The sequence below is a fragment of the Pseudophryne corroboree genome, chromosome 2 (assembly GCF_028390025.1).
Source record: "Pseudophryne corroboree isolate aPseCor3 chromosome 2, aPseCor3.hap2, whole genome shotgun sequence".
NCBI lineage: Eukaryota > Metazoa > Chordata > Amphibia > Anura > Myobatrachidae > Pseudophryne > Pseudophryne corroboree.
In genome coordinates this window covers 538140499-538284677 of record NC_086445.1, presented here as the reverse complement: position 1 = coordinate 538284677, position 144179 = coordinate 538140499, and the positions used below count along the sequence as shown (strand labels likewise).

Genomic DNA, 144179 nt, shown 5'->3' with positions numbered 1-144179 from the left:
TTTGGAGTTCGATTTAGAGCTCAATTTCAAATCAAACTATAATAAATGAGGGGAATCTATGCTGGGCTATGGGAAAACATCAATGTTTTTCAAAAATTCGATTTCTAGCGGGACATTTGTTGAATTTGGCAATAGAATCGATTTGACATTCGATTTGGTCTTTAGTAAATCTGTTCAATTCAAATTGAATGGAAATCAAATGGCAAATCCCTTGAATCAGCAAACTCAAACTTTTTTTTGAATAGAGTGTTTTTATTCAACAAAATAGTTAACGATACAGACAATTCAGTGTACGCTGGGAAACACAGTTGACATTATACAATATACTGAACCATATACCTCCCCAACAGTATACACATATAGGCCCTCATTCCGAGTTGTTCGCTCGTTGCCGATTTTCGCTATACTGCGATTAGTCGCTTACTGCGCATGCGCAAGGTTCGCAGAGCGCATGCGCTTAGTTATTTTACTCAAAAGTTAGGTATTTTACTCACGGCATAACGAGGATTTTTCATCGTTCTGGTGATCGGAGTGTGATTGACAGGAAGTGGGTGTTTCTGGGCGGAAACTGGCCGTTTTATGGGAGTGTGCGAAAAAACGCTGGCGTTTCTGGGAAAAACGCGGGAGTGTCTGAAGAAACGGGGGAGTGTCTGGGCGAACGCTGGGTGTGTTTGTGACGTCAAACCAGGAACGAAACTGACTGAACTGATAGCAATGGCTGAGTAAGTGTCGAGCTACTCAGAAACTGCTAAGAACTTTCTATTCGCAAATCTGCTAATCTTTCGTTCGCAATTCTGCTATGCTAAGATATACTCCCAGAGGGCGGCGGCCTAGCGTGTGCAATGCTGCTAAAAGCAGCTAGCGAGCGAACAACTCGGAATGAGGGCCATAGTGAGCTTTCCCGGTAAATACTGTTCCAATTGCAATCTTCCCACAGAATACAGATTTTCTGAAGTCCGTAAACAAATCGTGATCCACATACTTAACATTTTAAGTTTTCTCCCCATAACATTATTGTAAATACCCCAACTAGCAGGACAGATATAGCCCACAACCCCCCTAAAAAAAAAAAACCATAAAACAAACACAAACCCTGCAAGCCTAAAACTACCCGAATGTGTGAGGTGAGGTACAATAGCAAGATAAATAAAATAAGGGAGAGGGGTCCGGCTCGGCACCACAAGGCCCAGAGGACGCGCTACTGTTAGGGCCAGTGCCCCTAAATCCAAAGGGCAAGGGATGAGTATGTGGAATTGATCCAAGGAGACCATATTTTCTCGTATTTATTAAGGGCATTATTTTTCATGTATACATAGCGGTCTTTCAATAGAGTGTCATTCACCAAAACTTTAAATGCAGATATCGTAGGAGAATGCGGAGCCAACCATGCCCACGCAATACACACCTTAGCAAGGGCGCACATACTGCGGGCATACATGCCCTCCCACCGAGACCCAGAGTCAGGACCGCCCACCCCCAAAATACAAAATCTCGGAGTCAGTAAGCCTCTCGATATCCCCGTATGTACCAGAATCGACCCGACTCCAGCCCAGAACGCCTGCAGTAGCGGACTTTCCCATGCAAGGTGCTAGAAGGTTCCTCCAGCAGCCCCGCATTTGGGACAAACGTCAACACTACCGACCCCAAATCTGGCCAGCCTACTTGGCGTCATATATGATCTGTGCAAAATAAAGAGTTGTATCTGTTGGAAACGTAGTGATTTGGTGACCTGGCTCGAGTTTCCCAGTGCAACCTCCCAATCTTCCACATCTATGGGGCCCAAGTCACACTCCCAGCGCTCCTGAAGATTCGAGAGAGGGTCTGCATGAATTGTTTTAAGAAGGTACGAGTAAGTGAAGGAGATCACCTTGACTCGACCCAGTGATTGTAGAAAGGTCTTTATGGGGAAGGGGAGGAACACCGGGGGAGAGTCCCCGAATTGTGATTGCAAGGCGTTCCTGAGCTGTAAAAATCTGTAAAAGTAAGAGTTCGGGAGTCCAACTCCTCCTTTAGTTGCTGAAAAGATTTAAATGAACCATCGCTATACAGCTGGGACATTGAAGTTATTGAATACGGAGCCCACACCTCCCCACCCTCCAGAGACCCCAGTTCATGGAGCGATGCAGAGTGCCAAAGGGAAGTATCCGGGTCCATACTATCATAACCGAGCAGACCCTTCAAAGCTAGCCAGATCTTCATGGCCTGAAAGACAATAGGAGGCGAGAATCTAGAAGGACTCCCTCCCACCAGGACCTGCGCCGGGGAGAGATCCGGATAGTAACACCTAAGGAACGCCCAGTATAAGCCAGCCTCCTCCCCTCCTCGGAGCCAAATACCGCTATGTGAGCCGCATAGTAATACAGTTGGAAGTGAGGCAAGGCCAAGCCTCCATCAACTTTTTGTCTGGTGAGGGTAGTTAATTTTATTCTAGACCTTTTTATTGGCCCAGATCAGGGACGTTATTATACTATCTAATTTCCTAAAGAAGGCTGGAAAGATGTACACAGGGGATTGCAAGAGAACATACAATAGTTTGGGCAAAACTACCATTTTAATAAGGCTAACCCTGCCCGTCACTGTCAGCGGAAGTTTACACCAAGCTCTTGACTTGCGTACAATCAACTGTACAAGTGGGTAAAGATTCAAGGGCATAAAGTCCGAAGGATCGTTAGTAACTTGGATCCCAAGGTACTTAAACTGGCCTGTCCAGCATAGCGGCAGGGAGAGCCTCGGGACCTGGGGGGGAGAGCCCATAATGGGCATTATAAATTATTTGGACCAGTTTATGCTGAGACCAGAATAACCACCAAATGTCTCTATGACCTGCAACACAGTAGGCATATCCACCACGTAATCATGGAGGAATAACAAGTCATCCGCATAAAGGGCTATTTTGTCAGTGCGTGAACCCGTATCAACTCCCCCAATGTCCGGGTGCGACCTAACCAAGCAAGCCAGAGGCTCGATGGCTATGGCAAACAAGGCAGGAGAAAGGGGGCAACCCTGTCTGGTGCCCCGTGTCAAAGTAAAGGAGGAAGAAATGTAGCCGTTGACCAAGACCCTGGCGCGTGGACTTTTATATAGCAATTTGATCCATTGTATAACATTAGGGCCAAAGCCCATGCATTTCATGACTCCCCACAGGTAGGGCCACCTGACGCTGTCGAATGCCTTGGCCGCATCCAGTGAGACCACAACCGCGTCCGAGGGGAAGTCATGAGGAGCCTGCAAAATAGTGTACAGCCTGCGTAAATTAATGGACGTGGATTTCCCGGGCATGAAGCCGGATTGATCCGGATGTATTATAGATTCAATAACTAAGTTGAGCCGGACCGCAAGAATTTTCGCCAGGATCTTGGCATCGGTAGGGATGAGAGAGATCTGCCTGTAGGACTCCAAAAGTTTGGGGTCCTTACCGGGTTTTGGGAGCACTATAATGACGGCCTCGGACATTGAGGGAGGAAGGTGATTAGTGGTAAATATATCAGCATACATTTCATGCAGCTTAGGGCCAAAGAACTGTATGTACTGTTTGTACAGCTCAGTGGGAATACCGTCACTACCCGGGGACTTGCCACTGGGAGACAAGTAGTATAGTGATCCACTTTCTATCAAACTCATTTTTGCAGGTGCCACGCCCACTCTCCGCCTACTCTCCGCCCAGACCCCACCCCCATCACCGCCCATAACAAACCCCCGACACTCCCACTTTTCATCTCTTTCTGCTGCTGTTTTATATGAAATAAGCTTACAAAATCTGTTATAAGCGCTTTTTATACACTGTGTATTATCACTGATGATGCAACGATGTATATTATTTCCAAATGATTTATAAAATAAACGTGCGAGCTAGGAATGTTGTTTATTGGATTCTAGCGTGATATCTATAAAAGTGTATACTGCTATGTCTGCGAACAAAATTTAAAGTGTTTTTTTCTTCATACATTCACTGTGTTTCTGGATTCCTCTAACACGCTGGAGGTTCAGAGAGGGGGTTGATGATAGATCTATGCTAATAAGACAGGCTACCAGTAACCGTCAGCACTCATGTTCATAGATAGGAAACTGCAAATTGAATTTTAAAATTACTATTTCTAACAAGTCATTGTTGGGTGGGGTGTTATATAACCTGCATTCATAGATAAGATATTGCAAGCATATTGTTTTTTTAAAAAGCATATTACTAAGAAATATGTGTCACGCAGCACTGAATACATACATTTTGACACATCTATGTAACTGTGGTGCCATCTGGTGTCTAAATATATGTGTACACATGAACAATTTACTTATGCATTATACAATTTATTTATTTATTTATTTATTAACAGTTTCTTATATAGCGCAGCATAATCCGTGGTGCTTTACAATTAGAATGCATTTGATAAATACACCGTTTGTAATATTCAAAATAATGTCTATGTGCTGTTGCTAATAATGATAAATGACTACGCTTGATTTTTTCATAGCCAAGCAGTAATTTTACTTACTGCATATTTGTTAAATTCACATTTTGTAATATAAATTAAATTACTATTGAACGTTATTATCTATGTGAGATAATGCTATATTAATTATATAACAGTTTACGTAAAAAAATTACAAAATGTTAATAAATAGATTGATCTTTGAAATTTTAATTTGTATTATGACTACTGTTGTTTTTATAAAACGACATTATGCAATGTTTATATTCCAAATGATCGCTATTATCTGTGTGAGATAATGCTATAGAAATTAATTATATAACAGCTTACATTAAAAAATTACAGCAAATTAATAAATAAGTTGATCTTTGAAAACTTAAATTGTATACTCCTCCTATAGTTACACCCATAGGCCCTCATTCCGAGTTGTTTGCTCGCAAGCTGCTTTTAGCAGCATTGCACACGCTAAGCCGCCGCCTACTGGGAGTGAATCTTAGCTTAGCAGAATTGCGAACGAAAGATTCTCAAAATTGCGAATAGAAATTTCTTAGCAGTTTCTGAGTAGCTCGACACTTACTCTGCCACTGCGATCAGTTCAGTCAGTTTCGTTCCTGGTTTGACGTCACAAACACACCCAGCGTTCACCCAGACACTCCCCCGTTTCTCCAGCCACTCTCGCGTTTTTCCCAGAAACGGCAGCGTTTTTTCACACACACCCATAAAACGGCCAGTTTCCGCCCAGGAACACCCACTTCGTGTCAATCACACGCCGATCACCAGAACGAAGAAAATTCCTCGTAAAATACCTAACTTTTGAGTAAAATAACTAAGCGCATGCGCTCTGCGAACATTGCGCATGCGCAGTAAACGATTAATCGCAAAATAGAGAAAATCAGCAACGAGCGAACAACTCGGAATGAGGGCCATTGGGTGGTGTTTTGCGTGAGTCGGCAGAATTACAGCTTTATAAAGGAGGTAGGATCAGATCATGCCAAATCATCTTCGAATTTCTGACACCGAAGTTGCTGAACCGACATTATGTAAGTAATTTAATATTATAATTATTTAAATTGTTCTAACATCTGATACGCTAATGCAACTAATAACATATTTGTGGATTATTTTTCTTAAAAGTTGTTTTGTAGTTAATAGCCAATAGTTGTATAAACTGATTTTACCTAACTGCTAACAATGTTGTTGGTGCGTACATTACAGAATTATGACATCTGTTCATGTTGTATTTTAAAAACATTTACGTCTATTACGTATGAAAGAGTGACATTTACTGGTTTATTTTGACAATACATGTATTATCAAATTAACATTTTAATTTAAATGAATAGAATAATTACATTTTCGGTGTTTTACTGTGTATAAAATATTTTTGTGAATCATAAATGCTGCATAATATTATAACTTTTGTATGTTTGTTATTAATACATATTTAAAATACATTGTCTTACAGAATTACGAATATTTCACAGTGTTACCGCTTATATATTAAGATGGAGGTATGTGTTTATGTTCTATTCATTTGATCGCAGTGTCGTATATGTGTGTTAATTCTATTAATACACATTTTTTTCTTTTTTTATTTATTTTTTATCAGCTAACAAACTGCAATGTGTTTGGAATATCTGACGATGACATGATCACATATCTTTCGCATACTGATACGCAACTTTATCAACCGCTAAAACGTAGGTGATCATACATTGTTTAACGATATTAAATGCAGCTGAATAATTTGGTTTTAAAATGTTTATACAAGCATAATTAACAAGAATTAATCTACGCAGGTCCTGTCGATCAAGGCCTGAGAAGAAGAGAACCACATGGGTTAGAGTGCGCTATTGGTTCTGATGTTGAAATGATTCAGAATTCTTATCCGACGTACTCGGAGTCACTGAAATCGCAAAATAGCTGTGAGTGCACGTTTGTTCGAGAATTTTACTTTTTCCTTTAGGTAAACTCAACTCTTTTTGATTCTTTGTAAGGATATACATATACCTATATCAAGCTTGTTTAAATTGTTCTTTCGTCTTAGTCTTTATCACGGCATATGGTATGAAATGATTTTAAATAACTCATTTGTATTTCGCAGATAGTCCGAACCGACCATGCGTGGAAACGAACTTTGAAAAGTATATGCATGGTGAGCAAAGACGTCCGATGCCGTCACCGGAGTCAGAATCTCCAGCAGAGTTTTCTATCGATAGTAAGTTATTTCAACAAAGCTGTCCGGTGTGTTACAAGCATTTAAAACATTAATTTTTCACAGATAAAAAATTTATATCATAGCTGTACATCTAACTATTTGTTTTCTATCGATAGTATGTTAATTAAATGAATAGTATGTTAATTAAATGATGCTATATGGTTGTGACACGTATTTAAAACGCAAATTTTTTCACAGAGCAAAAATGTAAATCGTAGCTGTGCAACTAACTAATTGTTTTTGTTTTTTAGCATTCGATGAAAATGTATTTAACATTGATATATTGACAGATGATGAAATGATCGAAGAAGAAGATCACCGTACAAGCACACCCGATACAACAACGCACAGTCCCGATGACAAAGAGAATCAATACAGACAGCTGCCGAACAGACATTTACACCTGGATGGTTCTAAGCCGTTGATAATGAATCAAGTGTACAGTACAATGGATACAAGCAGTCGTGTGAGTGGCGTTCCGCGCACAACGCATTGGGTGAATGAAAAACCTAAACAACGATGTGTGAAGAGGAAATTGGAATATACAGACAAAACCGTGCCTAAAAGAAGGAGATTGACTGCAATACAAGAGGTGCCAATTAGCTGCAACAATTTCACTTCAAACGGTGAACACTTAATCGTTCTGTGGTACGTGTTATTGTAGCTGCATATAAAGGCCTGTAAAACATCTATATATCTGTAAGTATTATGCGCTGTGAAATAGCGCCACATCCGTGTTTTTAAAGTTCTATTAAAGCGTTCTATGACAGCCGCCATTACGTCGTTATTAGTCGTAAAATGGTGTATATCGTATTTTTCTAACACTTTTTTTTAAGGTTTTGTTTAGAAACTCTTTACCGCAGTCGGTTTGTAGATTCTTTGGTACGTAACCCTGCTGAAATATTTTTTCAAAAGCATTAGCGACGGATGTAGCGTTCTTAGTCATTAAGCTTTCAGCCCACGACCTCTTACTGAAAATATTGATGATGGTTAGTATGTACTTAAATCCGTCATTGTACTTCGCAAGATCTATGAGCGAAACCAAGTCGCATTGCCATTGTTGATTTATACCCGATACGCAGATCATATTACTTTTATAGTTTTTCTTGACCGGCTTATGTAATATATAAGTATCTTGTTTTTGCAGCCATTCTTTAATATTGCTCCTTTTTACACACGTCTTTATTCGATGCATAAAACTTATCAATGCCGCTATAACTTCCCGGTTTTAATACAGTGTAATACGCATTCTTCATATGATTTTTTCGGTTAGCAGACTGTTGTAACACACCGGATATTTTGTTCGCAGACATAGCAGTATACACTTTTATAGATATCACGCTAGAATCCAATAAACAACATTCCTAGCTCGCACGTTTATTTTATAAATCATTTGGAAATAATATACATTGTTGCATCATCAGTGTTAATACACAGTGTATAAAAAGCGCTTATAACAGATTTTGTAAGCTTATTTCATAGAAAATAGCAGCAGAAAGAGATGAAAAGTGGGAGTGTCGGGGGTTTGTTATGGGCGGTGATGGGGGCGGGGTCTGGGCGGAGAGTAGGCGGAGAGTGGGCGTGGCACCTGTCAAAATGAGTTTGATAGAAAGTGGTTCACTATACTACTGAGACATCTCCACCGCCGCCGTCACCTCCTCCAGAGTCAAAGGCGCATCCAAAGCGTCCCTAGCCTCGGGGGAAAGTTTGGAAAGGGGTATTTTTGTCAGGTACAGGTCTAAGTCCTCCATGGAGCATGTCAGCTGAGTATCATATAGCTCCTTAAAGTACGAGAGGAACATCTGCGCAATGTCAGGGGTGTTATCTACCGTAGAACCATCCAGGCCAGACATCTGCGCTATCGTAGTCCCAGGTCGGTCATAATGCACCAAATGGGCCAGTAAACTACCTGGTCTGTCCGCCTGCATATAGATATTAGTAGCCCTAAACAAAAGGAAGCGTGCATTTTTATCCGAAAGGTGAGCCAGCCAGGCCTCCTGAGCCATCAGCCAGCGAACTTTTAGCGCAGAGGTGCCCTCGGCCAGATAGCGGGTCTCCAGATCCCTGCACTCAAATTCAAGCTGTCTCTCCGTCGCACTACTTGCCACCTTGCAGGCAGCAATTTTGCCAATCAATGTACAACGTAAATAAGCTTTGAATGTATCCCAAACTACCGGGGCCGTGCCCACATTATCCGCAAAAAACCCTTCCCACATGGACGTTAAATCCAGGCAGTCGCCCAGCTGGGTCAGCCAAGACGGATGCAACCTCCAGTATGATTGTCCCCTCTGAGACTCCCCATCCAGAGACAGCATCAGGGGCGAGTGATCAGACACCCCCTGTGCCTCGTAATGAACATCTTTTATACTAGGTAAGAGCTCAGGTGAGACCAGGGCAGGTCGATTCTGGAGAAGGAGCCGTGCGTACTAGAGAAGCAGGAGTATTGCCGAAGCGTAGGATACCGAGTCCTCCAAACATCCACTCATTGCATACTATCTAGAAAATCTGCAAACTTAGATTTGGATGCATTCGGGTCGCCCCCCGCCCCTGAATCCCGAGAAGACCTCCCTCTGTCCAGAGAGACATCCAACACATTGTTGAAGTCCCCCAGACAGATGACAGGAGTGTGAGGGGAAGAAGCAATAAATGAGGCGGCCTTCTGCAGGACATCATATGAGAATGGGGGAGGAACATATACAGACAATAGGAAGAAATTACGGGAGTTCAATTTACTTTCTATAAACACAAATCTACCATATGGGTCCGTATTTACCGTGATCAACTCAAACTGTACAGTCCTCTTTATCATGACCGATACCCCTCGGGAAGAGGAGGAATGCGAGGAATGATATGCCCAGCCCACCCAAGGCCTGTGGAGCGACAACAGTCTATTTCCCTCTAAATGAGTTTCGCTCAGGCAAATAATGTCCGGTCTATATTTCTTAATCTTTTTAAATACTAGGGATCGCTTTACTTTGTTATTAATGCCCCGGACATTCCACGCCAAGATTTTTAAGGGAGACATGTCGGCCAATGTACCAACTGGGACACATCACTCATAGATTCCATAAGGTGAAGAGGAAATACCATTATCAACGCTATCCGGGCATCTACCCGCCCGTACGGCGCTCCACTCCTGTAACCATATCGTCCGCATGCCCCGGTTCCCAAGCCAAACCCCATGAAGTAGCACAACATCACCTCACTGTTTGATAGACAAATATATAGAAACCAAAAAACTAAAAAAAAATAAAAAAAACTGCAGAGAAACAAACAGCAGCCCCATAACATCCCCCACCCCGTATACATCCCCGAACTGTGGCATACACATATCCCTAACAGAACTCTACCCCTGGAGATCCAAAAGCCTACGGTAATGCTATACTCGGCATACAGATCCAAAACAACCCCAACACAAAAACCTATACGTGTATAACTCTACTCAGCAAAGTCCAGAACCACTAAACAAGAGGAAGCTCCCTGGACTTATACTTGCATACTGTAGGCCCATGTAGGAGGGAGACCGGGTGTCAGTCCGGAGCCAGCTGGCGGACACCTGGAGCATATCTGTCCAGCCAGGCAGCCGCCTCCCTCGGAGAGCTGAAGAACTTGGTTTCCCCATCCGCCACCACACGCAACCTGGAGGGGAACAGCATCGAATAGGGGAGATTCAGGTCACGAAGACGTCGCTTAATGGGCAGAAACTGGGCCCGGTCCTTTTGGACGTCCGCTGCAAAATCCGGAAATGCCGACACCCGGACTCCGTTCCGAAGCAGGGGGCCCTTCGCGCGTCCCAGGCGCAAGACAGAGTCCTGGTCTCTATAGTGCAAAAACTTTGCAATAAATGTTCGTGGCAAAGGCCGGAAAGGTACTCGGTGAGCCCGCTTCACTGCAAACTGGGAGGTAAAGGATTCAGTGCCATATGCCTCTTTCAGCCAGGACTCCAGGAAATCCTCGGGATGTGCTCCCTCATCCCCCTTAGGCAGGCCCACGAATCTCACATTGTTTCTGCGAAGTCGGCCCTCCATATCCAAGAGTTTAGTTTACAGTGTCGAGACTTGTTGTGTAACCGCAGACACAGATTGTTGCAGAGGGCCGCTAGGGGTCCTCCAGATTAGAGACCCATGTCTCGGTTTCGCCCACCCTCTCCCGGACCCGCTGGACGTCCTGATGCAGCAATGATAGATCGCACTGCACCTTCTCCATTTTGTCCGACAGGCGTTGTTCGCTGGCCGCTATGGCCTCCAGGATCTGTTGAATGGAAGGAGTAGATGGCTGTACGTTCGCTTCTGAGTCGGCCCCGGCCGGGGGATACATTCTGGGAGAAGGGGAGGGCTTAGGAGGTGACTGCGTCGGCTGGGTAACAGGCTGGCGAGCAAACTTCTCCAATTTAGCCACGGCCACACTCTGGCCGCCCCTCACCATCGTATCAAGGCCCAAGCAGTGCTCAAAGTCCTAATATTCAGTGTCAGGGAGTACAGCAGTGGATGATGAATGCAATATCAACAGCACACCAGGGTCCAGGACATCCAGCAATAATACAGAACGGGGAAGGGGGGACCAGAGGGATCCAGTGGTATATATATATATATATATATATATAGTGTAGGATAGTCCAGCAGCGAAAGGCAGGGCAGCGTGGACCAGCTCAATTCATCCAGCCCTGCATTAACTTCATATACACAGCTCCATGCAGTGAGGAGGGACACAGGAAGCTGCAGTCAAGATGGCCGCCAAGCACACAGACTCTCCCCTCCTCTATCCAGCACACTCAATATCTGGCACCAGGGGAGCAGGATTGGGCCGGTAAGGTACTCTGGGGGTGCAGGAGGGGGGTGCCGCTCACCTCAGGTGCTGTACGAAGCCGTTTTCGCCTCGAGTGCACGTTCGCGTGCGTCCACGCGCGCCCGGCGGAGCTCCAGAAATTGAGTCCGGGAACTTACTGGCGGCCTAGGCCCAAGATCCGGGCGGCAGCAGGCGCGAGCCGGGAGCACTTGTAAGGGTCCTCCAGCGATGCCCGCCGCCTCCCCAGTGCTGTTAGACGGGAGAGGAGCCGAAGGGAAGCCACAGAAAGAGCCCCAGGATGTAGTCAGGATTAATATCCAGGGAGCTCCTCGATCCTGCTGCCTAGTCTCTTGCCGCCGTGGCCACGCCCCAGCAAACTAGATCTTTAGTACATTTTGCCCCAGATGGTATATAGGGATTCATAACATTTTCTAAATACAGCAATAATTTGTTAACTACTATTGGTAAGTACATCATTAGGTTGGTGAAGTGATGGATACCCCTTTTCCATTCCCGCTAAAAACCTGGGTTATTGCAGTTATAAGCCGGGAGGGGCTCAGTCGCAAAGGGTTTACCTGGGTCCAGTGATCCGGGAATCCAACCTGAGTAGTTTAGAGGGTTGGTTCTGGGAAGGATCCGGGCCTCGGTGCAATGTAAATGGGTAAACCGGGTTGATGCGATCCGGCATCCGTTTACAGTAAAGGTAGAGCCGGCGCTAGGTGATGATCTCATCTGCAAGCACTGGTACTGGTCACATGTCCAGCAACACTGAAAGAGGTCTCAGCTGGGTTGCACCCAGGTTGGACCCACTTACAAAATCATGGGGTGCGAAACACCACTTTAGCGTTAAAGCGGTATTAATCATCAGGCTAGGATGTGTACCCTTTAACGAATTAGACAAAAGTAGGCCAGTCTTACAACCAAACTTAAAAAATCTTTCTGAAAAGAACGATCTCACTGCTGAGTCAAAACCTCATCAAAATTAGTTTTCCCTGTGAGTAAGCTAGTTTATTGTGGGAAGCAGGAGAATCTTCGGCCTGGAAGGCACTGGTCAATGCCTCTTAAGAGGTCTTACAAAGAAGTTTATGCAAATTTCTTCATGGATTTCTAAGGGTAATAAATAACATCACATCTAACAACAGTTTTAGCGGTTTGGCAGAAAAGCAAGGGATTGTCTCATATTCTTACCAGGAAGACCCAATCGTATTATGAAACTTTAGAGAATTGCAGAGATGGGATCGGAACTTACATTGTTAATAATGACACTTAACTGTGTTAGCAAGAGAGATCCAGACCAAACAGATGGGTTCTGTTTCTATATTAATCACTCTAGGAAACAATGTGTCAGAAACCAAGACTAGAATATATCCTATGTCTGCCAAGGGGTGGTCTTCTGTTTGCCGGCGGTCGGGCTCCCGGCGCTCAGTATACCGGCGCCGGGAGCCCGACAGCCGGAATACCGACAATTATTTTCCCTCGTGGGGGTCCACGACCCCCATAGAGGGAGAATAAAATAGTGTGGCGCGCGTAGCGCGCCACCGTGCCCGTAGCGTGGCGAGCGCAGCGAGCCCGCAAGGGGCTCATTTGCGCTCGCCAAGCTGTCGGTAAGCCGGCGGTCGGGCTCCCGGCGCCGGGATGCTGGTCGCCGGGAGCCCGACCGCCGGCCAGCCGTAGTGAACCCCTGCCAAGAGCAGTGCAAAAACTGCAATTCTCAATCAAGTGGATGGAGAGCCCTCTAGGCGTCATTAAGGTGCAGTTCTCTGGACAGAAAAGGAACAACAATTTAACATTGGAAAGTTGTTGATCCATATATACAGAAGTCCTGATATTAGTATCGCCATATAAACTGCAATTAGAGAAAAGGAAGAAAAGGGTATACTATAACTCCAACAATAGTTTCTGGAAAAATGCATTAGGGGCACAGGGCATAGCGGGAATGAGTGGGTTTGAGTGGGTAGTGACAAGACAATATACGGGTTGAATATCCCTTATCCAAAATGCTTGGGACCAGAGGTATTTTGGATATCGGATTTTTCTGTATTTTGGAATAATTGCATACCATAATGAGATATCAGGGTGATGGGACTTAAGTCTAAGCACAGAATGCATTTATGTTTCATATACACCTTATACACACAGCCTGAAGGTCATTTTAGGCAATATTTGTAATAAATTTGTGCATTAATCAAAGTGTGTGTACATTCACACAATTAATTTATGTTTCATATACACCTTATACACACAGCCTGAAGGTCATTTTAGCAAATATTTGTAATAAATTTGTGCATTAATCAAAGTGTGTGTACATTCACACAATTAATTTATGTTTCGTATACACCTTATACACCTTATACACACAATATTTTTTATAACTTTGTGTATTAAACAAAGTTTATGTACATTGAGCCATCAGAAAACAAAGGTTTCACTATCTCAGTCTCACTCTAAAAATTCCGTATTTCGGAATATTTGGATATGGGATACTCAACCTGTATATATATTTTTTTTTTGTAAAACCACTACACCTCGAGCATTTGAATTGTAAGGAGCAGAAGCCTTACCTACACAATTCATCATAGTAAGTTATAATATTTCTGCCAGCAAAATATGTTGTTGTTTTTTAAGGAACACAAATCTAAATCAAGTTTACTTGATCAAAGATTTGATATCTCCCACATTCCATGACCTTACTTTTAAATTACTCTTAAGTTAGCTATAAAGTGTAGCCACATATAGGAAACATACAAAATATTGTTGATAAATAGTAGTCAAATATCAGAACATATTACCATTCAGGTCTGATAGGTGTACCTTATAAGGTGTTAACACAAGAGGAAACGGACAAACAATGGAGAGAAAAGATAATAAAGACATAACAATATATGTAAGAAAATAGAAAGAATTTAGACAAATTGAGTAGAAGTTCTCCATACAGACAAGCAGGTGTTCGCCACACCAGAGGGAAGGGTTGGGGGTTCGGGGTAATGGGAGCACCAGGGCAGCAACTAGGTGTGAGCAGACGGTGCTTTGCCCACAGCGCATTTGCCTGTGGTTGCACCGTCTGCATCCACCCCAATTGGCTGCCTATTCCCCGTGTGCCCTGCACTCCTCTCCACCATTTAGCGCCTGCAGCCAGGGCAAAGACAGGGGGGGGGTCAAAGGGGACACTTGTACCGGGCCCCAAGGATCAGAGGGGCCCCAAGTATATGCCGCTTAGTGCCCTGCAGGGATGTGAGCAGTCTTGTCCACATCGGGCTGCGAGCTGTAGGCAGTGTGGGTGCAGCCTGAGTGACAGGAACCTCTCACACACAGTGACTGTGCGGCCCGAGTGTGCGCCCACTCTTCCGGGTCCAGCTCTGTTGCAGGCAGTTACCGGACATGGCATGGCCAGAATTCCTGTGCCCTGCGCCTGACTCTTCTGGTGGGGTGTGAGGTCCACATGGATACTGGGGAGTGCAACGCACGTGAGTCTCTCCCCGGGGTAAGAGTGGATTGGTGAGGGGATACAGGGCTTTGGGATTGGGTGGGGGAGCTGGGAACGCAGCATGGAGTTACTGGAGAGAGACAGACTGCGGGGTGTGTGGGATGAAGGAGAGAGTGAGACACAGACTGTGGTGTGTATGGAGGAGGAAGAAGAGATATATATATTTGTATATTTGTATAAATAAATACATATATTTATTTAACAACCGTTTCTTATATAGTGTTGCAAATTCCGTTAATAAAAAAATTACACACACACACACACACACACACACACACACACACACACACACACACACACACACACACACACACACACACACACACACACACACACACACACACACACACTGTGCATCCGGAAAGTATTCACAGTGCTTCACTTTTTCCACATTGTGTTATGTTACAGCCTTATTCCAAATTGGAATAAATTCATTTTTCCCTCAACATTCTACACACAATACCCCATAATGACAATGTGAAAAAGTTTTTTTGAGATTTTTGCAAATTTATTACAAATAAAAAAAAGTAAGAAATCACATGTACATAAGTATTCACAGCCATTACCGTGAAGCTCAAAATTGAGCTCAGGTGCATTCTGTTTCCACTGATCATCCTTGAGATGTTCCTATAGCTTAATTCAGTTGATTGGACATGATTTGGAAAGGCACACACCTTTCTATATAAAGGGCCCACACTTGACATTGCATGTCTGAGCACAAACCAAGCATGAAGTCAAAGGAATTGTCTGTAGACCTCCAAGACAGGATTGTCTCGAGGCACAAATCTGGGGAAGGGTACAAAAAAATATCTGTTGCTTTGAAGGTCCCAATGAGCACAGTGGCCTCCACCATTCATAAATGGAAAAAGCTCAGAAACACCAGGACTCTTCCTAGAGTTGGCCAGCCGTTTAAACTGAGCAATCGGGGGAGAAGGGCCCTAGTCAGGGAGGTGACCAAGACCCTGATGGTCACTCTGTCAGAGTTGCAATATTCCTCTGTGGAGAGAGGAGAACCTTCCAGAAGGCAAACTTGGATTGCTGCTTCTCTGCAGCAATCCACCAATCAGGCCTGTATGGTAGAGTGGCCAGACGGAAGCCACTCCTTAGTAAAAAGCACATGGCAGCCCGTCTGGAGTTTGCCAAAATGCACCTGAAGGACTCTCAGACCATGAGAAACAAAATTCTCTGGTCTTATGAGACAAAGATTGAACTCTTTGGCGTGAATGCCAGGCGTCATGTTTGGAGGACACCAGGCACCGCTCATCACCAGGCCAGTACCATCCCTACAGTGAAGCATGGTGGTGGCAGCATCATGCTGTGGGGATGTTTTTCAGCGGCAGGAACTGGGAGACTAGTCAGGATATAAAGGGAAAGATGAATGCCGCAATGTACAGAGACATCCTGGATGAAAACCTGCTCCAGAGCGCTCTTGACCTCAGACTGGGGCGACGGTTCATCTTTCAGCAGAACAACGACCCTAGCACACAGCCAAGATATCAAAGGAGTGGCTTCAGGACAACTCTGTGAATGTCCGTCCTGGAGATGCCCAGCCAGAGCCCAGACTTGAATCCGATTGAACATCTCTGGAGAGATCTGAAAATTGCTGTGCACTGACGCTTCCCATCCAACCTGATGGAGCTTGAGAGGTGCTGCAAAGAGGAATGGTCCTATATATATATATAAAATCTGAGGGGGCCCCAGAGATATCACTGTACAGGGCCCAAAGACTTCTGTTGCCAGCCCTGCCCACAACCCCGACTCTCAAGACGGGAGCAGCAGCACTGCAGCAGCCTCAGCTAGCGTTGGCGAGAGTAACAGCTGCCTGTGCCAATCCCAAACTCTCCCTTTCTCCAGGCCATCTGGGACAAGGCTGTCGACTGCTACTGCCACCGGTCACGTTACCACAGGATTACTCTCCCCCGTTGCTCTGTTCCCTCCATCTCCTGCAGTGTTTATCTAAGGAGGGACTGTAGTGCAGGAGCCATTCCATCCTCAGCAGCAATAAATGTAAGCAGCAGCATAGCTGCTCTGCGGGGGTTGAGGGGTGTGCTCTCTCTTTCACACACACACTGCTCACTGACACTACACCCTGCTGATACACACACACACACACACACACTGCTCACTGACACTACACCCTGCTCACACACACACCGACAATATACACTGGGCGAGGGGGATGAGGAAGAGGAGGAATGAGGTGTAGGGGATCTTCCTGGCATAAGGTGTATAATAGGCTCTACTGTGGTGTAACATGTATAAGGGGCTCTACTGTGTGGTGTAATTTGAGTAACGGACTCTACCGTGTAGTGTAATGTAATAGACACTACTGTGTGGAGTAATGGACACTACTGTGCGGTGTAATGTGAGTAACGGACACTATTGTGTGGTGTAACGTGAGTAACGACTCAAATACTAGTTACATCACCGGGGAGCAGAGTTTGGAAGTCACTAGGTGACTTTGTTGAGATGATACGCAGTGTTGGCAGTGGCGCTGGTGAAGTGTGCAAGTCACAAAGCTGCCAGAAGCAGTAGTCCCAGAATGTTCTTTACATGACAATCCAAACCAGAACAAGTATCACAAACTTGTGTATATACTGAGATAGAGAGGGAGAGAGAGAGAGAGAGAGAGAGAGAGAGAGAGATGGACCCTCTGCAGTTTAAGTTTAAGAGTGTAGACAAAAAATGAAAGAACCAACGTCCTTGCTCCTGTTAGTAGGTAAGGGCCCATTTATCAAGAATTGCTTTGGAATTCGATCTGCTCATGATATTAGCGCACAGAATCGCATTGCAGGATGGGGTTACATATGAAGCGGCATATGCAGGGACAGGCGATGTGTTTAATTTAGTGCCAGGACTCCTGCACATGTGCCGGGACTTCATTAGTGCCGGGACTTCTGCACATATGCAGTCTGCGGACCACACATGTATGGCAGCTGGGAAGGTTGCGGTGGAACACTCTTCCAATGCTTTCTGCCAGTGCCGTAACTAGACATTTTAGTGCTATGTGAAACAGAATCAGCGCCCCCCCCCCATATCTAAAATAGGGCCAGTGCGCAGCGTAGGCACACGACAAAAATATAGGTGCATGGCTTCATGGGGGAAGGGGCATGGCCATGAAATAATACCAATTCATATTACTCTGTGCACTAGTCTCCATTATTTAAATTAAACCGCAAAGTAGTGCCACTTACATACATTACACCAGGTAGAGCCCCGTCACATATTATGCCAAGTAGAGCCCTATGTTACACATTACTCCAGGTAGAGCCCCTATCACACATTACGACAGGTAGAATCCCCTTTTACACATTACGCCTGTTATGATTCCAGCACTCTGGTCAGAGGAGATCTTATGGCAAGGACCGGAGCACTGGAACGGAATGCTGGGGAAGGGAGCAGGACAGGAAAATAGCCCCTGGCGCCCTAACTCTGTTGTCTCACCCGTGTTGTCAGAAATCCCCTGCGAGACTATGGTTTCTTGAGCCCTTGGCAGCCGCGTTTGAAGGGCGGATTATGTCTGCCCAACTTCGATGCCCCCCGGTCTTAATGAGAGACAAAGGGAAATCCGAGACAGGGTGATAACAAGAGGCCCTCTAACTAAACAACCAGGCCAGGGGCTAAGCAAACTCAAAACTATAATATGTGCGGAGAAACCGCCAGGGAAAAGGACAACCAAAATATCCACTTGTCCAATTCTCCTACCCGGCACCGCCGAGTACCAGAGAGGACTTGTGGAAGCGGAACCCTCCGCAAATGCTCCAAACACAAAATATAAAAGGTAAAGCAGCTGAGCCGCAACACACGGCAGAGCCGCAACTCACGAACACCACTGGATATAAAACGGTGATCAGTCAGGACTCCAGGGAACCAAACGACCTCTTGGGATGAGATGACAACTCCCGAATACCGGACTTCTGAGGACTGGGATGACCGGATACAGCAGGACTGGAAACAGACTCTCAGCAAACAAAGGCAGCATGCAGGAAGCTATTACCGGCGTCTGTGAGAAGCCCTGGGAGTGTATTTAACAAGGAGTCCTCCAATCAGCTGCTAAAGGCTGATTAGAATAAATGCTGTGCAGCTGCCTTGCTGCACGGCCAGAGAGCAGGTGAATATCTTAATTTCCTAAAGCCTAGCAACGGGGAACGCGGTCCGCCAGTGGCGTCCCCGTTGCTAGGGTCCGTGCGGCTCAGCGCGCCCGGCGTCTAGCGTTGCTAGGGAGCCGGCGGCTGTACGTGCACGGCGTCTCTAGTTGCTAGGCGCCGGGCCGCGCAGACCATCAAGCGGACCCCGGCGCCTAACAGTACCCCCCCTTGAGGAGTGGTCAAGGAACCCCTAAAGCCAGGTTTCTGAGGAAATTCCCGAAAAAATGCCCTCTTGAGCCTCGGGGCATGAAGATCCTTATCCAGGACCCAAGACCTTTCCTCCGGACCATAGCCTTTCCAGTGAACCAGAAAATACAGCCGATCCCGGGACAATTTGGAATCGAGAACCTTCTCTACCAAGAACTCCTGTTGTCCCTGTACATCCACTGGAGATCTACCCTGAGAGATCTTCCGAGGAAATCTACTGGAAGAAACGTATTGTTTCAACAGCGAACAATGAAACGTATTTCCAATCCTGAGAGATCTTGGTAAACGTAACCGAAAGGCAACTGGGTTGACTCTTTTAATAATAAGAAATGGCCCAATAAATTTGGGTCCCAGTCTAGCCGAGGATTGTCGAAGCCTGATGTTGCGAGTCGACAACCACACCCTATCTCCCACCTTAAAAGTGCAAGGACGTCAGAGTCTGTCAGAAAATTTCTTCTCTCGAAAGGCCGCTTTTCTGAGAGCAAGGTGCACCTTTTTCCAAATGGCTCTGAGATGGGAGGTTAAGGTAAGCGAGGAGACTGAGGAATGATGAAAAAAAGAATTAGCTCTGGGGTGAAAACCAAAAACTGAAAAGAATGGAGACTCTTTAGTGGAGGAATGACAAGAATTATTGTAAGCAAATTCAGCCAACGGAAGAAACTCGGACCAATCATTCTGGAGTTTGGCTGAATACAAGCGCAAATATTGTTTCAATGATTGGTTAACTCGTTCGGTTTGCCCGTTGGATTGTGGGTGGTAACCGGATGTTAACGACAATTTCATCTTCAATGAGGCACAAAAACATTTCTAGAATTGTGCGATGAATTGTGGACCCCGATCAGAAACAATATCAGTAGGCAACCCATGAAGCCTGAATACATGGCGGAGAAACAAAACTGCCAACCCTTGGGCAGAAGGCAATCGGGGAAGAGCTATAAAATGAGCCATTTTACTAAAACGGTCCACTACCACCCATATGACTCGGAATCCGGCTGAAAGGGGAAGGTCAACCACAAAATCCATGGAAATATGAGACCACGGCCTGAGAGGAACATCCAAGGGCATAAGTTGCCCGATGGGCAAGGAACGGGGAACCTTATGCTGTGCACAAACCTGACATGAATAAACAAATTCCTTGACGTCTTTAGAAAGACCAGGCCACCATACTGAGCGAGAGACTAACTCCAATGTCTTAGAGACTCCTGGATGCCCTGAAACTTTGTTATCATGGAATTCCATTAAAACAGTAGCTCTCAAAAACTCAGGGACGTAAAGACAACCAGCAGGAGTAATTCTAGGAGCTTGGTGTTGAAGCTGTTTTAACTGGGTAAATAAATCTTGTGTGAGGCCCGCCCAGATGAGCGAAGATGGAAGTATGGGGGTAACAGGATTGTTATTGTGAACCGGAAGAAAGCTACGTGACAGGGCATCAGCCTTAGTATTCTTGGAACCAGGCCTGAAAGTGATTATAAATTTGAAACGCGTAAAAAATAATGCCCAGCGTGCCTGTCGGGCATTAAGCCGCTTAGCCGATTCAATGTATTGCAGGTTCTTATGGTCAGTCAATACCGAAATAGTATGTTTTGCTCCCTCCAGCCAATGCCTCCACTCCTCGAAAGCCCACTTTACCGCCAGTAACTCCCGATTACCAACGTCATAGTTGGATTCAGCGGAGGAGAATTTCCTGGACATAAAGGCACAAGGATGTAACTCCAGAGACTCCGGATCCTTTTGAGAAAGGATAGCCCCCACTCCAACCTCCGAGGCATCAACCTCCACCACAAAGGGCAATTCCGGATTAGGATGTCTGAGGACTGGAGCCGAGACAAAGGCTTGTTTCAAGGCCCGGAAGGACAACTCAGCTTCACGCGACCAGTTGGTAGGATCCGCTCCTTTCTTTGTCAGAGCTACAATGGGAGCAACCAGGTCAGAAAAAGAATGAATGAACCTCCTATAATAATTTGCAAACCCTAAAAAGCGCTGAATTGCTTTTAAATTGGTGGGTTGCGCCCAACTAAGGATGGCCTGGAGTTTCTTTGGTTCCATGGAAAATCCCTGAGGGGAAATTATGTACCCTAAAAAAGATACTTCCGTGACATGAAACTCACACTTCTCCAGCTTGGCATATAAATGATTCTCACGTAACTTTTGAAGAACCAGACGCACCTGGGTAACATGTTGTTCCATTGATTCAGAAAAAATCAGGATGTCGTCTAAGTAAACGACCACGAATTTCCCTAGGAAGTCACAGAGCACATCGTTAATGAGGTCTTGAAAAACTGCCGGAGCATTGGACAGGCCGAGCGGCATCACCAGGTATTCGTAGTGACCCGACTGAGTACTGAAGGCCGTTTTCCACTCATCTCCAGATTTAATTCGGATGAGGTTGTACGCTCCTCTAAGGTCAATTTTAGAAAAAATCACAGCAGAACGTAACTGATCAAAGAGTACAGAAATCAACGGCAAAGGATAGGTGTTTTTAACTGAGATCTTATTCAGGGCTCTAAAATCAATGCAAGGTCTAAGCGAGCCATCCTTTTTCTCCACAAAGAAGAAGCCTGCACTTAAAGGAGATTTTGATGGTCTAATAAATCCTTTCTCAAGGCTCTCCTTTACATAATCATTCATAGCCGCAGTTTCTGGCCCGGATAATGCATATAATCTTCCCTTTGGCAATGCGGCACCAGGAATTAACTCAATAGCACAATCATAAGGCCGATGGGGAGGCAGAATGTCCGCATTGCCTTTGGAGAAAACATCAGCAAACTCCTGGTATTCCACCGGAATGAGTTCTGGAATGATAGCTGCTACTCTGACTGGAAACGTGATACATTCCTTATCACAAAAAGTACCCCAATGTGAAATCTCCCCCGACCGCCAATCAATGGTGGGATTATGAAAGGCCAGCCAAGGGTGACCCAGAACAACTGGAACTGCTGGGCAATGTGTAAGAAAGAACTCGATTTTCTCGGAATGTAGAGCTCCTACTGTAAGTAGTACAGGGGGTGTACGGAGAGAAATAATCCCATTAGACAGCGGACTCCCATCTAAGCCATGCATGGTGACACACCTACCCAAAGGTAACTGAGGAATGCCTAAGGCCTTAGCCCAAGTTAAATCCATAAAGTTTCCTGCAGCTCCACTGTCAACAAAAGCCGACACCGAAGAACTGAGGCTGCCAAAGGAAACTTTAACTGGGACTAAAAGGGAGTTATTCGAGGAGATAAGCTGCAGACCTAGGTGAACCCCCTCACAATTCACCTGGTCAAAGCGTTTCCCGACTTGTTCGGACAATTACGAGCAAAATGTCCCTTACCCCCACAGTACAGACAAAGACCAGAATTTTGCCTTCTGGCTCTTTCTTCAGGAGACAGCCGGGAGAGACCCATCTGCATGGGCTCCTCTACGTCTTCAGGAATGGAATATACACACGGACTTGACCTTACAGGTGCTCCTCTTTCAGCCCTCCGCTCTCTGAGACGACGATCAATCTTAATAGAAAGCTCCATGAGTTTATCGAGAGTCTCAGGAGCGGGGTACTGAAGGAGACTGTCTTTTATAGACTCTGATAAGCCGAGGCGAAACTGACTGCGCAGGGCTGGGTCATTCCAGCCACAGTCGTTCGACCAACGGCGAAACTCCGTACAATAAACCTCCGCAGGATTTCTACCCTGTCTGAGAGCGCGCAACTGACTTTCAGCGGATGCCTCTCTATCAGGGTCATCATACAAGAGCCCTAAAGACTCAAAAAAAGCGTCAACTGACAACAAAGCCGGATCCTCTGCTCTTAAACCAAATGCCCAGGTCTGAGGATCCCCCTGGAGCAAAGAAATAATAAACCCGACCCGCTGAGATTCAGTACCCGAGGAAGTCGGTCTTAAACGAAAATAAAGTTTACAGGATTCTTTAAAATTAAAAAACTCTTTTCTATCACCAGAAAAACGGTCAGGCAAATGCATCTTTGGTTCAGGGACTACCCTTGGGGAAGCTCGCAAAAGATCTTCCTGCGACTTCACCCGAAGAGAAAGATCCTGAACCATCTGAGTAAGTTCTTCAATCTGGCTGACTAAGAGCTGACCAGGATTTGGCCCTAAACCTGTTGGATTCATGAGGCCGATAAACTCTCACAAAACTGAATGAGAAAAAATTAAACCCCGTTTAATTTTAAGTTTTGGTATGGCCGGTAATAATGTTATGATTCCAGCACTCTGGTCAGAGGAGATCTTATGGCAAGGACCGGAGCACTGGAACGGAATGCTGGGGAAGGGAGCAGGACAGGAAAATAGCCCCTGGCGCCCTAACTCTGTTGTCTCACCCGTGTTGTCAGAAATCCCCTGCGAGACTATGGTTTCTTGAGCCCTTGGCAGCCGCGTTTGAAGGGCGGATTATGTCTGCCCAACTTCGATGCCCCCCGGTCTTAATGAGAGACAAAGGGAAACCCGAGACAGGGTGATAACAAAAGGCCCTCTAACTAAACAACCAGGCCAGGGGCTAAGCAAACTCAAAACTATAATATGTGCGGAGAAACCGCCAGGGAAAAGGACAACCAAAATATCCACTTGTCCAATTCTCCTACCCGGCACCGCCGAGTACCAGAGAGGACTTGTGGAAGCGGAACCCTCCGCAAATGCTCCAAACACAAAATATAAAAGGTAAAGCGGCTGAGCCGCAACACACGGCAGAGCCGCAACTCACGAACACCACTGGATATAAAACGGTGATCAGTCAGGACTCCAGGGAACCAAACGACCTCTTGGGATGAGATGACAACTCCTGAATACCGGACTTCTGAGGACTGGGATGACCGGATACAGCAGGACTGGAAACAGACTCTCAGCAAACAAAGGCAGCATGCAGGAAGCTATTACCGGCGTCTGTGAGAAGCCCTGGGAGTGTATTTAACAAGGAGTCCTCCAATCAGCTGCTAAAGGCTGATTAGAATAAATGCCGTGCAGCTGCCTTGCTGCACGGCCAGAGAGCAGGTGAATATCTTAATTTCCTAAAGCCTAGCAACGGGGAACGCGGTCCGCCAGTGGCGTCCCCGTTGCTAGGGTCCGTGCGGCTCAGCGCGCCCGGCGTCTAGCGTTGCTAGGGAGCCGGCGGCTGTACGTGCACGGCGTCTCTAGTTGCTAGGCGCCGGGCCGCGCAGACCATCAAGCGGACCCCGGCGCCTAACAACGCCAGGCAGATCCCCCCTTTACACACATTATGCTAGGTAGAGCCCCCGTCTGGATGGATGGACATTACTACTTTGGCATCCGGAGTGCGGCCGTGTGTGTGTTGCCAGCGGTCCTGCGCCCACACTGCGTATGAGTTGTGTGCCAGGCACCGCTGTCCAGGGGTGTAGCGAGGGTGGCTCCAGTGGAGCGCGAGCTCCGGGCGCCAAAAAAGTTAGAGGGCGCAGATGGGGCGCACACTGACTCAGAGACTAGGTGGTGAACAGGTCAGGCCAGTGGTGACAGCAGAAGACCCTGACATCTAGCACATGCCGGAGCTCTGCCCACCCTCTTTACATGTCAACTGTCTGCTTGTAGCTGTGCAGCTGGGTTACTTTTGTCCTGCAGCCCTCGCTGCTGCAGCACCTCTCTCTGCACCGAATGCTGTAGCGCCTCTTTCTGCCCCAGCTGCTGCAGCACCACTTTCTGCCTCTGCTGCTGCAGACTTCTCTCTGCCCCGACTGTTGTAGCACCCCTCTCTGCCCCGGCTGCTGCATAATCTCTCTCTACATTGATGCTGCAGCACCCCTCTCTGCATTAGAAGCTGCAACATAACATATATAAATGATTCTTTTGTGGTGTAACGTGTATAATGGGCTATGCTGTGGCATAATGTGTATAAGTGGCTCTACTGTGGCATAATGTGTATAAGGGGCTCTACTGTGGCATAATATGTATAAATGGCTCTTCTGGGATGTAACATGTATAAGCGTCTCTACTGTGTGATGTAAAGTTATTAATGGAAACTACTGTGCGATATAATGTGAATTGGTACCATTCTGTGGTCACTACCCTTCCCCATGAATCCACAACCCTGTTTTAAACTTGGTGAAGGGGGGGTTAGGCAATGCCCAAAGAAAACTTTCGCCCTGAGCTCTAGAAGGTCCTGTCACCAATTTAGAATTTTTTTATATTTCTTATTTTCAAATGTAACATGCCACCACATGTTGGCCAGGCCCCCAATTCAGTACAGGGGAGGGGGCGCTGAATCATACCTTTGTTCCAGGCACCATGGCACCTAGCTACACCTCTGCCGCTGTCCCACCACTAGTTACGACCATGGGACTGAGGGAGTGGTGGAGACACTAATGGAAAAATAGGGATTTAGACACAGAAAGAGGTGGGGCTGAGTGAGTGAAGACACAGAGAAAAAAATAAGGACTAAAAGAGTGGGGGCTAAAGGACAGGTGGACACACTAAAGAAAAATACGGACTCAAAAAATTGTCTGAGAGACAATTAAAAAATAGGGACTGAGAGAAAAGGAGATTAAGAGACACTGAGCAAAAATTGTGACTCAAAGGGTGGAATTCAATTGTTTGAAAAATCGGTTGGGTGTCTGTTTTTTTCCTGTCTATTAGATAGGAAAAAACAGACTCCCAACTGACTTTTCAAACAACTGAATATCCCCCAAAGAGGGCTAAGAGAGACAGGTGAATACATTGTGTGAAAAAATAGAGGAGAGAGAGAGAGAGAGAGAGAGAGAGAGGGGGGAGGGGTTTAGACAGAAAAACAGCTGAGGGAGTCGAGATAAAAATACTGTGCAGGAGTTATGGACACTCACCGGAATTGGGAGCTGCTGCTCCTGGGGTCCGGATTCCATGGAGTGGGGATAAGGGCAGTGACCAGGCAAAGAAGTCTGGGCCTGGAGCGGGGAGCTGGGGGGTCCGGATACTAAGGCAATGAGTGACAGGAAAAGGAGGCGGGCCTGGAGTGGGGAGCTGCTGGAGGCCAGCTGCAAGGGCAGTGAGTGACGGGGGAAGGACACAGGGCCTGGAGCGGGGAGCTGCTGAAGTCTGGATCAGGCAGTAAGTGACTGACAGAAGGAGGCGGGGCCTGGTGCGGGGATCTGCTGGGGGAATGGATTCCATGATACAAGTATGAGGGCAGTGTTTGGGGAAGGGAGTGGTCAGGTCTGCTCTCTGCTGCTGGTGCTGCGGAGAGTCAAGGTCTCAAGGAACAGAGCAGGGCTGCTGCGGAGCTAGGGCCTCGGAGCTGATTAGGACTGATAGGAAGGAAAGGAGCTGGTAGAGCGCGGCCGTGCGGAAGTTGCCAGCGGTTCTGCACCCACAGTGCATATGCGCTGTGTGCCACACCGCTGGTTACGGCTCTGCTTTCTGCAATCTGTAGCTCACAGGCTACAACAGTCTAATGCCATATTCGCATTTGTTAAATCTGACAGCATTGCATTCCCATAGAAACTTATAAGAGGCTGCTGCTGCTGTGGAGGGATTGCACCATACGTACTGGTGATAATATCTGCTGATATCCCCTGAAAACAACTGTTTTCAGGAACTATGCCATAATTATTTAAATGGGCCCCTTAGTGAGGACAAAGTGTAATTTAGTGTCCATAGGCAGACCACCCATTACAACATGGGTGAGCTAGTAGTAGTATCGTCCAGACAGTATGCTCACCACTTGTTAGATGTTCTGGGTTAGAGTGACTCAAGCACGGAACATATGAGCTGTATTTTGTCATCCATTAACTGCAGCTTCCACAGTTATATGGCAGAGTTGGGAGTAGGTCCAATGTCTACACAACCAACAGAAGGTGGTGACCTCAGCAGCCTCAAATTCACACAGAGCATAGGCAGTATTATTACACAAGAACCTTGACATATTTTTATATCTCCGTGTATAATTTAATCAGTAGGACCATTTGGATATGTCAAAATATTTAAATAGTTTCATTCATCAGCGTACATCTGTTTAGCTGAGATGCGGTTAAGATCCAGAAGCTGGGATGCCGACCAACTAGGACTATTCCCCTCCATAGAGAGGGAATAGAACCTGTGGCGAGCACAGTGAGCCATCGAGACCGCAATGGGCATCGTTGAGCTCCCTCTTCCGCCCTGCCGCCCATCTTAAAGCCGTGATCAGTATGGTTGAAAATATTTTTTTGTAGAACACACAACTGGGCGTAAGGGAATGCAGCCTGCGGAAAAACTGATCCAATTGGACCAGTCCTTAAAGCACAGTTGCATACCCCTGACTCACACAGTAATCAATAGGATGACTCCTATAAAGGTATCTTTAAGTAAGACGTTATTGGTTACTTAAAGATACCTTTATAGGTTTATGGTGAAAGGTTTATGCATGGATATTATCTCATAAAGATACCGTTATATTTATATACCAGATTGAACCTTGGAGTGAGTGAGGTACGGATGTACTAAATTGCATTGATCTCTGCACGGAAATTGAGTCATAGACAATACTATCTGGTTGCCTTTCTTTATTTCCGTTTATATGAGACGACCATGTGATGTGGATGTACATCAGGAACTGTATTGGACACCAGTAAAAAGAAACCTTGATAGGAGTCAACATTTCCATCATTGTGTGAGTTTGGGTACGATACCCAGGCTTTCAACTATTCTAAACATTTGGTTTTATGTATTTAGACATAGTTTCCATTCAGAAAGTGAAAAGATACCTTTATGTATAAAGCCTACTACCCAACAGCGTGAGTGGGGGTACGCAGAATACCACAATTCCACCTGTTCACCATTTGACAATTTGAAAAACATATAGGAAAGTAATATACATGTGAACATTTATATACATATTACATCTTTGACATAATTCCCCCACACTTCCCCTTGCGCCAAAGGAGATAACTGATTCCACCTTCCCCTGTTTCGGGACCAGTATGGTGACCGCCGGTCACACAACCCCAACCCATTTAGCTGTGGTTGATCATGGTCATGCTTTATGTGCACAAACTAGTCTGACTTGATGCTGATCATTAGACTATGGTCCTAATTCAGAGTTGATAGCAGCAGCAAATTTGTTAGCAGTTGGGCCAAACCATGGCCCTTATTCCGAGTTGATCGTTCGCTGCCGATTTTCGTAGCGCAACGATTAGGTTAAAAATCGGCAAAACTGCACATGCGTATGGGCCGCAGTGCGCACGCGCTAAGTACTTTCACACAAAACTTTGTAGTTTTACACAAGGCTGAAGGACTATTTTCTATCGCTCGAGTGATCGGTGAGTGATTGACAGGAAAGGGGCGTTTCTGGGTGGTAACTGGGTGTTTTCCGGGAGTGTGCTAAAAAACGCAGGTGTGTCAGCAGAAATCGCAGGCGTGCCTGGAGAAACGGGGGAGTGGCTGGCCGAACGCAGGGCGTGTTTGTGACGTCAAAACAGGAACTGAACTGTCTGCAGTGATCGCAAGGTAGGAGTAAGTTTCGAGCTACTCTGAAACTGCATGAAAATATTTAATAGCAGAACTGCTAACCTTTCGTTCGCACTTCTGCTAAGCTAAGATACACTCCCAGAGGGCGGCGGCTTAGCGTTTGCACTGCTGCTAAAACAAAGCAGCTAGCCAGCAATCAACTCGGAATGAGGGCCCATGTGCACTGCAGGTGTGGCAGATATAACATGTGCAGAGAGAGTTAGATTTGGGTGGGGTGTGTTCAAACTGAAATCTAAATTGCAGTGTAAAAATAAAGCAGCCAGTATTTATCCTGCACAGAAACAAAATAACCCACCCAAATCTAACTCTCTCTGCACATGTTATATCTGCCACACCTGCAGTGCACATGGTTTTGCCCAACTGCTAACAAATTTGCTGCTGCGATCAGATCTGAATTACCCCCTAAGTCCTTATTAAATTCTGAACAACAGAAGGTACAGTATTTGGTCCTCTAATTTTTTTTGTCAACATGTATTGCTTAATCTGTCCACCATCAGTCCTCCGCTCTGTATACAGTATAGGGGGTGATAATATCTATATAAATTTATGCTATGCATGCAGATGTTTTATTTCTATATTGAGATTCGGGGTTTGTTTTTAAATGTATTATTACACTGTACCTACGTTTGTGATAACAACGCTGATTTGGTTTTTTTATTTAAAGAACATTCTGAGATTATTGTATTAGTTCAGTGCTGTCTGTTGTCTTATTTTGGTTTTATGCTGTGTCTGAACAGTGCTTTCAGAGGGATAGCCTCAGTTGGCCTCCATGGTAGTTGTGCAGGGCCGGATTAACAATGGGCGGATGGAGCTGCAGCTCTAGGTTTCCCCATAAAAATAGGCCCACAAGAGACTGGCAGCATTGACAGGAAAAATGTTTTCTTATCAGAAGCTGCCAGCTGCCGTCCTCACAGGCCGCTATGCAAACCCCGATGAGCCGCCACCTCCCCTACCTGCCCGGGAGAATGCCTCCATTCTCTTGAAGCCGGAACCCCAGCATTAAAAACATTGGTGCAGTGAAGAGCTCCACAGCCCTTCTGGCACCGCATGACGTCACATAAGTTCTACCCGGGGGCGGAGCTAACGGGGGAAGCCATGGTGAGTGGAAGGATGCTCTAAGGGCTGTAACACACACTCCGTTTTTTGCCAACTTTGTCCGGCTTTTTGCCATCTGGGAGAAACCGGCAGTGTCTGTCACACAGGATGGCTTTGAGCCGTGTGTGATGCTGTGCGCATGCGCAGCATCAGACACGGCTTCAGAAAAAACGTGTGTGAAAGCTCCCCTTCACACACACGGTTTACTGGCTGCAAAGACGGCCCGGCGGCCGTCCGGCAGCCGCCCGGCAGCCGGACCTTCCAGTGGTGAGACCCGGCTGCAACCCGGCAACCGGGCCGGGGCCGTGCAGTGTGAAGGGACCCTACCCCTCACACTGTTAACTACAATGCCGGCACGGGAAAAAGCCGTCCGGCTTTTTCCCGGCCGGCAAAAGCCGGGTAGTGTGTTTTTGCCCTAAAACTCCATCGGCCGGCCGGGTAGGTAGGGCGTTTGTAGAACCAGTGCTACCCACTCTCAGCGGGGTCAGCAATGCAGGGAGGCGCCGGTCTTGAGATGTGCTCTCCCTGCTCCGCCGCTTGCTGTGCCTGTCAAACTAATAAGACAGGAAGCGGCAAGCTATAATCACTTCAGTGCCAATTCTCGCGGATACCACTGTATGGAGTGTATGTCCCTGCACACCCTGTTATAGTAAGGCGCACTGGCGCAGCCGCTGTGTGTCAGTGATGGACACTGAGGGGTGACATGTAGCGCGAGCCCAGTAGCTGGAGGTCTGTCCCTGGTGTCCACCTCCCTCTATGCCCCCGCTGAGAGGAGCGCAGATGCAGAAACCCCGCTCTGTTCCAACGCCTGTTCGGTAATGAGCTAGAAGCGGGCGTGAGAGCTGAGAGGAGCTGGTAACAGGAGACACTGACCCCCAGCGGACACCCAGTGCTTACCCCAGAGCCTCGAACAGCCAAAGGACATATTCAACAGGAGCTCTTGCAGGAGATATTCCGCCACATCTGTGAGTCTCCATGGGGAGGGAGAAGGGTAACTGCATGTTCCAAGATAGGGAAGGGGGGGGGGGGGGGTGATATGTGTGTTACCATGTACCTTGGGGGGGGGGGGGGGAGAGTTTTTGCTGTGTACCATGTAGAGGGGAGTAACTATGTAATATGGGGAGAGTGGTAATTGTATAACATTGGGACTGCTGTGTAACATGAGGAGGGGGGAAACTGTGATATGGGTGGGGGTCACAGGTGCTTTCTGTATTATATGGCGTCACTGAGGCTCTCTGTAGTATATGGCGTCACAGACGCTCTCTGTATTATATGGCGTCACTGATGCTCTCTGTAATATATGGCGTCACTGAGGTTCTCTGCATTATATGGCGTCACTGAAGTTCTCTGTATTATATGGCGTCACTGAGGCTCTCTGTATTATAGGGCGTCACTGAGGTTCTCTGTATTATATGGTGTCACTGAAGCTCTCTGTATTATATGGCGTCACTGAGGCTCTCTGTATTATATGGTAGTCACTGAAGCTCACTGTATTATATGGCGTCACTGAGGCTCTCTGCATTATATGGCGTCACTGAAGCTCTCTGTATTATATGGCGTCACTGAGGCTCTCTGTATTATATGGTAGTCACTGAAGCTCACTGTATTATATGGCGTCACTGAGGCTCTCTGTATTACATAGCATCACTGATGCTCTATGTATTATATGGCGTCACAGACGCTCTCTGTATTATATAGCGTCACTGAAGTTCTCTGTGTTATATGGCGTCACTGAAGCTTTCTGTATTACATAGCACACAGGTTCTCAAACTCGGTCCTCAGGACCCCACACAGTGCATGTTTTGCAGGTCTCCTCATAAAATCACAAGTGAAATAATTAGCTCCACCTGTGGACCTTTTAAAAAGTGTCAGTGAGTAATTAATACACCTGTGCACCTAATGGGTTACCTGCAAAACATGCACTGTGTGGGGTCCTGAGGACCGAGTTTGAGAACCCCTGACATAGCATCACTGATGCTCTATGTATTATATGGCGTCACAGACGCTCTCTGTATTATATGGCGTCACTGAGGCACTCTGCATTATATGGCGTCACTGAAGTTCTCTGTATTATATAGCGTCACTGAGGCTCTCTGTATTATATGGCGTCACAGACGCTCTTTGTATTATATGGCGTTACTGATGCTTTCTTTATTATATGGCGTTGCTGAGGCTCTCTGTATTATATGGCATCACAGACGCTCTATGTATTATATGGTAGTCACTGAAGCTCTCCGTATTATATGGCGTCACAGACGCTCTCTGTATTATATAGCGTCACTGAAGTTCTCTGTATTATATGGCATCTCTGAGGCACTCTGCATTATATGGCGTCACAGACACTCTCTGTATTATATGGCATCACTGATGCTCTCTGTATTATATGGCGTCACAGACGCTCTCTGTATTATATAGCGTCACTGAAGTTCTCTGTATTATATGGCATCACGGAGGCTCTCTGTATTATATGGCGTCACAGACGCTCTCTGTATTATATGGCGTCACTGAGGCTCTCTGTATTATATGGCGTCACAGACGTTCTGTGTATTATATGGCGTCACTGATGCTCTATGTATTATAGGGTGTCACTGAAGCGCACTGCATTATATGGCGTCACTGAAGCTCTCTGTATTATATGGCGTCACTGAGGCTCTCTATTATATGGTGTCACTGAGGCTCTCTGTATTACATGGTCACTGATGCTCTCTGTATTATATGGCGTCACTGATGCTCTCTTTATTATATGGCGTTGCTGAGGCTCTCTGTATTATATGGCGTCACAGACGCTCTCTGTATTATATGGCGTCACTGAAGCTCTCTGTATTATATGGTGTCACAGACGCTCTCTGTATTATATGGCGTCACTGAGGCTCTCTGTATTATATGGCGTCACAGACGCTCTCTGTATTATATGGCGTCACTGAGGCTCTCTGTATTATATGGCGTCACAGACGTTCTGTGTATTATATGGCGTCACTGATGCTCTATGTATTATAGGGTGTCACTGAAGCGCACTGCATTATATGGCGTCACTGAAGCTCTCTGTATTATATGGCGTCACTGAGGCTCTCTATTATATGGTGTCACTGAGGCTCTCTGTATTACATGGTCACTGATGCTCTCTGTATTATATGGCGTCACTGATGCTCTCTTTATTATATGGCGTTGCTGAGGCTCTCTGTATTATATGGCGTCACAGACGCTCTCTGTATTATATGGCGTCACTGAAGCTCTCTGTATTATATGGTGTCACAGACGCTCTCTGTATTATATAGCATCACTGATGCTCTCTGTATTATATTGCGTCACTGATGCTCTCTGTATTATATGGCGTCACTGAGGCTCTCTGTATTATATGGTAGTCACTGAGGCTCTCTGTATTACATGGCGTCACTGGTGCTCTCTTTATTATATGGCGTCACTGAAGCTCTCTGTATTATATGGCGTCACTGAGGCTCTCTGTATTATATATCATCACTGATGCTCTCTGTATTATATGGCGTCACTGAGGCTCTCTGTATTATATGGCGTCACTGATGCTCTCTGTATTATATTGCGTCACTGCGCCGCTGTTACTAAACAGCTGAGCCACCGAGGTACTCCTGCATAGTGAAAGTGGGAGCAGAGCCATTAGTGCGCTGCCGCCAGCGGGGTCTCCTGCCTCATAGCTGCTGCGTACCTTTACCCCGAGCAGTAAGCCCATCCGCTCCGCCCTGGAGTCTCCTCCGTCCCTGCCGCCAGCAGCGCCAGCATGGTCCCCAGCCACGGAGTTAATGCCTGCTGACAGGCCAGAATGATAGGGTGACATCTGCAATTCAAAATGAAGTGTGTGTGGGCCCCGGGACGGCCGCTCCTGTCTTTATCCAGCTCTGGTCATGCCCAATAGGTGGTTCTAGACACACCCCTCTGATCGTGCACCCCCTAATAAAATGTGCAGCGCACGCCTATGTTGTTCAGGCTGCATAAAGCGCAGAGCTGCTCCCGAGTCCCCTCATCAGCGGCTCATGTTCGTGACGCTGATGAAGGGACTCGAGAGCCACTCTGCTCTGTGCTGTATGCAGCCTGAGAAGCGGCAGCTGCTGCCCTAATTGCAGGGTCAGAAAGTATGAGAGGTGAGGGTCTCAGGAGCTGCTTAGGTGTGGATTAGATCTACACTAAAAAGGTCTACAGTCATTAGGTCAACCACTAGTCAACAGGTAATCATGGAATAAGTAGACAGTACAAAAGGTCGACAAGGTCAAAAGGTTGACATGGTAAAAAGGCTGACATGGAAATGGTCAACACAAAAAAGGTAGACACAAGTTTTTTTGGGAGGGTTTTGTGTGTGTTTTGTCACTTTTCTGCCAAAAAAAGCCCATTAGTGTAGCATGGCTCACGAGCTTTGGGCAGGTTACTATACCCAGTCGTAATCTACGTGGATAGTAAAGTATGAAAAGGTTGAAAAAAACTTGTATCGTTCATATATGTCGACAATTGTCATGTCGACCTTTTGACCCTGCCGACTTTTTGAACTACCTTTTACATGTAGACGTTTTGACTCTGTCAACCTAATGCATGTCGACCATTAGTGGTCGACGTATTGACTGTAGACTTTTTTAGTGTAGATCTATAGACCGGATACGGAGCTGCTTATCCCTGTGCTATATGCAGGGCAAGGGGTCATTTTATTGGAGAGGTTCCCCACAATTTAGTTGTCCTGGGGCCACCACAAGCCTGAATCCGGCCCTGAATCCAAGCCTTAATCAAGCCTGAATCCGGCACTTCACCTGCATATTGTTTACCAGTGGTTGAGCACCAACAAGTAATATAATTTGGTTGAGCCATTGGCGTTTCTATAATGGGTGCAATGGGCGCAGTGCACACGGGCCACACCGCACCCATTTAAATACTTACCTTTCCGTAGTCCAGCCCCGGAAGCTGTGATCGTGCCGGAAATCGCAGCCAAAATGGCTGCCGTGCATGCTCGTTAGCCAAATTGGTCTCCGGATCATGGCGGACGCCATGTTTCCGGAGACCTGCGCATGGCCATGTTTCCGGAGACCTGCGCATGCGCAGTAGACTCCGGCACAATGCCAGAGTCTACAGCGCCGTGCAGAGGAGGGGACCCACCTGGATGTGCACACGGGCCCCCTCCTCTGTAGAAACGCCCCTGGGTTGAGCACCAACAAGTTATACAATATAAAATATTTTTACAAGTTTATTATTTTTTTTTCTTAAAGGGAGGTGATGTAACAATTAAGTACTTCCTACACTGATATGATAACCTGCCAGAATATATACTTCGTTGCCATAGCAAAACAAAGCGCATCATTCATAATCCCAGATCACAATTCACAAAATGGTGAACGTGCAAGTGCTGCAGCTGTCCGGGATATAATAAAAGACTGTGACATATAGAAGATGGTGTGGTTCAGGGGGAGGGGGGAAGTGATGAGGCTTCAGCAGAGGGGGGGTGACTGTGAGCAGCAGCAGCACTCAGAGAGGAGGGGACATTGTTGTCAGTCAGACGGTGTGCTAGTGTGCTGGGAGCCGGGACACAGGAAGGAGGGGACAGATGCAGAGGAGGCCGGGACGGTGACACGAGATGGAATAGTGTGGTAAGACTATGGGATAATGGAGGAGTGACCGTCAGAGACAGAGTAGAAGGAGGGAGAGTCTGTGCATTCATTGTCTCCTTGTCTCCATCCAACTTCCATCCCAGCTCTGACCAGTCACCCTTCTTCCTCTGTTGTCTTATTCGTATAGTGAGTGGCTGCTGCCCTTTCTCCCATTGTATCCAAAGATAATCAGCACTTCACGTCTACAGTAAGTATGTCACTGTGTACATGTTATATTCTGTGGCTACACACAGCCCCCTGCAGCTTCCTGTGTGGTATTGTGTCACTGCCACTCCCTGGGCTACTTCTCAGTACTCACAGATTTATATGGGCACTATGGGAAACAGATACATTTCCAGTAAACTCACTCTATCTATCTATCTATCTATCTATCTATCTATCTATCTATCTATCTATCTATCTATCTATCTATCTATCTATCTTTTACTGGAAATGCCTCTGTTTTTCGAATGACAAACTGCTCTCTCTCTCTCTCTCTCTCTCTCTCTCTCTCTGCCTATCTACCTCTATCTATTAGCTTACTGTAAATAGTAACGGTATGCACACTGAATTTAAAAATAATAATTGAAGCAATAAATGACTTGTTTAGCACTTATAGCATAAGGTGGCATCATAAAGTGGCTTTGAAGTTATACTTTTCATTTTGTAGCATAAATGAATAGTTTATATACACAAGAAGTATAGTGTTTAGTGGTACAGCATAACGTGATTAATGTATAGATTGCAAACATTTGAATTTCCCCAGTGTTGGTTTTGCAGTTATGTAGTTACATGATATGACAAGTGGGCAGATCTGTGTGTTCCCTGTTTGAACTCAGGGGTTTATATACTAAGCCTTGGAGAGGGGTGGTCTTCAGTATGCCGACTATCGGGATCCCGGCGCACAGTATACCGGCGCCGGAATCCCGACAGCCGGCATACCGACAAATTTTCTCCCTCGTGTGGGTCCACGACCCCCCTGGAGGGAGAATAAATAGCGTGGTAGCGCGCCACCGCGCCCACAGCGTGGCGAGCCCGCAAGGAGCTCATTTGCGCTCGCCATGTTGTCAGTATGCCGGCGGTCGAGCTGCCGGTATGCTGGTTGCCAGGAGCCCGGCCGCCGGCACACCATACTACACCCCTTGGAGAGAGATAAAGTACCAGCTAATCAGCTCCTGTCATTTTTCATACATAGCCTGTTAGGAGCTGATTGGTATTTTATCTCTCTCCACTTTATTTCTCTCCAAGGCTTAGTACATAGACCCCTACGTTTCTTTACACATTAACATAGTATCATTTTAAATTTTCTCCATTATACATTTAACTCACACATATATATTGCATGGTATATTTAATAATATGTTAATACAGTGTGCTGTAACACGTCATTGTCCCAGCTCCGCCCTCAAACTGCCATGCTGCAGATTGAGGGCACTGTGAGCAACAACGCAGGACCCGTTCTGCACATGCAAAGAACGGGTTCTGCACATGTGCAGTCCACCATCGGAGTAGTACGCAAATCACCGGGTCTGTGTACTACTCTGAATTAGTTTTTTTTGTGCTTTGCTCCCAGCTCAGATTCAGCCCTATGTGTTTATCCAATGTGCCGTTTCCACCATTTTGATCCATCCATTTGCAATAATTTAAGTGAACATTAGAGAGCTGATCATAATGATGAAGCTATGGCATGATTCGTTTACGCACACCAGGACCATGGGTGGGTCTGATACAGCCTATAAATGCAAGCTTTTCATCCTATACCCTTGGTTCAGTCCACTAGAACTGTGTACAGCCCAATGGTGAACTCCACATACACAATGCACGAAATATTGATGCACAAGTACACACCATATACACCAGGCATGTCCAAACTGCGGCCCTCCAGCTGTTGTGAAACTACATATCCCAGCATGCCCTGACACAGCTTTAGCATTCTCTGACAATAAAACTCTGTCAGGGCATGCTGGGATATGTAGTTTCACAACAGCTGGAGGGCCGCAGTTTGGATATGCCTGATATACACAGTAAATGCTAGATTGGTCATGATGTTACTAACAATACAATAGTTGCTAGCTGTCCATCATTTACAGCAACAGCCACAGATTTAGAGATGTGATATAGGAGATGTCTCTATTTTCCAATATTCCCAATTGCAGCCTAAAGTTCCTGTCTTTTTACCATGTAAATACAGTTTTTACAATATGTTATGATTTTGTTAGTGTTGCTTCCACTGCACCAGAGTAGCAAATCGTACTGGAACAAGTTCCTCTTTTCAGTGAAAGTGTTATAAGATAGAACAAGATATCTCTTGATGTCTGGTTGGTTATATCACATTAATAAATAGTGCCCTGGGGTGAGTACAGTGATGCCAGGCTACCTTCTGATGTCCCCAGATGCCAGGAAGATCTTATGTCACTAAATCATTCAGCTACAGATATCATGTTAGGTAGATTTGAACAGTATCTTTACAAAGTGACTAGAAACAACTGAAATAGTCTTTCACTTAATTAAATATATTCTAAATTGAAAAAAGCTATATCTGCATCGATAGCAAAATGTTTCCTAATACTAACATCACATATACAGAGAACGTGATCTTTCTTTACAAAAGTCATATAGGCTATATGATGGTTTATAAATAATACAAATAATGACATAACGCCAAAAGATAGAGGTTCTCACTGTGAATTGTGATTTAGATTGTACATCGTAAATTATACATTTTAAAGTGATCTGAATTCTGAACGCTTTGTTCACCATACTTCGGGCAAGGTTATTATTCCCTCTCATGGGATACGGACTATAGGTCAACTATATATGATTGGCAGACTCAAGATCGACATGTATAAAAGATCAACATGGACAGAAGGTTGACATATGAAAGGTTGACACTGGAAAAGGTTTACAGGTTCAAAAGGTTGATAGGTTCATATTGTCGACATGACAATGGTTGACACATGTTTTTTTAAACTTTTTCCTTCCTTGACTATCATGTTACAAATCATAACCTTTAGTAACCTTGTGGCGAGCGAAGCAAGACACTGCGCCCAAAGCGTTGCGAGCGAGGGCGTTTCTACAAATATATAACAAAGGAGAGTAGTTCACACTCTGCCTTGTTAAATATGTTGATCAAGAAGTGGTGCACTTGTGAGTTGGTACTGAGCTGCAGCTAGGGCGCAAGTTACTTTTTCATTATTTTTGTGTTTTCTACAAATGGGGGTCCTAGATGGAAAACCTATCCACACTAACCCCAAAAATGCAAAAAAAAAGTAACTTCGACCTTTTGTACTTGTCAACTTTCCAAAGTTTACCTTTCATATGTCGACCTTTTGTTCACATCGATATTGTGCCTGTCAAACATTTGGGGTCGATCTAATGACTGTAGACCTACTGAATGTAGATATTCTATATCACACATCCCCAATCGTAGTCCATGTGGGTGGCAAAGTATGAAAAAGTAAAAAAAAAAAATTAAGAAAAAAAAATCCAAAAAGCTCATGTAAACCTTTTCATTCGACCATTTGAACCTGTCAACCAAATGCATGTCGACCATTTGGTGTTGACCTATTGACTGTCAACCTTTTAACCTATCAACCTGGGTGGACAGCTGGTGAGTACCTCAGTAGGTCCGCTGCTGGGAAGATTGAATATAACACTCCCCGCTGTCAGTCACTCCAATAGGTGTATAAATGGGGTGTTGTACATATGTTAAATGGTCCTGTATGGTGCACCAGTATCATAATAATAAAGCGGTATCTGGACCTTCTGGTTAGTTTAGTGTCTAAAGCACGCTGGCTTATTCTTTATCCTCTCAGCAGCCACTTGTCCATGGCTCAGTCACCGGCAATAGCGCTCCAGCTTATTGATATAAGTGATAGCTCGCTAGCCAATATAGGCAGATCAGCCCTTGGAGTCTTACTTGTAATCACTGACGGACAGCACCACTCGGTCAACACTTCTACACTGTGTTGGGCTGAATGCGGCGATGGTAATATATAAGGTGCCCGCTTCTCCTCTCCACGGAGATAAAATAGAACAGTGTACGCGGACAAATGTATGGAGCCACAGCCCTCTCACCTTAACGCGTTTCTCTGTCCTTAGAAAGTTTCCTCAGAAGGTTGGCAAATTAAATAATGTTTAAAAAAATAAACATTGGAAATCTTCTTCCTTGCAGTTGTCCAAATACTAATAGCAATTAAGTGATACAAATATATGACTGTAACTTGACATATTGAGCACATGAACAGGATCCATTCTGCGTGTGCGTGAATGGGTCCTGCGACACAGGACGCAGGACAGCAGCAGACTGTCAGTGATTAAGAGTGTTGCCATCTGGGGGCGGGTAGGGGCTGGCGATGGCCTCCGTTTGTGAAAACAGGTGTTTCGCCGCCATTTAGGGTGAGGGAAGAGGCCAGGGATCGTCGTGGTTGCACAGAGATTTCCTGGCCTCTGTGATGGGCGGCTTGGTGACTGAGTGATCCGATGGTGTGTCCTAGGACACAGCTCGTGTCACTTCTGTAGCAGGGGGCATCTGCTTGTAGACGTCTCCTGCTGCATCACCATACAGCGCTATCACTGCTGCTTCCATTTGAATTAGGCTCAATATTATAGTGTCACCAATAATTCAAGTACTATCAAATGGAAGGGATAATACACAGTCAGCCAGTCACAAGCAGTTATGTAGGGTTGCTTGTAGTCATCACCATTGTGTATTCTTGCACCAGACCTCCAGCACCAGCAAGAGAAAGCTTTCTAAAAGGTGTCTCTGTATGTGTGCATGCTGCATAGCAGTTATGTGAGCACACACTTACTGTAGTAGGTTTACGCTTGCCCATACTGCTTCCATTTCCCCAGCGATAAGGAGAGGTGAGTCGATGATAAGCAAAGACCTATATGCATATGTGTTCACAGACACTATACTATTAGAAAATGAAGATACAGAATTCTGGAAAAAGTAGGAAATCTGGATAAAAAGGCAAAAGACAAGTTCTGTACGAGTGACGCATCATTATACTTATTCTGCTACTCACACCAATTTCTTTGCAACAAAAAATACTAATCCTAACTACACTATTATCAAAGTAAGATGAACATTTTGGAAAAATAGGATTTTACTTACCGGTAAATCTATTTCTCGTAGTCCGTAGAGGATGCTGGGGACTCCGTAAGGACCATGGGGAATAGATGGGCTCCGCAGGCGATAGGACACTTTAAGAAAGCTTTGGATTCTGGGTGTGTACTGGCTACTCCCTCTATGTCCCTCCTCCAGACCTCAGTTAGAGAAACTGTGCCCAGAGGATATGAACAGTACGAGGAAAGGATTTATGTAACCTAAGGGCGAGATTCATACCAGCCACACCAATCACACCGTATAACTTGTGATAAACTACCCAGTTAACAGTATGAACAAGTAACATAGCCTCGGTTCAAGACCGACCAACTATAACATAACCCTTATGTAAGCAATAACTATATACAAGTCTTGCAGAAGAAGTCCGCACTTGGGACGGGCGCCAAGCATCCTCTACGGAGTACGAGAAATAGATTTACCGGTAAGTAAAATCCTATTTTCTCTAACGTCCTAGAGGATGCTGGGGACTCCGTAAGGACCATGGGGATTATACCAAAGCTCCCAAACGGGCGGGAGAGTGCGGATGACTTTGCGGAAGTAGGGGAGGACTTCTGCTCCTAGGAACTAGCTGAGTGCAGCTTTTTTCCCTTGCCTCCACCTCTGGCAACGAAGGACGATCCTCGTACCTTCTTGTTTTTATTGGAACGAAAGGACTGCATTGGATAATGTGGTACCTTCTTAGAATGCTGCGGGGGAACATAAGGTAAAAAATTCGATTTACCGGCCGTAGCAGTAGAGACCAGGTCCGAGAGGCCTTCTCCAAACAACTCCTCCCCCTTGTAAGGCAATGACTCCATATGCCGCTTTGAGTCGGCGTCTCCCGTCCACTGTCGGGTCCACAAGAGCCGCCTAGCAGAAATAGACATAGCGTTTATTCTAGAGCTTAGTAAACAAATGTCTCTCTGAGCATCCCTCATATACAAGGCCGCATCTCTGATATGCTTCATGGTCATTAGAATGGTATCCCTATCTAAGGTGTCCATCTCCGTAGATAAGGAGTCTGCCCATGCCACGACAGCACTACAAACCCAGGCCGACGCCATGACCGGCATAATTATAGTTCCTGAATGTGTGTAAATGTGCTTCATGGTAATTTCCTGCTTGCGATCAGCAGGATCCTTGAGGGAAGCAGTATCCGGAGAAGGCAGTGCCACCTTCTTGGATAAACGTGTCAGTGCCTTGTCTACTTTAGGCGCAGATTCCCATCGTATCCGATCCTTCTGTGGAAAAGGATACGCCATGAGAATCCTTTTGGGAACATGGAGTCTCCTATCCGGAGATTCCCAAGCCTTTTCACATAATTCGCTTAGCTCAAATGAGGACGGAAACGTGACCTCAGGCTTTTTTCCCTTTATACATGTGAACCCTCGTGTCAGGGACAGGGGGTTCCTCCGTGATATGCAAAACCTCTTTTATGGCAATAATCATGTACCTAATACCTTTTGCCACCTTCGGCTGTAATTTTGCATCCTCATAGTCGACACTAGAGTCAGTATCTGTGTCGGTATCTGTGTCAGCGACCTGGGATATGGGGCGCTTTTGAGACCCTGAAGGTACTGGCACCACAGGGACAGGCACGGACTGGCTACCTGACTGATCCCTAGCTTCAGCCTTGTCTAATCTGTTATGCAGGAGATTTACGTTTGCATTCAAGGCAATCAGCATATCCACCCAGTCCGGTGTCGGCGTTGCCGACGGCGACCTGACATTCAAGCACTCCCCCTCCACATTAAGCGAGCCTTCCTCATCAAACATGTCGACACACACGTACCGACACACTGCACACACCCAGGGAAACTTATTCTGAAGACAGTATCCCCTGAAAGGCCCTTTGGAGAGACAGAGAGAGAGTATGCCAGCACACACCCCAGCGCAACAACCTGGAGACCAACACAGAATGCTTTTCCCCAGCAGCGCTGTATTATACTTTGTCCGCCAATTATGTGCCCCCCCCCCCCCCTCTCATTTTAAACTCCCTTCACTGTGTGTAAGCAGGGGAGAGTCCGGGGAGCTTCCTCTCAGCGTTCTGTGGAGAGAGAAATGGCGCTGGTGAGTGCTGAGGGAGAAGCCCCGCCCCCTCGGCGGCGGGCTTCTGTCCCGCTCAAAATCGTGTAAAATGGCGGGGGCTCAATTATATACATGTACAGTGCCCAGCTGTACATGTATATACCTTTCTCTGACGTCCTAGTGGATGCTGGGGACTCCGTAAGGACCATGGGGATATAGCGGCTCCGCAGGAGACAGGGCACAATAATAAAAGCTTTAGGATCAGGTGGTGTGCACTGGCTCCTCCCCCTATGACCCTCCTCCAAGCCTCAGTTAGATTTTTGTGCCCGGCCGAGAAGGGTGCAATCTAGGTGGCTCTCCTGAGCTGCTTAGAATAAAAGTTTAAGTTAGGTTTTTTTCTTTCAGTGAGACCTGCTGGCAACAGGCTCACTGCATCGAGGGACTTAGGGGAGAGAAGTAAACTCACCTGCGTGCAGGATGGATTTGCTTCTTAGGCTACTGGACACCATTAGCTCCAGAGGGAGTCGGAACACAGGTCTCACCCTGGGGTTCGTCCCGGAGCCGTGCCGCCGACCCCCCTTGCAGATGCCGAAGTTGAAGAGGTCCAGAGTCCAGAAACAGGCGGCAGAAGACTTTCAGTCTTCATAAGGTAGCGCACAGCACTGCAGCTGTGCGCCATTGTTGTCAGCACACTTCACCAACAGTCACCAACTGTCACTGAGGGTGCAGGGCGCTGGGGGGGGGCGCCCTGGGCAGCAATGTATAATACCTTTTTATGGCTAAAATACATCACATATAGCCCTTGAGGCTATATGGATGTATTTAACCCCTGCCAGATCTCACAAACTCCGGGAGAAGAGCCCGCCGAAAAGGGGGCGGGGCCTATTCTCCTCAGCACACGGCGCCATTTTCCTGCTCAGCTCTGCTGTGAGGAAGGCTCCCAGGCTCTCCCCTGCACTGCACTACAGAAACAGGGTTAAAACAGAGAGGGGGGGCACTTATTTGGCGATATGATTACATATATAAAAATGCTATAAGGGAAAACACTTGTATAAGGGGTTGTCCCTGTATAATTATAGCGTTTTTGGTGTGTGCTGGCAAACTCTCCCTCTGTCTCCCCAAAGGGCTAGTGGGGTCCTGTCCTCTATCAGAGCATTCCCTGTGTGTGTGCTGTGTGTCGGTACGTGTGTGTCGACATGTAGGAGGACGATGTTGGTGAGGAGGCAGAGCAAATTGCCTGTATTGGTGATGTCACTCTCTAGGGAGTCGACACTGGAATGGATGGCTTATTTAGGGAATTACGTGATAATGTCAACACGCTGCAAGGTCGGTTGACGACATGAGACGGCCGGCAAACAAATTAGTACCTGTCCAGGCGTCTCAGACACCGTCAGGGGCTTGTAAAAACGCCCATTTACCTCAGTCGGTTGACACAGACACAGACACGGACACTGACTCCAGTGTCGACGGTGAATAAACAAACGTATTTTCCTTTAGGGCCACACGTTTCATGTTAAGGGCAATGAAGGAGGTGTTACATATTTCTGATACTACAAGTACCACAAATAAGGGTATTATGTAGGGTGTGAATAAACTACTTGTAGTTTTTCCTGACTCAGATAAATTAAATGAAGTGTGTGATGATACGTGGGTTTCCTCCGATAGAAAATTATTGGCGGTATACCCTTTCCCGCCAGAAGTTAGGGCGAGTTGGGAAACACACCTTAGGGTGGATAAGGCGCTCACACGCTTATAAAAACAAGGGGCGTTACCGTCTCCAGATACGGCAGCCCTCAAGGAGCCAGCTGATAGGAAGCTGAAAAATATCCTAAAAGTATATACACACATACTGGTGTTATACTACGACCAGCAATCGCCTCAGCCTGGATGTGCAGCGCTGAGGGGGCTTGGTCGGATTTCCTGACTGAAAATATTGATACCCTTGACAGGGACAAGATTTTATTGACTATAGATGCATTTCTATATATGCGAGATGCGCAGAGGGATATTTGCATTCTGGCATCAAGAGTAAATGTGATGTCCATATCTGCCAGACGAAGACACGACAGTGGTCAGGTGATGCAGATTCCAGACGGCACATGGAAGTATTGCCGTATAAAGGGGCGGTCCATCGGACCTGGTGGCCATGGCAACAGCTGAAAAATCCACCTTTTGTTACCCCAAGTCACATCTCAGCAGAAAAGGACACAGTCTTTTCAGTCTCAGTCCTTTCGTCCCCATAAGGGCAGGCGGGCAAAAGGGCCAGTCATATCTGCCCAGGGGTAGAGGAAAGGGAAGAAGACTGCAGCAGGCAGCCCATTCCCAGGAACAGAAGCCCTCCACAGCTTCTGCCAAGTCCGCAGCATGACGCTGGGGCAGTACAAGCGGACTCAGGTGCGGTAGGGGGTCATCTCAAGAGTTTCAGCACGCAGGGGGCTCACTCACAAGTGGACTCCTGGATCCTACACGTAGTATCCCAGGTGTACATTGGAAATTCGAGACGTCTCCCCCTCACAAGTTCCTGAAGTCTGCTTTACCAACGTCTCCCTCCGACAGGGAGGCAGTATTGGGAACAATTCACAGGCTGTATTCCCAGCAGGTGATAATCAAAGTACCCCTTCTACAACAAGGGAAGGGGTATTATTCCACACTATATTGTGGTACTGAAGCCAGACGGCTCGGTGAGATCTGAAATATTTGAACACTTACATACAAGCGTTCAAATCAAGATGGAGTCACTCAGAGTAGTGATAGCGAACCAGGAAGAAGGGGACGATATGGTGTCACTGGATATCAGGGACGCTTACCTACATGTCCAAATTTGCCTTCTCACCAAGGGTACCTCAGGTTCGTGGTACAGAACTGTCACTATCAGTTCAGACGCTGCCGTTTGGATTGTCCACGGCACCCCGGGTCTTTACCAAGGTAATGGCCGAAATGATGATTCTTCTTAAAAGAAATATGGACGCTTTCCTGATAAAGGCAAGGTCCAGAGAACAGTTGGAGGTCGGAGTAGCACTATCTTAAGTAGTTCTACGACAGCACGAGTGGATTCTAAATATTCCAAAATCGCAGTTTTTTCCGACGACACGTCTACTGTTCCTAGGGATGATTCTGGACACAGTCCAGAAAAGGATGTTTTCTCCCGGAGAAGAAAGCCAGGGAGTTATCCGAGCTAGTCAGGAACCTCCTAAAACCAGGAAAAGTATCAGTGCATCATTGCACAAGGATCCTGTGAAAAATGGTGGTTTCTTACAAAGCGATCCCATTCGGTAGATTTCACGCAAGAACCTTTCCGTGGGATCTGCTGGAAAAATGGTCCGGATCGCATCTTCAGATGCATCAGCGGATAACCCTGTCTCCAAGGACAAGGGTGTTTCTTCTGCGGTGGCTGCAGAGTGCTCATCTATGAAAGGGCCGCAGATTCGGCATTCAGGACTGGGTCCTGGTGACCACGGATGCCAGCCTGAGTGGCTGGGGAGCAGTCACACAAGGAAAAAAATTTCCAGAGAGTGTGATCAAGTCTGGAGACTTCTCTCCACATAAATATACTGGAGCTAAGGGCAATTTACAATGCTCTAAGCTTAGCAAGACCTCTGCTTCAAGGTCAGCCGGTATTGATCCAGTGGGACAACATCACAGCAGTCGCCCACGTAAACAGGGCGGCACAAGAAGCAGGAGGGAAATGGCAGAAACTACAAGGATTCTTCGCTGGGCGAAAAATCATGTGATAACACTCTCAGCAGTGTTCATTCCGGGAGTGGAAAACTGGGAAGCAGACTTCCTCAGCAGGCATGACCTCTACCCGGGAGAGTGGGGACTTCATCGGGAAGTCTTCCACATGATTGTAAACCGTTGGGAAAAACCAAAGGTGGACATGATGGCGTCCCGCCTGAACAAAAAACTAGACAGATATTGCGCCAGGTCAAGGGACCCTCAGGCAATAGCGGTGGACGCTCTGGTAACACTGTGGGTGTACCAGTCAGAGTATGTGTTCCCTCCTATGCCTCTCATACCAAAAGTACTGAGAATCATGAGAGGGAGATGAGTAAGAACGATACTCGTGGTTCCGGATTGGCCAAGAAGGACTTGGTACCCGAAACTTCAAGAGATGTTCATGGAAGACCCGTGGCCTCTACCTTTAAGAAAGGACCTGCTCCAGCAGGGGCCTTGTCTGTTCCAAGACTTACCGCGACCGCGTTTGACGGCATGGCGGTTGAACGCCGGATCCTGAAAGGGCATTCCAGATGAAGTCATCCCTACCCTGGTCAAAGACAGGAAGGATGTAACCGCAAAACATTTTCACCGCATTTGGTGAAGATATGTTGCGTGGTGTGAGGCCAAGAAGGCCCCTACAGAGGAATTCCAACTGGGTCGTTTCCTACATTTCCTGAAAACAGGACTGTCTATGGGCCTAAAATTAGGGTCCATTAAGGTTCAAATTTCGGCCCTGTCGAATTTCTTCCAGAAAGAACTGGCTTTAGTGCCTGACGTTCAGATGTTTGTAAAAGGGGTACTGCATATACAGCCTCATTTTGTGCCCCAGTGGCACCTTGGGATCTCAATGTTGTTTTGAGTTTCCTAAAGTCACATTGGTTTGAACCACTCACCACTGTGGACTTAAAATATCTCACATGGAAGGTGACGATGCTATTAGCCCTGGCTTCAGCCAGGCGTGTGTCAGAATTGGCGGCTTTATCATATATAAAGCCCTTACTTAATTTTTCATTCTGACAGGGCAGAATTGAGGACTCGTCCTTAATTTCTCCTTAAGGTGTTTTCTGTTTTTCACATGAACCAACCTATTGTGGTACCTGCGGGTACTAGGGACTTGGAGGACTCCAAGTTACTTGACGTTGTCAGGGCCCTGAAAAATATGTTTCCAGGACGGCTGGAGTCAGAAAATCTGACTCGCTGTTTAGCCTGTATGCACCCAACAAGATGGGTGCTCCTGCTTCTAAGCAGACGATTGCTCGCTGGATTTGTAATACAATTCAGTTTACACATTCTGTGGCAGGCCTGCCACAGCCAAAATCTGTAAAAGCCCATTCCAAAAGGAAGGGGGCTCATCTTGGGCGACTGCCCGAGGGGTCTCGGCTTTACAACTTTGCCGAGCAGTTACTTGGTCAGGGGCAAACACGTTTGCTAAATTCTACAAATTTGATACCCTGGCTGAGGAGGACATGGAGTCTCTCATTCGGTGCTGCAGGGTCATCCGCACTCTCCCGCCCGTTTGGGAGCTTTGGTATAATCCCCATGGTCCTTACGGAGTCCCCAGCATCCACTAGGACGTCAGAGAAAATAAGATTTTACTTACCGATAAATCTATTTCTCGTAGTCCGTAGTGGATGCTGGGCGCCCATCCCAAGTGCGGATTGTCTGCAATACTTGTACATAGTTATTGTTACAAAAATCGGGTTATTCTTGTTGTGAGCCATCTTGTCAGAGGCTCCTTCGTTGTTATCATACTGTTAACTGGGTTCAGATCACAGGTTGTACGGTGTAATTGGTGTGGCTGGTATGAGTCTTACCCGGGATTCAATATCCTTCCTTATTATGCACGCTCGTCCGGGCACAGTATCCTAACTGAGGCTTGGAGGAGGGTCATAGGGGGAGGAGCCAGTGCACACCACCTGATCCTAAAGCTTTTATTATTGTGCCCTGTCTCCTGCGGAGCCGCTATATCCCCATGGTCCTTACGGAGTCCCCAGCATCCACTACGGACTACGAGAAATAGATTTATCGGTAAGTAAAATCTTATTATTTGCCATCTAAGAGGTGTTATTATTACTGCCCAGGGCGCCCCCACCCTGCGCCCTGCACCCATACAGTGACCGGAGTGTGTGAGGTGATGTGGAGCAATGACGCACAGCTGCAGTGCTGTGCGTTACCTCTGTGAAGCTGAAGGCTTCTGCCGCCTGAGATGTCTTCTTGCTTCTGTTCTTCTGGCTCTGTGAGGAGAACAGCGGCGTGGCTCTGGGGGTGGACGCCCAGGACGAACCTGTGTTCACCCCCTCTGAAGCTAATGGTGTCCAGTAGCCGAGGAAGCAGAGCCTATCAGTTAAGTAGGTCTGCTCCTCTCTCCTCAGTCTTTCGATGCAGGGAGCCTGTTGCCAGCAGTGCTCCCTGTGAAAAAGTAAAAATCCAAACAAAAATGCTTTCTGTAGCAAAGAACTCAAGAGAGCTCCCTGCAATGCGCCCTTCATCCTCTGGACACAGTGTAAAACTGAGGTCTGGAGGAGGGACATAGAGGGAGGAGCCAGTGCACACCCAGAATCCAAAGCTTTCTTAAAGTGCCCTATCTCCTGCTAGGCCCGTCTATTCCCCATGGTCCTTACGGAGTCCCCAGCATCCTCTAGGATGTTAGAGAAAAGTAATTAAGCACAGGAAGCAACACTCACGGCGGAGCATCTAAGTTACACCAGACGTCTTGCGCCATATGGGGCAAAAAGTATATATGTATGAGTACACATATGTATAGATGAATGTGTATGTATCATATACACAGTATGAAAATGCATATATTGCGTAAAAAACAATTAACATACAACCAACTGTAAATGAATCACATAGTGTGCACTGCCTGTATAAGACAGCAGTTCTTACATCTAGAAACATGAGGCTCTTTTATTCTACTATTATACTTGTTGACATCCTGGCTGCACCCTCAGGTCGGTTCAGCTTTGTGTGTCACAGGAAAGTAGGTGGGCCAGCGAGAGTGATGGTACAATTGCGTCATTATGGCCCCACCACCGCTACGCAATGCTGAAATTACTGTCATCATGAAGTGAAGTGCGGGACCATGATGATGCCATTCAGCGCAAATTGCATCATTAGCCAAAAGTGGGCGGCTTTGGAATACTTACCCACTCTTCTAGGCAGCTGCACTCTATTTTCATGAGCCTCTCAGCCGATTCAGGAGCGTAGGGAAGAATATTATACATTTGCTTATCATCAGAAGTGCTTGTGCTCCTAGACGTCTATATTATGTAATTCATACGTTTATAAGGGAGCTGTCAGAACGTGAAAGCTCAGTTAAACATGACACGGTTTTGGCTACACCAGGCATGCTTTTTCAATTCCCATGAAGTAGAAAGAAAAGATGGAGTGCTACATGGTAAAGAATAGAGATTGCCTAAAACTGGGCAACAACTTTGACTCTGTCCTGTTTCTTTTTCCATTTATGCCTGCTTTCCTTAGGGTATAGTAAATGGAAGACAAGAGGAAGAAGCGGAGTCCCAAGGTGTGTGTAACCCAGGCACTGCCACCTGCTCCTGTGAGGAAAACTGTTCCTCCATCTAAGAGCGCCACCTTCAGTCTGGGGCTTCCACACCCACCCTCCCCAAAGCAAAGGAGTAAAATCAAGAGGTAACCCAGTCCGACATTTAGAATAAACGTGCATTACCAGTATCTAGCACAAGGACACACCTGTAATTAAATACCTGTGTTAATGTGATATATAGGCATAAGTCTTCATGCATACTACTGAATAAGACTGACTGTCAGCAGAGACCACAGAATCTAATAAACATGCATCCAACATTTAAACGTGTAAAATAACAACAACCTGTTCTCACTCTGATTCACCCAAACTCCACTCATCTGCTTCAATTCTTTCCTGATCCACATCTCTGTATTTAATAAGGAGAATAATTGTGAAAATCAATCATCTCCAGGATATACTGTATATAATTATTGTACATGTGCAGCTGGGTAGTCAGTGAAAAGTCTCAGATGCTCCTTTAAATAAAATAAAAAGTCACACATGCGAGTGGAGACACCAGGTAACAGGTGAGAAGGTCACCGTCAGCATCATCATTGTTTGGTCGTTACTATTGATACATCATCTTTCCAGGATCAGTTAAAAAAAATCTAGCAATGTATATGAAGATTGGTCCATTATCGGGAGTATAAGCATTGAAAGTCTGTTCTTTTACATGGAAGTCTTACAGAAACCTCAGATATTATATACGTAATACAGATAATTACAAATAGTGATTCAATTGAGCCACCTGGAATGAAGAAGAACTTATTAGACAAAAGCCATTGTGTTTGGTTGCACTGAATATGAGATTGTCCAGTTTCTCAGGGCAGAGCTTCCCAGTACCTCTCATATCAGAGTGAACATTAAACACTTTCTTCTCTTGGTTGCTCAGCCTAAAGTGTACATTTTTCTGAAGGTTTCAGAAATTACAGCCCTGCACAGAAAATATAGATGTGTACACATCATTACTGAACACAGTAACATATTGTATTGTTACAAATAGCTCCCTCTCTGTGTCTCTCAGGGGCATTAAGGAGCGTACAAGACCCTCTGCTCCTTGTGACGTGGTGACTCCTGGACCCAGCCTCCAGCACTCCTTCCTAACTGATGTGTCCCATGTGTGTGAAATGGAGGGGGGACTCCTGAGTCTTCTAAATGACTTTCACTCCGGAAAACTACAGGCATTCGGTAATGAGGGTGGAAGATGCACTAGTGTGAGATGCAGCGTGTTGTGGTGGATAAATCATATTTCCTACTGTCTTTAACATGCTCTGCCCCCATTTACCTCCTTTCCTCTATGGCCTGCATGTAATGTGACTGGTCTCTGCATTGTGTGATCACAAGTCTCGGAGTACCTTCTCTCAAGCTGACCCATTTCTCATAGGGCGAGTTTGCTCATTTGAGCAGCTGGAGCGGGTGAGGGAGATGCAGGAACAGCTAGCGCGTCTTCACTTCAGCCTAGACGTGTGTGCGGAAGAGCCTGCAGAACAGACCCATGCGGAGAGGAACCTGGAGCAGCTGCTAAATAATGTGAGGCAGCATATACACATCACATATCAGCATGTAATATATTTTCCAAAGGCACAGATTGAAAGACAAAAACATTAAATATAACATAACTAAAAAGTGCACTTGATCAAGGAACAGTAATGAAAATACAGTAGTTGTCAATCTACTGATATTTCTGTGTCATGATGGTGAAGTAATGGTGGCAATATGTAAAGTTGAGAAAGTAGTAATTTGGGATAGTTTGTTAGCAACATGGTAAATGTACACCACATTCTGCAACAATAAAAACAACCCACTCAGAGGGCCGATGCAGAGTTGAACGCAAGTCACCTGATGTATCTCTGCATACGCACTACCAGCATTTCTATCAACGTGAACTAGACACATTCACTAAATTTAGCTGACATGCAAAAGCCCCATTGTAACCAGATGCGCCCCATCAGCCACAAGTCTAGATGCGACTGCGCTGCATACTGTCCGACTCTGAATTGGCCATAGTTGTGTGCACTCAGCTATGGAGCTTGTACATTGTGAAAAATACAGAATGGGCCCGATTCAGGCCTGATCGCTGCTGTGCGTTTTCGCACAGCGGGCAATTATTGATTGACTGCATATGCACCGCAGTGCACACACGTGTCGCCAAACAGCGACAAGCTGGTGCGAAAATTTTGATTGCACAACCATTCGCAAGCTGATTGACAGGAAGCGGACGTTTGTGGGTGGTAACCGGCCATTTTCAGGGTGTGTCATGGAAAACGCAGGCGTTCCCAATCGTTTTCAGGGAGGGTGTGTGACATCAGCTCCGGATCCGATCTGCCTGTTCTCATCGCACTGTAGGAGTAAGTCCTGGGCTGCGTACAGACTGCACACATTGGAAAAATTATTTGATGGTGAGTGAGTTGCGAACGGATTTGCAGCTGTCCGCAGCTGTACACATGCGATCGCACATTTGCACGGGGCGAATTTACACTCCACCATGGGCGGCGACTATGATTGTAGGACAACAAAATTATCAACACAGCGATCAAGTCTGAATTACCCCCAATATCCATACGTAAATCGTAATTCATCAGTCCCATAATGCTCTGTACAACGGCACTATGCAATAAATTAAAGCACAAATAAACTGGGTCACAAACGAGTCCTTTACTTCTGCTATCACTATAGTAAAACTGTTCTGAATCATACCGTGAGGGATGACATAGGCCCTCATTCCGAGTTGTTCGCTCGTTCGTGGTTTTCGCAAAGGAGCGATTTGTCGCAAACTGCGCATGCGCAATGTTTGCAGTGCGTCTGCGCCAAGTAAATTTGCCAAAAAGTTAGGTTAACGAAGAAATTTCTTTGTTCTGGTGATCGGAGTGTGATTGACAGGAAGTGGGTGTTTCTGGGCGGAAACTGGCCGTTTTATGGGTGTGTGCGGAAAAACGCTGCCGTTTCTGGGAAAAACGCGGGAGTGGCTGGAGAAACGGGGGAGTGTCTGGGCGAACGCTGGGTGTGTTTGTGACGTCAAACCAGGAACGAAACTGACTGAACTGATCGCAGTGGCAGAGTAAGTCCCGAGCTACTCAGAAACTGCTAAGAAATTTCTATTCGCAATTATGCGAATCTTTCGTTCGCAATTCTGCTAAGCTAAGATACACTCCCAGAGGGCGGCGGCTTAGCGTGTGCAAAGCTGCTAAAAGCAGCTAGCGAGCGAACAACTCGAAATGAGGGCCATAGTCCTTACTGCACTCACGTTATCAGGAGAGTGAATGAGGCAGTAACTGTAGGAAGGAGTGTGGGTGAATGATGGGTTAGCCTTGGCTGTATATACACCAGACAGTCATTTAGGTGGACCTACTATTGTACTGACAGAGTGGACGACTCAAATAAGTATACAAACTTACCGATTGCCCGCTTTATGGGGGTCATTCTGACCTGACCTCACGCTGCCGTTCATCGCAGCGCAGCGAACAGGTCAAGTATGAATGCGTGCCGCTGCATGGCTGACAGCCGACGGGTGTTGTTGCCTAGGATTGCCTCTGCCTGATTGACAGGCAGAGGCGGGAGGGGGCGGCACAGCGCCGTTTTGCCGCCGTTTTGTGGGCGCATCCCGGACCGGGCCGCTGCGACCCTGACAGTGATGAGCAGCTCCCGGCCATCACGCAAAAGCTGCGCTGGCCGGGAGCTACTCCTGAAATGCAAAAGCGCGATGCTTTTGTACTTCTGCGGGAGGGGGCAAGGGGGGACAGACTAGCCCTGTGCTGGGCGTCCCCCCGCATGTCAGTGTGCCTGATCGTAGCCCTGCAATTTTTGCAGGGATACGATCAGGTCTGAATTAGGCCCTATGTGTTGGTCAGGACCCTCAGGAGGACATCAGCTGTGCTGCATATCCGATGCGATATGTCTATGAACAACGTCATTCACCGACATAATGGGTGCACACACCCTCCGATGGGATCACAATATAGCACCTAGTGTGTACCAAGCTTCAGTATTTTCCAGTAATCCGTTATTGCAGAAATTGATGAAGGGAGCTATTCGGGATAGAAGAAGCACGTTAAGGACCTAGAGGCAAAGTCAGAACTGTCTCCATGACAGTCTCAGATTGTCTTGCCTGATTTGAGATTTATGCTAGGAATGACCTTGAGTAAATTTAGAGGTAAAGTTGTAGAAATTGTATTTCTTTAATGACTTCAATAGGGTTAGATTGTAGGTGCATAGAACAGTGCCTTCTTGATAGGAAATGCCTGATGCATTAAAGGTGTGAATAAATCCTCTCCGCTGCAAGACCATTTGCGACACATGCGCAGTAGGACTGATAAGTGCCTATTTTATATGTTGTGCAATGTATTTCTTTAGTGAGTATGTTTATATATGTTTACTCTTGATATGTTACTTTTGGGCATTAATATGTGGGGAAGCACATTTTGAATGTGGATCAATGGATCGAAATGTTTTGGTCGACATCAAATGGTTAACATGCATTAGGTCCTCAGGTACATAAGGTTAACAGGCGAAAGGCCAACAGTGCTTAAGGTTGACAGGGTCAAAGGTCGACACACAAATGGTTGACGTGTTTTGTTTTTTGTGTGCAAAATCTTGTATATTTTCATGTTATGAGACCACCATCAGTACAAACGTGTGTACCCTCGCAGGCTCGCTTTGCTCGCCACACTTCAGGCAGATCACTATTCCCAATAGACGTCCACGTGGATAGTACATTGAGAAAACATGTAAAAAAAATCCAAAAAACACGTGTCGACAATTTATGTGTGATCATTGTAATGTTGACCTTTTGAACCCGTCGACCTAATGCGTGTCAACGAAGTGGTGTCGACTATTGACTGTTGACCAATACATTGTCGATCTTTTATCCGGGTACCGTATATTTTATAGGTAGTTACTTATAATAAAACACTTTCACACTGTTATAATGTACTCTGCCTGCTGTCATGTAGCTTACAGAATGCTTTTACTTCTTATCTTTCAGCTGGAAGAACTCAGCAACTCTATGTATCCTTTTACGTAAAATACGCATAGCCTCCCAAAAAAATCAAATGTCCGCTAGTACAGCACAGCTACTCAAAATAATTAAATTACTCAGTATGCAGCATGATGACAGAATGGATATTTCTCTGACGTCCTAAGTGGATGCTGGGACTCCGTAAGGACCATGGGGATTAGCGGCTCCGCAGGAGACTGGGCACAACTAAAGAAAGCTTTAGGACTACCTGGTGTGCACTGGCTCCTCCCACTAAGACTCTCCTCCAGACCTCAGTTAGATTCTTGTGCCCGGCTGAGCTGGATGCACACTAGGGGCTTTCCTGAGCTCCTAGAAAGGAAGTATATTTAGGTTTTTTATTTTACAGTGAGATCTGCTGGCAACAGACTCACTGCAGCGAGGGACTAAGGGGAGAAGAAGCGAACCTGCCTAACAGGTGGTAGTTTGGGCTTCTTAGTCTACTGGACACCATTAGCTCCAGGGGGATCGACCGCAGGACCCGACCTTGGTGTTCGTTCCTGGAGCCGCGCCGCCGTCCCCCTTACAGAGCCAGAAGCATGAAGAGTCCGGAAAATCGGCGGCAGAAGACTTCGGTCTTCACCAAGGTAGCGCACAGAACTGCAGCTGTGCGCCATTGCTCCTCATGTACACCTCACACTCCGGTCACTGATGGGTGCAGGGCGCTGGGGGGGGGGGGGGGGGGCGCCCTGAGGGCAATATAAGACACCTTGGCTGGCAAATCATCACAACATATAGTCCCAGGGCTATATATGTGATAAATTACCCCTGCCAGAATCCATAAAAAAGCGGGAGAAACGTCCGCCGAAAAAGGGGTGGGGCTTCTCCCTCAGCACACTGGTGCCATTTTCTCTTCACAAAGGGTTAAAAAGAGAGGGGGGGGGCACTAAATTTAGTCGCAATATATGTATACAAGCAGCTATTGGGGGAAAAATCACTCAGTTATAGTGTTACTCCCTGCATTATATAGCGCTCTGGTGAGTGCTGGCATACTCTCTGTCTCCCCAAAGGACTTTTTGGGGTCCTATTCTCAGTCAGAGCATTCCCTGTGTGTGTGCGGTGTGTCGGTACGGCTGTGTCGACATGTTGGATGAGGAAGGTTACGTGGAGGCGGAGCAGAGGCAGATAAATGGGATGTCGCCCCCTGTGGGGCCGACACCAGAGTGGATGGATAGGTGGAAGGTATTAACCGACAATGTCAACTCCTTACATAAAAGGCTGGATGACGTAACAGCTGTGGGATAGCCGGCTTCTCAGCCCGCATCTGCCCAGGCGTCTCAAAGGCCATCAGGGGCTCAAACAACGCCCGTTACCTCAGATGGCAGACACAGATGTCGACACGGAGTCTGACTCCAGTGTCGACGAGGTTGAGACATATACACAATCCACTAGGAACATCCGTTACAGGATCTCGGCAATGAAAAATGTGTTACGCATTTCTGACATGAACCCAAGTACCACATAAAAGAAAGGGGTTTTATTTTTGGGGAGAAAAAGCAGTCAGTGTTTTGTTCCCCCATCAGATGAATGAATGAAGTGTGTAAAGAAGCGTGGGTTCCCCCGATAAGAAACTGGTCATTTCTAAAAAGTTACTGATGGCGTACCCTTTCCCGCCAGAGGATAGGTCACGTTGGGAGATATCCCCTAGGGTGGATAAGGCGCTCACACGTTTGTCAAAAAAGGTGGCACTGCCGTCTTAGGATACGGCCACCTTGAAGGAGCCTGCTGATAAAAAGCAGGAGGCTATCCTGAAGTCTGTATATACACACTCAGGTTCTATACTGAGACCTGCAATTGCCTCAGCATAAATAGTGCTGCTGCAGCGTGGTCTGATACCCTGTCAGATAATATTAATACTCTAGACAGGGATAATATTTTGCTAACATAGAGCATATTAAAGACGTCGTCTTATATATGAATGATGCACAGAGGGATATTTGCCGGCTGGCATCCAGAATTAATGCAATGTCCATTCTGCCAGGAGGGTATTAGAAACCCGGCAGTGGACAGGTGATGCTGCCTGTAAAAGGCACATGGAGACTCTGCCTTATAAGGGTGAGGAATTGTTTGGGGATGGTCTCTGGGACCTCGTATCCGCAGCAACAGCTGGGAAGAAATTTTTTTACCTCAGGTTTCCTCACAGCCTAAGAAAGCACCGTATTTTCAGGTACAGTCCTTTCGGCTTCAGAAAAGCAAGCGGGTCAAAGGCGCTTCCTTTCTGCACAGAGACAAGGGAAGAAGGAAAAAGCTGCACCAGCAGCCAGTTCCCAGGATCAAAAATCTTCCCCCACTTCCTCTGAGTCCACCGCATGACGCTGGGGCTCTGTTATGCACACCAGTGCCAGCAGGAATGTACTGGTGTCTGAACGGAGAGGGATGCAAAACAAATGAACTCACAGACAGACTGGGGAATATGACATTACATACATAGAAGGTGATAGGGTAACAAAATAAACACAAAGTGAACAGAGAAGCCCAAAGGCTAAGAAACTGGGTGTCTCCCTAGTATTAGGAATGCTCAGATGGAAAGAAGCGAGATGTTGTGATTTAATACGTAGAGAACCCGAAATGCTGTTGCTAAGGGCAACAGCAAAACCCTAAAGGGTTACCAACGGGTGTGGCAGTAAACTCCTTGGTCAGAGATGGAATAATAGACACAAGGAGAGTCTCCACAATCCTAGTCCTCACTTGCAGTGCACTGGTTCAGCTTACTGCCACTAAACTGACACCTGAACACCTTGCACAGTGAGAAAGGATTTTGGCAGGCAAGTCTGAGAATACAGCCGCAAACTTGCTAGGTTCACAGAGTAGCAAAAGAACCCCAGCAGGTTAAACGACTGACTCCAGTCTTACTGCTAGGTCTGGATTGGCAGAGTGTAATACCAAATCCCAAGGCCTATTAGCAGTAAGCAACAAACAAATACAAAGTTTACACAGTACTAGCTAGCTTTCAGGAACTGACTAACCAACAAAGATTCAGCAGCATCTGCCTAACCTGAGAAGAGGGTTTATATAGCAGGTGCTGTCCACGCCCCACTCAGACCTCACAGACTGTGAGCACAAAAACCAGCACCGGATCCCCTGCCGTGCACAGAGCCTGTAACCACTGCACAGCAAAAGACCAGAACCGGAGTATCAGCTACGCTCAGGTTACTCCGCTAGCACTTGTCTCCCGGTTGCCATGACGACGTGGCAGCACAGAGCAGGAGACCCTAACAGGCTCCACAGGTGGAGACAGGTGCGGTAGGGGCGCGTCTCGGGAACTTCAGGGACCAGTGGGCTTGCCCACAGGTGGATCCCTAGGTTCTGCAAATAGTATCACAGGGATACAGGCTGGAGTTCGAGGCGACTCCCCCTCGCCGTTACCTCACATCAGCCTTGCCTGCTGCGATCGGAGAAAGGTAGTACTGGCGGCAATTCACAAGCTGTACTTCCAGCAGGTGAAATCAAGGTACCCCTCCTTCAACAAGGCCGGGGTTACTATTCCAAAAGGTTGTGGTACCGAAACCAGACGGTTCGGTGAGACCCATTCTAAAATTGAAAGCTTTGAACACTTATATACGAAGGTTCAAGTTCAAAATTGGAATCGCTCAGGGCGATTATTGCAAGCCTGGAGAATTTCATGGTATCACTGGACATCAAGGATGCTTACCTGCATGTCCCTATTTACCCTCTTCACCAGGAGTACCTCAAAATTGTGGTACAGGATTGTCATTACCAATTCCAGACGTTGCCGCTGGTCTGTCCCCGGCACCGAGGTATTTACCAAGGTAATGGCCGAAATTTCCCGTACTTGGACGATCTCCTTATAAAGGCGAGGTCCAGGGAGCAGTTGTTCGTCGGAGTAGCACTATCTCGGGAAGTGCTACAACAGCACGGCTGGATTCTGAATATTCCAAAGTCGCAGCTGGTTCCTACGACGCGTCTACTGTTCCTGGGTATGGTTCTGGACACAGAACAGGATAAAAAGGTTTTCTCCCGGAGGAGAAGTCCAAGGAGTTGTCGTCTCTAGACAGAGACCTCCTAATACAAATACAGGTGTCGGTGCATCAATGCACGCGAGCCCTGGGAAAGATGGTAGCTTCTTACGAAGAAATTCCATTCGCCAGGTCCCATGCAGGGATTTTCCAGTGGGATCTGTTGGACAAATGGTCCGGGTCGCATCTTCAGATGCATCGGCGGATAACCCTGTCTCCAAGGGCCAGGGTGTCGCGGTTGTGGTGGCTGCAGAGTGCTCATCTTCTAGGGGGCCGCAGATTCGGCATACAGGACTGGGTCCTGGTGATCACGGATGCCAGCCTTCGAGGCTGGGGGGCAGTCACACAGGGAAGAAACTTCCAAGGCTATGGAAAAGTCAGGAGACTTCCCTACACATAAATATTCTGGAACTAAGGGCCATTTACAATGCCCTAAGTCAGGCTAGACCCCTGCTTCAACACCGGCCGGTGCTGATCCAGTCAGACAACATCACGGCGGTCGCTCATGTAAACTGACAGGGCGGCACAAGAAGCAGCATGGCGATGGCAGAAGCCACAAGGATTCTCCGATGGGCAGAAAATCATGTGTTAGCACTGTCAGCAGTGTTCATTCCCGGAGTGGACAACTGAGAAGCAGACTTTCTCAGAAGACACGACCTCCACCCGGGAGAGTGGGGACTTCATCCAGAAGTCTTCCAAATGATTGTACACCGTTGGGAAAGGCCACAGGTGGACATGATGGCGTCCCGCCTCAACAAAAAGCTACAAAGATATTGTGCCAGGTCAAGAGACCCTCAGGCGATAGCTGTGGACGCTCTGGTAACACCGTGGGTGTACCAGTCGGTGTATGTGTTCCCTTCTCTGCCTCTCTTACCCAGGGTAATGAGAATAATAAGAAGGAGAGGAGTAAGAACTATACTCATTGTTCCGGGTTGGCCAAGAAGAGCTTGGTAACCAGAAAAGAACTCCAAGAAATGATCTCAGAGGACCCATGGCCTCTGCCGCTCAGACAGGACCTGCTGCAGCAGGGGGCCTCTCTGTTCCAAGACGTACCGCGGCTGCGTTTGACGGCATGGCGGTTGAACGCCGGATCCTGAAGGAAAAGGGCATTCCGGAGGAAGTTATCCCTACGCTATTTAAAGCTATGAAAGAAGTGAACGCAAACCATTATCACCGCATATGGTGGAAATATGTTGCGTGCTGTGAGGCCAGGAAGGCCCCAAAGGAGAAATTTCAGCTAGGTCGATTTCTGCACTTCCTACAGTCAGAGGTGACTATGGGCCTAAAATTGGGTTCCATGAAGGTCCAGATTTCGGCTCTATCAATTTTCTTCCAAAATAGAACTGGCTTCACTGCCTGAAGTTCGGAATTTTGTTAAGGGAGTGCTGCATAGTCAGCCCCCGTTTGTGCCTCAAGTGGCACCGTGGGATCTCAACGTGGTGTTGGATTTCCTGAAGTCGCATTGGGTTGAGCCACTTAAATCCGTGGAGCTACAATACCTCACGTGGAAAGTGGTCATGCTGTGGGCCTTGGCGTCGGCCAGGCGTGTATCAGAATTGGCGGCTTTGTCATACAAAAGCCCTTATCTGTATTTTATATGGATAAGGCGGAATTGAGGACTCGTTCCCAATTCCTTCCTAAGGTGGTATCAGTTTTTCATGTGAACCAACCTATTGTGGTGCCTGCGGCTACTTGGGACTTGGAGGATTCCAAGTTACTGGACGTAGTCAGGGCCGTGAAAAGTATATGTTTCCAGGACGGCTGGAGTCAGGAAAACTGACTCGCTATTTATCCTGTATGCACCCAACAAGCTGGGTGCTCCTGCTTCTAAGCAGAATATTGCTCGCTGGATCTGTAGCACGATTCAACTTGCACATGCTGCGGCTGGACTGCCGCACCCTAAATCTGTAAAAGCCCATTCCACGAGGAAAGTGGGCTCTTCTTGGGCGGCTGCCTGAGGGGTCTCGGCTTTACAACTTTGCCGAGCTGTTACTTGGTCGGGTTCAAACATTTTTGCAACAGTCTACAAGTTTGATACCCTGGCTGAGGAGGACCTAGAGTTTGCTCATTCGGTGCTGCAGAGTCATCCGCACTCTCCCGCCCGTTTGGGAGCTTTGGTATAATCCCCATGGTCCTTACGGAGTCCCAGCATCCACTTAGGGCGTCAGAGAAAATAAGATTTTACTCACCGGTAAATCTATTTCTCGTAGTCCGTAGTGGATGCTGGGCGCCCATCCCAAGTGCGGATTGTCTGCAATACTTGTTTATAGTTATTGCCTAACTAATGGGTTATTGTTGAGCCATCTGTTGAGAGGCTCAGTTATATTTCATACTGTTAACTGGGTATAGTATCACGAGTTATACGGTGTGATTGGTGTGGCTGGTATGAGTCTTACCCGGGATTCAAAATCCTTCCTAATTGTGTCAGCTCTTCCGGGCACAGTATCCTAACTGAGGTCTGGAGGAGGGTCTTAGTGGGAGGAGCCAGTGCACATCAGGTAGTCCTAAAGCTTTCTTTAGTTGTGCCCAGTCTCCTGCGGAGCCGCTAATCCCCATGGTCCTTACGGAGTCCCAGCATCCACTACGGACTACGAGAAATAGATTTACAGGTGAGTAAAATCTTATTTTTTTACTTTCCATCAGCTTTATTAAAAATTAAATTGAGATGATTTATTTGTTACAACCTCTTTTTCTCTAACGTCCTAGTGGATGCTGGGGACTCCGTCAGGACCATGGGGATTAGCGGCTCCGCAGGAGACAGGGCACAAAAATAAAGCTTTAGGATCAGGTGGTGTGCACTGGCTCCTCCCCCTATGACCCTCCTCCAAGCCTCAGTTAGGTTAAGTTAGGTTTTTGTGCCCGTCCGAGCAGGGTGCAATCTAGGTGGCTCTCCTAAAGAGCTGCTTAGAAAAAGTTTTTAGGTTTTTTATTTTCAGTGAGTCCTGCTGGCAACAGGCTCACTGCAACGAGGGACTTAGGGGAGAAGAAGTGAACTCACCTGCGTGCAGGATGGATTGGCTTCTTAGGCTACTGGACACCATTAGCTCCAGAGGGATCGAACACAGGCCCAGCCATGGAGTCCGGTCCCGGAGCCGCGCCGCCGACCCCCTTACAGATGCCGAAAAGCGAAGAGGTCCTGAAACCGGCGGCAGAAGACTTTTCAGTCTTCATGAGGTAGCGCACAGCACTGCAGCTGTGCGCCATTGTTGTCACACACTTCACACCAGCGGTCACGGAGGGTGCAGGGCGCTGCAGGGGGCGCCCTGGGCAGCAATGAGAATACCTTGTTCTGGCTAAAAAATACATCACATATAGCCCTTGGGGCTATATGGATGTATTTAACCCCTGCCAGGTCTCACAAACTCCGGAGAAGAGCCCGCCGAAATAGGGGGCGGGGCCTATCTCCTCAGCACACAGCGCCATTTTCCTGCTCAGCTCCGCTGCGAGGAAGGCTCCCAGGACTCTCCCCTGCACTGCACTACAGAAACAGGGTAAAAAAGAGAGGGGGGGGTCACTTTTTTTGGCGTTTTTGATATATATTAAGCTGCTATAAGGGAGACAACACTTCTATAGGGTTGTTCCTATATATTTATAGCGCTTGGGTGTGTGCTGGCAAACTCTCCCTCTGTCTCCCCAAAGGGCTAGTGGGGTCCTGTCTTCGATAAGAGCATTCCCTGTGTGTCTGCTGTGTGTCGGTACGTGTGTGTCGACATGTATGAGGACGATGTTGGTGTGGAGGCGGAGCAATTGCCGGTAATGGTGATGTCACCCCCTAGGGAGTCGACACCGGAATGGATGGCTTTATTTATGGAATTACGTGATAATGTCAGCACATTACAAAAATCAGTTGACGACATGAGACGGCCGGAAAACCAGTTAGTACCTGTACAGGCGTCTCAGACACCGTCAGGGGCTGTAAAACGCCCTTTACCTCAGTCGGTCGACACAGACCCAGACACGGACACCGAATCTAGTGTCGCCGGTGAAGAAACAAACGTATTTTCCAGTAGGGCCACACGTTATATGATCACGGCAATGAAGGAGGCTTTACATATCTCTGATACTGCATGTACCACAAAAAGGGGTATTATGTGGGGTCTGAAAAAACTACCTGTAGTTTTTCCTGAATCAGACGAATTGAATGAAGTGTGTGATGAAGCGTGGGTTAACCAAGTTATTGGCATTATATCCTTTCCCGCCAGAGGTTAGGGCGCGCTGGGAAACACCCCCTAGGGTGGATAAGGCGCTCACACGCTTATCAAAACAAGTGGCGTTACCGTCTCCTGAAACGGCCGCCCTCAAGGATCCAGCAGATAGGAGGCTGGAAACTACCCTGAAAAGTATATACACTCATACTGGTGTTATACTGCGACCAGCCATCGCCTCTGCATGGATGTGCAGTGCTGGGGTGGTTTGGTCGGATTCCCTGACTGAAAATATTGATACCCTGGATAGGGACAGTATTTTACTGACTATAGAGCATTTAAAGGATGCATTTCTATATATGCGAGATGCACAGAGGGATATTTGCACTCTGGCATCGAGAGTAAGTGCGATGTCCATATCTGCCAGAAGAAGTTTATGGACGCGACAATGGTCAGGTGATGCGGATTCCAAACGGCATATGGAAGTATTGCCGTATAAGGGGGAGGAATTATTTGGGGTCGGTCTATCGGATTTGGTGGCCACGGCAACAGCCGGGAAATCCACCTTTTTACCTCAGGTCCCCTCCCAACAGAAAAAGACACCGTCTTTTCAGCCGCAGTCCTTTCGTTCCTATAGGAACAAGCGGGCGAAAGGACAGTCATATTTGCCCCGAGGCAAAGGAAAGGGTAAGAGAGTGCACCAAGCAGCTTCTTCCCAGGAGCAGAAGCCCCCCCCCGGCTTCTGCAAAGCCCTCAGCATGACGTTGGGGCTTTACAAGCGGACTCAGGGGCGGTGGGGGGTCGACTCAAGAATTTCAGCGCACAGTGGGCTCACTCACAGGTGGACCCCTGGATCCTGCAGATAATATCTCAGGGTTACAGGTTGGAATTCGAGAAGTCTCCCCCTCGCCGGTTCCTAAAGTCTGCTCTGCCAACGTCTCCCTCAGACAGGGCGACGGTATTGGAAGCCATTCACAAGCTGTATTCTCAGCAGGTGATAGTCAAGGTACCCCTCCTACAACAGGGAAAGGGGTATTATTCCACACTATTTGTGGTACCGAAGCCGGACGGCTCGGTAAGACCTATTCTAAATCTGAAATCTTTGAACCTGTACATACAAAAATTCAAGTTCAAGATGGAGTCACTCAGAGCAGTGATAGCGAATCTGGAAGAAGGGGACTTTATGGTGTCCCTGGACATCAAGGATGCTTACCTGCATGTCCCAATTTGCCCTTCACATCAAGGGTACCTCAGGTTCGTGGTGCAAAACTGTCATTATCAGTTTCAGACGCTGCCGTTTGTATTGTCCACGGCACCTCGGGTCTTTACCAAGGTAATGGCCGAAATGATGTTTCTTCTACGAAGAAAAGGCGTATTAATTATCCCTTACTTAGACGATCTCCTGATAAGGGCAAGGTCCAGGGAACAGCTGGGGCACGTAGTAGCACTAACCCAAATAGTGCTGCAACAGCACGGGTGGATTCTGAATTTTCCAAAATCTCAATTGACCCCGACGACACGTCTGCTGTTCCTGGGAATGATTCTGGACACGGTTCAGAAAAAGGTGTTTCTTCCGGAGGAGAAAGCCAAGGAGTTATCCGAACTTGTCAGGAACCTCCTAAAACCAGGGAAAGTGTCTGTGCATCAATGCACAAGAGTCCTGGGAAAGATGGTGGCTTCTTACGAAGCGATTCCATTCGGCAGATTCCACGCACGAACTTTTCAGTGGGATCTGCTGGACAAATGGTCCGGATCGCATCTGCAGATGCATCAGCGGATAACCTTGTCGCCACGGACAAGGGTGTCTCTTCTGTGGTGGTTGCAGAGTGCTCATCTGTTAGAGGGCCGCAGATTCGGCATACAGGACTGGGTCCTGGTGACCACGGATGCCAGTCTGAGAGGCTGGGGAGCGGTCACACAGGGAAGAAACTTCCAGGGAGTATGGTCAAACCTGGAGATGTCTCTTCACATAAATATACTGGAGCTAAGAGCGATTTACAATGCTCTAAGCCTGGCAAAACCCCTGCTTCAGGGTCAGCCGGTGTTGATCCAGTCGGACAACATCACGGCAGTCGCCCACGTAAACAGACAGGGCGGCACAAGAAGCAGGAGAGCAATGGCAGAAGCTGCAAGGATTCTTCGCTGGGCGGAAGATCATGTGATAGCACTGTCAGCAGTGTTCATTCCGGGAGTGGACAACTGGGAAGCAGACTTCCTCAGCAGACACGATCTACACCCGGGAGAGTGGGGACTTCATCCAGAAGTTTTCCACATGATTGTGAACCGTTGGGAAAAACCAAAGGTGGACATGATGGCGTCTCGCCTCAACAAAAAACTGGACAGGTATTGCGCCAGGTCAAGAGACCCTCAGGCAGTAGCTGTGGACGCTCTGGTAACGCCGTGGGTGTTCCAGTCAGTGTATGTGTTTCCTCCTCTGCCTCTCATACCAAAAGTACTGAGAATTATACGGCAAAGGGGAGTAAGAACGATACTCGTGGCTCCGGATTGGCCAAGAAGAACTTGGTACCCGGAACTTCAGGAGATGCTCACGGAAGATCCGTGGCCTCTACCTCTAAGACGGGACCTGCTTCAGCAGGGACCGTGTCTATTCCAAGACTTACCGCGGCTGCGTTTGACGGCATGGCGGTTGAACGCTGAATTCTAAGGGAAAAAGGCATTCCGGAAGAGGTCATTCCTACACTGGTAAAAGCCAGGAAGGAGGTGACTGCACAACATTATCACCGCATTTGGAGAAAATATGTTGCGTGGTGTGAGGCCAGGAAGGCCCCCACGGAGGAATTTCAATTGGGTCGATTCCTACATTTCCTGCAAACAGGATTGTCTATGGGCCTCAAGTTGGGGTCCATTAAGGTTCAAATTTCGTCCCTGTCGATTTTCTTCCAGAAAGAATTGGCTTCAGTTCCTGAAGTCCAGACTTTTGTAAAAGGAGTACTACATATACAGCCCCCGGTTGTGCCCCCAGTGGCTCCGTGGGACCTTAATGTAGTTTTGGATTTTCTCAAATCCCATTGGTTTGAGCCACTCAAATCGGCGGATTTGAAATATCTTACATGGAAAGTAACCATGCTACTGGCCCTGGCTTCAGCCAGGAGAGTGTCAGAATTGGCGGCTTTATCGTATAAATATTGTGGTGCCTGCGGCTACTAGCGATTTGGAGGATTCCAAGTTGCTGGACGTTGTCAGGGCATTGAAAATATATATTTCAAGGACGGCTGGAGTCAGAAAATCTGACTCGCTGTTTATACTGTATGCACCCAACAAGCTGGGTGCTCCTGCTTCTAAGCAGACGATTGCTCGTTGGATTTGTAGCACAATTCAACTTGCACATTCTGTGGCAGGCCTGCCACAGCCTAAATCTGTCAAGGCCCATTCCACAAGGAAGGTGGGCTCATCCTGGGCGGCTGCCCGAGGGGTCTCGGCATTACAACTCTGCCGAGCAGCTACGTGGTCGGGGGAGAACACGTTTGTAAAATTCTACAAATTTGATACCCTGGCTAAAGAGGACCTGGAGTTCTCTCATTCGGTGCTGCAGAGTCATCCGCACTCTCCCGCCCGTTTGGGAGCTTTGGTATAATCCCCATGGTCCTGACGGAGTCCCCAGCATCCACTAGGACGTTAGAGAAAATAAGATTTTACTTACCGATAAATCTATTTCTCGTAGTCCGTAGTGGATGCTGGGCGCCCATCCCAAGTGCGTATTGTCTGCAATACTTGTACATAGTTATTGTTACAAAGAAATCGGGTTGTTATTGTTGTGAGCCGTCTGTTCAGAGGCTCCTACGTTGTCATACTGTTAACTGGGTTCAGATCACAAGTTGTACGGTGTGATTGGTGGGGCTGGTATGAGTCTTACCCGGGATTCAAAATCCTTCCTTATTGTGTACGCTCGTCCGGGCACAGTATCCTAACTGAGGCTTGGAGGAGGGTCATAGGGGGAGGAGCCAGTGCACACCACCTGATCCTAAAGCTTTATTTTTGTGCCCTGTCTCCTGCGGAGCCGCTAATCCCCATGGTCCTGACGGAGTCCCCAGCATCCACTACGGACTACGAGAAATAGATTTATCGGTAAGTAAAATCTTATTATATTGCATTCCAGTGCCAGAACTAGTGGTGGGGACTCCCTAGGTGGTGACCCCTTTCCCACTCACTGGGCCCTCTCCTGCTGCTTCTTATTATAGCAGAGGGGAGATGGGCCAGCATCAACGCCATTCTAGGGAAAGTGCTTCTTTCTCTGACGTCCTAGAGGATGCTGGGGTCCTCATTAGTACCATGGTTATAGACGGTTCCACTAGAAGCCACTGGCACTTTAAGAGTTTGAGAGTGTGGGCTGGCTCCTCCCTCTATGCCCCTCCTACCAGACTCAGTTTAGAAAATGTGCCCGGAGGAGCCAGTTACAGCTAGGGGAGCTCCATAGGAGTTCTTTTAGGTTTTTTTTTTTTTAAGTTTAGGAACAGGGGGGCTGCTGGCAACAGCCTCCCTGCTTCGAGGGACTAAGGGGGAGAGTAGTGTCCGCCCTGCGGGGTCTGAGCCACTATCTCCGCTGACAGGACACTGAGCTCTTGAGGGGATCGAACGTTCGCCGCCACAGGGGATCACTCACCCCAGCAGCATGCCGCCACCCCCTAACAGAGCCAGAAGACTTCAGTGGCGAGTTAGGCATCGGCCCCCCTGGCAAGCGGGGAGCCGGTGTGAAGATGGCGGCAACAGGGTAGGGAGCGCAGTACTAACTGCGCTCCGGGGCACAGCGGTACATGGTGTGGCGCTGTGAGGGGCGCCCTGAGCCAGCGCCTATACCCTACACTGTCCAACAAGCCTGTCAGGGTCCCGGGATCACTGCTAGCACAATTCCTCAGGCCAGTATAAACTACAGGAGAGCGGGAAGCAGCGCTATGAAATGGGGCGGAGCTTCTCAGAGCGGACCCAGCAGCGTTCAGCGCCATCTTCCAGCCTGCAGAAGCGCTGACAGGGAGAATTGTCCCTCCAAGTCAACTCCAGCTATCTTGTACGGTACCAGAGGGTTGTAGAAGGGAGGGGGAGGCTGTGTAAAGTCTGTGTAGTCTATTTAGGTACACAGACAACGCTGGTAGTGTCATTAGTTCTACCTTAAAAAGCGCTGTGTGTGGGTTGGCTCCAATCTCTGTGTCTCTCTGTGGCATACTTGGGGGGAAACTGTGTCTGACATTTCCCTGTGTGTGTATGGGTGTTTACTATCTCACATAGCCATGTCTAGGGACTCTGTGTCATATGCTGCAGAAGATGTTTCCTCTCAGGAGGGATCCATTCCATGTACACAGGATTGTAATGCTTTGTCTCAGATCCCTATCGTTGAAGCTAATACTGAGACTGAAACTCAGGTGTTGAAGAAGTCTAGGGCAGTTTGGTCAGGCTCTGTCCCTATTCCTGCAAAACCTCCTAGCATGCTCCCACAGAAACGTGCACTTGTCCAAATTATGCAAGATGACACAGATACCGATTCTGTTACTTCAGACGGTGATGGGGACGTGCTGAGGGGGGCGGCATCCCTTGCAAAGGGGGTGCAACTCATGATGAGGCCATTAGAGATGTGTTAAACATTAATGACACTACACCTGAGCAGGTTGAGGAGGCTTACTTCACTGATAATAAGAAAGCCCTGCTAACTTTTCCCGCGTCTAAAGAATTAAACGCTATATTTTAATAAATCCTGGGGAAACCCGGGGAAAAAATTCCAGATCCCAAAAAGAGGTCTGGTTGCTTTTCCCTTCCCTGAGGAAGATAGGGAAAAATGGGAATATCCACCAATTGTCTCCAGACTGTCTAAAAAGGTGGTTTTATCTGTCCCTAGTTCTACCGCGTTGAAAGAACCGGCTGATCGTAAGATTGACACTACGCTCAAATCCATATACACTGCTTCAGGAGTGGTGTTAAGGCCCACTATTGCCTGTGCATGGATTTCTAAAGCCATAGTAAAGTGGTGGCACATTACTAGAGGATTTGGATGCAATGGATAGTAGTGACATTGAATTGTTTTTACGTAACATGCAGGATTCTGCGGGGTTCATGGTGGAATCCATGAAAGACCTGGGAACGCTGACTGCACAGATACCCTCCATGTCGGCATCAGCTCGCAGGGGACTCTGGCTACGCTAATAATCTGCAGATGCGGAATCCAGGAGAAGTGTGGAGAACCTACCCTACACAGGTCAGGCTCTATTTGGGAAAGCATTGGATGCGTGGATTTCTACGGAAACCACGGGTAAGTCACCTTTCCTTCCCTCAGCTGCGCCTTCTACAAAGAAACCGTTTTCTTCAGCTGTGCAGCAGTCCTTTCGGACAGCTAAGACAAAAAAGCTCAAGGGACCCACAAGCCGTGGCGGTGGACGCCCTAGTGACTCCATGGGTGTTCCAGTCGGTGCACGTGTTTCCTCAACTTCCACTCATTCCAATAGTTCTAAAACTCATAAGGAGAATAAGAGTTAAGGCAATCCTCATTGCTCCGGACTGGCCAAGAAGGGCTTGGTACGCGGACCTTCTGGATATACTGCTAGAAGAGCCGAGGCCTTTTCCTCTTCGGGAGGACCTGCTGCAGCTGGGGCCGTTCGCGGCTACGTTTGATGGCATGGCAGTTGAACGCCAGATATTAGCTCGGAAGGGCATTCCGAACAAGTTTATTCCTACCATGATACAGGCTAGGACAGGAGTACCGTATAAACATTACCATCGTATTTGGAAAATATCTGTATCTTGGTGTGAGTCCAAGAAATTTCACACGGTGGAGTTTCAACTGGGACGGTTTCTCCTCTTCCTGCAAGCAGGTGTGGATATGGGCCTGAGGTTGGGATCCGTAAAGGTCCATATTTCGGCCCTATCCATTTTCTTCCAGAAGCAGTTGGCTTCCCTCCCGAGGTTCAGACTTTCTTGGAAAGGGTTCTGCATATCCAGCCTCCCTTTGTGCCGTCTATGGCACCCTGGGATCTTAACGTGGTGTTACAGTTCCTCCAATCGGATTGGTTCGAGGCTGTCTCTTTGTTGGCCTTAGCTTCTGCTAGACGTGTCGTAGCTGGGGGCTTTGTCTTGTAAAATTCCCTACTTGATCTTCCATGAAGATAGAGCTAAGCTCCGGACACCTCAGCAGTTCCTTCCGAAGGTTGTGTCGGCATTTAATTTCAACCAACCTATTGTGGTGCCAGTTGCTACTGACTCCTCAATTTCATCAAATTCCTTGGATGTTGTAAGGGCTCTGAAAATCTATGTGAAGAGGACTACTCGTTACAGAAAATCGGACTCTCTGTTTGTCCTGTATGATCCCAAGAAACTTGGGTGTCCTGCTTCTAAGCAGACGATCTCGCTTGATCAGTTCACTATCCAGCATGCGTATTCTACGGCAGGATTGCCGTGTCCTACGTCTGTTAAGGCCCACTCTACTCGGAAGGTGGGTCCTTCCTGGGCGGCTGCCCGGGGTGTCTCGCTTTACAGCTTTGCCGAGCGGCTACTTGGTCGGGGTCGAACACGTTTGCAAAGTTCTACAAGTTTGATACCTTGGCCACTTAGGACCTGAAGTTTGATCAATCAGTCCTGCAGGAGCCTCTGCTCTCTCCCACCCCGTTCTGGGAGCTTTGGTACATTCCTATGGTACTAATGTTGACCCCAGCATCCCCTAGGACGTAAGAGAAAAGAGGATTTTAATTACCTACCAGTAAATCCTTTTCTCGTAGTCCGTAGAGGATGCTGGGCGCCCGCCCAGCGCTTTGTGCTCCTGTAGTGGTTACTTTGTTCAGTACTGCTTGGTTCTTGGTTTAGTACCGTTTTGTTACTTGGTTAAGTAATATTGGAGGTAATTCTGAGTTGATCGCAGCAGGAAATTTTTTAGCAGTTGGGCAAAACCATGTGCACTGCAGGGGGGGCAGATATAACATTTTCAGAGAGAGTTAGATTTGGGTGTGGTGAGTTCAATCTGCAATCTAAATTTCAGTGTAAAAATAAAGCAGCCAGTATTTACCCTGCACAGAAACAAAATAACCCACCCAAATCTAACTCTCTCTGCACATGTTATATCTGCTTCCACTGTAGTGCACATGGGGGGTCATTCCGAGTTGTTCGCTCGTTATTTTTTTTCCGCAATGGAGCGATTAGTCGCTAATGCGCATGTGCAATGTCCGCAGTGCGATTGCGCCAAGTAAATTTGCTATGCAGTTAGGTATTTTACTCACGGCATTACAAGGTTTTTTCTTCGTTCTGGTGATCGTAATGTGATTGACAGGAAGTGGGTGTTTCTGGGCGGAAACTGGCCGTTTTATGGGTGTGTGCGAAAAAACGCTACCGTTTCTGGGAAAAACGCGGGAGTGGCTGGAGAAACGGAGGAGTGTCTGGGCGAACGCTGGGTGTGTTTGTGACGTCAAACCAGGAACGAAACTGACTGAACTGATCGCAGATACCGAGTAAGTCTGGAGCTACTCAGAAACTGCTAAGAAGTGTCTATTCGCAATTCTGCTAATCTTTCGTTCGCAATTTTGATAAGCTAAGATTCACTCCCAGTAGGCGGCGGCTTAGCGTGTGCAAAGCTGCTAAAAGCATCTTGCGAGCGAACAACTCGGAATGACCCCCATGGTTTTGCCCAACTGCTAAAAAATTTCCTGCTGCGATCAACTTGGAATTACCCCCATTGTTCAGCCGTTGCTTATGTTTCAAGCTAGTTAGCTTGGTTTGCCTTGTTTGTGTGAGCTGGTGTGAATCTCGCCACTATCTGTGTAAAATCCTCTCGAAGTTGTCCGTCTCCTCGGGCACAGTTTCTAGACTGAGTCTGGTAGGAGGGGCATAGAGGGAGGAGCCAGCCCACACTCTCAAACTCGTAAAGTGCCAATGGCTCCTAGTGGACCCGTCTATACCCTATGGTACTAATGTGGACCCCAGCATCCTCTACGGACTATGAGAAAAGGATTTACCGGTAGGTAATTAAAATCCTATTTTTGTATGCTCCGGTCAGCTTTACTAGCTGTAGGGTGCAAGCCAAATGCATGTGCTGCAGGGCAGCGACAATACCGACCCCTCGCATACCCCTAGTTATGATTCTGGCCAGCATCACCTGTTTCCCAATGGAAATGTAGCCCTTGCCTGTGACACCATAGCAAGGCATCACACTCCGAGGTCATCACCAACACGGTGAGAAGCTGTTAGCTGCATCACCTCCATGCCAGCGGGTGATGCTTTGTGTGGGGACACCACAGGAACATTAAAAATATCTTATAGCACTCAGTGTTTTAGGTGTACCCTAAATATTGATGCACAAGACAACTGCCTAGGTTTGACTAAAGGTAGTTCCAAACCCTTTAACCCCTTCAGTGGTATGCACAGAAATCTTCCGGGGTAGCCAGTGCTGTCAGCGCTGGCCACCCCGGAAGATTTTCGTGCATATGACTAGTACTGGCTGATAGCCTGGGGACAGCCGCGCAGCGCGCACGGCTCCCAGGAATCAGCCTAAGCTATTTTGGCTTTAAGCCCACCCCCCGGACTCCCATTGGCCGGGGGGGGGGGCAGGCTTAAGTGTATAATAGGTTATGCTGATTCCCAGGCACCGTGCACGCTGCACGGCTGTCTCCAGAGAATCAGCAATGATGCTGGCGATGCCTGCGGGTGTTCCCGTGCTGGTGATCGCCCCTCTTCACCTCCCCACCGGACTTTTAACCCCTGCATCCCTGTATTGAAAAACACACCATTGGTAGGTGCATATTTTTTAATTCAAAACCCACTGTGTAAGGGTTTTTGCAATTAGCACTGACGCTGACGATGCCTGCGGGTGTTCCCCCATGGGCAATCGCCCCTCTGCACCCCCCCCCCCCCCTCCCCTGTACTTTAATCCCTGCACTCCCTAAATTTAAAAACACACTATGGGATTATTTTTTTATAAAACCCACCACTGAAGGGGTTAATTCCCTCTTTTATTTAGTAACTAGATCACATTCCCAAATTTATAATGGGAAATGCGATCTCGCTGAATGTACTAAAAAATGTAAAACAATACCGCAGTGAGCCCTGTGATAATTACTCCAGCTGCGACTCCTGTACCCGTGCACAGCTTTTTCTGGCCCTAGGCAGAGAAAGCTGTGCGAGGAGCCAGCAGTGTGAGCAGCTGTGTGTGTTCGATGGACACATACATTGATCACTGTGAAAAAAAGTGGCAGCATACTAGGTCACAGCAGCAGGGAGCCCCAATGATCTGCAGTCCTGGAGCTCCGACCACCGATCCCTGGATGTTTGTGAGTATGATCAGGGTTGGGTCGCAGTGAGAGGAAGGTCTTTGCGACGGGGAGGGGGCTGCAGGCGGCAGTGGTAGCATCGGCGATGACAGGCGTTGGCACATGAGCAGCACATAACCGGAGTATTTTTCATGAAAAAAAAGGCCCAATTTGGCTGCGGAGTGGCATCACAGGGATAGAGCTGTCTCGCAAGCTCTGTGTCTGCATGTGATAATTGATACATCCGTGCAATGTAATCAATTATCGCATTGTGGATTGGGTTGATTTTATCACAGCACATCTGCATCCTCAGATACGGATGGTGATAAATTGGCCCCTTAGGAAGAGACAATAGTGCCATCAGATATAATGAATGCATTTCCTACTTAAATAAAATCTCTCTTACTGCAAACAGTATAAAGAAAGCGCAAGTACTTTTCTCATTAGCAGTTCTTGGAAATGCATAAAATATTGAACTTATTTGTCTGGCATCAGGCTTTACCCAGAGAAGCGCACAGGCAGAGCATATGTCACACTACATCCAAATAGCTGATTTATATAGATCCAGTAAATATTTGAAACAAAAGAAGTGATGAGGCTGTATCTTACCTCTTTCTGCAACCACTCATTTTGCTGAATACTATGGTACACTTGCTTTTGTTCTTATCAGTGAAATAGTAGTGGCAGGCTGTCTTAAGACATTCTCAGTGTGAGAGTAAAATGATTTTACTTGCACAAAGTAAAATTTGAAATTGACTTTAGTACATTTTTATTGTCATAGCTGCTGCTACTTCTTCTGAGGTTTTAGCCACTAGAATGAAAGGAGCAATAATAATAAATACAAGCCAAGTGTGTTTTGTATTTAATATTAGTGCGCCTTTAAATCCAGTGGGCAAAATGCAGCGGCTTTTGAAACGCTTTGCTACCCCCAAGAGTATCGATCAACTTAAATCTAATTGTGCTGGATGAGTTATAGGGGACCATTTATCAAACAATATATGCAGCAAATATTAAGTATCCCCTGAATGTATGAGGGAGGGACTGCAGAAGATAATTCCGATACCTGCTGCGATCCCTCCATTCCCGCTGGTAGCCGCAACCGCCATAGGTTGCCAGATTTACCAGTATCCGGAATCTGAAAATGGTGGCAGCCTATTGTAGCCTATGGGCTACTTAGCACAATCTCATCCGTCAGAGGGTTCCCCCCGGATCCCCCCCAGAAGTGGTTTTCAGTGCTTGTGAAGACCCCCTCCACCCATGCATGCGCAGACCCCTCACTGAGCCCCTGTCCCGCCTGTGCTTGTTTATACATCCAAGCGATCCTCGGCTCTGTCGCGTCCTGATCGTATTGAATATGTGATCATTGAAAAATGGGTTCCATAGTTAGATCAGATTCAAACATGTGTGATCAGCTTTATTCCTTTGCTATGTTCTCCCAATCCACCAATAACACTTTATCAAGACTACCATTACAAGTAGTAACATAGGCAGATCAGCCTTACTCATCACTAAGGGCCTTATTCAGAGTCACTCTGAAACTTAATCACAATTTTCATCTGTGCAACCTATTCCATCAGATTTGCAGCACACAATACAAATAATCTGAATTGCTCCACAAATCAGATGCAAAAAAAATAATAATTATATCTCCATTTCAACACTTAGAAATATATGCACAGGCTTATCCTTCCCTAACTGTGCATGAATCAGTCTTTATTTGTGAAACACAAGTGAGTGCTACGTGCAGCGTAACATTTTTAAATTGTGCTGGAATATATGGGTCTGTTATTCACAGTTGCGACAAATCAGTCATTAGTAGCTTTGCAGTCATCACTATCCACTTGTGCACTTATACTGAGGGCTGAGCTGATGCAGCTTAGATATCCTCAGAAGGCTGCATTAGAGACTTTTTAGCACAGCTACTACAGTCGGACTGACACCCACTTTGCATGCGGCAGAGGACTATCCCTCACTATGGTGGTCATTCCGAGTTGTTCGCTCGTTGCCGATTTTCACTATGCTGCGATTTGTTGCTAAATGCGCATGGTGCATTATTTAACTAAAAACTTAGTAGTTTTGCTGTTGATCCTGCGGCGCGTTTCAGTCACACTGCTGATCGGTGAGTGATTGACAGGAAAGGGGCGTTTCTGGGTGGTAACTGAGCATTTTCCGTGAGTGTGCTAAAAAACGCAGGCGTGTCAGGGAAAAATGCGGGAGTGTCTGGAGAAACGGGGGAGTGGCTGGCCGAACGCAGGGCGTGTTTGTGACGTCAAACCAGGAACTAAACGGACTGAGCTGATCGCAATCTAGGAGTAGGTCTGGAGCTACTCAGAAACTGCAAGAAAATATTTAGTAGCAGTTCTGCTAATCTTTCGTTCGCTATTCTGCTAAGCTAAGATACACTCCCAGAGAGCAGCGGCCTAGCGTGTGCAATGCTGCTAAAAGCGAGCGAACAACTCGGAATGAGGGCCTATGTTCATACTCATTCCAGCCCTAGCCTCTGCCCCCTAGCTGCAGTAAGTCTAAAGACTTGAAACAAAACAAAGATTCAGATTTTGAAGTTGCACATGCTATAAATTACAATTTGAGACTCCAAGAAGTCTAAGATTGCATTTGCAACTGACTCTGAATAAGAATAAGGGCCTGATTCAGATGTGGTTGGAGTTGCTATCACTGCTGCTTCCTTGGAAAATGCACAGTATGGTATTGCAGCAGGAGGCGTCTATTATAAGCAGACACCTGCTGCAGTAGTAATCTGACCTGTGTCCTATGATGCAGCATCGGATCTCTGAACTCACCATCAGACAGCTTGTGGCATCCATGGAGCCGTGCAAGCCTCCCGTCGCAGAGGCCAGGAAATGTCTCTCCAACAACAGAGATCTCTTGCCGCTTCCCTCCAATAATCAGTACTTAGTGTTGCCACAGGATCTGAATCATCCTCTAAATAAGTAGTATTCATGGGAGTATGTACTGTAAGTAATTCAGAGCAGATTGTATGTGAAACACATTTCTTTATAGTTATTCTCAGATGGGGAAATTCAATTAGCAATTGACCCCCCGGAGCTATACAATTAACCCTGAAGCGCAGCTGATAGCAGATATTATCAGGGATTTCTCTTACGTCCTAGAGGATGCTGGGGACACCAAAAGAACCATGGGGTATAGACGGAATCCGCAGGAGCTTGGGCACACTAAAAAGACTTACTCTGGGTGTGAACTGGCTCCTCCCTCTATGTCCCTCCTCCAGACCTCAGTTAGACTTTGTGCCCAGGAGTGACTGGATGCACACTAGGGGAGCTCTCCTGAGTTTCTCTAGAAAATACTTTATGTTAGGTTTTTTATTTTCAGGGAGACCTGCTGGCTACAGGCTCCCTGCAGCGTGGGAGTGAGGGGAGAGGAGCAGATCTACTTCTTCTTAGTTAAGGGCTCTGCTTCTCGGCTACTGGACACCATTAGCTCCAGAGGGTTCGATCACTTGGTGCGCCTAGCTGCTTGTTCCCGGAGCCACGCCGTCACCCCCTCACAGAAGCCAAAAGTCGGGTGAGTATGAGAAGATCAGAAGACTTCAGGACGGCAGAAGACTTCAGTAACGGAAGGTACAGCACAGCGGTAACGCTGTGCTCCATGCTCCCACACACATCACCAACGGTTTTCACTGGGTGCAGGGCGCTGGGGGGAGGGGGCGCCCTGGGCAGCATGTTACTGGAGGTTGTTTGGGCGGCAAAAAGATTGTGGGTGCCTCGGCACCGTTTACAGACCCCCGCCGGCATTTTTTTACAGATTTGAAATTGGCGGGCCGAAGCACGCCGGGAAGGGGGCGGAGCTTCGTCCCGCAGCTCACGGGCGCCATTTTCCCTGCAACGCGCGGCTGAGGGATAGACGCTGCCGGGACCTCCACGCTTCTCTCCCAAGTAACGGGGGGGGGGGCATTTTCAGAGGGGGGCCGCAGTGTGGTGCTTAATAGTAACATAAGGCAGCGCTGGGTACATATATAGTTTCTAGCGATATATGGGCGCTGGGGTGTGAGCTGGCATACTCCCTCTGTGTCCTCTATCTGGGCTTTATTGTGGGCCTGTCACCTAGCTGGGACATTCTGTGTGTTGTGGTGTGTCGGTACTACGTGTCAGCATGTCTGAGGCTGAAGGTTATTCACCGGAGGAGGTTATTGGGGGAGCGGATGCGGGGCTAGAGTTGGGACTGTCGACGCAGCCGACACCTGATTTGCTAGCATTGCTCAGTACGATAAACTCGAATGTAGCTTCCTTATCAAAGAGGTTAGATAAGTCTGAGGCACAGACCCAGGTGTGGAAAAAGTCCATGGAAGAGGCTTTGTCTCAGGTGCAGACCCCATCCGGGTCGCAAAAGAGGCCATTTACTCAAGTGGTAGATACTGATACCGACACGGACTCTGATTCCGAGGTCGATTTCACTGAGGCAGCTTTACATCCACGGTTAGTTAAGAGTATTCAGTACATGATTGTAGCTATAAAAGACGTTTTACACATTTCTGATGAACCTGCGGTACAGGAAACAAGGATTTGCTTGTTCAAGGGAAAAAAACCTGAGGTGAAATTTCCCCCCTCTCATGAAATGAATACTCTTTGTGAAAAGGCTTGGGAGTCGCCGGATAAGAAATGGCAGATTCCCAAGAGGATTTACATGGCGTATCCTTTCCCCTCTGATGACAGGGAAAAATGGGAGGCATCTCCAAATGTTGACAAAGCTCTATCTCGTTTGTCTAAGAAAGTGCACTTCCGTCTCATGACACGGCAGCTCTCAAAGATCCGGCGGATCGCAAACTGGAGACGTCTCTGAAGTCCATTTTCGCTAATTCGGGTGCATTGCTCAGACCCGCTGTGGCGTCGGTATGGGTGAGTAGTGCTATTGCTAAATGAGCTGAGAATTTAGCTAATGATATGGATACTCTTGATAAAGATAATGTCCTTCTAACTCTCGGTTATATTAAGGACGCTGCAGATTACATAAAAGACGCGGCAAGGGACGTCTGTCTCTTGGGTTCAAGAACCAATGCCATGTCGATATCAGCCAGGAGGGCGCTGTGGATCCATCAATGGAACGCTGATGCCGACTCCAAGAGGGCTATGGAAGCGCTACCCTTCAAAGGTACTGTCTTGTTTGGGGAAGGCTTGGCTGACCTGGTCTCGACCGCGACTGCGGGTAAGTCCTCGTTTCTTCCTTATGTTCCCACACAACAGAAAAAGGCACCACATCAGCAAATGCAGTCCTTTCGTCACAATAAATACAGGCGTGGAAAAGGCTCGTCCTTCCTCGCTTCAAAGGGTAGAGGAAGGGGAAGGAAACCTCCTGCAGGTTCAGGCGCCCAGGACCAAAAGTCCTCCCCTGCTGCTACCAAGTCCACCGCATGACGCTGGGGCTTCCCTGGGGGAGTCCGAACCGGTGGGGGGCCGTCTATGAATTTTCAGTCAGGTCTGGATTCAATCAGGCCTGGATCCTTGGGTACTAGAGATCGTGTCTCAGGGATACAAACTGGAGTTTCAGGAGATGCCCCCTCACCGGTTCTTCATTTCGGCATTACCAGTAGTTCTTCCGGACAGGGAGGTGGTGCTAGCAGCGATTCAAAAACTGTGTATACAGAGGGTCATTATTCCCGTTCCCTCGTCCCAGCGGGGGGAGGGGTCTACTCGAGCCTCTTTGTTGTGCCGAAACCGGACGGTTCGGTCAGACCAATTCTAAATCTAAAATCCCTCAATCCATACTTGAAAGTTTTCAAGTTCAAGATGGAATCCCTTCGAGCGGTGATTGCCAGCCTGGAAGGGGGGAAGTTTATGGCGTCAGTCGACATCAAGGATGCCTACTTACATGTCCCGATATATCCTTCACATCAGGCCTTTCTCAGGTTTGCGATACGGGATTCTCATTACCAATTTCAGACGTTGCCGTTTGGGCTTTCCACGGCTCCGAGGATTTTCACCAAAGTCATGGCGGAAATGATGGTTCTCCTTCGCAAACAAGGGGTTACAATTATCCCGTACTTGGACGATCTCCTGATAAAGGCAAGGTCCAAGGAACGGTTGCTGAGAAGTGTAGAGTTGTCACTGACGGTTCTGCGACAGCACGGTTGGGTGCTCAATTTGCCAAAATCCCAGTTGATTCCGACCACTCGGCTTCCTTTTCTGGGCATGATTCTGGACACGGAATTACAGAAGGTATTTCTTCCAGAAGAAAAGGCTATGGAACTGCAGACGATGGTCTGGGAAATTCTGAGGCCGAAGAGTGTGTCGATCCATCAATGTACTCGGGTTCTGGGGAAGATGGTTGCGGCGTACGAAGCCATCCCATTCGGCAGGTTTCACGCCCAGGTGTTTCAGTGGGACTTGCTGAGCAAATGGTCCGGGTCTCACCTGCACATTCACCGGAAGATAAATTTATCTCCCAGAGCCAGAATTTCTCTCCTGTGGTGGCTACAAGGTCATCACCTCCTCGGGGGACGCCGATTCGGTATCCAGGATTAGGTACTTCTAACAACAGATGCAAGTCTCCGGGGCTGGGGCGCAGTCACCCAAGGAAGAAACTTCCAGGGGAAATGGTCGCTTCAGGAAGCCTGTCTCCACATAAATGTCCTCGAGTTAAGAGCCATTTACAACGGCCTGCTGCAAGCAAGAAGCCTTCTTCAGGGTCGACCTGTCCTGGTGCAGTCAGACAACATCACAGCGGTGGCGCATATAAACTGTCAAGGCGGAACGAGGAGCAGAGTGGCAATGGAGGAGTCCACAAGAATCCTTCGCTGGGCAGAACAACACGTGTGCGCCCTATCAGCGGTCTTCCTACCAGGAGTGGACAACTGGGAAGCAGATTTCTTCAGCAGACACGATCTCCATCCGGGAGAGTGGGCTCTTCACCAAGAGGTATTTGCAGAGGTGACAGAACGCTGGGGAATTCCGTTGATCGACATGATGGCGTCTCGTCTCAACAAGAAGCTCCCGAGGTATTGTTCCAGGTCAAGGGACCCCCAAGCCACTGCAGTGGACGCCCTGGTGTCTCCGTGGGTGTTCCAGTCGGTGTATGTGTTCCCTCCACTTCCTCTCATTCCTTAGGTACTGGGGATCATTCGACGAGCAAGGGTTCAGGCGATTCTCGTCGTTCCAGACTGGCCAAGAAGGGCCTGGTACCCGGATCTTCAGGACTTACTAATGGAAGATCCTTGGCCACTTCCTCTAAGAGAGGATCTGTTGTTGCAGGGGCCATGCGTGTTTCCAGACTTACCGCGGCTGCGTTTGACGGCATGGAGGTTGAGCGCCAGATCTTAGCTCGTAAGGGTATTCCCAGGGAAGTCATTCCAACTCTCATTAAGGCTAGGAAGGAGGTTACGGCGAAACATTATCACCGTATTTGGAGGAAGTATGTTTCCTGGTGTGAGTCTAAAATGGCTCCTGCGGAAGATTTTCTCTTGGGTCGCTTTCTCCACTTTTTACAGGCAGGGGTAGATGCAGGCCTAAAATTGGGTTCCATCAAAGTGCAGATTTCGGCTTTGTCTATTTTCTTTCAAAAAGAGTTAGCTGCCCTCCCAGAGGTTCGGACTTTTGTGAAAGGAGTAATGCATATCAATCCTCCGTTTGTGCCTCCCGTAGCTCCATGGGACCTTGATGTGGTCTTACGGTTTCTCATGTCTTCCTGGTTTGAACCTTTGCGTAAGGTTGAGTTGAAGTTTCTCACTTGGAAGGTAGTTATGCTTTTGGCACTGGCGTCTGCCAGGCGGGTGTCAGAGTTGGCGGCTTTATCTCATAAGAGCCCGTACTTGATTTTTCATTCTGATAAGGCGGAATTGAGGACTCGTCAATAATTTCTGCCGAAGGTGGTTTCTTCATTTCACATTAACCAACCTATTGTGGTTCCGGTGGCTACGGAAGCGGTGGCGATTCCAAAATCTCTGGATGTTGTAAGAGCGTTGAAGATCTACGTCACTAGGACAGCTGTTGTTAGGAAGACTGAGGCGTTGTTTGTCTTGTATGCTGCCAACAAGATTGGTCATCCTGCTTCAAAACAGACTATTGCACGCTGGATTTGTAGTACGATCCAGCAGGCTCATTCTTCGGTCGGACTACCGGTGCCGAAGTCGGTGAAAGCCCATTCTACCAGGAAAGTGGGCTCATCTTGGGCGGCTGCCCGAGGCGTTTCGGCGTTACAACTTTGCCGAGCAGCTACTTGGTCGGGTTCTAACACGTTTACTAAATTCTATAAGTTTGATACCCTGGCCGATGAGGACCTGGCGTTTGCTCAGTCGGTGCTGCAGAGTCGTCCGCACTCTCCCGACCGTTCTGGAGCTTTGGTATAATCCCCATGGTCCTTTTGGTGTCCCCAGCATCCTCTAGGACGTAAGAGAAAATAGGATTTTGGTACTTACCGATAAATCCTTTTCTCCTAGTCCGTAGAGGATGCTGGGCGTCCGTCCCGGTGCGGACTATTACTTGCAGTGTTTTCTTGCTGGTTAAATTAGTTTATACACGGGTTGTGTATTGTTTTGTTTCAGCTTGTTGCTGGTGTTAATGCATACTGCTATCTGGTTTAAAGTTACTCCGGTGGTACGGTATGTTTGTGGTGTGGGCTGGTCGGTTTGTAGCCCTTAGTTTAAACAAAAATCTTTTCCTTGAAATGTCCGTCTCTCCTGGGCACAGTTCCTATAACTGAGGTCTGGAGGAGGGGCATAGAGGGAGGAGCCAGTTCACACCCAGATTAAGTCTTTTTAGTGTGCCCAAGCTCCTGCGGATCCCGTCTATACCCCATGGTCCTTTTGGTGTCCCCAGCATCCTCTACGGACTAGGAGAAAAGGATTTATCGGTAAGTACCAAAATCCTATTTTTTTATTCCGGGACCTCAGCAGGTTCTGGGCACAAAAAATGGGGGCTAATAGAATAGTACAAAAAAAAAATTGTGAAAAACTAATTTTCCCCCGATGTCTACCGATGTACTACTGTGCTTAGTATATATAGATAGATTCCTTAACAGATGATGATTTAGACAGAAACTGAATTTGGCAGAAAACCTGGAAACACCGCCTTCCCCTAGTGAAGAGGTGACAGAGCATATCCAGTAGGGAGTCCTGGATATAGATCTATTATAGGAATGGTGACTACGCAGAGTACACAGAGGAAATACTCACCTAACCAGAAGACTGCACGTCCAATAGGAAACTTACTGCTCCCCTATGCAGTTTGGGTATAAGTGATAGAGTAATAGGAAAACTTAGATGAAGAGTGTGGAATTGGCAAGTACTGCTGTGCAGTTAGTTTTTAGAGGTACAAGCACAAATGGGTGGTATTCAGTTTGCCGGCTGTTGGGATCCCGGCGCACAGTATACCGGCGTCGGCATACCGACAACTTTTCTCCCTCTTGGGAGTCCATGACCCCCCTGGAGGGAGAATAAATACATGGGGCTCATTTGTGCTCGGCCAGCTGTCGGTATGCTGGCGGTCGGGATCCCGGCGCCGGTATGCTGGCTGCCGGCATACCATACTACCCCCGCACAAATGGTATATGCATTCCTCAGCTTTTAACCAGCAATAGTTGACTTGCCTTAGTGTATAGAAAAATTGTAAGAACATGCAAGTTCAGGAATGGTAATTCTTTATGCAGCACAGCAAAGTAGACTGCATCTAGCAAATGTCAATGCATACAGTATGTGTGTACATATTTATTACTTTATAATAAATAGCTCTCTATGTAAAAAGCTGGTGTTATTTGTCATTGTCACAGGAGTACAGCACTAAAATGATATGTTGACTATTCTATGGGATACATATTAGGTTATGGCTAAAACCAAGTTGGGGAAAAGACCTCTGACGTCACCAGGGGGGTAGAAATCTCCGAACAGGGTACCTGAAATGTACCACCACCAGGTTATTAAAGGTAGTAGTTGGTGGCGTGGATAGTGACAGTACTATCCCGCCAGCTTAGCTCCTCCCCCTGATGTCAAAGGTCCTTTAGCCCACTTGATCTACCATACATATTAGGCAAAACACATGTCTGTGTGGTCTTGGACACTGAATCATGAGGCTGTAATGAGGCTGTAACAATGCAGGAATGCATCTGATCCATAACAGTCTACACGCTTATGGCTATGTGTGTGTGTGTGTGTTGACACATGTGACTTCAGGTGAAGGGATACAGATATTGCCCTGGGCATCACATAAGAAAAAAAACAAAACAATAAAAGTATTGTAGATGTACAGTATAGTACCTCTATAGTGCCGATATATTAAAAATGTACTTTGCCATATAAAGAAAAGTGAGAAATATACATATTTTTCTATAACTTTACATAATCTATATATTTTATATATGAGGGGTGTGCAATAAGTTTCCTGAGTATTTTCTTTACAAACAAAGTGAGCATTAAATTTTTTTCAAAGTATTTGCCAGAAGAGTTTATGCAAAGTTGCATGCGCTCAAACCACTTGATGAAGCAGCTGGACCAGTCCGAAACAGGTATGTCTTCTACATACTGGATGAAGGCCTCCACTGCAGTTTCTGGTGACTCAAAACATCCAATGCATCTTGCGCTTGATTTATGGGAGATCAAGAAAGTTGCAAGGGACCAGGTCTGGACTGTACTGCAGATGACAAAGCTCCTGGATGCGTTAATGGGCCAGAAAAGCCACCTCTTTCCTGGACTTGTGGGCACGTGCATTGTCGTAATGGAAAAAGCCACCATGAGCACAAGATCTTGATTGGCTCCTGGAAATGGCTTACAGCAAGCATTGGTCGGCGTTCCAGTCCCCAGTGATGGTACGCTACAGCATGAGTGGTACAATAGTTACATGACCAGTCTTGGCCATAAAAACAGCCACCATCTTCTTGGCATGCTGCACTCACATCTGAACTTTTGTGGCGGTGCACTGGGGTCTACTGGGCTGACTGATGTTTGGTCTTAGGGTCGAAACTGTAGAACCAGGATTCATCACCACTTATGATATCCCAGAGAGAGTTTGAGTGACCGCCATTAATCCTGGCCAGCATGTTGTGGCACCGAGTCAGCTGATGGGGCACCAGGCACACAGAAACATTGCTCATGCCAAGCTTTTCATGGAGTATCAAGTGAAAGTCATCTCATCTGGATCCAATCTCCTTCTCTAACTGGGCCACGGTCACCCTGGTATCTAACTCAGCTGTGGCCCACACAGCAGCAGCTTTGTTCTCAGTGATGGTGGACACAGGTCGGCCACAGCAAGAATACAGATAGAGTGCGCTGTCAACGGCAGCCTGTACAGGGAAGGTCAATTCCCTAAATTATAGACAAAGAAGAAAGGTACTGGCGCCGGCTGTGGATCAAAATATGATAAACAACTGGATCAATGTATATAATAGAAATGATGAATTTTATTACACATTCATAAAAAAGAGGTTTTCCTAATCCTCAGAAATACAGTAAAACAGAAGCAATTGCTAATATCACGGATAAAATTGTAGGATGCCACAAATAAACCCTTCCAAGTGTAATGTCCACATTCCCTGGCTAGGACACTGGTCCACAGTTGCTCACAAGTTCAATTTGATGTAAAATTATTACCAGACTGGCTTCCAGAAAGAGTCCCCTAGGTATCTCATGCAGATAGAAACCAAATGGCAGATGGGGAAAGGTCCAGGTCTGTAAATGACTCGTGTCGGAATTTTATCCAGTGGATGCAAATAGGTCCAAATATCGCCAGGAGGTGGAATAAGGGTGCTGGTACTTGTGGTCCTACAGGTGAATACCAACGCATTTCACTGGTCTAATGGGTGCCAGCTTCCTCAGGCCACAGCACTTCTCGACTTCCCGGGACCGTCTCTTGTGCCAGAATTCTTGAAATCACTGAAACACAGTGGTTCAGGACAGTGCTTCCTCTGCAAAAGTAGTTCACAGTCGGTCAAAACTCTCCTGCTGTCACAGACTACTCTTATAGATCATGGCTCTCCAGGGATATCTGTTCAGTTCCATAATGAGTTTGTGAAAGAAACGAACTTGCCTACTTCTTCGGTGTGCTGTGCTGCTTATATATGGCTCTGTGCCATGACATTTCACACGAAATGTAGTCAGATTACAGTCCACAACCACAATCAGACTGGGAGGAATTCAATTGTTTTTCTTGCGGCCGCCTCAAGATGGCACCCAGCGACAGTAATTCAATCGTTCTGCTGTTTGGGTGCCCAGCATTTACAGAGGACACATTTTTTTCTCGCACCCTCCTGAGGTGTGAGAAAAAAATGTGTGCAAACTCTGCACTTTGGGCGTCCAAACAATAGTTTGGGCACGCAAAACAGTAATTTAGACAGGTTTAGCTGTTTTATGCGGCTAAACCCTGTCTGGGCGCGACATGTGCACCCAAACAGCAACTGAATAGTGACGATTGTATGGGTGTCTAACAAGTCCTGTTTAGACAGGACATTTAGACGCCCACAACAATTGAATTCCCCCCAGATTGTGAGTACTCTACTGTGACAGGACGGTACCGTACGGAAGCACTCGCCGCTTGCTGCGTCCCGTCGACTGCGCACAGAATGGAAGGTCAAGCCGCACGAGGCCTGACCACATAGGGGATTCCCGCTTACCGTCAGTAACCGCCTGTTACTGACTCCACCCACTGCGCTGCGGGCGGGTTCTTGCTGCCACCACCAAACTCCTAACCTGCCGTGGCGTTTGGAACCACGGTTCTGCTCTGTATGTGCCGACGCACTGCCTTACCACAGCTGTGTGGTGTTGACGAATCCCCTCTAGCCACTTGCTAGGCCTCTCCCGGTAGCTGGCGGAAGGCGGAGCTTGGAGACGTCAGGTGCTTCCCTGGACAGCCGGAGAACGGGGCTAGGTTTGGCCTAACCCTGTAGGTCACAAGATGAAGCAGTCTTCTTGAGGCAAAGGTGTTTATTGCTCAAATAACCTTTAAAAAGGCTCCTCCCTATTGCTAGGGGCAACAGCATACAATCAAGATGTTTTCAGCAGAAGAAGATGTTACAATTCCACTCCTATGGGCCAACTGCCCTTCTTTTATCCCTCTCCAAGACCCCTTACCACAGGGGGTAAGCCCGCCCTGTGGTGCACAACCAATCAATGTTTACCCATGAGCTGTGCATGCTCTGGTCTCATGCACACCTAACATTGTTCCCTATGGACAGTGGGGAGTGGTCGGTCTCCTTGGACTCTCCCATCTGGGAGAGTCAGGACACTCCCCGATGCCGTTCAGTCTGGCTGGGGGGAAGTTTTTCCCTCCTAAACTGACTTCCAGAAACCTGCCCGGGACCCCTCTCACTGCCTGCAGCCTGGATTTGGGCTCCAGAGCTGGGCAGCCTGGCTCCCCGGTCCAGGTTTCTTGGCACTACGGCTGATCTCCATGGAGCTCCAAGAAACCACTCAGCTTGTTTCATAGCTAAGCTGCTTCTCTCTCTCCCTGTGCCTCTTGGAATTGTGAGGCTGGATGGGAAAACATTCCGTTTTTGGGGAAAAGGTCTGGGAGAATCCATCAGCCTGCACAGCTATGGATTCCCCCCTCCTGGGACACACAATCAAGTAAGTGCAATTTATCCTTAAATACATTACATTTTAAATCACACTGTACATTTCCCTTTAAATATACACTGAGCCTGTGCCTTGCACAGACTCTACATACTCAGGCACTGCAGTGCCTTACAACCCACTGTATGTCATTATTTTACACAATGTTTCGGTCTGTAACTACTGTGTACTAGCCCTGCAGCCTGGCTGCTAGGGCTCTCTGTGTGCTGGAGGTATGGGGCTGGCTTCCCCCACCCTCCAGCCTGTCTGCCTGCCACTGGGGTCCAGGGAGCTGGCTCTCCCTGTCCCCCCAGGGTGGCACTACTTCTGTGGCCCCGCCGCACGCAGCGGCGCACCCCCCCTGTACTGAAGCCCGGCGGCCCGGGACACTTGTCCCGGCCGCCGTGACTCTGGCTCTGTTGCAGCGCTGAGGCGCCGGGAGCGTAGCTCCCGGACCCCAGCGCTCATCAGCCTGCTTGCCAACCTAATTTCCCCCACACCGCTAGGGAGCCGGCTAGCCCGGTCCCCCATGAGCGGCGCCTGTCTTGTAGCCTCGCCGCAGCGTCCGGCGGGGAGCCGGGCTGCGGTGCACCCCCCTCGCCGGCTAGCAGCTCGGGACGTCCGTCCTGGCTGCTGCAGCTGGCCACCTCCGACGGGCTGAGGCGCCGGGAGCAGAGCTCCCGGCCCCCAGCGGCGGCTCTTACAGAGAGCACTGCAGCGGGAGCCGAGCTCCCAGCCGCAGCGCTCACCCTTCTCCCCGGCGCGCACACTCCAGTGCGCCCGGGGCTTCACCGACCGCTGCCGGGAGCGGAGCTCCCGGACTCCGGCGGTCAGCGGCTGCCTTCTCTCCCCCGGCGCGCACACACTGCTGAGCGCGCCGGGGGCTGTCCTCCCTGCCGTGGTCTCCGGAGGGGTCCGGGACCACGGCACAGTTTAAAATACATTGGATAACATTTATAAACACGGCGCCTAGCGCCCACAATACATTTTTAAATCTGGCGCCAAGCGCCCATTGTCTTTCAAAATGGCGCCGGGCACTAGGGGTTAACCCCTTCAGTGCCAAAGCGGCCATTTGCCTCGTGGCTGGGGCTCTCCGGCCACACTCCCCCCCCCCCACCATTCAAGCGGGTCAACCAGGGACCCATGTCCCAACGATTTGGGTCCTGGTCCCGCAGTCCGTGGGGGTGAAGGGGACGCTACCTGGGGGTTGTAGGCTCTGGCCTAGACAGTTCATCCATAGTGTAGTGGGCCTCTCTTCGTGGGTGCACCATGTTCAAATAGTCCGCCTGAAGTCCAAGTTCAAGGCTCCACCACAAAAGTCTGTCCAATTCCCCCAAGGTAGGTTGCAGCCACCTAACAGGTAGGTGGTAAGTCACCACGGTGGGGGGCCGGTTACAAACAAGTGCCACCCACGGTGTCCCAACTGTGGCATACCCCACCTCCCACAATAGCAGTATACTGCTCAACCAGGCCACAGGGTGCTCCTGCCCATATGGCTCTTTCTGGCTCGGTACTGCTCCCAGTCCGTGCAGTGGCGCAATAGTTCGTAACACACAGTCCTGGTCAAGAATGTGCGCCATCAGCACTGGAGCGGGTACCCGAGCCTCCTTCAATGACTGGAATGCCAACTCGCAAGCGGGTGCAAAGTCCACTGACTTGGGAATGCCCTTCCTAGCCATCTCTGTCAAGGGGTTCACTACAGGACTAAAGTCAATGACAACATGTCCGTAGGGCCTTACAGGTTCTAAGGTCAGTACTGGTCTGGGTGATGTGGGCCGGGGACAGCCTCTGGTTGCCTCCACCCCCTCTGGGTTGGGCCTACCCCTGTCTCCTCCCACATGGTGCCCCAGGCACTGCACCTCCGTCATACCTAACTGGCAACTGTCTGCCCTAACCGTCAGACCTGCCCTCCAATCCTCCTCTGTCGACCTATGACTCGGGAAACATACCCTGTCACCTAGGCCTACTCTTCCCTCCTCGTCCGCTACCTGTGCCACAGTGATGGCGGCCAGACCACCAGCCTCTGGATCCTGTGTGGCATCCACTACAGGGAGGCTGCGTGTCTTCCCCGATCTACTGTGCACAGGCAAGGGACCTGCTATGTCCACAGCAACTTGCTGCAAGGGTTCTCCTATGGGCAGAGGCCCAGAGACAACACAACCGCTGGAGTGCCCCGGCTGCCAACGCATGGCACCAGCCTTACATGTGGTCTGGGCGTCATCAGACATTCCAGACCAGGGTAAGCTCTGTGTCAGGCACTTCAGGGTACGGTCTGTCTCCGGGTTACTGTCCAAAGGGGTTTCGCTGGCAACCGACACCGGTTGCACAGGAAAGTTCCCTGGGGGGACCAGTTGGACACATTCCCTATCTGGTCTATCCCCTCCCACTTTCCTGGCTACCCTGTACCTTAACCCTTCCCGCCAGGTCAACCTCCCCGCCCCAACCCTGTCAAGGCCGCTGCCAGAGTGGCGCCTCATGCCTTTCGGGGATGGGTCAGAGAGTTGAGCCTCCCTAAACTCCTGCCTGTGGCCCTCAATCTCTCCTAAATTGGGACACTCTACAGGGGGATCTAGGTGGGGACTACTAGGGTCAGTCTGGTAGGGGTCAGTCATGGAAAAGTCAGTGTGGTTTCTCATACTCACCGCCGGAGTTGGCAAACCACTTGGGTCAGGAGCATCATTGGGCACCCCCACAGGATCAAACGAGCTGGAACCGACATCCTCTGCGTTGCTAGGGGACGTAGGCATACCAGAGGCAAAAGGCATGCGGGGTCGATGTACTGATCTAGCCGCTGTGATCTTTTCCTCTGGGCTGGTTGATGCTGTGGTTGGCTGTGCTGGCAGTTGTCTAGCAGCTGTAGTCTTTTCCTCTGGGCTGGGCTGTGCTGGAGTAGCTGATGTCAACGGTGGTTTTGGAACTTGACTCCGGGGAATGGCGCCAACAAACATAGTGACGATCCCACCACCCAGATCATTTCCTAGGACCACATCAGTTGGGAGACCATCCATGACGGCAACTTCTCGCAAATCTGGTCCAGCTCCCCAGTCCAGGTAGACTCTTGCCATGGGAACCGCTTTTTCTGTTCCTTCTGCCAGGGTGACCGTGGCAGTGCGACCCTGCAATACTGCAGCAGGATCTATAAGGTGGGGGCTCACCACAGTGATTGAGGCCCCAGAGTCTCTTAGGCCTTCTCCCTGCAGGGGTCCCACGTGGACTGGCTGCAGGTGCCTCCACATGTTGTGTAGGGGCTGTTTGGCCATGCAGGTGACTCTCTCCGCAGAGTGCACCTGTCTCTCGCCACACTCCATCGGACTGACTGGAGGGGGAACAGTCTCTGTAGGCTCATCTCCTCTCGTCAAACAAGCGATCCGGGCTCCAGCACTCGGATTTGGGGCACGAGTCTGGGGTGCTTGGGATGCAGGACAGTTCATCCTCAGATGTCCGATTTTCCCACAGCCGTAGCACTTCTTCTCCAGTCGTGGCACCGATGATCTCTGATCAGTTGCAGGGACTCTGCGGTGCGGTTGCTGGCTAAGAGCACCCGGGTTGGAAGATGCTTGTCTTTGGGGTTGATGAGCTGAAGAGGGGGGTCCCCTTGGTGGTACAGTCTGTTGGAGCTGGCTGCTGGCGGGGCGCTTCTGCCCCCGTGGCCGAATTGCCACATATTTGTCGGCTAATTGGGCAGCCATTTTTAAGCTGGGTGGCTCCCGATCTAGCACCCACTCCTTCACTTCTTGGGCGCACCTGCGGTAGAACTGCTCCCTGCAGATCAGGTCGATCAGTGCGTCCCATGTAGTGGCTTCCGAATACTTCACCCACTTCACCACGTACTGCCGCAGCTGGGTGGCGAACTGCTCATGGGTGCTGCTAGGATTCTTAGGCAAGTCTCTGAATTTCTTCCTGTAAGACTCTGGAGTGATGAAGAATCGCTGGAGGAGGGCCTTCGCGACTTCGTCGTAGTTCCCGCAGTCCTCCGTCGCCACTCCTCGATAGGCCTCCAAGGCCTCTCCATGCAGAGTGGGCACAAGGTGTCTCACCCACTCTGACTTGGGTAGATCGTGTAGTTTGCAAGTCCTTTCAAAAACTTGTAAATGTCCATCAATGTCCCCATCACTGTCTGCAAACTTGGCAAACTGTATACGTCCTGACCTGTGTACAACAGCTGACAACGGCTCCCGGGGTACCACGGCCTGTGGTGCCCGCTCCGCATGCCACATCCGAATGACAAGCATGCGTTCTTGCTCCGTTGCCCTTTCCCCCAATTCCGCTAGCCGATCTGCTAGGGTATACGGGTCGCCCCCCCTGGGACGTTGGGATCCTGGCCCTGCTAGGGATTGCTGGGAAACATTGCTGCTGTGAGAGAGGGCGGGGCTTGTGGTTCTCACCGGTTCCTCACGAAGGTCCACTGTTGGGCCGTCCTCTGCGATGCTGACGCCGTCAGTGCTTTCCACCTCCGCCCGATGAGACTCCTCCCAGCTCCTGAGCGCCGCCTTCATGACGCGTTGGAAGGGATATCCACACCCTTCCCCTGGCATACGATCTCCAGATCCTCCTTGGACATTCCGCTGAATTCCGCCATCTTGTGCGTCCTCCTGCGCTGCAGTTACTCCTCTCCTGAGTAACTCGGCTTCTCCAATCGGGTGATGAAAAGCCGCCTGGGAATATCCCACCACTATGCCACCAATTTCTGTGACAGGACGGTACCGTACGGAAGCACTCGCCGCTTGCCGCGTCCCGTCGACTGCGCACAGAATGGAAGGTCAAGCCACACGAGGCCTGACCACATAGGGGATTCCCGCTTACCGTCAGTAACCGCCTGTTACTGACTCCACCCACTGCGCTGTGGGCGGGTTCTTGCTGCCACCACCAAACTCCTAACCTGCCGTGGCGTTTGGAACCACGGTTCTGCTCTGTATGTGCCGACGCACTGCCTTACCACAGCTGTGTGGTGTTGACGAATCCCCTCTAGCCACTTGCTAGGCCTCTCCCGGTAGCTGGCGGAGGGCGGAGCTTGGAGACGTCAGGTGCTTCCCTGGACAGCCGGAGAACGGGGCTAGGTTTGGCCTAACCCTGTAGGTCACAAGATGAAGCAGTCTTCTTGAGGCAAAGGTGTTTATTGCTCAAATAACCTTTAAAAAAGGCTCCTCCCTATTGCTAGGGGCAACAGCATACAATCAAGATGTTTTCAGCAGAAGAAGATGTTACAATTCCACTCCTATGGGCCAACTGCCCTTCTTTTATCCCTCTCCAAGACCCCTTACCACAGGGGGTAAGCCCGCCCTGTGGTGCACAACCAATCAATGTTTACCCATGAGCTGTGCATGCTCTGGTCTCATGCACACCTAACATTGTTCCCTATGGACAGTGGGGAGTGGTCGGTCTCCTTGGACTCTCCCATCTGGGAGAGTCAGGACACTCCCCGATGCCGTTCAGTCTGGCTGGGGGGAAGTTTTTCCCTCCTAAACTGACTTCCAGAAACCTGCCCGGGACCCCTATCACTGCCTGCAGCCTGGATTTGGGCTCCAGAGCTGGGCAGTCTGGCTCCCCGGTCCAGGTTTCTTGGCACTACGGCTGATCTCCATGGAGCTCCAAGAAACCACTCAGCTTGTTTCATAGCTAAGCTGCTTCTCTCTCTCCCTGTGCCTCTTGGAATTGTGAGGCTGGATGGGAAAACATTCCGTTTTTGGGGAAAAGGTCTGGGAGAATCCATCAGCCTGCACAGCTATGGATTCCCCCCTCCTGGGACACACAATCAAGTAAGTGCAATTTATCCTTAAATACATTACATTTTAAATCACACTGTACATTTCCCTTTAAATATACACTGAGCCTGTGCCTTGCACAGACTCTACATACTCAGGCACTGCAGTGCCTTACAACCCACTGTATGTCATTATTTTACACAATGTTTCGGTCTGTAACTACTGTGTACTAGCCCTGCAGCCTGGCTGCTAGGGCTCTCTGTGTGCTGGAGGTATGGGGCTGGCTTCCCCCACCCTCCAGCCTGTCTGCCTGCCACTGGGGTCCAGGGAGCTGGCTCTCCCTGTCCCCCCAGGGTGGCACTACTTTTGTGGCCCCGCCGCACGCAGCGGCGCACCCCCCTGTACTGAAGCCCGGCGGCCCGGGACACTTGTCCCGGCCGCCGTGACTCTGGCTCTGTTGTAGCGCTGAGGCGCCGGGAGCGTAGCTCCCGGACCCCAGCGCTCATCAGCCTGCTTGCCAACCTAATTTCCCCCACACCGCTAGGGAGCCGGCTAGCCCGGTCCCCCATGAGCGGCGCCTGTCTTGTAGCCTCGCCGCAGCGTCCGGCGGGGAGCCGGGCTGCGGCGCACCCCCCTTGCCGGCTAGCAGCTCGGGACGTCCGTCCCGGCTGCTGCAGCTGGCCACCTCCGACGGGCTGAGGCGCCGGGAGCAGAGCTCCCGGCCCCCTGCGGCGGCTCTTACAGAGAGCACTGCAGCGGGAGCCGAGCTCCCAGCCGCAGCGCTCACCCTTCTCCCCGGCGCGCACACTCCAGTGCGCCCGGGGCTTCACCGACCGCTGCCGGGAGCGGAGCTCCCGGACTCCGACGGTCAGCGGCTGCCTTCTCTCCCCCGGCGCGCACACACTGCTGAGCGCGCCGGGGGCTGTCCTCCCTGCCGTGGTCTCCGGAGGGGTCCGGGACCACGGCACAGTTTAAAATACATTGGATAACATTTATAAACACGGCGCCTAGCGCCCACAATACATTTTTAAATCTGGCGCCAAGCGCCCATTGTCTTTCAAAATGGCGCCGGGCACTAGGGGTTAACCCCTTCAGTGCCAAAGCGGCCATTTGCCTCGTGGCTGGGGCTTGGGGCTCTCCGGCCACACTCCCCCCCCCCCCCCCCCCATTCAAGCGGGTCAACCAGGGACCCATGTCCCAACGATTTGGGTCCTGGTCCCGCAGTCCGTGGGGGTGAAGGGGACGCTACCTGGGGGTTGTAGGCTCTGGCCTAGACAGTTCATCCATAGTGTAGTGGGCCTCTCTTCGTGGGTGCACCATGTTCAAATAGTCCGCCTGAAGTCCAAGTTCAAGGCTCCACCACAAAAGTCTGTCCAATTCCCCCAAGGTAGGTTGCAGCCACCTAACAGGTAGGTGGTAAGTCACCACGGTGGGGGGCCGGTTACAAACAAGTGCCACCCACGGTGTCCCAACTGTGGCATACCCCACCTCCCACAATAGCAGTATACTGCTCAACCAGGCCACAGGGTGCTCCTGCCCATATGGCTCTTTCTGGCTCGGTACTGCTCCCAGTCCGTGCAGTGGCGCAATAGTTCGTAACACACAGTCCTGGTCAAGAATGTGCGCCATCAGCACTGGAGCGGGTACCCGAGCCTCCTTCAATGACTGGAATGCCAACTCGCAAGCGGGTGCAAAGTCCACTGACTTGGGAATGCCCTTCCTAGCCATCTCTGTCAAGGGGTTCACTACAGGACTAAAGTCAATGACAACATGTCCGAAGGGCCTTACAGGTTCTAAGGTCAGTACCGGTCTGGGTGATGTGGGCCGGGGACAGCCTCTGGTTGCCTCCACCCCCTCTGGGTTGGGCCTACCCCTGTCTCCTCCCACATGGTGCCCCAGGCACTGCACCTCCGTCATACCTAACTGGCAACTGTCTGCCCTAACCGTCAGACCTGCCCTCCAATCCTCCTCTGTCGACCTATGACTCGGGAAACATACCCTGTCACCTAGGCCTACTCTTCCCTCCTCGTCCGCTACCTGTGCCACAGTGATGGCGGCCAGACCACCAGCCTCTGGATCCTGTGTGGCATCCACTACAGGGAGGCTGCGTGTCTTCCCCGATCTACTGTGCACAGGCAAGGGACCTGCTATGTCCACAGCAACTTGCTGCAAGGGTTCTCCTATGGGCAGAGGCCCAGAGACAACACAACCGCTGGAGTGCCCCGGCTGCCAACGCATGGCACCAGCCTTACATGTGGTCTGGGCGTCATCAGACATTCCAGACCAGGGTAAGCTCTGTGTCAGGCACTTCAGGGTACGGTCTGTCTCCGGGTTACTGTCCAAAGGGGTTTCGCTGGCAACCGACACCGGTTGCACAGGAAAGTTCCCTGGGGGGACCAGTTGGACACATTCCCTATCTGGTCTATCCCCTCCCACTTTCCTGGCTACCCTGTACCTTAACCCTTCCCGCCAGGTCAACCTCCCCGCCCCAATCCTGTCAAGGCCGCTGCCAGAGTGGCGCCTCATGCCTTTCGGGGATGGGTCAGAGAGTTGAGCCTCCCTAAACTCCTGCCTGTGGCCCTCAATCTCTCCTAAATTGGGACACTCTACAGGGGGATCTAGGTGGGGACTACTAGGGTCAGTCTGGTAGGGGTCAGTCATGGAAAAGTCAGTGTGGTTTCTCATACTCACCGCCGGAGTTGGCAAACCACTTGGGTCAGGAGCATCATTGGGCACCCCCACAGGATCAAACGAGCTGGAACCGACATCCTCTGCGTTGCTAGGGGACGTAGGCATACCAGAGGCAAAAGGCATGCGGGGTCGATGTACTGATCTAGCCGCTGTGATCTTTTCCTCTGGGCTGGTTGATGCTGTGGTTGGCTGTGCTGGCAGTTGTCTAGCAGCTGTAGTCTTTTCCTCTGGGCTGGGCTGTGCTGGAGTAGCTGATGTCAACGGTGGTTTTGGAACTTGACTCCGGGGAATGGCGCCAACAAACATAGTGACGATCCCACCACCCAGATCATTTCCTAGGACCACATCAGTTGGGAGACCATCCATGACGGCAACTTCTCGCAACTCTGGTCCAGCTCCCCAGTCCAGGTAGACTCTTGCCATGGGAACCGCTTTTTCTGTTCCTTCTGCCAGGGTGACCGTGGCAGTGCGACCCTGCAATACTGCAGCAGGATCTATAAGGTGGGGGCTCACCACAGTGATTGAGGCCCCAGAGTCTCTTAGGCCTTCTCCCTGCAGGGGTCCCACGTGGACTGGCTGCAGGTGCCTCCACATGTTGTGTAGGGGCTGTTTGGCCATGCAGGTGACTCTCTCCGCAGAGTGCACCTGTCTCTCGCCACACTCCATCGGACTGACTGGAGGGGGAACAGTCTCTGTAGGCTCATCTCCTCTCGTCAAACAAGCGATCCGGGCTCCAGCACTCGGATTTGGGGCACGAGTCTGGGGTGCTTGGGATGCAGGACAGTTCATCCTCAGATGTCCGATTTTCCCACAGCCGTAGCACTTCTTCTCCAGTCGTGGCACCGATGATCTCTGATCAGTTGCAGGGACTCTGCGGTGCGGTTGCTGGCTAAGAGCACCCGGGTTGGAAGATGCTTGTCTTTGGGGTTGATGAGCTGAAGAGGGGGGTCCCCTTGGTGGTACAGTCTGTTGGAGCTGGCTGCTGGCGGAGGGCTTCTGCCCCCGTGGCCGAATTGCCACATATTTGTCGGCTAATTGGGCAGCCATTTTTAAGCTGGGTGGCTCCCGATCTAGCACCCACTCCTTCACTTCTTGGGCGCACCTGCGGTAGAACTGCTCCCTGCAGATCAGGTCGATCAGTGCGTCCCATGTAGTGGCTTCCGAATCCTTCACCCACTTCACCACGTACTGCCGCAGCTGGGTGGCGAACTGCTCATGGGTGCTGCTAGGATTCTTAGGCAAGTCTCTGAATTTCTTCCTGTAAGACTCTGGAGTGATGAAGAATCGCTGGAGGAGGGCCTTCGCGACTTCGTCGTAGTTCCCGCAGTCCTCCGTCGCCACTCCTCGATAGGCCTCCAAGGCCTCTCCATGCAGAGTGGGCACAAGGTGTCTCACCCACTCTGACTTGGGTAGATCGTGTAGTTTGCAAGTCCTTTCAAAAACTTGTAAATGTCCATCAATGTCCCCATCACTGTCTGCAAACTTGGCAAACTGTATACGTCCTGACCTGTGTACAACAGCTGACAACGGCTCCCGGGGTACCACGGCCTGTGGTGCCCGCTCCGCATGCCACATCCGAATGACAAGCATGCGTTCTTGCTCCGTTGCCCTTTCCCCCAATTCCGCTAGCCGATCTGCTAGGGTATCCGGGTCGCCCCCCCCCTGGGACGTTGGGATCCTGGCCCTGCTAGGGATTGCTGGGAAACATTGCTGCTGTGAGAGAGGGCGGGGCTTGTGGTTCTCACCGGTTCCTCACGAAGGTCCACTGTTGGGCCGTCCTCTGCGATGCTGACGCCGTCAGTGCTTTCCACCTCCGCCCGATGAGACTCCTCCCAGCTCCTGAGCGCCGCCTTCATGACGCTTCTGGACGAGTTGGAAGGGATATCCACACCCTTCCCCTGGCATACGAGCTCCAGATCCTCCTTGGACATTCCGCTGAATTCCGCCATCTTGTGCGTCCTCCTCCGCTGCAGTTACTCCTCTCCTGAGTAACTCGGCTTCTCCAATCGGGTGATGAAAAGCCGCCTGGGAATATCCCACCACTATGCCACCAATTTCTGTGACAGGACGGTACCGTACGGAAGCACTCGCCGCTTGCCGCGTCCCGTCGACTGCGCACAGAATGGAAGGTCAAGCCGCACGAGGCCTGACCACATAGGGGATTCCCGCTTACCGTCAGTAACCGCCTGTTACTGACTCCACCCACTGCGCTGTGGGCGGGTTCTTGCTGCCACCACCAAACTCCTAACCTGCCGTGGCGTTTGGAACCACGGTTCTGCTCTGTATGTGCCGACGCACTGCCTTACCACAGCTGTGTGGTGTTGACGAATCCCCTCTAGCCACTTGCTAGGCCTCTCCCGGTAGCTGGCGGAAGGCGGAGCTTGGAGACGTCAGGTGCTTCCCTGGACAGCCGGAGAACGGGGCTAGGTTTGGCCTAACCCTGTAGGTCACAAGATGAAGCAGTCTTCTTGAGGCAAAGGTGTTTATTGCTCAAATAACCTTTAAAAAGGCTCCTCCCTATTGCTAGGGGCAACAGCATACAATCAAGATGTTTTCAGCAGAAGAAGATGTTACAATTCCACTCCTATGGGCCAACTGCCCTTCTTTTATCCCTCTCCAAGACCCCTTACCACAGGGGGTAAGCCCGCCCTGTGGTGCACAACCAATCAATGTTTACCCATGAGCTGTGCATGCTCTGGTCTCATGCACACCTAACATTGTTCCCTATGGACAGTGGGGAGTGGTCGGTCTCCTTGGACTCTCCCATCTGGGAGAGTCAGGACACTCCCCGATGCCGTTCAGTCTGGCTGGGGGGAAGTTTTTCCCTCCTAAACTGACTTCCAGAAACCTGCCCGGGACCCCTCTCACTGCCTGCAGCCTGGATTTGGGCTCCAGAGCTGGGCAGTCTGGCTCCCCGGTCCAGGTTTCTTGGCACTACGGCTGATCTCCATGGAGCTCCAAGAAACCACTCGGCTTGTTTCATAGCTAAGCTGCTTCTCTCTCTCCCTGTGCCTCTTGGAATTGTGAGGCTGGATGGGAAAACATTCCGTTTTTGGGGAAAAGGTCTGGGAGAATCCATCAGCCTGCACAGCTATGGATTCCCCCCTCCTGGGACACACAATCAAGTAAGTGCAATTTATCCTTAAATACATTACATTTTAAATCACACTGTACATTTCCCTTTAAATATACACTGAGCCTGTGCCTTGCACAGACTCTACATACTCAGGCACTGCAGTGCCTTACAACCCACTGTATGTCATTATTTTACACAATGTTTCGGTCTGTAACTACTGTGTACTAGCCCTGCAGCCTGGCTGCTAGGGCTCTCTGTGTGCTGGAGGTATGGGGCTGGCTTCCCCCACCCTCCAGCCTGTCTGCCTGCCACTGGGGTCCAGGGAGCTGGCTCTCCCTGTCCCCCCAGGGTGGCACTACTTTTGTGGCCCCGCCGCACGCAGCGGCGCACCCCCCCTGTACTGAAGCCCGGCGGCCCGGGACACTTGTCCCGGCCGCCGTGACTCTGGCTCTGTTGTAGCGCTGAGGCGCCGGGAGCGTAGCTCCCGGACCCCAGCGCTCATCAGTCTGCTTGCCAACCTAATTTCCCCCACACCGCTAGGGAGCCGGCTAGCCCGGTCCCCCATGAGCGGCGCCTGTCTTGTAGCCTCGCCGCAGCGTCCGGCGGGGAGCCGGGCTGCGGCGCACCCCCCTCGCCGGCTAGCAGCTCGGGACGTCCGTCCCGGCTGCTGCAGCTGGCCACCTCCGACGGGCTGAGGCGCCGGGAGCAGAGCTCCCGGCCCCCAGCGGCGGCTCTTACAGAGAGCACTGCAGCGGGAGCCGAGCTCCCAGCCGCAGCGCTCACCCTTCTCCCCGGCGCGCACACTCCAGTGCGCCCGGGGCTTCACCGACCGCTGCCGGGAGCGGAGCTCCCGGACTCCGGCGGTCAGCGGCTGCCTTCTCTCCCCCGGCGCGCACACACTGCTGAGCGCGCCGAGGGCTGTCCTCCCTGCCGTGGTCTCCGGAGGGGTCCGGGACCACGGCACAGTTTAAAATACATTGGATAACATTTATAAACACGGCGCCTAGCGCCCACAATACATTTTTAAATCTGGCGCCAAGCGCCCATTGTCTTTCAAAATGGCGCCGGGCACTAGGGGTTAACCCCTTCAGTGCCAAAGCGGCCATTTGCCTCGTGGCTGGGGCTCTCCGGCCACACTCCTCCCCCCCCATTCAAGCGGGTCAACCAGGGACCCATGTCCCAACGATTTGGGTCCTGGTCCCGCAGTCCGTGGGGGTGAAGGGGACGCTACCTGGGGGTTGTAGGCTCTGGCCTAGACAGTTCATCCATAGTGTAGTGGGCCTCTCTTCGTGGGTGCACCATGTTCAAATAGTCCGCCTGAAGTCCAAGTTCAAGGCTCCACCACAAAAGTCTGTCCAATTCCCCCAAGGTAGGTTGCAGCCACCTAACAGGTAGGTGGTAAGTCACCACGGTGGGGGGCCGGTTACAAACAAGTGCCACCCACGGTGTCCCAACTGTGGCATACCCCACCTCCCACAATAGCAGTATACTGCTCAACCAGGCCACAGGGTGCTCCTGCCCATATGGCTCTTTCTGGCTCGGTACTGCTCCCAGTCCGTGCAGTGGCGCAATAGTTCGTAACACACAGTCCTGGTCAAGAATGTGCGCCATCAGCACTGGAGCGGGTACCCGAGCCTCCTTCAATGACTGGAATGCCAACTCGCAAGCGGGTGCAAAGTCCACTGACTTGGGAATGCCCTTCCTAGCCATCTCTGTCAAGGGGTTCACTACAGGACTAAAGTCAATGACAACATGTCCGTAGGGCCTTACAGGTTCTAAGGTCAGTACCGGTCTGGGTGATGTGGGCCGGGGACAGCCTCTGGTTGCCTCCACCCCCTCTGGGTTGGGCCTACCCCTGTCTCCTCCCACATGGTGCCCCAGGCACTGCACCTCCGTCATACCTAACTGGCAACTGTCTGCCCTAACCGTCAGACCTGCCCTCCAATCCTCCTCTGTCGACCTATGACTCGGGAAACATACCCTGTCACCTAGGCCTACTCTTCCCTCCTCGTCCGCTACCTGTGCCACAGTGATGGCGGCCAGACCACCAGCCTCTGGATCCTGTGTGGCATCCACTACAGGGAGGCTGCGTGTCTTCCCCGATCTACTGTGCACAGGCAAGGGACCTGCTATGTCCACAGCAACTTGCTGCAAGGGTTCTCCTATGGGCAGAGGCCCAGAGACAACACAACCGCTGGAGTGCCCCGGCTGCCAACGCATGGCACCAGCCTTACATGTGGTCTGGGCGTCATCAGACATTCCAGACCAGGGTAAGCTCTGTGTCAGGCACTTCAGGGTACGGTCTGTCTCCGGGTTACTGTCCAAAGGGGTTTCGCTGGCAACCGACACCGGTTGCACAGGAAAGTTCCCTGGGGGGACCAGTTGGACACATTCCCTATCTGGTCTATCCCCTCCCACTTTCCTGGCTACCCTGTACCTTAACCCTTCCCGCCAGGTCAACCTCCCCGCCCCAACCCTGTCAAGGCCGCTGCCAGAGTGGCGCCTCATGCCTTTCGGGGATGGGTCAGAGAGTTGAGCCTCCCTAAACTCCTGCCTGTGGCCCTCAATCTCTCCTAAATTGGGACACTCTACAGGGGGATCTAGGTGGGGACTACTAGGGTCAGTCTGGTAGGGGTCAGTCATGGAAAAGTCAGTGTGGTTTCTCATACTCACCGCCGGAGTTGGCAAACCACTTGGGTCAGGAGCATCATTGGGCACCCCCACAGGATCAAACGAGCTGGAACCGACATCCTCTGCGTTGCTAGGGGACGTAGGCATACCAGAGGCAAAAGGCATGCGGGGTCGATGTACTGATCTAGCCGCTGTGATCTTTTCCTCTGGGCTGGTTGATGCTGTGGTTGGCTGTGCTGGCAGTTGTCTAGCAGCTGTAGTCTTTTCCTCTGGGCTGGGCTGTGCTGGAGTAGCTGATGTCAACGGTGGTTTTGGAACTTGACTCCGGGGAATGGCGCCAACAAACATAGTGACGATCCCACCACCCAGATCATTTCCTAGGACCACATCAGTTGGGAGACCATCCATGACGGCAACTTTTCGCAACTCTGGTCCAGCTCCCCAGTCCAGGTAGACTCTTGCCATGGGAACCGCTTTTTCTGTTCCTTCTGCCAGGGTGACCGTGGCAGTGCGACCCTGCAATACTGCAGCAGGATCTATAAGGTGGGGGCTCACCACAGTGATTGAGGCCCCAGAGTCTCTTAGGCCTTCTCCCTGCAGGGGTCCCACGTGGACTGGCTGCAGGTGCCTCCACATGTTGTGTAGGGGCTGTTTGGCCATGCAGGTGACTCTCTCCGCAGAGTGCACCTGTCTCTCGCCACACTCCATCGGACTGACTGGAGGGGGAACAGTCTCTGTAGGCTCATCTCCTCTCGTCAAACAAGCGATCCGGGCTCCAGCACTCGGATTTGGGGCACGAGTCTGGGGTGCTTGGGATGCAGGACAGTTCATCCTCAGATGTCCGATTTTCCCACAGCCGTAGCACTTCTTCTCCAGTCGTGGCACCGATGATCTCTGATCAGTTGCAGGGACTCTGCGGTGCGGTTGCTGGCTAAGAGCACCCGGGTTGGAAGATGCTTGTCTTTGGGGTTGATGAGCTGAAGAGGGGGGTCCCCTTGGTGGTACAGTCTGTTGGAGCTGGCTGCTGGCGGGGCGCTTCTGCCCCCGTGGCCGAATTGCCACATATTTGTCGGCTAATTGGGCAGCCATTTTTAAGCTGGGTGGCTCCCGATCTAGCACCCACTCCTTCACTTCTTGGGCGCACCTGCGGTAGAACTGCTCCCTGCAGATCAGGTCGATCAGTGCGTCCCATGTAGTGGCTTCCGAATCCTTCACCCACTTCACCACGTACTGCCGCAGCTGGGTGGCGAACTGCTCATGGGTGCTGCTAGGATTCTTAGGCAAGTCTCTGAATTTCTTCCTGTAAGACTCTGGAGTGATGAAGAATCGCTGGAGGAGGGCCTTCGCGACTTCGTCGTAGTTCCCGCAGTCCTCCGTCGCCACTCCTCGATAGGCCTCCAAGGCCTCTCCATGCAGAGTGGGCACAAGGTGTCTCACCCACTCTGACTTGGGTAGATCGTGTAGTTTGCAAGTCCTTTCAAAAACTTGTAAATATCCATCAATGTCCCCATCACTGTCTGCAAACTTGGCAAACTGTATACGTCCTGACCTGTGTACAACAGCTGACAACGGCTCCCGGGGTACCACGGCCTGTGGTGCCCGCTCCGCATGCCACATCCGAATGACAAGCATGCGTTCTTGCTCCGTTGCCCTTTCCCCCAATTCCGCTAGCCGATCTGCTAGGGTATCCGGGTCGCCCCCCCTGGGACGTTGGGATCCTGGCCCTGCTAGGGATTGCTGGGAAACATTGCTGCTGTGAGAGAGGGCGGAGCTTGTGGTTCTCACCGGTTCCTCACGAAGGTCCACTGTTGGGCCGTCCTCTGCGATGCTGACGCCGTCAGTGCTTTCCACCTCCGCCCGATGAGACTCCTCCCAGCTCCTGAGCGCCGCCTTCATGACGCTTCTGGACGCGTTGGAAGGGATATCCACACCCTTCCCCTGGCATACGATCTCCAGATCCTCCTTGGACATTCCGCTGAATTCCGCCATCTTGTGCGTCCTCCTGCGCTGCAGTTACTCCTCTCCTGAGTAACTCGGCTTCTCCAATCGGGTGATGAAAAGCCGCCTGGGAATATCCCACCACTATGCCACCAATTTCTGTGACAGGACGGTACCGTACGGAAGCACTCGCCGCTTGCCGCGTCCCGTCGACTGCGCACAGAATGGAAGGTCAAGCCGCACGAGGCCTGACCACATAGGGGATTCCCGCTTACCATCAGTAACCGCCTGTTACTGACTCCACCCACTGCGCTGTGGGCGGGTTCTTGCTGCCACCACCAAACTCCTAACCTGCCGTGGCGTTTGGAACCACGGTTCTGCTCTGTATGTGCCGACGCACTGCCTTACCACAGCTGTGTGGTGTTGACGAATCCCCTCTAGCCACTTGCTAGGCCTCTCCCGGTAGCTGGCGGAAGGCGGAGCTTGGAGACGTCAGGTGCTTCCCTGGACAGCCGGAGAACGGGGCTAGGTTTGGCCTAACCCTGTAGGTCACAAGATGAAGCAGTCTTCTTGAGGCAAAGGTGTTTATTGCTCAAATAACCTTTAAAAAGGCTCCTCCCTATTGCTAGGGGCAACAGCATACAATCAAGATGTTTTCAGCAGAAGAAGATGTTACAATTCCACTCCTATGGGCCAACTGCCCTTCTTTTATCCCTCTCCAAGACCCCTTACCACAGGGGGTAAGCCTGCCCTGTGGTGCACAACCAATCAATGTTTACCCATGAGCTGTGCATGCTCTGGTCTCATGCACACCTAACATTGTTCCCTATGGACAGTGGGGAGTGGTCGGTCTCCTTGGACTCTCCCATCTGGGAGAGTCAGGACACTCCCCGATGCCGTTCAGTCTGGCTGGGGGGAAGTTTTTCCCTCCTAAACTGACTTCCAGAAACCTGCCCGGGACCCCTCTCACTGCCTGCAGCCTGGATTTGGGCTCCAGAGCTGGGCAGCCTGGCTCCCCGGTCCAGGTTTCTTGGCACTACGGCTGATCTCCATGGAGCTCCAAGAAACCACTCAGCTTGTTTCATAGCTAAGCTGCTTCTCTCTCTCCCTGTGCCTCTTGGAATTGTGAGGCTGGATGGGAAAACATTCCGTTTTTGGGGAAAAGGTCTGGGAGAATCCATCAGCCTGCACAGCTATGGATTCCCCCCTCCTGGGACACACAATCAAGTAAGTGCAATTTATCCCTAAATACATTACATTTTAAATCACACTGTACATTTCCCTTTAAATATACACTGAGCCTGTGCCTTGCACAGACTCTACATACTCAGGCACTGCAGTGCCTTACAACCCACTGTATGTCATTATTTTACACAATGTTTCGGTCTGTAACTACTGTGTACTAGCCCTGCAGCCTGGCTGCTAGGGCTCTCTGTGTGCTGGAGGTATGGGGCTGGCTTCCCCCACCCTCCAGCCTGTCTGCCTGCCACTGGGGTCCAGGGAGCTGGCTCTCCCTGTCCCCCCAGGGTGGCACTACTTTTGTGGCCCCGCCGCACGCAGCGGCGCACCCCCCTGTACTGAAGCCCGGCGGCCCGGGACACTTGTCCCGGCCGCCGTGACTCTGGCTCTGTTGTAGCGCTGAGGCGCCGGGAGCGTAGCTCCCGGACCCCAGCGCTCATCAGTCTGCTTGCCAACCTAATTTCCCCCACACCGCTAGGGAGCCGGCTAGCCCGGTCCCCCATGAGCGGCGCCTGTCTTGTAGCCTCGCCGCAGCGTCCGGCGGGGAGCCGGGCTGCGGCGCACCCCCCTCGCCGGCTAGCAGCTCGGGACGTCCGTCCCGGCTGCTGCAGCTGGCCACCTCCGACGGGCTGAGGCGCCGGGAGCAGAGCTCCCGGCCCCCAGCGGCGGCTCTTACAGAGAGCACTGCAGCGGGAGCCGAGCTCCCAGCCGCAGCGCTCACCCTTCTCCCCGGCGCGCACACTCCAGTGCGCCCGGGGCTTCACCGACCGCTGCCGGGAGCGGAGCTCCCGGACTCCGGCGGTCAGCGGCTGCCTTCTCTCCCCCGGCGCGCACACACTGCTGAGCGCGCCGGGGGCTGTCCTCCCTGCCGTGGTCTCCGGAGGGGTCCGGGACCACGGCACAGTTTAAAATACATTGGATAACATTTATAAACACGGCGCCTAGCGCCCACAATACATTTTTAAATCTGGCGCCAAGCGCCCATTGTCTTTCAAAATGGCGCCGGGCACTAGGGGTTAACCCCTTCAGTGCCAAAGCGGCCATTTGCCTCGTGGCTGGGGCTCTCCGGCCACACTCCTCCCCCCCCATTCAAGCGGGTCAACCAGGGACCCATGTCCCAACGATTTGGGTCCTGGTCCCGCAGTCCGTGGGGGTGAAGGGGACGCTACCTGGGGGTTGTAGGCTCTGGCCTAGACAGTTCATCCATAGTGTAGTGGGCCTCTCTTCGTGGGTGCACCATGTTCAAATAGTCCGCCTGAAGTCCAAGTTCAAGGCTCCACCACAAAAGTCTGTCCAATTCCCCCAAGGTAGGTTGCAGCCACCTAACAGGTAGGTGGTAAGTCACCACGGTGGGGGGCCGGTTACAAACAAGTGCCACCCACGGTGTCCCAACTGTGGCATACCCCACCTCCCACAATAGCAGTATACTGCTCAACCAGGCCACAGGGTGCTCCTGCCCATATGGCTCTTTCTGGCTCGGTACTGCTCCCAGTCCGTGCAGTGGCGCAATAGTTCGTAACACACAGTCCTGGTCAAGAATGTGCGCCATCAGCACTGGAGCGGGTACCCGAGCCTCCTTCAATGACTGGAATGCCAACTCGCAAGCGGGTGCAAAGTCCACTGACTTGGGAATGCCCTTCCTAGCCATCTCTGTCAAGGGGTTCACTACAGGACTAAAGTCAATGACAACATGTCCGTAGGGCCTTACAGGTTCTAAGGTCAGTACCGGTCTGGGTGATGTGGGCCGGGGACAGCCTCTGGTTGCCTCCACCCCCTCTGGGTTGGGCCTACCCCTGTCTCCTCCCACATGGTGCCCCAGGCACTGCACCTCCGTCATACCTAACTGGCAACTGTCTGCCCTAACCGTCAGACCTGCCCTCCAATCCTCCTCTGTCGACCTATGACTCGGGAAACATACCCTGTCACCTAGGCCTACTCTTCCCTCCTCGTCCGCTACCTGTGCCACAGTGATGGCGGCCAGACCACCAGCCTCTGGATCCTGTGTGGCATCCACTACAGGGAGGCTGCGTGTCTTCCCCGATCTACTGTGCACAGGCAAGGGACCTGCTATGTCCACAGCAACTTGCTGCAAGGGTTCTCCTATGGGCAGAGGCCCAGAGACAACACAACCGCTGGAGTGCCCCGGCTGCCAACGCATGGCACCAGCCTTACATGTGGTCTGGGCGTCATCAGACATTCCAGACCAGGGTAAGCTCTGTGTCAGGCACTTCAGGGTACGGTCTGTCTCCGGGTTACTGTCCAAAGGGGTTTCGCTGGCAACCGACACCGGTTGCACAGGAAAGTTCCCTGGGGGGACCAGTTGGACACATTCCCTATCTGGTCTATCCCCTCCCACTTTCCTGGCTACCCTGTACCTTAACCCTTCCCGCCAGGTCAACCTCCCCGCCCCAACCCTGTCAAGGCCGCTGCCAGAGTGGCGCCTCATGCCTTTCGGGGATGGGTCAGAGAGTTGAGCCTCCCTAAACTCCTGCCTGTGGCCCTCAATCTCTCCTAAATTGGGACACTCTACAGGGGGATCTAGGTGGGGACTACTAGGGTCAGTCTGGTAGGGGTCAGTCATGGAAAAGTCAGTGTGGTTTCTCATACTCACCGCCGGAGTTGGCAAACCACTTGGGTCAGGAGCATCATTGGGCACCCCCACAGGATCAAACGAGCTGGAACCGACATCCTCTGCGTTGCTAGGGGACGTAGGCATACCAGAGGCAAAAGGCATGCGGGGTCGATGTACTGATCTAGCCGCTGTGATCTTTTCCTCTGGGCTGGTTGATGCTGTGGTTGGCTGTGCTGGCAGTTGTCTAGCAGCTGTAGTCTTTTCCTCTGGGCTGGGCTGTGCTGGAGTAGCTGATGTCAACGGTGGTTTTGGAACTTGACTCCGGGGAATGGCGCCAACAAACATAGTGACGATCCCACCACCCAGATCATTTCCTAGGACCACATCAGTTGGGAGACCATCCATGACGGCAACTTTTCGCAACTCTGGTCCAGCTCCCCAGTCCAGGTAGACTCTTGCCATGGGAACCGCTTTTTCTGTTCCTTCTGCCAGGGTGACCGTGGCAGTGCGACCCTGCAATACTGCAGCAGGATCTATAAGGTGGGGGCTCACCACAGTGATTGAGGCCCCAGAGTCTCTTAGGCCTTCTCCCTGCAGGGGTCCCACGTGGACTGGCTGCAGGTGCCTCCACATGTTGTGTAGGGGCTGTTTGGCCATGCAGGTGACTCTCTCCGCAGAGTGCACCTGTCTCTCGCCACACTCCATCGGACTGACTGGAGGGGGAACAGTCTCTGTAGGCTCATCTCCTCTCGTCAAACAAGCGATCCGGGCTCCAGCACTCGGATTTGGGGCACGAGTCTGGGGTGCTTGGGATGCAGGACAGTTCATCCTCAGATGTCCGATTTTCCCACAGCCGTAGCACTTCTTCTCCAGTCGTGGCACCGATGATCTCTGATCAGTTGCAGGGACTCTGCGGTGCGGTTGCTGGCTAAGAGCACCCGGGTTGGAAGATGCTTGTCTTTGGGGTTGATGAGCTGAAGAGGGGGGTCCCCTTGGTGGTACAGTCTGTTGGAGCTGGCTGCTGGCGGGGCGCTTCTGCCCCCGTGGCCGAATTGCCACATATTTGTCGGCTAATTGGGCAGCCATTTTTAAGCTGGGTGGCTCCCGATCTAGCACCCACTCCTTCACTTCTTGGGCGCACCTGCGGTAGAACTGCTCCCTGCAGATCAGGTCGATCGGTGCGTCCCATGTAGTGGCTTCCGAATCCTTCACCCACTTCACCACGTACTGCCGCAGCTGGGTGGCGAACTGCTCATGGGTGCTGCTAGGATTCTTAGGCAAGTCTCTGAATTTCTTCCTGTAAGACTCTGGAGTGATGAAGAATCGCTGGAGGAGGGCCTTCGCGACTTCGTCGTAGTTCCCGCAGTCCTCCGTCGCCACTCCTCGATAGGCCTCCAAGGCCTCTCCATGCAGAGTGGGCACAAGGTGTCTCACCCACTCTGACTTGGGTAGATCGTGTAGTTTGCAAGTCCTTTCAAAAACTTGTAAATATCCATCAATGTCCCCATCACTGTCTGCAAACTTGGCAAACTGTATACGTCCTGACCTGTGTACAACAGCTGACAACGGCTCCCGGGGTACCACGGCCTGTGGTGCCCGCTCCGCATGCCACATCCGAATGACAAGCATGCGTTCTTGCTCCGTTGCCCTTTCCCCCAATTCCGCTAGCCGATCTGCTAGGGTATCCGGGTCGCCCCCCCTGGGACGTTGGGATCCTGGCCCTGCTAGGGATTGCTGGGAAACATTGCTGCTGTGAGAGAGGGCGGGGCTTGTGGTTCTCACCGGTTCCTCACGAAGGTCCACTGTTGGGCCGTCCTCTGCGATGCTGACGCCGTCAGTGCTTTCCACCTCCGCCCGATGAGACTCCTCCCAGCTCCTGAGCGCCGCCTTCATGACGCTTCTGGACGCGTTGGAAGGGATATCCACACCCTTCCCCTGGCATACGATCTCCAGATCCTCCTTGGACATTCCGCTGAATTCCGCCATCTTGTGCGTCCTCCTGCGCTGCAGTTACTCCTCTCCTGAGTAACTCGGCTTCTCCAATCGGGTGATGAAAAGCCGCCTGGGAATATCCCACCACTATGCCACCAATTTCTGTGACAGGACGGTACCGTACGGAAGCACTCGCCGCTTGCCGCGTCCCGTCGACTGCGCACAGAATGGAAGGTCAAGCCGCACGAGGCCTGACCACATAGGGGATTCCCGCTTACCATCAGTAACCGCCTGTTACTGACTCCACCCACTGCGCTGTGGGCGGGTTCTTGCTGCCACCACCAAACTCCTAACCTGCCGTGGCGTTTGGAACCACGGTTCTGCTCTGTATGTGCCGACGCACTGCCTTACCACAGCTGTGTGGTGTTGACGAATCCCCTCTAGCCACTTGCTAGGCCTCTCCCGGTAGCTGGCGGAAGGCGGAGCTTGGAGACGTCAGGTGCTTCCCTGGACAGCCGGAGAACGGGGCTAGGTTTGGCCTAACCCTGTAGGTCACAAGATGAAGCAGTCTTCTTGAGGCAAAGGTGTTTATTGCTCAAATAACCTTTAAAAAGGCTCCTCCCTATTGCTAGGGGCAACAGCATACAATCAAGATGTTTTCAGCAGAAGAAGATGTTACAATTCCACTCCTATGGGCCAACTGCCCTTCTTTTATCCCTCTCCAAGACCCCTTACCACAGGGGGTAAGCCCGCCCTGTGGTGCACAACCAATCAATGTTTACCCATGAGCTGTGCATGCTCTGGTCTCATGCACACCTAACATTGTTCCCTATGGACAGTGGGGAGTGGTCGGTCTCCTTGGACTCTCCCATCTGGGAGAGTCAGGACACTCCCCGATGCCGTTCAGTCTGGCTGGGGGGAAGTTTTTCCCTCCTAAACTGACTTCCAGAAACCTGCCCGGGACCCCTCTCACTGCCTGCAGCCTGGATTTGGGCTCCAGAGCTGGGCAGCCTGGCTCCCCGGTCCAGGTTTCTTGGCACTACGGCTGATCTCCATGGAGCTCCAAGAAACCACTCAGCTTGTTTCATAGCTAAGCTGCTTCTCTCTCTCCCTGTGCCTCTTGGAATTGTGAGGCTGGATGGGAAAACATTCCGTTTTTGGGGAAAAGGTCTGGGAGAATCCATCAGCCTGCACAGCTATGGATTCCCCCCTCCTGTGACACACAATCAAGTAAGTGCAATTTATCCTTAAATACATTACATTTTAAATCACACTGTACATTTCCCTTTAAATATACACTGAGCCTGTGCCTTGCACAGACTCTACATACTCAGGCACTGCAGTGCCTTACAACCCACTGTATGTCATTATTTTACACAATGTTTCGGTCTGTAACTACTGTGTACTAGCCCTGCAGCCTGGCTGCTAGGGCTCTCTGTGTGCTGGAGGTATGGGGCTGGCTTCCCCCACCCTCCAGCCTGTCTGCCTGCCACTGGGGTCCAGGGAGCTGGCTCTCCCTGTCCCCCCAGGGTGGCACTACTTTTGTGGCCCCGCCGCACGCAGCGGCGCACCCCCCTGTACTGAAGCCCGGCGGCCCGGGACACTTGTCCCGGCCGCCGTGACTCTGGCTCTGTTGTAGCGCTGAGGCGCTGGGAGCGTAGCTCCCGGACCCCAGCGCTCATCAGTCTGCTTGCCAACCTAATTTCCCCCACACCGCTAGGGAGCCGGCTAGCCCGGTCCCCCATGAGCGGCGCCTGTCTTGTAGCCTCGCCGCAGCGTCCGGCGGGGAGCCGGGCTGCGGCGCACCCCCCTCGTCGGCTAGCAGCTCGGGACGTCCGTCCCGGCTGCTGCAGCTGGCCACCTCCGACGGGCTGAGGCGCCGGGAGCAGAGCTCCCGGCCCCCAGCGGCGGCTCTTACAGAGAGCACTGCAGCGGGAGCCGAGCTCCCAGCCGCAGCGCTCACCCTTCTCCCCGGCGCGCACACTCCAGTGCGCCCGGGGCTTCACCGACCGCTGCCGGGAGCGGAGCTCCCGGACTCCGGCGGTCAGCGGCTGCCTTCTCTCCCCCGGCGCGCACACACTGCTGAGCGCGCCGGGGGCTGTCCTCCCTGCCGTGGTCTCCGGAGGGGTCCGGGACCACGGCACAGTTTAAAATACATTGGATAACATTTATAAACACGGCGCCTAGCGCCCACAATACATTTTTAAATCTGGCGCCAAGCGCCCATTGTCTTTCAAAATGGCGCCGGGCACTAGGGGTTAACCCCTTCAGTGCCAAAGCGGCCATTTGCCTCGTGGCTGGGGCTCTCCGGCCACACTCCTCCCCCCCCATTCAAGCGGGTCAACCAGGGACCCATGTCCCAACGATTTGGGTCCTGGTCCCGCAGTCCGTGGGGGTGAAGGGGACGCTACCTGGGGGTTGTAGGCTCTGGCCTAGACAGTTCATCCATAGTGTAGTGGGCCTCTCTTCGTGGGTGCACCATGTTCAAATAGTCCACCTGAAGTCCAAGTTCAAGGCTCCACCACAAAAGTCTGTCCAATTCCCCCAAGGTAGGTTGCAGCCACCTAACAGGTAGGTGGTAAGTCACCACGGTGGGGGGCCGGTTACAAACAAGTGCCACCCACGGTGTCCCAACTGTGGCATACCCCACCTCCCACAATAGCAGTATACTGCTCAACCAGGCCACAGGGTGCTCCTGCCCATATGGCTCTTTCTGGCTCGGTACTGCTCCCAGTCCGTGCAGTGGCGCAATAGTTCGTAACACACAGTCCTGGTCAAGAATGTGCGCCATCAGCACTGGAGCGGGTACCCGAGCCTCCTTCAATGACTGGAATGCCAACTCGCAAGCGGGTGCAAAGTCCACTGACTTGGGAATGCCCTTCCTAGCCATCTCTGTCAAGGGGTTCACTACAGGACTAAAGTCAATGACAACATGTCCGTAGGGCCTTACAGGTTCTAAGGTCAGTACCGGTCTGGGTGATGTGGGCCGGGGACAGCCTCTGGTTGCCTCCACCCCCTCTGGGTTGGGCCTACCCCTGTCTCCTCCCACATGGTGCCCCAGGCACTGCACCTCCGTCATACCTAACTGGCAACTGTCTGCCCTAACCGTCAGACCTGCCCTCCAATCCTCCTCTGTCGACCTATGACTCGGGAAACATACCCTGTCACCTAGGCCTACTCTTCCCTCCTCGTCCGCTACCTGTGCCACAGTGATGGCGGCCAGACCACCAGCCTCTGGATCCTGTGTGGCATCCACTACAGGGAGGCTGCGTGTCTTCCCCGATCTACTGTGCACAGGCAAGGGACCTGCTATGTCCACAGCAACTTGCTGCAAGGGTTCTCCTATGGGCAGAGGCCCAGAGACAACACAACCGCTGGAGTGCCCCGGCTGCCAACGCATGGCACCAGCCTTACATGTGGTCTGGGCGTCATCAGACATTCCAGACCAGGGTAAGCTCTGTGTCAGGCACTTCAGGGTACGGTCTGTCTCCGGGTTACTGTCCAAAGGGGTTTCGCTGGCAACCGACACCGGTTGCACAGGAAAGTTCCCTGGGGGGACCAGTTGGACACATTCCCTATCTGGTCTATCCCCTCCCACTTTCCTGGCTACCCTGTACCTTAACCCTTCCCGCCAGGTCAACCTCCCCGCCCCAACCCTGTCAAGGCCGCTGCCAGAGTGGCGCCTCATGCCTTTCGGGGATGGGTCAGAGAGTTGAGCCTCCCTAAACTCCTGCCTGTGGCCCTCAATCTCTCCTAAATTGGGACACTCTACAGGGGGATCTAGGTGGGGACTACTAGGGTCAGTCTGGTAGGGGTCAGTCATGGAAAAGTCAGTGTGGTTTCTCATACTCACCGCCGGAGTTGGCAAACCACTTGGGTCAGGAGCATCATTGGGCACCCCCACAGGATCAAACGAGCTGGAACCGACATCCTCTGCGTTGCTAGGGGACGTAGGCATACCAGAGGCAAAAGGCATGCGGGGTCGATGTACTGATCTAGCCGCTGTGATCTTTTCCTCTGGGCTGGTTGATGCTGTGGTTGGCTGTGCTGGCAGTTGTCTAGCAGCTGTAGTCTTTTCCTCTGGGCTGGGCTGTGCTGGAGTAGCTGATGTCAACGGTGGTTTTGGAACTTGACTCCGGGGAATGGCGCCAACAAACATAGTGACGATCCCACCACCCAGATCATTTCCTAGGACCACATCAGTTGGGAGACCATCCATGACGGCAACTTTTCGCAACTCTGGTCCAGCTCCCCAGTCCAGGTAGACTCTTGCCATGGGAACCGCTTTTTCTGTTCCTTCTGCCAGGGTGACCGTGGCAGTGCGACCCTGCAATACTGCAGCAGGATCTATAAGGTGGGGGCTCACCACAGTGATTGAGGCCCCAGAGTCTCTTAGGCCTTCTCCCTGCAGGGGTCCCACGTGGACTGGCTGCAGGTGCCTCCACATGTTGTGTAGGGGCTGTTTGGCCATGCAGGTGACTCTCTCCGCAGAGTGCACCTGTCTCTCGCCACACTCCATCGGACTGACTGGAGGGGGAACAGTCTCTGTAGGCTCATCTCCTCTCGTCAAACAAGCGATCCGGGCTCCAGCACTCGGATTTGGGGCACGAGTCTGGGGTGCTTGGGATGCAGGACAGTTCATCCTCAGATGTCCGATTTTCCCACAGCCGTAGCACTTCTTCTCCAGTCGTGGCACCGATGATCTCTGATCAGTTGCAGGGACTCTGCGGTGCGGTTGCTGGCTAAGAGCACCCGGGTTGGAAGATGCTTGTCTTTGGGGTTGATGAGCTGAAGAGGGGGGTCCCCTTGGTGGTACAGTCTGTTGGAGCTGGCTGCTGGCGGGGCGCTTCTGCCCCCGTGGCCGAATTGCCACATATTTGTCGGCTAATTGGGCAGCCATTTTTAAGCTGGGTGGCTCCCGATCTAGCACCCACTCCTTCACTTCTTGGGCGCACCTGCGGTAGAACTGCTCCCTGCAGATCAGGTCGATCAGTGCGTCCCATGTAGTGGCTTCCGAATCCTTCACCCACTTCACCACGTACTGCCGCAGCTGGGTGGCGAACTGCTCATGGGTGCTGCTAGGATTCTTAGGCAAGTCTCTGAATTTCTTCCTGTAAGACTCTGGAGTGATGAAGAATCGCTGGAGGAGGGCCTTCGCGACTTCGTCGTAGTTCCCGCAGTCCTCCGTCGCCACTCCTCGATAGGCCTCCAAGGCCTCTCCATGCAGAGTGGGCACAAGGTGTCTCACCCACTCTGACTTGGGTAGATCGTGTAGTTTGCAAGTCCTTTCAAAAACTTGTAAATATCCATCAATGTCCCCATCACTGTCTGCAAACTTGGCAAACTGTATACGTCCTGACCTGTGTACAACAGCTGACAACGGCTCCCGGGGTACCACGGCCTGTGGTGCCCGCTCCGCATGCCACATCCGAATGACAAGCATGCGTTCTTGCTCCGTTGCCCTTTCCCCCAATTCCGCTAGCCGATCTGCTAGGGTATCCGGGTCGCCCCCCCCTGGGACGTTGGGATCCTGGCTCTGCTAGGGATTGCTGGGAAACATTGCTGCTGTGAGAGAGGGCGGGGCTTGTGGTTCTCACCGGTTCCTCACGAAGGTCCACTGTTGGGCCGTCCTCTGCGATGCTGACGCCGTCAGTGCTTTCCACCTCCGCCCGATGAGACTCCTCCCAGCTCCTGAGCGCCGCCTTCATGACGCTTCTGGACGCGTTGGAAGGGATATCCACACCCTTCCCCTGGCATACGATCTCCAGATCCTCCTTGGACATTCCGCTGAATTCCGCCATCTTGTGCGTCCTCCTGCGCTGCAGTTACTCCTCTCCTGAGTAACTCGGCTTCTCCAATCGGGTGATGAAAAGCCGCCTGGGAATATCCCACCACTATGCCACCAATTTCTGTGACAGGACGGTACCGTACGGAAGCACTCGCCGCTTGCCGCGTCCCGTCGACTGCGCACAGAATGGAAGGTCAAGCCGCACGAGGCCTGACCACATAGGGGATTCCCGCTTACCATCAGTAACCGCCTGTTACTGACTCCACCCACTGCGCTGTGGGCGGGTTCTTGCTGCCACCACCAAACTCCTAACCTGCCGTGGCGTTTGGAACCACGGTTCTGCTCTGTATGTGCCGACGCACTGCCTTACCACAGCTGTGTGGTGTTGACGAATCCCCTCTAGCCACTTGCTAGGCCTCTCCCGGTAGCTGGCGGAAGGCGGAGCTTGGAGACGTCAGGTGCTTCCCTGGACAGCCGGAGAACGGGGCTAGGTTTGGCCTAACCCTGTAGGTCACAAGATGAAGCAGTCTTCTTGAGGCAAAGGTGTTTATTGCTCAAATAACCTTTAAAAAGGCTCCTCCCTATTGCTAGGGGCAACAGCATACAATCAAGATGTTTTCAGCAGAAGAAGATGTTACAATTCCACTCCTATGGGCCAACTGCCCTTCTTTTATCCCTCTCCAAGACCCCTTACCACAGGGGGTAAGCCCGCCCTGTGGTGCACAACCAATCAATGTTTACCCATGAGCTGTGCATGCTCTGGTCTCATGCACACCTAACATTGTTCCCTATGGACAGTGGGGAGTGGTCGGTCTCCTTGGACTCTCCCATCTGGGAGAGTCAGGACACTCCCCGATGCCGTTCAGTCTGGCTGGGGGGAAGTTTTTCCCTCCTAAACTGACTTCCAGAAACCTGCCCGGGACCCCTCTCACTGCCTGCAGCCTGGATTTGGGCTCCAGAGCTGGGCAGCCTGGCTCCCCGGTCCAGGTTTCTTGGCACTACGGCTGATCTCCATGGAGCTCCAAGAAACCACTCAGCTTGTTTCATAGCTAAGCTGCTTCTCTCTCTCCCTGTGCCTCTTGGAATTGTGAGGCTGGATGGGAAAACATTCCGTTTTTGGGGAAAAGGTCTGGGAGAATCCATCAGCCTGCACAGCTATGGATTCCCCCCTCCTGGGACACACAATCAAGTAAGTGCAATTTATCCTTAAATACATTACATTTTAAATCACACTGTACATTTCCCTTTAAATATACACTGAGCCTGTGCCTTGCACAGACTCTACATACTCAGGCACTGCAGTGCCTTACAACCCACTGTATGTCATTATTTTACACAATGTTTCGGTCTGTAACTACTGTGTACTAGCCCTGCAGCCTGGCTGCTAGGGCTCTCTGTGTGCTGGAGGTATGGGGCTGGCTTCCCCCACCCTCCAGCCTGTCTGCCTGCCACTGGGGTCCAGGGAGCTGGCTCTCCCTGTCCCCCCAGGGTGGCACTACTTCTGTGGCCCCGCCGCACGCAGCGGCGCACCCCCCCTGTACTGAAGCCCGGCGGCCCGGGACACTTGTCCCGGCCGCCGTGACTCTGGCTCTGTTGCAGCGCTGAGGCGCCGGGAGCGTAGCTCCCGGACCCCAGCGCTCATCAGCCTGCTTGCCAACCTAATTTCCCCCACACCGCTAGGGAGCCGGCTAGCCCGGTCCCCCATGAGCGGCGCCTGTCTTGTAGCCTCGCCGCAGTGACAATGTTAAATTCCTTTGTCGTATAAACAACCCTTAATGAAGTCTAAGAACACAGTACGCTGTTTACTTAAGAAGTACCGTAAGGGTACGCTTGTTGCGTAACGATCGCTTAGCCGTAGGCGAGACGCTCAAGCGTCACGTTCGCTCACGGCCCAGCGATCACAGGACAGCACGTTATCGGTGATGACTAGAGTAATGATTCGCTATGGCGTAGCGGACGCTCGAGACCACGAGGAGATCACCAGCGGCGCAGACGCTCACAACGCTATACCTTTATGTCTAAACCTATTATTAATGAAATACACAGAATACCTTAATGTGAATACAGGGTGTAAGTGCAACCTTGTGTAACCTGACTAACTACAAAGCTGCTTGAGCGTCACCGACGCTCAAGTGAACACTTGAAACTATAGGAAATACACAGATACTGGTTTAGGGTCCAAAGCCTATTATCTGTATTATAACTATTATACTTGTAAAAAGGAATCACAGTACAAATGATACACTACAATATAACAGAGACTTCCTAACCGAATAACTATACAAGAAATACAATACAATACTATGCTGATCTAATACAATACAATACTAGTCAATGGGAGATACGAGAGAAAGAGAAAGGAGAGAGAGAGAGAGAGAGAGAGAGAGAGAGAAAGAGAGAGATTGGCTCACAGTAAGACAATATGATTACGGAGTGAAACTTACGCACAAGGGGAAACGATCGCATGCGCCTGGACATCCAGCACCCGATTTTCAGCAATGAGAACCGTTGAAGAGTGAGAGCTGGATGTGGTCGGCCTGCCTATTTATGCCCCACACACAATGCAATCTAATGGTCCCTACAATCTGATCGTCCATTGGACACAGGAATTCGGCTTTGCACTATAACAAAAGGTCATAGGGTGATTCATACAGGTGGGCTGTGACGATTTCAAACAGCTCAGGTGGGTGGGAAACTAGGTTTCCCGCCGCATACCTGAGTATGAGTAAATAATAGTAATGGACATAAACTTCTTATGTCCATAACTATTCGCACGAGCGATTAATACGCTCCAAACCAACACCGGAATATTGCTAATTAAATACTCTTCCGATGGGTACCAAACACTGCTGTATGATTCCTGTTAGACCCTTCGCACAATACAAAGAGGGATTCCTCCAGTCAGGGACATTCTATATTAACCAAACTTTCAGAATCTATCAAAGGGACCATGATCTACAAACTACATTAATTGTGGAAATATGTAACGATTGGGTCGCACGCTACGACTACATACTCTTTACCGTAAATACGCATACCGATGCGAGCGGGTGCACGCATCAGCGGGTATGCGCTATCACGGGAAAGCGCACGCATGCGCAGCACGGACCAGCATGAGGTGCAAATATGGCAGCGTGTATAGGGATATTTTTCTGACTTTGACAGTCCACCCTTTGGCAGTCAATAATAACTGCCACCTTCTAAAACATTTCAAAAGGAGAAAAATATATGTCAGGGGTTAATTCATTTCCATGGTTGGGTGAGGGAGGAGAGAGGAGTAGGTGTGAAGAGGGTATGACCTAGTGTGATAGCAGAAGCATGTGTGTATGAGTCCATGTTTGGAGGGTCATATATCATCGTGCCGTACGTGTTGTAAATCAAGCTTCGAGGTATTGCGAAGTATACATTTGAATTCCTTCTTATCCCGTGGTACGGGTCTGTGGATGGGCTGTCAAACTTTACCGAGCTCTTTTCGGATTTTGAACAAAATGGGGAGCACATTTTAGTTGATGATACATGAATGGGGGGATATGTGATTGCTGATATCTGTGCCTGTATTCCCTTTACTATGTGTGTTATTACCTGAGGGTTGTAGAGATGAAGATAAAGAACACTTATGGAGAATGCAATGATATTCTATGTCAGGTAAATGTACATCTGTCGTTGAAGTTTTGTTCGGTATCTGTTGAGAGTCGTCTTCTTTGCGCTGTATTGCTCCTTGGGCATGAGCAAATAGCTTTGTCAGTGCCATCAGATTTACAAAAAATGTTGGGCTAGCGTGAGTTTAAAAATACTAGGGAAACTGGGGATCCATGGCAAAGTTCATCAAATGTCCATTTCTCAAGTGGTCAAAACTTCATCTTTGGTGCTTGTCTGTTGTCTGTATAGCGTCTCGTCAACTTCCTCGTCCAAGGGGGTCTTTGTATCTTGGAGAAAAGCAGAAAAACAGGTGAAAGAAACGGACCGTATAATCGCATTTTTCATCACATCCTGGTTTCTATCATTGGGTCATAAATCAAATCCAGGTTAATTACAGTTTCCTCACTCCTCAAGCTCATCACTTTTGTACTTTGTTTGCACCTCATTAAAGCCTGCCCGCATCTAAATATCAATCCCATAGATATAACAACACCTAAGATACATAGGAGGAACTTTCCAACATCCATTATGACTCCTTGAGCCCAGTCTCCTAAACCGGAGAACCAATTTCGCGGGTTCAACCATGACACCCAACCAGTCAGCTCATTACCTACAGCAGCAAGGGTGAGATTGTGTTTTTGACGAAATTCCCACTTCAATTGGAGAATATCGTCCATCTTTTGGTCTATGACCTCTACCGGATCCTCGGTGCTATTTGTGATATACGTGCAACACTTTATGCCGTACTGTGTTGCCAATGTAACACAATATCCGCCTGTTACTGCTGTAAGATAATTAAGAACCATCCTATGCTGAACTAGTTCTGTTTTATAAGCTTGAAGTTCTCTTCCAGTGTATCTGAATGTGTCATCATACATTTCAGTGATATTATCTAACAAATTGGCGAGTGCGGAAATGTATCTATAATTCATCACTCCTCGAGCGGTGCGAGTGAAATCTAACGCTACCAGAACCTGAATCCCGGTGGATTCATGGATAAGATCAGAGGCCGGGTGCTCTAACCTTTCTGACAGTTGTCTTTTAACTCGGTGCTCGTAATGAGTGTGAGTATAAGGAGCTTGGGCACCACGGTGTATGTTCTTCATTTTGTCATGTGTAACAGTCATCACTTCAGGCAATACTTTTCCAATATAACACAATCCTTCAGAGTTTGGGGCAAGCCACTTGTACGCCTTTCTCCCGCATATGAAATATGCATCATCGGGGAGAACATATGGGACAGAGAAGGACATTACCATATTACACACCTTCCAGGTGAATTCTCCTGACCCTAATTCTTCCATCTGCTTAATGCACGTATCGGTTTGTACGATATGTGCACAGTATCCTGGTGATACTTCTCCAACTCTAGTAATCCTATTTCCTAAGGTATATATCGATACCGGAAAGATTTTCCTCTACTGGCTATGTGGCGTACAAGCTCTGTATCTGTAGGCATTCTATCTGCCCTGTGTGAAAAGGTCATGGTAAGGTTGCTCCATGACACTTCCCAATTTCCCGGTTTACGGGGATTGGAGATATTAAAACATAAGAGGGACCTATCCACATGGTATTGGTGGAGCTTCAAACTAGGAGGGCTGGAGATGTTAAACCTCCGGTCCACCGGTCTCCCACCATTTAACTCAAGTACCTCCCCTAACGTTAAAGGAAATGGTACTAGCCCTGATTTGCTATGACCCTGAGGTACTTGAGAGCATACCCAACAATCTGTTTGGTTTAATACGTTACCCACTAAGGAGTGATAGTCACTCAATGGATGCCGGTCCATATGGATATTAAAACTGGATTGGCATTTCTTTATGCACCCATCCTCAATCAAATTGTCACAGAGCCTACAGATACAGTTTTCCTCAGCTAACAATCCATCACAATTTCTTCTATCGGATCGTTTTCTGATACTCGCCTTTGCTTGTTGGTTTGGTTGATCTTGGAAAACTGCGCCTCCATCATCATAATCGGAACCCATTCCAGAACCTCTCTCGACCTCTATGGTACTCTCGCCGGAACAGACTGCTCTGGTCAACATCATGGTTAACATCAAAATCCGGATCACAGTCTCTTGGGGCAAGTCCATCTTTGAGGAGGAAATAGAGAAGAATGAGAAGGGGGAAAAAGAAATTTTTTTTAAGGGAGAGGGGATGGGAAGTGGAGAAAACAATAAAAGGGAGAAGGGAGTCAACAACTGCTTTCGGTCTTCAAGGCTCAGGTGCCGCCTCAGTCCTCCTGGAACAGACACTCCAGTGATACAACCTCTACCGTCTGTTCCTTATCACGGGACTTCTCTGGATCAGCAACCTTTTTGCAGTGGGATGAATGGACCCAAGTCTCTCTCTCAGCAACCTTCAATGCTGTGGTGCTAGTCAATAAGACCTGGTATGGTCCTTCCCATCTATCAATAAGACAACCTGAGCGTAGAAAATTTCGTATCATTACATAATCCCCAGGTTCAATGTCATGACAATTACTATCTGGTAAATCAGGAATCACCAACTTCAGATTATCATTTTGATTCCTCAACTGCTTACTCATGTTAATCAAGTATTTTACAGTCACTTCATTGTTACATTTCAAATCATCCTGAGGGTTAATCATGACATGCGGTTGTCGACCAAACAGAATTTCAAAAGGGGACAGGTTAAGAGGGGACCTGGGAGTGGTTCTGATGCTATACAAAACAATGGGTAAAGCTTCTGGCCACGTCAATCCTGTCTCTGCCATTACTTTACTCAATTTATTTTTAATAGTGCTGTTCACTCTTTCGACCTTCGCACTCGCCTGTGGACGGTACGGAGTGTGCAGCTTGCTATCAATACCCATTAATTTACACATTCCTTGAAAGACATCACCGGTAAAATGGGTACCCCTATCACTTTCAATGATTCTAGGGATACCATATCTACATACAAATTCCTGCACAATTTTCTTAGCTGTAAACATAGCGGTATTTGTAGCTGCTGGAAATGCTTCGACCCAATTCGAGAAAACATCTATACAAACAAGTACATATTTCAAATTTCGACATGGGGGTAATTGAATGAAGTCAATTTGTATTACCTGGAAAGGGCCGCCGGCAGGTGGGACATGGGATGGTTCTGTAGGTATTGCTTTTCCAATATTCTTTCTCAGACAGGTAAGGCATGACATTGCTCTTTTACCCGCATGAGAGGAGAATCCTGGGGCGCACCAGTATGCTCTTACCAATTTGCACATCCCCTCCCTGCCTAGATGAGTCAGCCCGTGAGCTGCTTCAGCCAGACATGGAAGGTATGTCCTGGGGGCCACTGGTTTACCATGTCCATCCGTCCAGAGCCCTGAGGACTCCTGGCCATATCCCTTTGCCTTCCAGGCTGCCTTTTCCTGTGTGGAACACAAATTCTGCATCTCACACAACTTCTGTGTGTTGATGGTATTAAATACCATCAGTTGTGTGGTGTCTGTCTGTATGGGGGTAGCAGCTGCAAGCTTTGCGGCTTCGTCTGCTCGGCTGTTACCAAGGGATACTGGGTCTTGGCTATATGTGTGTGCTTTACATTTGGTAACAGCCACTCTGTCGGGTTCCTGTATCGCTGTTAGAAGCCTTTTTATATAAGCTGCATGCGCTATCGGTGTACCAGCTGCCGTCATGAAATTTCTGAGGCGCCATAGGGCTCCGAAATCATGTACTACCCCGAAGGCGTATCTAGAATCGGTGTAGATATTGGCTGACTTACCCTTAGCCAATTCACATGCTCTGGTTAGGGCGACCAGTTCAGCAACCTGGGCTGAGTGAGGTGGACCTAGCGGTTCCGCTTCTATGGTGTCTTGGTCATCTACGACTGCGTATCCAGTACACAAATCTCCCGAGTCTGACTGTCTATGACAACTACCGTCCGTGTAGAACGTGAGTTCTGCATCTTCCAGTGGATTGTCACTGATGTCAGGCCTTGCGGTAAAATTTTGGGTCAAATATTCCATACAATCATGTGTATCTTCCTTTGTATTAAATCCTCCTTCCCCATCACTCTCACCTTCCACCCTTTGTGTCTGACCAGGCACACCTGGGAGAAATGTTGCAGGATTTAATGCGCTGCATCTCCTTATGGTGATGTTTACTGGGGCCATTAGTGCCAATTCCCATCTTGTAAACCTCGCTGATGAGACGTGTCTGGTTTGGGCAGAATTTAATAGGGCAGATACCGCATGTGGTGTATGGATTGTGAGGTTGTGGCCTAGCACGACATCTTCGCTTTTTGTCACTAGCAATGCTATCGCCGCAACGCTACGCAAGCATGTGGGGAGGGATCGTGCTACCGTGTCTAGCTGAGCGCTGTAGTATGCAACTGGCCTGCTGGCATCACCGTGTTTTTGGGTTAGTACACCTGCTGCGCAACCAGCACTTTCTGTTCCGTATAGTTCAAAGGGTTTCCCATAGTCTGGCATACCTAGTGCTGGCGCCTGCGTTAGGCACTGTTTGAGTCTCTCAAATGCTGTTTCGGATTCGTCTGTATGCGAGATCCTATCAGGTTTGTTTGAGGAGACCATTTCCTGCAAAGGTAGCGCCAATATGGAAAACCCTGGGATCCAATTACGGCAATACCCACACATTCCTAAAAACGTTCTGATCTGTTGCTGGGTTTGTGGCAGTGTCATGTCTCTAATTGCTTGGATTCTATCAGCGGTCAGGTGTCTCAGTCCTTGTGTTAGACAGTGTCCCAGATATTTTACCTTAGCTTGGCATAATTGCAACTTGTCTTTGGACACCTTGTGTCCGGTGTCTGAAAGATGAAACAGGAGCTGTTTCGTATCCTTCAGAGATGCTTCCAGTGAATCTGAACACAGTAATAAATCGTCCACATACTGTATCAATACTGATCCACTGTCTGGTTGGAAAGACTGTAAACAATCATGCAAAGCCTGAGAAAATATACTTGGACTATCTATGAAACCTTGGGGTAACCGAGTCCACGTGTATTGGACTCCTCTGTATGTGAATGCAAACAAATATTGGCTGTCAGGGTGCAGAGGTACCGAAAAGAATGCGGAGCAGAGGTCAATAACAGTGAAAAATTTGGCAGTGGGAGGAATTTGCATTAGGATGACAGCTGGATTAGGCACTACGGGGAACTGACTCTCAACTATTTTGTTAATCCCCCTTAGATCCTGCACTAGCCTGTAACCCCTCCCCCCACTCTTTTTAACAGGGAAGATGGGACTATTTGCTGTGCTGGACGTTCTTACTAGAATGCCCTGTTGTAGCAAGCGCTCTATTACTGGGAAAACTCCTAACTCCACCTCTGGCTTCAGAGGATACTGTGGGATTTTTGGAGCTATCCTACCATCTTTTACTTGCACAACTACTGGAGCTACGTTTGCCATTAATCCAGTGTCCTGTCCATCTTTTGTCCAAAGTGACTCTGGTATCTGAGATGTCATTTCTTCTATTTGGGATGGATTCCTATTTGTCATAATGGGATGTGACATTAATTTTGATGGGGAGTCTAACATGTCTCGTACTTCCTGAGCGTGATTCTCAGGAATGTCCAAGAATACACCTTCAGGAGTACAATAAATGACGCAACCCATTTTACATAGTAAGTCTCTTCCCAGGAGATTGGTTGGTGCCGATGCAGCTAGCAAAAACGAATGCTTGGTATGCAAAGGCCCTATTGTAATCTCGGCTGGTTTGCTAACAGGGTAGTGCTGGACTACTCCTGTTACTCCCATGGCTGGAACTGTCCTACCAGTGGTTCTCATGCCCACTGTCGAATTTATCACTGACTTGGCCGCCCCTGTGTCTACAAGAAAGTTTAAGGTTTTACCAGCTACATTGATTGCAATCTCTGGTTCACTTCCAAGACTGGCAATCAATTTAACTGGCTGCAGATTACAGGTATGGCCACACCCCTATTGGGTATGCTGACCTCCCTGAATCCCGCTGGCAGCAACTACTTGTGAGGGAGTCAGCTGGGAACTACCAGAGGCATGCCAATCTCTGTTCGGGGGGTATCTTTTTGTTTCCCCTGTATGTGGCTCAAAACTCCGCCTCTGTGGACCCTGCTCCCAATGTCGTGTGTCGTGTCGTTGTCTAGGGGGTTGAAAAGATCTTTGTACACTCTTTGTTCTACAGTCTCGTGCATAGTGTCCCTGTTTGTTACAAGAAAAACATGTTATTACACTTGACTTACCCACAGGATTCGGTGGTACATACGCAGGCTGCCTTGTGGTCAGCGCCTGTATACTTACTGACATCAACTTATCACTTTGCGACTCCCTGTGTCTAGTGATGTTCCTGTCGTGATCAATAGCAGCCTCTCTCAAAGTAGCCACAGACAGACCTCGCCAACAAGGTTGCGTGGTCTGTACCCTAGTCTTCAATGACTCTTTTAAACCATCCATCAGTACCGATACTGCTACTTCCCGATGGTTTGTGTCTGTTTTAATGTCCTCTATACCTGTGTATTTTGCCATTTCTAATAATGCTCTGTGAAAATACTCTGCAGCTGTCTCTGACTCCTTCTGTTTAATGGAGAATATCTTATTCCATTTTGCTACTGCTGGGAAATACTCTTTTAGCTGCAAGTTTATTCTTTTCACATTATCTTGGTTGTACACATCTGTAAGAGGTACATCTTTATCTAGTCCACAATCAGCTAAGAATTGAACTGAGTCGACATTTGAAGGTAAACAAGCTCTTAGCAGTATCTGCCAATCCTTGTTGTTGGGTTCTACAGTGTTACCTAGATCCCTGATGTATTTTTGGCTAGCAACTAAGTCTTTCCTGGGGTCAGGAAATTCGGACACTATTGTTCTTAATTCCATTCGGGAAAATGGAGTGTACATGGCAATGTTCCTTATGGGAGTGGCTCCTGATACATCTGTTTTCCCATTGGGAACTGCTATTACTCTAACAGGGTTTACTCTAACAACCTCATTCTGTGTAGATTCTACAACTTGTGGTGAAATTGTTTCAGTATAATACATGGTGCCGTACTTACCCGTTGACACGACCTCACCTATCCCTCCGCTAGGGGCCTTCGCTAATCTTGTGGGTGTTGCTGTGCCTACTGTGGTCTCTGCTATGGTGGCTGCGAGAGAGAGAGCTGAAATTGTTGCCGGATCGTCTTCTTGATCACACTCCTGAGGAAAGTTCAAAACAGGGTACAACTTGCACGGGTTAATACTTGCATGAGTTACTTGGTTAACATCATTAACATTTACAGGGTTACTAAGTGTTTGTGTTTTACAACCCAGTGCGTTTCTCTCCGTAATCAACTTCTCTCCTGCTATATATGGTGGTGGCGGGGCTGTGGCAATCAGTTTCCTGACTGCCCCAGATCCCGCCGCCAGAGCCAAACCTCTCTGTATCTCACCTTCCTGTTGCCACAACTGTAAATAATCATGATGCTGAATTCGTCTCTTTGTTGATTTTATGAGACATATCCTCCTCCTTAAATTTTGTAACACTTCTGGACTGAAGCTACCTATTCTTGGGAATTTCTCCCTGTCTTGTACAGTCATTCTCTCCCATTCATCACATAAAACCTCTGTGTGACTTCCGTATTTTTCACACATGATGTACCTGGCCGACCCAATTGGTCGGACCACTGAATCAACCCGAACCGAGGTTGATCGCCCCCTACCTGAACAATTGGCCCCCATAATCTGCAGGTGTTGCTTACTACTCCTTTGATCTTTATATCACGGTCTTCAGCGAACCCTTACAGCAAACCAAATTATTCAAAATAGGCCGGCGGTGGCGGTTTACCGAGTACCCCACTCACTCGCCCACCTCGACCAATACGACCTGATCACACCGATATGGTGCTGGCGTACTCGATACAGGGCCCTACCAGAAAAACCTTCTGTTTACTGGAACATATGAGGGTTACCCGCAGGACACTTACTCTTTCCAATAAAGGTGGGGTTGTTAGATAGTTCCTGAGTGACCAGCGAACTTCCCTTTAAAAATAAAAAATTACACAAATCACGTCAGAATGTACAGATAGCGTTTGTGACCACTTTACTCTAATGGTATTAGGTCAGATTACTAACTACTGCACACAATTACGTGCGGTACAATCGTTCAGTACATAAGCACTACCTGTTATGTACTGAGAGATCAGTGGAATCGAAAATTGCGGCTGCGAATTCCTTCAGCCAGAGCTTCCAATGGCCTATATGGGTTTTAGCACCAACCCCCGGGGTTGTGCTTCTTGTATCTTTATAGCGGACCTTCTTGTACCTTGTGACCTCCTGGCCTTGTCCTTGTGACCTCCTGGTCTTGTTACCTTGTGGTCCGCTATACTCTAATGCTCTTATTTTATTTAACCAAGGATGCCTCCTTAGCCACCGTATGTCACTTACACGTATGTCCTACCTGATTTCTTTTGGTTCAACCTCTAAGTTATATAAACTTATGTAATAAAAAACACACTCACTCAACACATGTACACTTTCGTTTCTATATCTATTTCTGCGCAGAAATTTTCTTTAGCCCAGCTGTGTTACCAATTAGGAGCAGGATCTGTTAAACTAAATTTCAAATTTTCCAAAAATAGACTTGCGTTATTTACCGCGTCGCGTTATCTACCGCTTTGCGCTAATTATCGCTTATCGTGACTTGAGCTACGTGGGCGTAACCGGACGCCACGTTGCGTAATGAACGCTGCGTGCGTCGGCCTTTGGATTGCGTACGCTAGTCTTTGTTAGAGACACGTGTACGCAAAACAAAGATCCACCGTAACACAATATACTTTTATCAATGTAAACGATCCCTGATCATCTACCGCGTACCCCACTGGCTTTGCCTTATCTCCCAGGCAAACCTGTGTGTTTGTCTTACACTTTTAACTATTACCTCTATTCTTAAATTATGAAATAACAGCAAGTCTCTTTTAGCACTTTTCTTTCAACTATAAAAATTGGCAAACAGGAATAGTGATATACGAAATTTTGAAAAAGAAATGCAGATATATATGTATGCGTGCGTGTATACGCAAGACAGAAAAGAAATAAACAGTTTTAAAAGACACAAGCGTTTTGTTCTTACTTCCGGTTCCCGGATTCCTTCAGCACTCTTTATCTAAGTGAAGCAGACGCTTATCCCGTCAGCACTGTGAGACAACCTCCCACCCTTTGCTGGGGGATAATGTCTGCTGATCTACCTAGTGCAGATATGAGAAGGACAGGACGAGTCCCCAATTGACAATGTTAAATTCCTTTGTCGTATAAACAACCCTTAATGAAGTCTAAGAACACAGTACGCTGTTTACTTAAGAAGTACCGTAAGGGTACGCTTGTTGCGTAACGATCGCTTAGCCGTAGGCGAGACGCTCAAGCGTCACGTTCGCTCACGGCCCAGCGATCACAGGACAGCACGTTATCGGTGATGACTAGAGTAATGATTCGCTATGGCGTAGCGGACGCTCGAGACCACGAGGAGATCACCAGCGGCGCAGACGCTCACAACGCTATACCTTTATGTCTAAACCTATTATTAATGAAATACACAGAATACCTTAATGTGAATACAGGGTGTAAGTGCAACCTTGTGTAACCTGACTAACTACAAAGCTGCTTGAGCGTCACCGACGCTCAAGTGAACACTTGAAACTATAGGAAATACACAGATACTGGTTTAGGGTCCAAAGCCTATTATCTGTATTATAACTATTATACTTGTAAAAAGGAATCACAGTACAAATGATACACTACAATATAACAGAGACTTCCTAACCGAATAACTATACAAGAAATACAATACAATACTATGCTGATCTAATACAATACAATACTAGTCAATGGGAGATACGAGAGAAAGAGAAAGGAGAGAGAGAGAGAGAGAGAGAGAGAGAGAGAGAGAGAGAGAAAGAGAGAGATTGGCTCACAGTAAGACAATATGATTACGGAGTGAAACTTACGCACAAGGGGAAACGATCGCATGCGCCTGGACATCCAGCACCCGATTTTCAGCAATGAGAACCGTTGAAGAGTGAGAGCTGGATGTGGTCGGCCTGCCTATTTATGCCCCACACACAATGCAATCTAATGGTCCCTACAATCTGATCGTCCATTGGACACAGGAATTCGGCTTTGCACTATAACAAAAGGTCATAGGGTGATTCATACAGGTGGGCTGTGACGATTTCAAACAGCTCAGGTGGGTGGGAAACTAGGTTTCCCGCCGCATACCTGAGTATGAGTAAATAATAGTAATGGACATAAACTTCTTATGTCCATAACTATTCGCACGAGCGATTAATACGCTCCAAACCAACACCGGAATATTGCTAATTAAATACTCTTCCGATGGGTACCAAACACTGCTGTATGATTCCTGTTAGACCCTTCGCACAATACAAAGAGGGATTCCTCCAGTCAGGGACATTCTATATTAACCAAACTTTCAGAATCTATCAAAGGGACCATGATCTACAAACTACATTAATTGTGGAAATATGTAACGATTGGGTCGCACGCTACGACTACATACTCTTTACCGTAAATACGCATACCGATGCGAGCGGGTGCACGCATCAGCGGGTATGCGCTATCACGGGAAAGCGCACGCATGCGCAGCACGGACCAGCATGAGGTGCAAATATGGCAGCGTGTATAGGGATATTTTTCTGACTTTGACAGCAGCGTCCGGCGGGGAGCCGGGCTGCGGTGCACCCCCCTCGCCGGCTAGCAGCTCGGGACGTCCGTCCTGGCTGCTGCAGCTGGCCACCTCCGACGGGCTGAGGCGCCGGGAGCAGAGCTCCCGGCCCCCAGCGGCGGCTCTTACAGAGAGCACTGCAACGGGAGCCGAGCTCCCAGCCGCAGCGCTCACCCTTCTCCCCGGCGCGCACACTCCAGTGCGCCCGGGGCTTCACCGACCGCTGCCGGGAGCGGAGCTCCCGGACTCCGGCGGTCAGCGGCTGCCTTCTCTCCCCCGGCGCGCACACACTGCTGAGCGCGCCGGGGGCTGTCCTCCCTGCCGTGGTCTCCGGAGGGGTCCGGGACCACGGCACAGTTTAAAATACATTGGATAACATTTATAAACACGGCGCCTAGCGCCCACAATACATTTTTAAATCTGGCGCCAAGCGCCCATTGTCTTTCAAAATGGCGCCGGGCACTAGGGGTTAACCCCTTCAGTGCCAAAGCGGCCATTTGCCTCGTGGCTGGGGCTCTCCGGCCACACTCCCCCCCCCACCATTCAAGCGGGTCAACCAGGGACCCATGTCCCAACGATTTGGGTCCTGGTCCCGCAGTCCGTGGGGGTGAAGGGGACGCTACCTGGGGGTTGTAGGCTCTGGCCTAGACAGTTCATCCATAGTGTAGTGGGCCTCTCTTCGTGGGTGCACCATGTTCAAATAGTCCGCCTGAAGTCCAAGTTCAAGGCTCCACCACAACAGTCTGTCCAATTCCCCCAAGGTAGGTTGCAGCCACCTAACAGGTAGGTGGTAAGTCACCACGGTGGGGGGCCGGTTACAAACAAGTGCCACCCACGGTGTCCCAACTGTGGCATACCCCACCTCCCACAATAGCAGTATACTGCTCAACCAGGCCACAGGGTGCTCCTGCCCATATGGCTCTTTCTGGCTCGGTACTGCTCCCAGTCCGTGCAGTGGCGCAATAGTTCGTAACACACAGTCCTGGTCAAGAATGTGCGCCATCAGCACTGGAGCGGGTACCCGAGCCTCCTTCAATGACTGGAATGCCAACTCGCAAGCGGGTGCAAAGTCCACTGACTTGGGAATGCCCTTCCTAGCCATCTCTGTCAAGGGGTTCACTACAGGACTAAAGTCAATGACAACATGTCCGTAGGGCCTTACAGGTTCTAAGGTCAGTACCGGTCTGGGTGATGTGGGCCGGGGACAGCCTCTGGTTGCCTCCACCCCCTCTGGGTTGGGCCTACCCCTGTCTCCTCCCACATGGTGCCCCAGGCACTGCACCTCCGTCATACCTAACTGGCAACTGTCTGCCCTAACCGTCAGACCTGCCCTCCAATCCTCCTCTGTCGACCTATGACTCGGGAAACATACCCTGTCACCTAGGCCTACTCTTCCCTCCTCGTCCGCTACCTGTGCCACAGTGATGGCGGCCAGACCACCAGCCTCTGGATCCTGTGTGGCATCCACTACAGGGAGGCTGCGTGTCTTCCCCGATCTACTGTGCACAGGCAAGGGACCTGCTATGTCCACAGCAACTTGCTGCAAGGGTTCTCCTATGGGCAGAGGCCCAGAGACAACACAACCGCTGGAGTGCCCCGGCTGCCAACGCATGGCACCAGCCTTACATGTGGTCTGGGCGTCATCAGACATTCCAGACCAGGGTAAGCTCTGTGTCAGGCACTTCAGGGTACGGTCTGTCTCCGGGTTACTGTCCAAAGGGGTTTCGCTGGCAACCGACACCGGTTGCACAGGAAAGTTCCCTGGGGGGACCAGTTGGACACATTCCCTATCTGGTCTATCCCCTCCCACTTTCCTGGCTACCCTGTACCTTAACCCTTCCCGCCAGGTCAACCTCCCCGCCCCAACCCTGTCAAGGCCGCTGCCAGAGTGGCGCCTCATGCCTTTCGGGGATGGGTCAGAGAGTTGAGCCTCCCTAAACTCCTGCCTGTGGCCCTCAATCTCTCCTAAATTGGGACACTCTACAGGGGGATCTAGGTGGGGACTACTAGGGTCAGTCTGGTAGGGGTCAGTCATGGAAAAGTCAGTGTGGTTTCTCATACTCACCGCCGGAGTTGGCAAACCACTTGGGTCAGGAGCATCATTGGGCACCCCCACAGGATCAAACGAGCTGGAACCGACATCCTCTGCGTTGCTAGGGGACGTAGGCATACCAGAGGCAAAAGGCATGCGGGGTCGATGTACTGATCTAGCCGCTGTGATCTTTTCCTCTGGGCTGGTTGATGCTGTGGTTGGCTGTGCTGGCAGTTGTCTAGCAGCTGTAGTCTTTTCCTCTGGGCTGGGCTGTGCTGGAGTAGCTGATGTCAACGGTGGTTTTGGAACTTGACTCCGGGGAATGGCGCCAACAAACATAGTGACGATCCCACCACCCAGATCATTTCCTAGGACCACATCAGTTGGGAGACCATCCATGACGGCAACTTTTCGCAACTCTGGTCCAGCTCCCCAGTCCAGGTAGACTCTTGCCATGGGAACCGCTTTTTCTGTTCCTTCTGCCAGGGTGACCGTGGCAGTGCGACCCTGCAATACTGCAGCAGGATCTATAAGGTGGGGGCTCACCACAGTGATTGAGGCCCCAGAGTCTCTTAGGCCTTCTCCCTGCAGGGGTCCCACGTGGACTGGCTGCAGGTGCCTCCACATGTTGTGTAGGGGCTGTTTGGCCATGCAGGTGACTCTCTCCGCAGAGTGCACCTGTCTCTCGCCACACTCCATCGGACTGACTGGAGGGGGAACAGTCTCTGTAGGCTCATCTCCTCTCGTCAAACAAGCGATCCGGGCTCCAGCACTCGGATTTGGGGCACGAGTCTGGGGTGCTTGGGATGCAGGACAGTTCATCCTCAGATGTCCGATTTTCCCACAGCCGTAGCACTTCTTCTCCAGTCGTGGCACCGATGATCTCTGATCAGTTGCAGGGACTCTGCGGTGCGGTTGCTGGCTAAGAGCACCCGGGTTGGAAGATGCTTGTCTTTGGGGTTGATGAGCTGAAGAGGGGGATCCCCTTGGTGGTACAGTCTGTTGGAGCTGGCTGCTGGCGGGGCGCTTCTGCCCCCGTGGCCGAATTGCCACATATTTGTCGGCTAATTGGGCAGCCATTTTTAAGCTGGGTGGCTCCCGATCTAGCACCCACTCCTTCACTTCTTGGGCGCACCTGCGGTAGAACTGCTCCCTGCAGATCAGGTCGATCAGTGCGTCCCATGTAGTGGCTTCCGAATACTTCACCCACTTCACCACGTACTGCCGCAGCTGGGTGGCGAACTGCTCATGGGTGCTGCTAGGATTCTTAGGCAAGTCTCTGAATTTCTTCCTGTAAGACTCTGGAGTGATGAAGAATCGCTGGAGGAGGGCCTTCGCGACTTCGTCGTAGTTCCCGCAGTCCTCCGTCGCCACTCCTCGATAGGCCTCCAAGGCCTCTCCATGCAGAGTGGGCACAAGGTGTCTCACCCACTCTGACTTGGGTAGATCGTGTAGTTTGCAAGTCCTTTCAAAAACTTGTAAATGTCCATCAATGTCCCCATCACTGTCTGCAAACTTGGCAAACTGTATACGTCCTGACCTGTGTACAACAGCTGACAACGGCTCCCGGGGTACCACGGCCTGTGGTGCCCGCTCCGCATGCCACATCCGAATGACAAGCATGCGTTCTTGCTCCGTTGCCCTTTCCCCCAATTCCGCTAGCCGATCTGCTAGGGTATCCGGGTCGCCCCCCCTGGGACGTTGGGATCCTGGCCCTGCTAGGGATTGCTGGGAAACATTGCTGCTGTGAGAGAGGGCGGGGCTTGTGGTTCTCACCGGTTCCTCACGAAGGTCCACTGTTGGGCCGTCCTCTGCGATGCTGACGCCGTCAGTGCTTTCCACCTCCGCCCGATGAGACTCCTCCCAGCTCCTGAGCGCCGCCTTCATGACGCTTCTGGACGCGTTGGAAGGGATATCCACACCCTTCCCCTGGCATACGATCTCCAGATCCTCCTTGGACATTCCGCTGAATTCCGCCATCTTGTGCGTCCTCCTGCGCTGCAGTTACTCCTCTCCTGAGTAACTCGGCTTCTCCAATCGGGTGATGAAAAGCCGCCTGGGAATATCCCACCACTATGCCACCAATTTCTGTGACAGGACGGTACCGTACGGAAGCACTCGCCGCTTGCCGCGTCCCGTCGACTGCGCACAGAATGGAAGGTCAAGCCGCACGAGGCCTGACCACATAGGGGATTCCCGCTTACCGTCAGTAACCGCCTGTTACTGACTCCACCCACTGCGCTGTGGGCGGGTTCTTGCTGCCACCACCAAACTCCTAACCTGCCGTGGCGTTTGGAACCACGGTTCTGCTCTGTATGTGCCGACGCACTGCCTTACCACAGCTGTGTGGTGTTGACGAATCCCCTCTAGCCACTTGCTAGGCCTCTCCCGGTAGCTGGCGGAGGGCGGAGCTTGGAGACGTCAGGTGCTTCCCTGGACAGCCGGAGAACGGGGCTAGGTTTGGCCTAACCCTGTAGGTCACAAGATGAAGCAGTCTTCTTGAGGCAAAGGTGTTTATTGCTCAAATAACCTTTAAAAAAGGCTCCTCCCTATTGCTAGGGGCAACAGCATACAATCAAGATGTTTTCAGCAGAAGAAGATGTTACAATTCCACTCCTATGGGCCAACTGCCCTTCTTTTATCCCTCTCCAAGACCCCTTACCACAGGGGGTAAGCCCGCCCTGTGGTGCACAACCAATCAATGTTTACCCATGAGCTGTGCATGCTCTGGTCTCATGCACACCTAACATTGTTCCCTATGGACAGTGGGGAGTGGTCGGTCTCCTTGGACTCTCCCATCTGGGAGAGTCAGGACACTCCCCGATGCCGTTCAGTCTGGCTGGGGGGAAGTTTTTCCCTCCTAAACTGACTTCCAGAAACCTGCCCGGGACCCCTATCACTGCCTGCAGCCTGGATTTGGGCTCCAGAGCTGGGCAGTCTGGCTCCCCGGTCCAGGTTTCTTGGCACTACGGCTGATCTCCATGGAGCTCCAAGAAACCACTCAGCTTGTTTCATAGCTAAGCTGCTTCTCTCTCTCCCTGTGCCTCTTGGAATTGTGAGGCTGGATGGGAAAACATTCCGTTTTTGGGGAAAAGGTCTGGGAGAATCCATCAGCCTGCACAGCTATGGATTCCCCCCTCCTGGGACACACAATCAAGTAAGTGCAATTTATCCTTAAATACATTACATTTTAAATCACACTGTACATTTCCCTTTAAATATACACTGAGCCTGTGCCTTGCACAGACTCTACATACTCAGGCACTGCAGTGCCTTACAACCCACTGTATGTCATTATTTTACACAATGTTTCGGTCTGTAACTACTGTGTACTAGCCCTGCAGCCTGGCTGCTAGGGCTCTCTGTGTGCTGGAGGTATGGGGCTGGCTTCCCCCACCCTCCAGCCTGTCTGCCTGCCACTGGGGTCCAGGGAGCTGGCTCTCCCTGTCCCCCCAGGGTGGCACTACTTTTGTGGCCCCGCCGCACGCAGCGGCGCACCCCCCTGTACTGAAGCCCGGCGGCCCGGGACACTTGTCCCGGCCGCCGTGACTCTGGCTCTGTTGTAGCGCTGAGGCGCCGGGAGCGTAGCTCCCGGACCCCAGCGCTCATCAGCCTGCTTGCCAACCTAATTTCCCCCACACCGCTAGGGAGCCGGCTAGCCCGGTCCCCCATGAGCGGCGCCTGTCTTGTAGCCTCGCCGCAGCGTCCGGCGGGGAGCCGGGCTGCGGCGCACCCCCCTCGCCGGCTAGCAGCTCGGGACGTCCGTCCCGGCTGCTGCAGCTGGCCACCTCCGACGGGCTGAGGCGCCGGGAGCAGAGCTCCCGGCCCCCTGCGGCGGCTCTTACAGAGAGCACTGCAGCGGGAGCCGAGCTCCCAGCCGCAGCGCTCACCCTTCTCCCCGGCGCGCACACTCCAGTGCGCCCGGGGCTTCACCGACCGCTGCCGGGAGCGGAGCTCCCGGACTCCGACGGTCAGCGGCTGCCTTCTCTCCCCCGGCGCGCACACACTGCTGAGCGCGCCGGGGGCTGTCCTCCCTGCCGTGGTCTCCGGAGGGGTCCGGGACCACGGCACAGTTTAAAATACATTGGATAACATTTATAAACACGGCGCCTAGCGCCCACAATACATTTTTAAATCTGGCGCCAAGCGCCCATTGTCTTTCAAAATGGCGCCGGGCACTAGGGGTTAACCCCTTCAGTGCCAAAGCGGCCATTTGCCTCGTGGCTGGGGCTCTCCGGCCACACTCCTCCCCCCCCATTCAAGCGGGTCAACCAGGGACCCATGTCCCAACGATTTGGGTCCTGGTCCCGCAGTCCGTGGGGGTGAAGGGGACGCTACCTGGGGGTTGTAGGCTCTGGCCTAGACAGTTCATCCATAGTGTAGTGGGCCTCTCTTCGTGGGTGCACCATGTTCAAATAGTCCGCCTGAAGTACAAGTTCAAGGCTCCACCACAAAAGTCTGTCCAATTCCCCCAAGGTAGGTTGCAGCCACCTAACAGGTAGGTGGTAAATCACCACGGTGGGGGGCCGGTTACAAACAAGTGCCACCCACGGTGTCCCAACTGTGGCATACCCCACCTCCCACAATAGCAGTATACTGCTCAACCAGGCCACAGGGTGCTCCTGCCCATATGGCTCTTTCTGGCTCGGTACTGCTCCCAGTCCGTGCAGTGGCGCAATAGTTCGTAACACACAGTCCTGGTCAAGAATGTGCGCCATCAGCACTGGAGCGGGTACCCGAGCCTCCTTCAATGACTGGAATGCCAACTCGCAAGCGGGTGCAAAGTCCACTGACTTGGGAATGCCCTTCCTAGCCATCTCTGTCAAGGGGTTCACTACAGGACTAAAGTCAATGACAACATGTCCGTAGGGCCTTACAGGTTCTAAGGTCAGTACCGGTCTGGGTGATGTGGGCCGGGGACAGCCTCTGGTTGCCTCCACCCCCTCTGGGTTGGGCCTACCCCTGTCTCCTCCCACATGGTGCCCCAGGCACTGCACCTCCGTCATACCTAACTGGCAACTGTCTGCCCTAACCGTCAGACCTGCCCTCCAATCCTCCTCTGTCGACCTATGACTCGGGAAACATACCCTGTCACCTAGGCCTACTCTTCCCTCCTCGTCCGCTACCTGTGCCACAGTGATGGCGGCCAGACCACCAGCCTCTGGATCCTGTGTGGCATCCACTACAGGGAGGCTGCGTGTCTTCCCCGATCTACTGTGCACAGGCAAGGGACCTGCTATGTCCACAGCAACTTGCTGCAAGGGTTCTCCTATGGGCAGAGGCCCAGAGACAACACAACCGCTGGAGTGCCCCGGCTGCCAACGCATGGCACCAGCCTTACATGTGGTCTGGGCGTCATCAGACATTCCAGACCAGGGTAAGCTCTGTTTCAGGCACTTCAGGGTACGGTCTGTCTCCGGGTTACTGTCCAAAGGGGTTTCGCTGGCAACCGACACCGGTTGCACAGGAAAGTTCCCTGGGGGGACCAGTTGGACACATTCCCTATCTGGTCTATCCCCTCTCACTTTCCTGGCTACCCTGTACCTTAACCCTTCCCGCCAGGTCAACCTCCCCGCCCCAACCCTGTCAAGGCCGCTGCCAGAGTGGCGCCTCATGCCTTTCGGGGATGGGTCAGAGAGTTGAGCCTCCCTAAACTCCTGCCTGTGGCCCTCAATCTCTCCTAAATTGGGACACTCTACAGGGGGATCTAGGTGGGGACTACTAGGGTCAGTCTGGTAGGGGTCAGTCATGGAAAAGTCAGTGTGGTTTCTCATACTCACCGCCGGAGTTGGCAAACCACTTGGGTCAGGAGCATCATTGGGCACCCCCACAGGATCAAACGAGCTGGAACCGACATCCTCTGCGTTGCTAGGGGACGTAGGCATACCAGAGGCAAAAGGCATGCGGGGTCGATGTACTGATCTAGCCGCTGTGATCTTTTCCTCTGGGCTGGTTGATGCTGTGGTTGGCTGTGCTGGCAGTTGTCTAGCAGCTGTAGTCTTTTCCTCTGGGCTGGGCTGTGCTGGAGTAGCTGATGTCAACGGTGGTTTTGGAACTTGACTCCGGGGAATGGCGCCAACAAACATAGGCCCTCATTCCGAGTTGTTCGCTCGGTATTTTTCATCGCATCGCAGTGAAAATCCGCTTAGTACGCATGCGCAATGTTCGCACTGCGACTGCGCCAAGTAACTTTACTATGAAGAAAGTATTTTTACTCACGGCTTTTTCTTCGCTCCGGCGATCGTAATGTGATTGACAGGAAATGGGTGTTACTGGGCGGATACACGGCGTTTCAGGGGCGTGTGGCTGAAAACGCTACCGTTTCCGGAAAAAACGCAGGAGTGGCCGGGGAAACGGTGGGAGTGCCTGGGCGAACGCTGGGTGTGTTTGTGACGTCAACCAGGAACGACAAGCACTGAAATGATCGCACAGGCAGAGTAAGTCTGGAGCTACTCTGAAACTGCTAACTCGTTTGTAATCGCAATATTGCGCGTACGTCGGTCGCAATTTTAAGAAGCTAAGATTCACTCCCAGTAGGCGGCGGCTTAGCGTGTGTAACTCTGCTACATTCGCCTTGCGAGCGAACAACTCGGAATGAGGGCCATAGTGACGATCCCACCACCCAGATCATTTCCTAGGACCACATCAGTTGGGAGACCATCCATGACGGCAACTTTTCGCAACTCTGGTCCAGCTCCCCAGTCCAGGTAGACTCTTGCCATGGGAACCGCTTTTTCTGTTCCTTCTGCCAGGGTGACCGTGGCAGTGCGACCCTGCAATACTGCAGCAGGATCTATAAGGTGGGGGCTCACCACAGTGATTGAGGCCCCAGAGTCTCTTAGGCCTTCTCCCTGCAGGGGTCCCACGTGGACTGGCTGCAGGTGCCTCCACATGTTGTGTAGGGGCTGTTTGGCCATGCAGGTGACTCTCTCCGCAGAGTGCACCTGTCTCTCGCCACACTCCATCGGACTGACTGGAGGGGGAACAGTCTCTGTAGGCTCATCTCCTCTCGTCAAACAAGCGATCCGGGCTCCAGCACTCGGATTTGGGGCACGAGTCTGGGGTGCTTGGGATGCAGGACAGTTCATCCTCAGATGTCCGATTTTCCCACAGCCGTAGCACTTCTTCTCCAGTCGTGGCACCGATGATCTCTGATCAGTTGCAGGGACTCTGCGGTGCGGTTGCTGGCTAAGAGCACCCGGGTTGGAAGATGCTTGTCTTTGGGGTTGATGAGCTGAAGAGGGGGGTCCCCTTGGTGGTACAGTCTGTTGGAGCTGGCTGCTGGCGGGGCGCTTCTGCCCCCGTGGCCGAATTGCCACATATTTGTCGGCTAATTGGGCAGCCATTTTTAAGCTGGGTGGCTCCCGATCTAGCACCCACTCCTTCACTTCTTGGGCGCACCTGCGGTAGAACTGCTCCCTGCAGATCAGGTCGATCAGTGCGTCCCATGTAGTGGCTTCCGAATCCTTCACCCACTTCACCACGTACTGCCGCAGCTGGGTGGCGAACTGCTCATGGGTGCTGCTAGGATTCTTAGGCAAGTCTCTGAATTTCTTCCTGTAAGACTCTGGAGTGATGAAGAATCGCTGGAGGAGGGCCTTCGCGACTTCGTCGTAGTTCCCGCAGTCCTCCGTCGCCACTCCTCGATAGGCCTCCAAGGCCTCTCCATGCAGAGTGGGCACAAGGTGTCTCACCCACTCTGACTTGGGTAGATCGTGTAGTTTGCAAGTCCTTTCAAAAACTTGTAAATGTCCATCAATGTCCCCATCACTGTCTGCAAACTTGGCAAACTGTATACGTCCTGACCTGTGTACAACAGCTGACAACGGCTCCCGGGGTACCACGGCCTGTGGTGCCCGCTCCGCATGCCACATCCGAATGACAAGCATGCGTTCTTGCTCCGTTGCCCTTTCCCCCAATTCCGCTAGCCGATCTGCTAGGGTATCCGGGTCGCCCCCCCTGGGACGTTGGGATCCTGGCCCTGCTAGGGATTGCTGGGAAACATTGCTGCTGTGAGAGAGGGCGGGGCTTGTGGTTCTCACCGGTTCCTCACGAAGGTCCACTGTTGGGCCGTCCTCTGCGATGCTGACGCCGTCAGTGCTTTCCACCTCCGCCCGATGAGACTCCTCCCAGCTCCTGAGCGCCGCCTTCATGACGCTTCTGGACGCGTTGGAAGGGATATCCACACCCTTCCCCTGGCATACGATCTCCAGATCCTCCTTGGACATTCCGCTGAATTCCGCCATCTTGTGCGTCCTCCTGCGCTGCAGTTACTCCTCTCCTGAGTAACTCGGCTTCTCCAATCGGGTGATGAAAAGCCGCCTGGGAATATCCCACCACTATGCCACCAATTTCTGTGACAGGACGGTACCGTACGGAAGCACTCGCCGCTTGCCGCGTCCCGTCGACTGCGCACAGAATGGAAGGTCAAGCCGCACGAGGCCTGACCACATAGGGGATTCCCGCTTACCATCAGTAACCGCCTGTTACTGACTCCACCCACTGCGCTGTGGGCGGGTTCTTGCTGCCACCACCAAACTCCTAACCTGCCGTGGCGTTTGGAACCACGGTTCTGCTCTGTATGTGCCGACGCACTGCCTTACCACAGCTGTGTGGTGTTGACGAATCCCCTCTAGCCACTTGCTAGGCCTCTCCCGGTAGCTGGCGGAAGGCGGAGCTTGGAGACGTCAGGTGCTTCCCTGGACAGCCGGAGAACGGGGCTAGGTTTGGCCTAACCCTGTAGGTCACAAGATGAAGCAGTCTTCTTGAGGCAAAGGTGTTTATTGCTCAAATAACCTTTAAAAAGGCTCCTCCCTATTGCTAGGGGCAACAGCATACAATCAAGATGTTTTCAGCAGAAGAAGATGTTACAATTCCACTCCTATGGGCCAACTGCCCTTCTTTTATCCCTCTCCAAGACCCCTTACCACAGGGGGTAAGCCCGCCCTGTGGTGCACAACCAATCAATGTTTACCCATGAGCTGTGCATGCTCTGGTCTCATGCACACCTAACATTGTTCCCTATGGACAGTGGGGAGTGGTCGGTCTCCTTGGACTCTCCCATCTGGGAGAGTCAGGACACTCCCCGATGCCGTTCAGTCTGGCTGGGGGGAAGTTTTTCCCTCCTAAACTGACTTCCAGAAACCTGCCCGGGACCCCTCTCACTGCCTGCAGCCTGGATTTGGGCTCCAGAGCTGGGCAGTCTGGCTCCCCGGTCCAGGTTTCTTGGCACTACGGCTGATCTCCATGGAGCTCCAAGAAACCACTCAGCTTGTTTCATAGCTAAGCTGCTTCTCTCTCTCCCTGTGCCTCTTGGAATTGTGAGGCTGGATGGGAAAACATTCCGTTTTTGGGGAAAAGGTCTGGGAGAATCCATCAGCCTGCACAGCTATGGATTCCCCCCTCCTGGGACACACAATCAAGTAAGTGCAATTTATCCTTAAATACATTACATTTTAAATCACACTGTACATTTCCCTTTAAATATACACTGAGCCTGTGCCTTGCACAGACTCTACATACTCAGGCACTGCAGTGCCTTACAACCCACTGTATGTCATTATTTTACACAATGTTTCGGTCTGTAACTACTGTGTACTAGCCCTGCAGCCTGGCTGCTAGGGCTCTCTGTGTGCTGGAGGTATGGGGCTGGCTTCCCCCACCCTCCAGCCTGTCTGCCTGCCACTGGGGTCCAGGGAGCTGGCTCTCCCTGTCCCCCCAGGGTGGCACTACTTTTGTGGCCCCGCCGCACGCAGCGGCGCACCCCCCTGTACTGAAGCCCGGCGGCCCGGGACACTTGTCCCGGCCGCCGTGACTCTGGCTCTGTTGTAGCGCTGAGGCGCCGGGAGCGTAGCTCCCGGACCCCAGCGCTCATCAGTCTGCTTGCCAACCTAATTTCCCCCACACCGCTAGGGAGCCGGCTAGCCCGGTCCCCCATGAGCGGCGCCTGTCTTGTAGCCTCGCCGCAGCGTCCGGCGGGGAGCCGGGCTGCGGCGCACCCCCCTCGCCGGCTAGCAGCTCGGGACGTCCGTCCCGGCTGCTGCAGCTGGCCACCTCCGACGGGCTGAGGCGCCGGGAGCAGAGCTCCCGGCCCCCAGCGGCGGCTCTTACAGAGAGCACTGCAGCGGGAGCCGAGCTCCCAGCCGCAGCGCTCACCCTTCTCCCCGGCGCGCACACTCCAGTGCGCCCGGGGCTTCACCGACCGCTGCCGGGAGCGGAGCTCCCGGACTCCGGCGGTCAGCGGCTGCCTTCTCTCCCCCGGCGCGCACACACTGCTGAGCGCGCCGGGGGCTGTCCTCCCTGCCGTGGTCTCCGGAGGGGTCCGGGACCACGGCACAGTTTAAAATACATTGGATAACATTTATAAACACGGCGCCTAGCGCCCACAATACATTTTTAAATCTGTCGCCAAGCGCCCATTGTCTTTCAAAATGGCGCCGGGCACTAGGGGTTAACCCCTTCAGTGCCAAAGCGGCCATTTGCCTCGTGGCTGGGGCTCTCCGGCCACACTCCTCCCCCCCCATTCAAGCGGGTCAACCAGGGACCCATGTCCCAACGATTTGGGTCCTGGTCCCGCAGTCCGTGGGGGTGAAGGGGACGCTACCTGGGGGTTGTAGGCTCTGGCCTAGACAGTTCATCCATAGTGTAGTGGGCCTCTCTTCGTGGGTGCACCATGTTCAAATAGTCCGCCTGAAGTCCAAGTTCAAGGCTCCACCACAAAAGTCTGTCCAATTCCCCCAAGGTAGGTTGCAGCCACCTAACAGGTAGGTGGTAAGTCACCACGGTGGGGGGCCGGTTACAAACAAGTGCCACCCACGGTGTCCCAACTGTGGCATACCCCACCTCCCACAATAGCAGTATACTGCTCAACCAGGCCACAGGGTGCTCCTGCCCATATGGCTCTTTCTGGCTCGGTACTGCTCCCAGTCCGTGCAGTGGCGCAATAGTTCGTAACACACAGTCCTGGTCAAGAATGTGCGCCATCAGCACTGGAGCGGGTACCCGAGCCTCCTTCAATGACTGGAATGCCAACTCGCAAGCGGGTGCAAAGTCCACTGACTTGGGAATGCCCTTCCTAGCCATCTCTGTCAAGGGGTTCACTACAGGACTAAAGTCAATGACAACATGTCCGTAGGGCCTTACAGGTTCTAAGGTCAGTACCGGTCTGGGTGATGTGGGCCGGGGACAGCCTCTGGTTGCCTCCACCCCCTCTGGGTTGGGCCTACCCCTGTCTCCTCCCACATGGTGCCCCAGGCACTGCACCTCCGTCATACCTAACTGGCAACTGTCTGCCCTAACCGTCAGACCTGCCCTCCAATCCTCCTCTGTCGACCTATGACTCGGGAAACATACCCTGTCACCTAGGCCTACTCTTCCCTCCTCGTCCGCTACCTGTGCCACAGTGATGGCGGCCAGACCACCAGCCTCTGGATCCTGTGTGGCATCCACTACAGGGAGGCTGCGTGTCTTCCCCGATCTACTGTGCACAGGCAAGGGACCTGCTATGTCCACAGCAACTTGCTGCAAGGGTTCTCCTATGGGCAGAGGCCCAGAGACAACACAACCGCTGGAGTGCCCCGGCTGCCAACGCATGGCACCAGCCTTACATGTGGTCTGGGCGTCATCAGACATTCCAGACCAGGGTAAGCTCTGTGTCAGGCACTTCAGGGTACGGTCTGTCTCCGGGTTACTGTCCAAAGGGGTTTCGCTGGCAACCGACACCGGTTGCACAGGAAAGTTCCCTGGGGGGACCAGTTGGACACATTCCCTATCTGGTCTATCCCCTCCCACTTTCCTGGCTACCCTGTACCTTAACCCTTCCCGCCAGGTCAACCTCCCCGCCCCAACCCTGTCAAGGCCGCTGCCAGAGTGGCGCCTCATGCCTTTCGGGGATGGGTCAGAGAGTTGAGCCTCCCTAAACTCCTGCCTGTGGCCCTCAATCTCTCCTAAATTGGGACACTCTACAGGGGGATCTAGGTGGGGACTACTAGGGTCAGTCTGGTAGGGGTCAGTCATGGAAAAGTCAGTGTGGTTTCTCATACTCACCGCCGGAGTTGGCAAACCACTTGGGTCAGGAGCATCATTGGGCACCCCCACAGGATCAAACGAGCTGGAACCGACATCCTCTGCGTTGCTAGGGGACGTAGGCATACCAGAGGCAAAAGGCATGCGGGGTCGATGTACTGATCTAGCCGCTGTGATCTTTTCCTCTGGGCTGGTTGATGCTGTGGTTGGCTGTGCTGGCAGTTGTCTAGCAGCTGTAGTCTTTTCCTCTGGGCTGGGCTGTGCTGGAGTAGCTGATGTCAACGGTGGTTTTGGAACTTGACTCCGGGGAATGGCGCCAACAAACATAGTGACGATCCCACCACCCAGATCATTTCCTAGGACCACATCAGTTGGGAGACCATCCATGACGGCAACTTTTCGCAACTCTGGTCCAGCTCCCCAGTCCAGGTAGACTCTTGCCATGGGAACCGCTTTTTCTGTTCCTTCTGCCAGGGTGACCGTGGCAGTGCGACCCTGCAATACTGCAGCAGGATCTATAAGGTGGGGGCTCACCACAGTGATTGAGGCCCCAAAGTCTCTTAGGCCTTCTCCCTGCAGGGGTCCCACGTGGACTGGCTGCAGGTGCCTCCACATGTTGTGTAGGGGCTGTTTGGCCATGCAGGTGACTCTCTCCGCAGAGTGCACCTGTCTCTCGCCACACTCCATCGGACTGACTGGAGGGGGAACAGTCTCTGTAGGCTCATCTCCTCTCGTCAAACAAGCGATCCGGGCTCCAGCACTCGGATTTGGGGCACGAGTCTGGGGTGCTTGGGATGCAGGACAGTTCATCCTCAGATGTCCGATTTTCCCACAGCCGTAGCACTTCTTCTCCAGTCGTGGCACCGATGATCTCTGATCAGTTGCAGGGACTCTGCGGTGCGGTTGCTGGCTAAGAGCACCCGGGTTGGAAGATGCTTGTCTTTGGGGTTGATGAGCTGAAGAGGGGGGTCCCCTTGGTGGTACAGTCTGTTGGAGCTGGCTGCTGGCGGGGCGCTTCTGCCCCCGTGGCCGAATTGCCACATATTTGTCGGCTAATTGGGCAGCCATTTTTAAGCTGGGTGGCTCCCGATCTAGCACCCACTCCTTCACTTCTTGGGCGCACCTGCGGTAGAACTGCTCCCTGCAGATCAGGTCGATCAGTGCGTCCCATGTAGTGGCTTCCGAATCCTTCACCCACTTCACCACGTACTGCCGCAGCTGGGTGGCGAACTGCTCATGGGTGCTGCTAGGATTCTTAGGCAAGTCTCTGAATTTCTTCCTGTAAGACTCTGGAGTGATGAAGAATCGCTGGAGGAGGGCCTTCGCGACTTCGTCGTAGTTCCCGCAGTCCTCCGTCGCCACTCCTCGATAGGCCTCCAAGGCCTCTCCATGCAGAGTGGGCACAAGGTGTCTCACCCACTCTGACTTGGGTAGATCGTGTAGTTTGCAAGTCCTTTCAAAAACTTGTAAATGTCCATCAATGTCCCCATCACTGTCTGCAAACTTGGCAAACTGTATACGTCCTGACCTGTGTACAACAGCTGACAACGGCTCCCGGGGTACCACGGCCTGTGGTGCCCGCTCCGCATGCCACATCCGAATGACAAGCATGC

At 50.4% G+C, this 144179-nt stretch overlaps 1 protein-coding gene across 3 annotated transcripts; it reads left to right on the top strand.

The window, feature by feature from the left end:
• Positions 1–35240: 35240 nt before the first annotated feature.
• Positions 35241–82850, top strand: CCDC28B (coiled-coil domain containing 28B). 3 transcript variants are annotated; one of them, XM_063954244.1, is made up of 7 exons: positions 35241–35377; positions 35526–35585; positions 49716–49883; positions 50804–50967; positions 51164–51309; positions 54761–54783; positions 82142–82850. In XM_063954244.1, exons 3-7 carry the CDS (start codon positions 49726–49728, stop codon positions 82215–82217), a joined length of 567 nt encoding a protein of 188 aa, XP_063810314.1. In that variant the 5' UTR covers positions 35241–35377; positions 35526–35585; positions 49716–49725; the 3' UTR covers positions 82218–82850. The 3 variants fall into 3 exon arrangements, with proteins under 3 accessions (XP_063810314.1, XP_063810316.1, XP_063810315.1); XM_063954246.1 differs by lacking the exon at positions 35526–35585 and having other exon boundaries at positions 35242–35377; XM_063954245.1 differs by lacking the exon at positions 35241–35377 and having other exon boundaries at positions 35385–35585.
• The last annotated feature ends 61329 nt before the right edge of the window (positions 82851–144179 follow it).

Bases quoted from the DNA above. Each gene is read 5' to 3' on its own strand.
- CCDC28B (XM_063954244.1), top strand. From the start codon at position 49,726: ATGGAAGACAAGAGGAAGAAGCGGAGTCCCAAGGTGTGTGTAACCCAG. The intron at 50,968-51,163 runs GTAATGAGGGTG...CATTTCTCATAG, and splicing joins CGGAAAACTACAGGCATTCG to GGCGAGTTTGCTCATTTGAG. The intron at 51,310-54,760 runs GTGAGGCAGCAT...CTTATCTTTCAG, and splicing joins TGGAGCAGCTGCTAAATAAT to CTGGAAGAACTCAGCAACTC.